Source organism: Haliotis cracherodii, unplaced genomic scaffold (genome assembly GCF_022045235.1).
Source record: "Haliotis cracherodii isolate W230 unplaced genomic scaffold, xgHalCrac1.p SCAF_12, whole genome shotgun sequence".
NCBI lineage: Eukaryota > Metazoa > Mollusca > Gastropoda > Lepetellida > Haliotidae > Haliotis > Haliotis cracherodii.
Window position 1 is genome coordinate 8,805,938 of NW_027266267.1, and position 144,179 is coordinate 8,950,116.

Here is a 144,179-nt window from a genome sequence, read left to right on the forward strand (position 1 = left end):
GTGTTTATGAATCATTATAGCTTAAATGGATAGAATTATCATCAAACCGCCCGCACGTTATCAGAAATGAGCGGGCTATTGTAACTTCATAATGCCCTCATATTGCTTGACGACGGGCCATTATCAAGCCCGTTGTTAGGTGACGTCATAGGGTAGAGAAAATGACGTCACGTATTATAGTGACGTCATCTGGTTTGTTCTATGACGTTTCCATATTTGTAAAATGTGGTCAGTGACATTCGTGTTGATTGCAGTAAATGTTTCAAAACCGATGTTGTTGTTTCTTTTTATTTGATAACAAATTCCATCCGTTTTAGCTATAATAACAGTAACGCTCTTTTTCAGGGCATTATCATTTGCAGAAGCCCTCGGTCTTTTCAACTGCCCTCCTTCGTCGGGCAGTTAATGGAAAACCTCGGGATTCTACAAATAATAATGCCCTGAAAAAGAGCGTTACCCTTATATTATTAAACAGACCCGTGAAGACCCAGGTTAAAATTGGTCTTCACCAATCCATGCTTGTCGTAGGAGCGACTACTGGGATCGGGTGTCAGGCATGGTTGATGCATGCTATCGTATCCAAATTGCGTCCATCAACTCATGATCACTGGATTGTCTGGTCCAGACTGGATTATTTACAGACCGGCGTCATATAGCTGGAATAATGCTGAGTGTGGCAACAAAAATAAAAATAAATGCAAACAAACACTACTGAATAATGATGGTACCAGGTTTTCTTGAAAAGATGAGCGTATTCTGTCCCACCGGTGGCACCCGTTACAAACACATGCAAAGGCAAGTCAATTGTTCACCTGAATAACACGGTAACATATGACACAAGGTTCAAAATAGGAATTACATCGGAGGGAATAAATGCCTACTTGGTACCAACAGGGAAACGAAATAAAGGATCACTAAAGGATAAGACTACTGTAATCTTCGGAACAATTTGTACTTCCATATAAAGGGATATGATTTGGATTCAGTATTATATGGAAATACTGCAACATCTACTGATACTAACTTTGCTATTGTACAATGTGTCCATTTGTTCATTGCAAAATCTAAAAGATTCAAAATCTAAATATGTCTTCATAACGATTACATCGATCAAATAGTTGCTTGTATGTGTAATATGCTTGTATGCTGTTTGTTTATGTACCGATATATGTATTTGTGTATGACTTGTAGTATATCATCATAATATTTGCAACAGTAGGCACAATCTATCTAAATTCATTATTTATGTACAGTTTTCTCTTATTAATTGTTAAATGTTCTTTGTAGGGAGAGGTGTTTAAATAGGTTGAACCTGTTCACCAATCCCATTCCTTTTTCTGGGAAATAAATATTGTTTAAATCATCTAAGACAAAATAGTTTGTCTCCCAGTCCTGGTTTTGGCAGAGGGAGGTTAGCGTAACCATAGAGCACAGGTCTGTATGTTAAGTGCAATATTAGTAATCACCAAGTACCTGCGTATGTAGCTTACCTCACCCAACTGCAATCGATTTCTGCGACGTTGCAAAGTAGAAGCAGATGTAAAGCGTGTTATCTGACAACATCGTGAGACCTGTAGTCGTTCAAGTGCATTCATGTTATGGGGAGTTGGTGTAAATGGCATACCTGAAGCGAACTGTCACCAGTAAACACGAAACACGCCCCTCGAAACAATTCGGTAGGTTCATATATAGTAACAGTAAATGTTATAATGAGTTGTTGCTTCTCATTAACGACTTATTAAGTGTCATTTTAAGGCGTACGTGTTGCGTTGGATGGACGCCAGAAAATATATGGTGATATCTCAAAGTAAGCCACGATCCACCTGGTAGTTTGGATAACACGACACTCACCTCTCGAATATTTTTTGTTACAGCTAAGTTATTATCTATGTTGCTGATATAAACTGGAATGTTTTATCCTTCACTTGATCAGTTTACTTGGAATGCAACACTGAAGAAGAAACAAACCTTTTTGTGACGCCATACGTATCATCACTACATTTAAGGGGCGTATTTCTTTGGGCATTTTGTCATCTTTCAACCTTTAACGAATCCTATTTTAAATTGTGCGGGTTTCGTGTAGACCCCCATGTAATTACAGAGTGTAGATCTGGAAAGGGACACCAGGTGTTTACATTCACGATTTTCTTATCAGTTGAAGTTCTGCCGAAACACGATGCACCGAGTTACACTGTGGGTTGTCCTGACGTTCTCCTTCATCAATGGTAAGCCCCTTCTTCAATGGTAAGCCCTTCATCAATGGTAAGCTCCTTCATCAAAGGTAAGCTCCTTCATCAATGGTAAGCCATTTCATCAATGGTAAACCATTTCATCAATGGTAAGCTCCTTCACCAATGGTAAGCCATTTCATCAATGGTAAGCTCCTTCATCAATGGTAAGCCCCTTCACCAATGGCAAGCCACTTCATCAAAGGTAAGCTCCTTCACCAATGGTAAGCCCCTTCATCAACGGTAAGCTCCTTCATCAATGGTAAGCTCCTTCATCAATGTAAGCTCCTTCATCAATGGTAAGCCCCTTCACCAATGGTAAGCCATTTCATCAATGGTAAGCTCCTTCTTCAATGGTAAGCTCCTTCATCAATGGTTAGCTCCTTCATCAATGGTAAGCCCCTTCACCAATGGCAAGCCGTTTCATCAATGGTAAGCTCCTTCATCAATGGTAAGCTCCTTCATCGATGATAAAATCCTTCATCAATGGTTAGCTGACTTGTTGGGGTTACAAATGTATTGGGTACTATGTTAAGTATCATGTAACGGTTACTGTTTGAGTTCAATATGGTAAAGTATTGGATGCCAGTGCAGCGATGATTTATGTTGTCATAATGACTGTATTGTCATTGCTGCTGACGGTGATTACATGTCAGCAAGCCTGACCACCCAGTCACACAGGAGTAATGTCATCAGCCATGTTAGCAAGCCTGACCACCGGGTAACACAGGGGTAATGTCATCAGCCATGTCAGCTCCTGGGTCAGGCTTGCTGGCATGGCTGATGACATTACTCCTGTGTGACTGGGTGGTCAGGCTTGCTGGCATGGCTGATGACATTACCCCTGTGTTACCGGGTGGTCAGGCTTGCTGGCATGGCTGATGACATTACCCTGTGTTACCGTGTGATTAGACCTCCTGACATGGATGATGACATTACTACTGTGTGACTGGGTGGTCAGGCTTGCTGGCATGGCTGATGGCATTACTCCTGTGTAACCGGGTGGTCAGGCTTGCTGACATGGTTGATGACATTACCCTGTGTGACCGTGTGATTAGACTTGCTGACATGGTTGATGACATTGCCTTTTGTGACCAGGTGGTCAGGCTTGCTGACATGGTTGATGACATTACACTGTGTTACCGGATGGTCAGGCTTGCTGACAAGGTTGATGACATTACTCTGTGTTACCGTGTGATCAGGTCTAATCACACGGTAACACAGGGGTAATGTCATCAACCATGTCAGCAGGTCTAATCACACGGTAACACAGGGTAATGTCATCAACCATGTCAGCAAGCCTGACCACCCGGTCAGAAAAGGCAATGTCATCAACCATGTCAGCAAGTCTAATCACACAGTATACTCTTACACGGAATCCCAACAGGTTTAATATCAAGTTTCTGGCGATAGTTTTATGCATGATATTGACAGCGATATTACAGATTTATTTCCCATGCTGATGCATGTGTTTCTTGCAAGTGGCATCACATTTTAATGTTTGCATTGTATTGGTGTTACAGGTATAGTCCCCAATGACGCCCCATGTCCATATTGTATTGATACCGGTGTTACATGTATAGTTCCCAATGACGCCCCATATCCATATTGTATTGGTTGTATTGACACCGGTGTTACAGGTATAGTTCCCAATGACATCCCATGTCCATATTGTATTGATACCGGTGTTACAGGTATATAGTTCCCAATGATGCCCCATGTCCAGATTGTATTGGTTGTATTGACACCGTTGTTAGAGATATAGTTCCCAATGACACCCCATGTCCAGGTTGTATTGATACCGGTGTTACAGGTTGTATTGGTTGTATTGATATCGGTGTTACAGGTTGTATTGGTTGTATTGATATTGGTGTTACAGGTATAGTCCCCAATGACGCCCCATTTCCAGGTTGTATTGGTTGTACTGATATCGGCGTTACAGGTTGTATTGGTTGTACTGATATCGGTGTTACAGGTTGTATTGGTTGTATTGATATCCGTGTTACAGGTTGTATTGGTTGTACTGATATCGGTGTTACAGGTTGTATTGATATCCGTGTTACAGGTTGTATTGGTTGTATTGATATCCGTGTTACAGGTTGTATTGGTTGTACTGATATCGGTGTTACAGGTATAGTCCCCGATGACACCCCATGTACAAGCGGAGTTGCAGAACTCAACACAGAGTACGAACTGACCGGTGACTGGAGAAACTTCACAGCCTTTGTTTGGGTACAACCAGCTGATGGGCGGCATGTTGCCACATGCAATCTGTCATGCAGTGCTGTAGCTGGATATACGGCAACGATGAATGACACACAAACCACATTAACACTCGACAGTGTTGGGAGAAACGATTCTGGTACATGGAAGATACTTGATGCAAATGGCTCACCTGTTGTCATTGACGTGTGCCACCTTGTCACCGCTAGTAAGTATTTTTACTTTAGACACACCGACTATTAAAAACAAAACAGTCGTATTTCATATCATTATCTTAAGATAGGTTTCGTAGTCGTGGTATTAATTGAGCTAAACAAGTTCTAGTCTGTCTTACAGACCCTGATACAAATATATCAACTACAGCCCATGCAAGTCTATAATGTTTGGCAAGTCTAGATTACTGTAGTATCTGAAAATGAAGAGAATCACATTTCTGTACGATATGTTCATTTCAGAGACTAGATGTTAGTCTAAACATGTTCCACACTTTTGGATTTGTCATGGAATAACTGTAAACCAGGAAGAACATCAAATTCCTTTACAGTAGTAAATCTATTCTGTTTGGCATTTGACATTTTGCCTTTTTGGCATTGTACAATATCAAATTTCATTTGCATTGCCTAAGTACTTGTATCGGAAATGTTTTTCAAGCAGGGTGGGACAATATTTAATATGTGAGGACAATATTCAATATGCGAGGACAATATATAATATGAGAGGACAATATTGGTATCAGCATTCTTCCAAGGATATTATTCGCGCGATGTCCTCCTTAGGTTAACATAATACTCGCGTGCACTGGAAGAGTTATACTAAAATATGTATCAATATGTAACACATACTTTAAATCTGTTATTTATAGTCACATCATGAATTATTAACTTTACTACACCATCATTGATTAGGATTACCATATGATCACTCACTTACACATTCAACTCGGCCCAGTCGTCTAAGGCGCTGTAATTCGTTGTGCATGAAATCTATGATCGTAGGTTTGATTCCCGGTCCTCCCCAATAATGTTTCTAGCCTTAGCAGCATGATACCCCCACTCGTGGGTTTCATCAACGTGGAAAACGTCCGAGAACTAGCATCGTCGGGCTCTGCCGTGATATAACTGGAATACTGTTTAAAGCGGCTTAAACCCAACTTACTCACTCATCCATTCCTGTCCTATCTAACAAACTGCATATTCGGCTTTAAACCAGATCCACCACAATGCAATATCAGCAGTGATGTAGACACCGACGCCCTTGAACTTGGCACAGAGGTCACGCTAGCGGTTGACATCAGAAGCTACTACTGTTCTGGTGGTGCTGTTCTGGATCTTGTGACTGGTAACATCACAGGCGTGTTGCTACAGAACCACACTACTGGCGACCTCACTGACGCTGCCGCGAAAATAACGTTCAACGTCACCTCTGACCGACTAGGAGAGGTCAACGTCATATATTTATGTGACACCAGGAACTGGATGCTAAGCTGTGGCGGAGTTCAAAGTTTAAATGGTATGAGGCTTTGACGAACATTGTTTTACTTAAAGCTACGTTTGTTGGCACCGAAACCTTCATTGAATGTCCATAGTTTTGGGTGTTTGGTTTGAAATACTTACTGTTGTAAAACTTTTACATTCGATGTATTTAAAAACCTTGATGTTGAAGGTTTCCTATTCGATGCTCCAAATGTTAGTGAGTTTGATTGTACGACGCTTTGAACTTTATTTCAGTTATATCATGACGTGTCGGCTTATTGAGATAGAAACTTTCCAATTGAAGCTATTCTTAGACATTGAAATCTTAGGGGAAACTCACGACCACGGCTAAAGTACTTGTAAAATGAGAGGCACATTTCTCCAACTGCAAAACTGATCTATTTGTTTATACTGACTGAATATCTGATATTCCAGCTGCGATCTCTACAACAGTTGTCACGTCAACAGGTATGTTAGTAAGAGTGTCACATTATATCTACAAAAAAAACGAATGAGGGAGTACATTCCTTGCCTATTTAGTTTGTATAAACGTTCACCTGTATCCGTCATAGAATATTGCTAGCTATCTGATTGTTCGGGTGATTACTAAGAGTGTTCAGGCACGCCACTGTTGGCACTGTCTGTTCGATCATTATTGCCAGAACGCTTCCGTGAAGTACGAGAATTGTGAAATGTTTAATAGTGTTCTTGAATTTCGTTCACACGTCCTTTTTGTTTAATCGTCATTGGAATATTTCTCAAGGAACCATGGGTGGTAAGTGATCAGGATTCTTAGTTATATAATTAGGCTGTAATACAACAAGGAGACTAAAAAAAAGATCCCAAATATAGGTGATGAGGGATTTGAAGAAGGGATGGCGGGCAATAAGATCAACGCTTCTGAGGAGTATGAGTATGAGTTGAAGTTTCTGAGAGTAACCAAATGACAAAATAGAAGAGATGATGTTTTCTTTCATGTATAAAGCATCCAAAGAAGTTTGAAGGAAATTTCGAGTTTACAAATTAAACAATGTCTTCTGATAAAAATAACATCCTTATTGTTTTTTTCTTTTAATACTCTCTTGCCAGCTGCGACATCCTCAACAAACGACACACTCACGTCTACTGGTACGTTAAACTTCTATAGCACTGAATACGCAGTGCCATTCAATAACCTTGATGCAAGTAATTCTTGAAAACGGTTTCAGCGAATTACTTCTAAGTTAACATCAGCTATGTGAGAACCAAATGATTTTGTCAGTGATTTCACTGTTTTCAGGTTTAAATAAACCTCTGTTTGCAAAAGCAATATTTTTTTACACGTGACCACAACTTTGATTTATTTTATATTTCATTAACACTCTTTAACTTGTCTATAGTTAATTTGCATCATATATGTTGTACTAGATAGGCCGATTTAAATAACATTTAGGAAATTAGAAAAGACTTGGGCAGAGGAGAAAGGTTCAGGGTCTGTTCTCATGTCACTGATAAGTTATCACTCATTCTCTCATTCTCTCATTTCGTAGCCGCTGGTCCATCTACAACAACAGAAATACTCACATCACCAGGTAAGCTTACACTGTAGGCTATGTATTACAAGTACATTGCTGTCTCTAGTGAATGATACTGTGACCCCTGGTGTCATCACTAAGTACCCAATGCTTCATGAGCAAAGACTTGACTCTTCGATTTCTCTTTTCAAAAGACAGATTAGGACTATGAATTGTTCAAAGGCCTTTTGTTGCACAATCACATGTGGATCCACTGTTTCATAAAGACCCGTGAAGATCCGGGGTAGAATATGTCTTCAGCAACCCATGCTTACCGTGAAAGGCGACCACGCTTGTCGTAAACACAACAAGACAAGAACGTTATTTGGATTAACAGTGGTATTATTCTTTATTCAAAACATCTTCTTTCGATATACACATGTACTACAGATAAACAGGTGTTCGATGGAAAATGTGGGGACCCTTCTTTGAGAGAAAGTAACAGAAAATCTTGTAGTGCTGACCTGGACATAGACTTCATTTTCATGTTTACTTGTTTTCTGTTCGATAGAGGCGACTTCAGCAGCAGCATCAACAACAGCAACAACAACACCTACGTCGACAGGTACGTGAACAAAATATTATGTGGAACAGGTTGTAAATATCTGTAGATGTGCATCGAGTTATATGGCATGAGCGGCCTTATCGTTATTAAAACTTTTCATAAGGATGTCAAAGAGGATATTCCAAACCGTAATTCACAACACAACCACGTTTGTAACGAATATAGAGAACTGTGTGGGTACTTCAGCTTTCTACTTATATAAGAATACAGTGGAAGGATACTGAGCTGTGTGTGCAAGTTGTGGCGTAAAAGGTTGTAGATAAAATTGCAGTAAAATACGTTTATAACGAACACACTTATAACGAACTGACGGATATTACGAACTTAAATTTTGGTCCCGGCCATTTGCTGTATATATGCTGTATATATGCTTATAACGAACTACGGTTATAACGAACTAAAATTAAAGGCCCATTTGGGTTCGTTATAGCCATAGTTTACTTTACAGTAAAGTACGGTTATAACGAACTAAAGGGGACTACTAATTTTAGTTCGTTATAACCGCAGTTCGTTATGAGCATATATACAGCATAACTACAGGACATAGTCGGGACCAGAAAAGTAAGTTCGTTATATCCGTCAGTTCGTTATAACCGCAGTTTACTGTAGTTTATATCCTCTTTGAATCAAAGGCGCATCTCCAGCGGACTCTACTTGTATGGGAGGAGTTGGACTACTTGGTGAGGAATACCAGATTGTTGGTGACAGAAGCAACTACACAGGTTTTATATGGGTACGGCCAACAGAAGGCCGGTATGTCGTCACCTGCAACCCCAGCTGCAGCCCGGTGGCTGGATACAGTGCCACACTTAATGGTACACACTCTACACTAATCATAGCCAGTGTGGAGAAGGAAGATGCTGGTACTTGGAAGATCGTGGATGCAACTGTAGTGGGTGCCGTCCCTGTAGACGTGTGTCACCTGACGGCAGCAGGTGAGCTAGCATATACTCATCATCGTGGAGGATTTGTCCTGTTAGAATACCTAACTACATGTAGGTGTAGATCAGGAACAAGTTGCATAAGTTAACAGGTACGATAAGGATTATTTTCTAGAATTCTACAGCAGCATTTGACCGAGTTGTCATATCACACAATAAAGAAATATGTGACTTAAATATTATTCATAATCATTGGCAAAAGTTATAGTCAGGTGTACTCGTATGATCACACAAATGACAGCTGTAAACTATTCTGATGTAAAGTAAAAATGTGTCAAATATCAATTCAAAACACAATAGATCTTTATTGTTTTTGTGGTGCCTAAACCGTCAACTCTCTTACCCACCGAAACAGATTCAATTGAATGTAAAAGATACATTAGCGGTGTAAATTATATAGATCACTGAAAATCAGTGAAGACACCAGGTGTTCGCGAAAAGAGCAGGCATTTTCCTGCCCTACCGGTAGCACCCGCCACAGACAATTTGCAGAAAAAGTAAATGTTTCTTGTCTGATGATGCATGCGGCGACAGCGTTTAAAAAACCCAGAAAATCAAGTGATAACATAGCGCATTAACTGATTTGGTGAAAAAAAATATGTTACTTTTGTTACTGTCTGATATGTACTACTGCTTAAAAGTAAAGAAAAGTAAAGGTTTGTTTTCTTGACAACCTCTCTTTATGCATTCATATCTCATCCATCCTCGACATTACCCTGTCACCAGGGCTCCCACAGTGTAGCATCCGCAGTGACGAGGACACCGACTCCCTGGAACCTGGAGCACAGTTGACTCTAACAGTAAACATCACCCACTACTACTGTTCTGTGGAGACTGGCTTTGATCTCACAACTGGTGCTGTGACTGACGAGTTGGTGGCGAAACACAACGTCACTGGTGTATCAACCAAAACCGTCAACCAAACATTCAATGTTGATGTCACAAGACTAGGAGATGTAATGATCAACTTCCAATGCAGCAGAAGTTGGACTCTAACTTGTAATGGAGTCAAGAAGATGTTGAAAAGTGAGTTAGCTCTAAAGCCTAACCAATCATAACACTGGAATCATTTAAAATATACATGATTCATGATATGACACCATCTAATCATAAGACGTGTATCCCCGATATTTTCATTTATATTTTGCTGACACAATGACTATAGTCTCTCTAAAGACACAGCTGACGTCATTATAAATTAATTTTTTAATTCTTTCTGGAGAATGTTTACGTAATTATTCGTTATTTGAAACATAAATATGTGTGCGTTATTTATTCAATATTGATATATCCATGTTATCTGTATTTTTCACCACATTGGTATATTGATTATCAAGTGTTCATTAAACTAGAGGGCAAGGGTGGCCCAGTCGTCGAAGGCGTCGCGATTCGCTATGCAGAGTTGCGTCCCTTGGCAAGCCAGAAACCTATGATTGTTGGTTCGAATCCCGGTTCGCCCCGATTATGTTTCTAGGTTTGTCAGCACCATACCCGTGCTCGTGGGTTTCACCGAAGTGGTAAACACCTTAAACCTGCATCACTTTGGGCTTTCCTCCCACATTAAGCTGACACGTCGTGATATAACTGGAATACTGTTAAAAGCGGCGTTAAACCCAACTCACTCACTCACTCATTAAACCAGGTGTCAAGTTTTGTGTTTAAAACCAGGTCCACCACTGTGCAACATCAGCAGTGATACAGACACCAAGGCCCTGCATCTTGGTACAAATCTGACTCTCATGGTTGACCTCAGAAACTACTACTGTCAATACCATGCTGGGTTTGGCATCACCACTGGCAGCATCAGTGACGTGTTGCTACAGAACCAGACAACGAACAACATCACCAACACCGCCCTGACCACCTCCTTCAATGTCACGGCTGATCACCTCGGAGATGTCCGTGTTGCTTTTATGTGTGACGGAGTGAACAAGGCGCTTGAATGTGGAGGGGTTGCCAATTTGACGGGTAGGTCTATTGTTCAGTGTTTTTGATTTGGATGGCTGTATTGCAATTGGGACAATGACAATCAGGAACACAAATAAGCCAGTTTTCATTGGACAGATTCCATTGGATGTAATATGCAAAGTAGCGGTGAAAACTATATCAAAAGATCACCAGCATATCCTGACCGACCGGAAGTACTCGCTATTCATACAACTGGCTTAAAAAAGCTTTAAAATATGTTTGTTGCACTCGAGCATTGTAATTTCATGTAGTTACAATTGAACGTAAAGGTTAGCCTTTTACAGAATCAGCTTTGAAACTTCATAGCATTTTATGATTTAGTAAATGTTTAATGCTTGTGTCTTCTTTTCTGTATTGCGTCTTCAAGAACCGTCATTAAAATAACCCGTTGTATGTTTGGATACATATAGATTTCATGTTAATCTGTAACATCACGCATATATAGTAGATGCTAGTAAAACGATATTAGTCAGAAGTCTGGAATAGTGTGTTTATTGATTAGCGTTCTCTGAACAATGTTTGATTCGTTTGTTTGTTGTTTAACGCCGCACTCAGCAATATTTCAGCTATATTACGGCGGTCTGTCAAATAATCGAGTCTGGACCAGACAATCCAGTGATTGACATCATGAGCATCGATCCACGCAATTGGGATCGATGACATGCATCAATCAAGTCAGCGAGCCTGACCACCCGATTCCGTTAGTCGCATTTTACGACAAGTATGGGTTGTTGAAGACCTATTCTACCCCGGAATCTTCATGGGTCCGCTGAAGAATGTAAACAAATCGTGTATTGACACTGACTGCCATTTTAAGACTCAAGAATCTAGAATGGTATTAGAACACTGGGTTCTGGGGTACCAGAAGAAGCAATAACGTGTGTCAATCAGCTGACGTTAATAGAGATGCACTAGAATAAGGTTCTTTAGAAAATAATGGCAATTTTCCAACAATTCATCTTATATCTTCGTAGAGGCCGCTCCCACAACCACCTTCTCAACGTCAACGTCAACGTTAACGCCGACATCTCCAGGTTGTACATACATATCTGAGTGCAATTGTATAGAGAACCCTCAAATACGTTGTATCAGTTTTCTAGGAAATATTTATTTTCAGTGTTTGCATGTCCCCAAGAAGTCTCATTTGTTAGCATGAGTCAGATAGATTAGATACACAATGTTTGTATGAATTATCAGTCAATAGGATTGCCAAAAACTTAAGGATAAGTATAAGAATATCAGTAGAGCGGCAATGGCATTATGTATTGTTTGAATAAACTATGGGGATATTTTTTGTAGAGTTTAAACTACAAGGGCAGTACAATTAGGAATGTCAATATTTATCACATGATTTTTAAATTGAGATTTAAATAATTATTTCCACACTATTTTCAGTCTTTCTCTATGACGCTAAATGTTTTCTGATTGTTTTGTCCTGTATTTTCCTCTAAAAAAACTCTTTCACCCTACTGAATTGAACTTTTATTGCTAAATGTACGCTAATTGGAAATAAAACAAAGAAGAGATTTAACGACAAAATGAACATTATGTCAGGGCGTGTCAGCTTGATGTTGAAGGGAAACTAGACAGCCATTGAGTGAGTGAGTGAGTGAGTGAGTATGGTTTTACGCCGCTTTTAGCAATATTTTAGCAATATCACGGCGAGGGACACCAGAAATGGGCTTCACACATTGTACCCATGTCGGGAATCGAACCCGGGTCTTCGGCGTGACGAGCGAACGCTTTAACCACTAGGCTCCCCGACCGCCCCTAAGGCAGCCATTGAGAATACTCAGTGAGGGTAATGGTACTGTGCGTGGGCGTTGTGTGAGAGCATGTCGTTGACACAAAGGTAAATTTATGAGCTGTAAAAAGCGATCGTGGCGCCTCCTTGGTTGCTGTCTTGACAGTTTGGAGGGCTGTACGTTTTCTTAACATGTTTATGACACGTTGTATAACAAGTTTAGATGAGAGCTCTGGTTATAATTATAGGCACAGATGATTGTAATAAGGTTGTATTCTTCTTGGTGTGACATTATAGAAACAAATAGCTCGAATACATTCTCTTTTTTTTTAAGATGTTGTTATATAATGACCCATAGGAATTGCGCGTTAAGATAGGTCCTCAGCAACGATTGCGTATTGGACTACACGACTAAATGATTCGATATTCACCATACATGACGATGTGGGACGCTGTTCGTGCTAACCATCACTGGAGTGTCTGGTCCAGGATCTATTTGTTTCTTAGTGACAAATCTCTTTCATTTAGCTGGAAAATGGGCCGAAAGCGACGTTAAACAAAAGACAGTTATATAACTATTGTATTGTATTGTACTGTAGATTTCTGAATGTTTTAGTATTCCTAGAAATATTTTTTATGTGAAATGTACACGATATTTAGTATTTCCATTGGGCATGGGAAAATAATAGTGATGACGCCAGAGCCCGCCACACACACACACACACACACACACACACACACACACTGTTCAGAAATAGTAAATGAGTCTTGCCTGACGCTACACAGGGCACTTCCTGGCATGCGGCGGCAGGGTGTAAACAGACCAGAAAATCCAGTAATACGATAGCGCGTTTATTGATTTTGTTGCAACTAGATGTTACTTTGCTATGTACTGGTGCTTAAAAATTAAGAAAAGTAATGTTTTCATTTATTGACAACCTCTCTTCATGGATACATATCTCATCCATTATCCTTATTACCATATATGGGGGCGGTCGGGTAGCCTAGTGGTTAAAGCGTTCGCTCGTCACGCGAGTGACCCGGGTTCGATTCCCGACATGGGTACGATGTGTGAAGCCCATTTCTGGTGTCCCTCGCCGTGATATTGGTGGAATATTGCTAAAAGCGGCGTAAAACCATACTCACTCAATCACTATTACCCTTTCTGATAAATGTCATCGTATCCCGATTGCGTGGATTGATGCTCATGATGTCAATCACTGGATTGTCTGCTCCAGACTTGATTATTTACAGACCGCCGTCATATAGCTGGAATATAGTGCGGCGTTAAACAACACTCGGTCATTAACTTTTTTCATATCTAACATTTTGCTTTCCTTCTAGAAACAACGTCAACCTCGACCAGCACTCTCCCCACCACGTCACATACGACGTCACATACGACGTCAGAGGAACCGAAGATGACGTCAGATGAACCGTCAACGACTGCACGTTCACCTTCCACCGGGGATACAGGGCTATCATCAGGGCTGACTGTCGGTCTGTCGGTCGGCGTGAGTTTATGCGTACTGTTGTTTATTGTCATCGTTGCATTCAAGATCTACAATGAAAGACTGACAAAGGAGAAACATATGCCTGACACGAACGAGCATCGCGAAGTAGACTTGAAAGGTATGACAAATATGCATGAAAATGAAAATTACGTACCTTATGTTGCAAGTACTGAGGCTAAAAATAATAATCCTTAAAACTCACGACTGTCTCAAAACTATCAATCGTATACAACCTACCTTTCGATCGTATAATATTCTCATTCAGTGTGAATGTTTAACACAGCAGTGTTCGGAAGTGATTGAGCCAAAATTATTTTGTATTGTCCGCAATAGAAAATTAATGCATTCTAGGTAGTCTGACGCATGTAAATCGAAGAACAAACTAAAATCAAAACATGCCTCACATCAACGACACCTCACGTCAGCGACCACTATGAGCCAGTTCTGTCTACACACACCACTGCGTCTACCTAATGTTGTATGGGGTAGAAACAGCTGTAGAAGTAGAGGAAATCATCGAGCGATACCCATAGGCCGGAATACCTAAAACACCACCTGGTCCCAAAACATAACAAATCTCTTTCTGCAAATAGTGGTGCTTAGGATGGCGCGATATGTCAAGGCTTCGTTTAAAGATTTGAAAGATCCGTGATTGCAAATAACGCCAACATAAAGCAGATAGTTTTATCCAAATGATGTTTGGATCTATTCAGTTTTCATGAATGCAATGTATACATGTGAAACTGCATGGCCGCATACAGGGGTACCGTTGGTCCAGTCGTCCGCAACAGAACGACGTGAGGGGCGGTCGGGTAGCCTGGTGGTTAAAGCGTTCGCTCGTCACGCCAAAGACCCGGGTTCGATTCCTGACATGGGTACATTGTGTGAAGCCCATTTTTGGTGCTCCCGCCGTGATATTGCTGCAATATTGCTAAAAGCGGCGTAAAACCATACTCCCTCCCTCACTCAGAACGACGTGGGCTAACGTCACGATGTGGTGTTGAGCCCAACTCACTCACTAACACCACAGACATTTTATACCAACATTCCCTCCGTGTTCGCAGCTCTGTAAAGTAGGGACTTTAATGTAGAATAGTATTTGAATTTAGAATGTGAAAAGAATAATAAAATCTTTTATTACAATGACGTCGGGGCACGGTTGACCCAGTAGTCTAATTTTCCCTGATATTTATTTCTAGATTTTTTTGTCAGCACAATATCCGAGATCGTGTTTGTCACCAAGGTCATCAAATCGTAAGACCTGCATCACTTTCGGCTTTCATCACACGTCAAACTTACATGCTGCGATTTTACTAAACTATCATCCAAAGCGCCGTGAACCGCAAAGGATACGTCAATTATATTTCACGAAACAAATTGATAAATGTTGGAGTTAGTTGAGTTTTTCTTTGCAATAAATAAGCAGTAAGGAGGAACAGGGTGTAGATGGTGACGGAGGGTATCTACAAAGAGGATGGTGCTCCTGCCCTGACTGTTTCAACAGCTGAACCCTACTAATACTGATGTATTTTACACAAGCCTGAAAATGACTTATTACATCGTATGTCATTTCCATAGTAACCAGTGTTATTGTTGTCCCGTTATCTGTGTTGAAGCATGAAGTATGTTTTTCTCTGAAATTATAGTTACATGTGCTGTGGTTACTTGAAGCGTGATTTTCTCTGAAATTATAGTTACATGTCTTGTGGTTACTTGAAGCGCGTTTTTTTCTGAAATTATAATCATCTGTACTGTGGATACTTAATGCGTGTTTTTCTCTGAAATTATAGTTACGTGTGCTGTGGTTACTTTTTTTCTGAAATAATATTCATCGGTGCTGTGGTTACTTGAAGCATATGTTCTCTGAAATTATAGTTACATGTGCTGTGGTTACTTGAAGCGCGTTTTTCACTGAAATTATAGTTACATGTGCTGTGGTTACTTGAAGCGCGTTTTTCACTGAAATTATAGTTACCTGTGCTGTGGTTACTTGAAGCGCGTTTTTCTCTGAAATTATAGTTACCTGTGCTGTGGTTACTTGAAGCATATGTTCTCTGAAATTATAGTTACGTGTGCTGTGGTTACTTGAAGCACGATTTGTTTCTGAAATCATAATCATCTGTGCTGTGGTTAGTTGAAGCCTATTTTTTCTCTCTGAACTTTTCTGTTACCTTACCTTTGCTGCGGTATCATTTTGAATCTTCAATAATCAGCGCTATTTGTGACCTCTGAACTTTTCTATGACGTGTGCTGTGTTTTTTTTTTTAAATCTTCTATTACCTGTGCAGTAGTTAGTTCCACCACTTCCTATACCATGTCTGTGAAATCTGGAGTTATCATTGATCAATGACAAAGGACCATGTACAATGTATGACAAATCAAAACAGAAAATAAACCCGACCATTGTCACAGATCGTCACTATGTGTTTAAAATGTCGTTGCAAACCTAAATTTAAATACTTAATGGAAGGATTCTCATAGTCACACGAGTCTCCGATTCTCATAGTCACACGAGTATATCAACTCAAGTAAGTTAGTGAATGTTGTTTTACATCGCAGTCTGCAGAAGTTCAGCCAACATCGGTTGACATAATAAGCATCGATGACGCCGTGTAGTCATACACGCAAAATATGCCAGCCAACACATCACATGTATTTCAGGGAGCACGGGTGGCCCAGTCGTCTAAGGCGCCGCGATTCGCTGTACAAAGTTGCGTCCCTTGGGCACGCCAGAAACCTATGATTGTGGGTTCGAATCCCGGTTCATCCCGATTATGTTCTAGATTTGTCAGCGCCATACCCGTGCTCGTAGGTTTCACCGAAGTGGTAAACGCCTTAGACCTGCATCATTTCGGGCTTTCCTCCCACATTTAAGCTGACACGCCGTGATATAACTGCAATACTGTTAAAAGCGGCGTTAAACCCAACTCACTCACACATATATTTCTAACCCTTCATTGTTCGATTTGCCGATGTGTTGCTCAGAACTCAGCAATGTTCCAGCTAAATGCTGACTGTGTGATACGAGAAGCAAGAGATTAAAACATTAATTTCATTAGGGTTTTAAAATTGCAACGGATGACATCTTAAATATGCACCTCGTTCGAATGACAAACCAATGTCCAAACTTCTGACATGCGTATCATAGTAGAGGATGTGGGACATGCACCTCCAGTCCGGTATTGAAATCATCATCCTTAATATATTTCGAAACTAACGTAAGGCAAGCGGATAGATATTTATGTAACTGATACAACACGATCTATTGTTTTGATGATATATTTGACTGATGTTACACCTTCATCCGCTGGCTCTGCTGCAATGTCCTGCTAAGACATGTTGGACAGGCACCGAGCTCTGCCACCAACACTGCACCGACATGAGTGTAGACAGACAGAAAACAATGTCAGTAATACAGGCCATCGGCCCACAGTACAATAATATGAATATTTATAATATCCTGCAGATAAGAGTTTTCTCATTCTTATTGTAAAAATGTAAGCTAAGTATATAGAAAATATTTTACTAATGATGAGGAATGGCGGATTATCTGTCACGAGCCTTGCACAGTTAAATTCACAGATGATCCGTCATTCCTCGTCAAGAGTAGTTTATTGTTTTATTAATCATCGTCAAATTTAAACACAGGGAGATAATAAGAAACACCTTCATTCACCGTTATGAGAGAGGCGAAGTCACATTTTGTCATATTCCTACAGGTAAAAACGGCATCGATTTCCTGGAATTCCACCGAAGGACAATCAAACTACATTATTTTTCCACGATAGTCAAATAGCTCAGTTGAAACGTATCAAAATCTGGGAATATCAAACCAAATATTCCATTATAAAGCATTGAGAATATTTGTGTTTTCATTTACTGTTTAAATAATTCACAGTAGGAGACATCTGATATCTGATAAATAATAAAACACGTGCAGTTTACTTCAATCCATTCACCAGTTTAGCGGTCGTCATTGCGCCAATAGCAAGCTTACAGAGTGGAAATGCAAAGAAAAGTTGCGATTTCTGCAATGATCGCAATGCTTCTGTCTCAAGATGTGCCAAGGCCTGACAACTATAATACACTAATAGGGTGCCATTCTTTATAATCTCATACCAACACAAGGATATAGTTCTTTCTTGGAAGCCTGTGCCAACCAGAACCATTTTCTAGCCAGCTCTTAACTCGTCTCTTCGCTTTTAAGAACAACTGTTCCATGAATGCTTATGACTCCATCACGGATTTATGGAACATTCTGGAGAAGTATCCGCTTCTTCCCTTCTCACATGCTTTCATGATTGTTTGTACATTTCCTGTGCAAAGATCCAGGAAATATATTGTAAAGAAAGCCATTCATGACCACGAAGAGAAGGAATGGAACACCCGAGTATCTCGAGATCACGACCGTAAAACTTTCAGGAATATCTTTTCCACCAGAAAGACTCACCTAGCCTGGTTCATAGAAAAAACCCAACCAAACATTAAGAAACAGTGTGCGTTCATTGTTCATTTTTGTGCCCTCTGGAGACCTGGCAATGTTCAAGGAAGCTGTTTCTATGCAGTCTATACTACGACGACCTTCTAAGAGACTTTATGCATGTATCGAGACAGGCTGTGGTGTGACATCCTCAACACTGAAACTCAGTGTCCAACACCAAGATAGATTCGACACTGATCTTGTCTACAGTCTCCTGTCCTGCCAGCTTCCTGTTTCCCTGTCCGATGAGGATCAAGAACTGTTCCCAATCTGAGATGACTGCATGACATGTGCACCTTCCAAAGTGACTCTCAATCCATGTTAAATCTCTCCTCTTCACTGTTAACTTATAACCTTTCTTGTACTCTCCTATGAAGGAATAAAAGCATATATATATATATATATATATATATATATATATATATATATATATATATATATATATATATATATATACGGGAAGGGAGATGCGGGTTAGTACATGTCCTGTAACAAGGGAGGTTACTGTTTTCGCTTCCATCTGATTGGCTGTTTCTGAAATGCTGCCATTACTTTCCTCATTCATTGTGAAGGTCATTCATTTTATTTCAACGAACAAACCACACATAGACACAGACACAGACACAGACACAGACACACACTGACACACGCACGCACACACACAACGGGTCCAATTAGGATAATCTTCTACACTTGCTGCCACACAAAAAACATATAAATTGATAGGGTTTCTTAAAACATTACACTTGGAACGTAAACAAACAGGGCGACAATCTCCGATAACATTGAATGATCTATATAGCTTATCAAGATTGATGGAAATGTAGTTGCAAGTATTTTACACATTATACAACCAAGACAAGCTAAACAAGCAAACAGCTCTGTAGAAGTCAACAACAGTGACATTAACAAATTATTAGAGGACAAGGAAAATACGATCTGTCTTTGTTGATTGTATTAATCTTTCGACGACAAATTCAGATGAGCTACAGTGCACGAGTGAAAGATATTTCTTGACACTACTCTTTTCCACCGGCCATCGAGTGTCAACAAGGAAAGTGCTACATCGCACCGGACATCAAAGATGCAGACACCGTATTGGCTATATTTGTATTACCAAATGGTTCGGTCGAATTTGTGGTCGCATGTGGTCCTGTTAACAGAGCATCGGTCACAAATCAGGTGAAGTCAAGCAACTTTGGTCGCGGAGAGTCGTTGGTTGGGTGATCTTTTTCGGCAGCTTGATACCTGGGAATTTCTATACCGTCGGCCCTGTCCCACACTGAATCACATACAACATGCACACTGCTTGGTGTATCCGGCCGATTGATAGAACTTGGCCCATTCTACCCCTCGTCTTAGCAAAGCTAGAGAGGAGTGTTGGACTGACGAACACTATTGTCGGTCCTAGTGCCCTTTACCACTAGACTCCATTTTTATCTGCCAACACAGGGACACAACCGGGTTGCCCTGTTTACTTGCCTCTGACAGTGGGAAGATGGACACACATTTTACCCCGGATCCCCACAGGGTCGAACTTGGTTGAAACCATTATCAAACCACAGTTTATGAATGAGCGTTAGCAAGAGTACATGGCTGGCTGTATCTCCAATGGACCGCCTCCGTGGTTTAGTGGTAGAGCGTCCGCCCGGAGAGCGGAAGGCCCGGGTTCAATCCCCGGCAGCGTCATACCAAAAGACGTTTAAAGATTGAGACGTAATTGTTGTTACCCTGCCTCGGAGTCAGGATGCAGTGTCTGAGTGGGGTACCATGTTAAACTGCGGCATGGTATCTCAGTGATCTAGCACTATACAAACTAGTACAAGCAGCCACACACACACACGTGCATGCACGTCGCTACATAAGTGCAATAATCTTAAACGCGACGAACAATATAATTTGGGTCATCTGAAAGTACCCGTGTAGGTCCGGAAATTGGTGGATTGTGAGTGCGGTTACTAGATGTAAGAATTCTTCGAAAATGATCACTTCCATATCAGTGGTGTGGAATGTTAAAGGTGAGGTAAATTGGGTTAAACGTCGCGTACAAGATTACTGCACTTATATAGCGACGTGCATCCACGTGTGTGTGTGTGTGTGTGTGTGTGTGGCTGCTTGTACTAGTCCAGACTGATGCCGATTTATAGTGCTAGCCAACTGAGATACCATGCCGCAGTTTAACATGAATACCCCACTCAGACACAGTATACTGACTCCGAGCCGTCCAGTCCTTGTTTTAGCCCCTTAATGCCGAGCGCCAGGCAGGGTAACAACAAGTACCATCTTTGAACGTCTTTTGGTATGACGCGGCCGGGGATCGAGCCCCAGACCTTCCTGCTCTCCGGGCGGACACTCTACCACTAGACCACGGAGGCGGTCGTGAAATGTTAAAAATGAAATACAATGAATTGAACGGATTCCTCGGAAAGTGCATAAAATAAGTGTTTTTTTCATCACATAATATACATGTAAATATCATATCATGATGAAATTGGCATTTCCACACAGAGAGTTACATCAATTTAGATCACTGGGAGATTTATGTTAATGCAACTCGTTATCTCACAACACGACATGCTTGTGAATGGCAGCCTGATCAGTCTATGGTGCATGTGTTAACTAATGCCGTGCATGTGATTCAGGGTGACGCTGTACTATGCAGTGATCCATGTGTTCTAGCTGGTACAGATCAGACGATTTAGGGGGCCCTCAGCATGTTCTCCCCTTAGCAATGCCGTATTGAAAGTTTATATCGGATTGGTTCATAATTGGGAAAAAACAAGAGGCTGTGATTTCACACAAAAATAGAGTTGGAACGTTACATCTTGCGTCATGCATTGAACCTGATGTGTGAGACAACCTCCCACATCATTACTCTGTCATCACCAATTCTTTCGTCAGCAGGCAAAACGTTCATGGGGACGTCACACCCTGGCTTCATACAGCATGGATTTTGACTCATCACTCGATCAACGTCGCTGTTGATGGTGTTGTTGCCTGAAAATAACAACTCTGACCAACCAAATACCGTATTCGACGAAATAAGCGCCCCGCTCTAATAAGCGCCCACGGCGACATTTTCTGAGATTTTGGCTAGTGAACAATCCCAGTTAGCGCCCCATCCGATTGATCAATGTACACAAGACTAATTTATTCGCGTATAATACGCAATCGTGTGTTACATGCACCCTTAAATATGTGCATTTAATTTGGAAAAATATATCTGTCGTACATAAACATTTCAGGTTGTCAGCATAAACCACGAATTTTATATTTCAACTCTGTTTTTTCACCAAAACATTTTTCAAATAAGAGCCCCCTATTTCTAATTTTGAGAGCGCCCTTGGCGCTTATTACGTCGAATACGGTAGTTTGCTCTGAAATCTGCCTCTAGAGGGGATCCCGCAAGTCAGATGTCCTGTGCAGTCCTTGTATTGTTGACGTTGACAAGGATGCGGTTTTGCTGCAAATGCCGTACCTGTGTGAAGTGGCATAGCACAGCCAAGATAACACACTAGAAGCTTGGTCGGTCATATGAACCAAGATGTTGTTAGTACCAATACCTATATCACAAAATGGTTTCTCTGTGTTACACAAAACCTGGCAACACCCAACATATATATTCATGCTTCCAATAGTCTGACGGAAACGAATCCCTTGCTTCATGATATATCTGGAATAATGCGTCGTAATACCATACGCACTTACTCACTTTAAAGATTTTGAAATGGACAGTTTGAAGTTAGCTTAAGAGCAACAGGGCAGCGGTGATAACACCCAAATAGAAGAGTCTGACTCAGCTTAATAACCTTGAGAGCAAAGTAAAAGGTGAACTGAAAATTAACTGTACACTGACATTTATATAAGACAGTTTTATAGTAAATTAAAGCGTTGGCCCGTCACGCTGAAGACCCGGGTTCGATTCCGCACATGGATACAATGCGTGAAGCCCAGTTTCCGGTATCCCCCGCCAAATTCACTCACTCACTCCCTCAAAAGATTTGGTCTCTGCAAAGTGTTTCAAAAGACCTGCACATTTACTCCCAAAACGAAAACTGTTGCGTTTTTCAAACACACAAGGTAGAACAATGTCTTTTCCGTTTGCTGACTTGGAAGTCCTTTTGATGGAGAGGTGAAAAACATATTTTTCTTAAATATTAAGCGTTTTAGTGCATGATGGCTCGTTGGAAAGCTCTTCAAATTCTGAGACGTTTGATACCAAATCCGACACTCCTATAAGTGGTCGTTAGGGAAATACAACCGTTTGAAGGTGTCCAAATTGCCGTCCCTCGCCATGATATTGCTGGAATATTGCTAAAAGCGGCGTGAAACCATACCCACTCACCCACTACAGTATATTATATATGTTTTACAGACAACTGCAGTGTACAAGGCGCATATTATATACAAGTCGTTTGATAAATTTGTTCCCTACATAACCACTTGATATCTGACAATAAATTCGTGTATGGTTTTAATAAGCGACCCTTCAGTCAATGTTCTAAACGTCCAGGGTGTTTATACGGCGAATACAGTACCTAACTAAAACAGTTTAGACATAAAGGAAGCCTTTCAGACATTAAATGTTCATGTCTTTAAATACAGCGGAAGTGCTGTCTTAACATTAGTCTAACACTATACCAGCCACTACTGACTGTAGACTATACCAGCCACTACTGACTGCACACTATACCAGCCACTACTGACTGCACGCTATACCAGCCACTACTGACTGCACGCTATACCAGCCACTACTGACTGCACACTATACCAGCCACTACAGACTGCACGCTATACCAGCCACTACTGACTGCACACTATACCAGCCACTACTGACTGCACACTATACCAGCCACTACTGACTGCACGCTATACCAGCCACTACAGAGTGCACGCTATACCAGCCACTACTGACTGCACGCTATACCAGCCACTACTGACTGCACACTATACCAGCCACTACTGACGGCACACTATACCAGCCACTACTGACGGCACACTATACCAGCCACTACTGACGGCACACTATACCAGCCACTACTGACTGCACACTATACCAGCCACTACTGACTGCACACTATACCAGCCACTACTGACTGCACGCTATACCAGCCACTACTGACTGCACGCTATACCAGCCACTACTGACTGCACACTATACCAGCCACTACTGACTGCACGCTCTACCGGCCACTACTGACTGCACACTATACCGGCCACTACTGACTGCACGCTATACCAGCCACTACTGACTGCACATTATACCAGCCACTACTGACTGCACGCTATACCAGCCACTACTGACTGCACCCTATACCAGCCACTACTGACTGCACGCTATACCAGCCACTACTGACTGCACGCTATACCAGCCACTACTGACTGCACACTATGCCAGCCACTACTGACTGCACACTATACCAGCCACTACTGACTGCACACTATACCAGCCACTACTGACTGCACGCTATACCAGCCACTACTGACTGCACGCTATACCAGCCACTACTGACTGCACACTATACCAGCCACTACTGACTGCACACTATACCAGCCACTACTGACTGCACACTATACCAGCCACTACTGACTGCACACTATACCAGCCACTACTGACTGCACACTATACCAGCCACTACTGACTGCACACTATACCAGCCACTACTGACTGCACACTATACCAGCCACTACTGACTGCACACTATACCTGCCACTACTGACTGCACATTATACCAGCCACTACTGACTGCACACTATACCAGCCACTACTGACTGCACACTATACCAGCCACTACTGACTGCACACTATACCAGCCACTACTGACGGCACACTATACCGGCCACTACTGACTGCACACTATACCAGCCACTACTGACTGCACGCTATACCAGCCACTACTGACTGCACGCTATACCAGCCACTACTGACTGCACGCTATACCGGCCACTACTGACTGCACACTATACCAGCCACTACTGACTGCACGCTATACCGGCCACTACTGACTGCACACTATACCAGCCACTACTGACTGCACGCTCTACCGGCCACTACTGACTGCACACTATACCGGCCACTACTGACTGCACGCTATACCAGCCACTACTGACGGCACGCTATACCGGCCACTACTGACTGCACACTATACCAGCCACTACTGACGGCACACTATACCAGCCACTACTGACTGCACGCTATACCAGCCACTACTGACTGCACACTTTACCGGCCACTACTGACTGCACACTATACCAGCCACTACTGACTGCACACTATACCAGCCACTACTGACTGCACACTATACCAGCCACTACTGACTGCACAAACCGCAGGAGACTGCTATACTCGGGAGGCGTGCGTATAATATCAGCTTCGTAGGTGATCTGTCATGATCACTGAGCGCTTTCGGCCTGATTAACCATGTCATAAAATATATTTACATATGTGAGTGAGTGAGTTCGGTTTAAGGCCGTTTTTAACAGTATTACAGTTATATCGCGGCTTGTCAGCTTAATGTGGGAGGAAAGCCCGAAGTGATGCAGGTCCCAGACGTTTACCACTTCGGTGAAATCCACGAGCACGGGTATGGTGCTGACAAACCTAGAAACATAATCGGGGCGAACCGGGATTCGAACCCACAATCATAGGTTTCTGGCATGTCTTCTTGTCTACGTACACGACTAATGCCACGGAATATGTTGTATCTTATTTACCGTAATAGTAGTATTGCATGACCACGCCACAGTTGACGCTTCCCAGTGTATTCCTAACCCATGTCAATTTACCAAGATACATATTATTTTAGGATGAGTGATTACAGCCCTAATACGTCATACTATTTTAAATATTTCCACTCAAGATAATAACCATAAGATTTTAACATTCTTGAAATGTTGTTATTTGACGATATATGCAGTTGCTTGAAAGTAGCTTCCTGTTTCCATTTTCAGTATCGCTGACGTCGCTGTTGACGGTGTTGTTGCGTCTCAATAACACCTCTGACCAAACAAATACCGTATTCGACGAAATAAGCGCCCCTCTCTAATAAGTGCCCACGGCGATATTTTCTGAGATATTGGCTAGTGAACAATCCCAATTAGCACCCCTTCCGATTGATCACTGTACACACGACTTATTTATTCGCGTATAATACGCAATCGTGTGTTATATGCACCCTTAAATATGGGCATTTAATTCTGGAAAAATATATCTGTCGTACATAAACATTTCAGGCTGTCAGCATAAACCGTGAAATTTATCTTTCAACTCTGTTTTTTTCACCAAAATATTTTTCAAATAAGAGCCCCCTATTTCTAATTTTGAGAGCTCCCTCGGCGCTTATTACGTCGAATACGGTAGTTGGCTCTGAAATCTGCCTCTAGAGGGGATCCCGCACTGTTAAGTCAGATGTCCTGTGTCGTCCTTGTGTTGTTGACGTTGACAAGGATGTATGACTTTTTTATCAATTGGTTCTTGCCTTGAATATCTGTCAAGTTATTGATGTGCGAAAAGCATTATTAATTTATTAATTTATTCACGCCAATGTTGATGCAGGCGAACACTTTACTTGCCTTTGCATGTGTTTGTAACAGGTGCTACGTACCGGTTGCCAGGATATGTTACTTTTTTCACGTTCTGGTTTGTGTTTATTAATCTCTATCACTTAGTGGTGATACGAGGGGCGTTCAATAAGTTTTGCAACTTCAATATAAGACCAAGTCGCAGAATATCGTTTGCACTTTTATATATATACATATATAATATATACAATATAATCTCTATTCAACTCAATACACTTATTCCATTTGTCCTTCAAGCTTTTAATACCACTTTTATAGAAATCCGCAGATTGGCCCTCTGACCACGCCACTGTGGCAGCCTTTATGTCCTCGTCATCCTGGAAGCGTCTTCCACGTAGGGCAGATTTCATTTGCCGAAACAGGAAATAGTCACTGGGGGCTAGGTCTGGGCTGTACAGTTAAAGCCCCGCCCTGACTATAAATAGCCCGCAAGGTGGCGGTGTTTCAGTTTCGAACAATGACAATAACACGTCCCATTTTAATTCTGGAAACCCAAAAGTCCAGAAACTCTACGCTCTTTGCCCAGTCTCGGTTAAAGGTATTTACAAAATTAAACATGCCGTTTTCATGGGAACATACCCAGGAAGAAAAAATGAAAAAAAAATTGTTTAAAAACTCAATATTTAGACTATGTGGCCCATGGGCCTGCCCATGGGCGAAGTCTGGCCCATGGGTAGGCCCATGGGCAGGCCCATGGGCGAGAATATGTTCCTTTACTTAAAACTCATGATTTTGTTTCGCAAATACATTAAATGTATTTATTTAAGTATCATGACACAAAATTTAACTCATTTTAACTTAATTCAACGATTTTATAGCGATATTGAAATATTTCGCCCATGGGCGAGAAAAAGGTTTGGCCCATGGGCGAGAATGTGTTCCTTTACTTAAAACTCATGATTTTGTTTCGCAAATACATTAAATGTATTCATTGAAGTATCATGACACAAAATTTAACTCATTTTAACTTAATTCAACTATTTTATAGCGATATTGAAATATTTCGCCCATGGGCGAGAAAAAGGTTTGGCCCATGGGCGAGAATATGTTCCTTTACTTAAAACTCATGATTTTGTTTCGCAAATACATTAAATGTATTTATTGAAGTATCATGACACAAAATTTAACTCATTTTAACTTAATTCAACTGTTTTATAGCGATATTGAAATATTTCGCCCATGGGCGAGAAAAAGGTTTGGCCCATGGGTAGGCCCATGGGCAGGCCCATGGGCGAGAATATGTTCCTTTACTTAAAACTCATGTTTTTGTTTCGCAAATACATTTAATGTATTCATTCAAGTATCATGACACAAAATTAAACTCATTTTAACTTAATTCAAGGATTTTACGGCGTTATTAAAATATTTCGCCCATGTTTTCGTCAGTCCCTTTCAAGCATCAACTAACTGTTTGCAAAGTATATTGTATCGTGTGAAATATACTTTATATTATATCATTACATTACTATTTAAAAAGGGCATTTGGTTGGATGTTTCCTCTAGTTCTATAAATTTCACCTGTTTTACATATTGTGGCGATCTTTAATGAACCCGGCCTTACCTCTCAAAACGTTTTGACAGTTTATCATACGAATTCATGTGCGTGTACTCCAATTCATTGGAGTTATTTTCCACAACATTAAATTTTAGTTAGTTTCTATTTCATTTCCCATTTTATGTCCCGTTGATACATCACACTGGGCAATTACGTGACACTAGGTATGCAATATACAGGTACGCGTGCGCGTATTTTAATGAAAAAAACTATTCGTCTTTTATTGCATAACGTTTGGCTTACATTCTAACGAAATCTCGAAATAATTATTTAATTACATGCGGTTTCGAACTGACCAGTAGGAATTATGTTTCAATGCGATTGAGGAAAACGTGAGTGAATATTGTGACACTAAAGCAACTTTTAACTGCATTGTCACTTTTGGTATGAAAATGGTAACAGTTCAGAAAAAACAACAGCCTTCTTATGATAATTCTCATTAGTACGTTGTATCTAATTACAGTGTCGGCCTTATTTACAGGTGATTCTACAATACCTGCTCTCGGTCAATTACAATCTACCACACCACGCGTGAATAAACAGTTATGCAGGTGTTGCTGTGGGCAAATACCTAGCCTGAAAATGTTTTTGTTTTTTTGGATACATGTTTTACAAATGTTCGTTGATATGTGGATATATTAAGCACAAAGACAAAAAAAATGTTTATTAAAGATGAATTAGTGCCTTGATATATTCATCGAGATGTGTATCATCGTTTAATGGAGTCATTCAATAAACGAATGTTTGGAGGAGATATCAAAGGAGCCGCCCAATATACACAGTGTCGTCCGGTGAACTACCACCCCACCCTGTCCATTAGAGTTATGTAATCGGTACACAAATATATTTGATGCGGTGTCAGTGCGGAAGGAGTTTGAATTACGTCCGCCACAGAAATCCTCAAAGTATAGAAACAATAAACAAGGTCAATCCGTACTAATTACCTAGTGACGCACGTAACAACGACTGTCAATAGGGAAAATGGTGAAAACAAATTGAAATAGATTTTAATAAAACATTATAGTACTAAATAACTCGCAAAAGCGGTGCCTAAAATTGTTTGACCGTGTTATGTGTGTTGTAAACTGACGAATAGCAAGTAATTGTCATGCTGTACGCATGGTTCCATATACAAATTCAGTTATACAACCGGTATGAAACTGAGAACTGAGATACCAAGTACAACCTGCATTCACACACGGAAGCAATATACTTGTGTGTATGCCCTCTCCTCTAAAAAATGTATCACTAAAGTATTTGCATTGTAATAAATATAGTAATGATAAAACTTGGTAATTTGGTAGGTCTCCGACAGATATGATTTTCAGTTTTTTTACACCTTTGATTGATACGGATTACGTACCTGTAGTCTAGTCACTGTATCTAATGTATCTGCTTGTTAGAAATTTCAAATGTCTTGTTATAGCACCGTTCCTAAAATACGGCAGTTTCTTTTATTGGGTATAAATAGTTGATTCGTCTTGTCACGCAGTCATTTTTACTTGATCGAATGATTTCCACAAAAAATTACGGCAGAGAGTTTTGTATTTTATTATATTTTTAGAAGATTTTAGAAGATGCTTACATCACTGTATCTCAGAACGTAAAACTGATAACATTCAAACATGTAATTAGTACACAGTTAATTGTTACATATAATTTCCTGCATATTCCTTTTTGAACAAAAAGCCTACATGTATACTGATATCGGTGTCCACTGTTAAAAGGGTATTAGTGCAGTCAGCCATGGTAAATGGAGAGACAATAATAAGGTGATTAATTATAGTCTGTTGCAGAATATGCGGTATAAGTGTAGTCATTGATACATATACACATTACACATATACAGATGAAATACACGATATGATGCAGTGCAAGAACAAATTAAGATACGGTTTCTATTAAAAATAATTATACGATTTTGGATTTAATTAGCATGTTTACATTTTCAGGCCAACACGGCTGAGATACAGCATCGGCATACTCAACTGGAGTTGTTTTCTGCCGGTCGTAAGTTCATTGTTTGACCGAGCACGCTCGTGTCGGGGTTGCGATATTTTCTTCTCTTTGTTGGCAGCCTGCCACCGGTCTGAATTTTGAGAAAGGTCTCAGCATGGGACTGTTAATTACTTCTTAATGATGTCTACAAGCTTACAAACTTGTAGATGTTGGGTGCGGTTAGGACCAAACTTTTTCAGCTCAGAGTGTTAGTGGTCCTGGAACCCATAGTGTCAAACAGGTTCTGCACAAAACGTCCATCAGATTCTACTGTTCAGCAACATTGTCACTGAACTTCAGAACTCTGGCATGATATAATAATCAAGGATTTCTAAGGTGAACGAGGGGAAAGGCAGACGCACGTGGATTTACCCTCAGGTTATTATTGTCTGGAGTTCACATTTTGGGGCATTTCACATACTAATTGAACGGAGTTCACCTGCACATGTCCACTTTAGTGATACAGACTGTAACCAAAAATGCAATGAGCCGTAGCTCTTAATCCCTTATAACAACGGTAACAACAACCAGGGTGAGGACACAGTAAGGTTAAACCGTGTCCAACAGACAATCTCAGGTGGCTATCTCCCATCAAGTCAGCTCTGTTTTTAAGCGCATAGTTATGTTTTTGAAATTGAAATAAAAGGAATTTAAAAAACTATATTTAACAAACCTACACATTACCAAATACAAAACTTTATAACCCTTTCTAGACTTCGTTCCAATTAACCTGGATCATTCAACTCGCTCGCGAAGGTCGTATGCGACTTTAAAGTGAATACGTCTACAGTGTACAAGTAACTTTTAACTGTATCATATATACTCATGATAAGCAATTATTTTCGTTCCTAATTCGAATGAGCACATTCTGAGGCTAAATCTGCAAAAGGACAGATAAAGCATTTCTTTGTACAATGCAAACGATACAAACGTAGCGGCTGATAATAGAGAAAATGATTTAATAATCTGCAATATATCAAGTGTTCTCGTTCAATCTATTGTACATATTGAAGTGATTGTAAAGTTTCAAGGAGTACTAAAATGTTGTGGTATCATGAATGTATTTAGAATATGAATAGCGAAAAACAGTCACCATATCGGATGTACATGTATAACTTGTCTTCCAACACCACGCTTGTGCCGAGGCCCATGGTCATAAAACTAATCGGTCCCATAAAAGGAGCAAATAGTTTCGCAGATACTTCTTGCTATGGTTCACTCCCAATTGTCAGACGACCTAATCATCAGTCAGACCAGTCAAGTGTGACCAGCGTACCTGCCTGGTTTTGGCTCCTAATTACTGAACTGCCCAATACTGTCATACTGTGGGCAGAGTAAGCGGCCTCGTTGAGTGATACAGACTAACCAGATTATGATTGTGTTTGTAAGTTGCGTTTAATCTGTGTCGGGTTGCAGTTGTTTTATTAGTCAAGACTAGGGGTAGTTTCTTCAATGAAACCTTTTAGCCGTTGAGTTTGTTTTGCATTCATTTCATTAAATACATTGTTAGGTAGAATAATAACACGTTATATGGATTAAACATCTCCCTAATCTGAGTATAATCTCACATGTACTCTAAGTACCGTACTATATTACTTTGCGGAGACACTGAGTATAATTTTTTAGTTGGCATTGTATGCTGTCTGAATGACTTTACACAAATCCCTGCATTCAATAGACCCGTGAAGATCTTCAACAAACCATTCTTGGCGTAAAAGGGCGACAGCGCTTGTCGTAAGAAGCGACTACCGGGAATGGGTGGTCAGGCTCGCTGACTTGGTTGATGCATGTCATCGTATCCCAATTGCGTGGATCGATGCACATGATGTCAATCACTGGATTGTCTGGTCCAGACTCGATTATTTACAGACCGCCGTCATACAGCTGAAATATTGCTAAATGTGGCGTTATACAACTAACAAACAAACAAAACACAAAAAGAGAAAGTGTATGAGTACTAAAACTTGCAATAGATATGCGTACCCTACGTACACACATGAGTCCCATTCGACAGTCTACAACACACGAATAACTGTCAAACAAATTTGGGTACCCCTTCTGTTCAGGCAAGTTATTTAGTTCGATAATTTTGTATTAAAATCCTTTTCAATTTGTTTTCATCCTTTTTCCCTTTTCCATGCATGTTTATCTTGCTACATTTTATTGCTCATGTTTCCAAGTATTGTAAAACACTTTAATGTTTCTCCTTCTTAATCTAACGTTATAACATTTCCGGTCATTGCCATCATCTAATACACAAGAGATGATACCAAGACATATTTTATTCGGTTTTATTGTCTATGCGGTCTTACAATTGATTTTATTAGTCTTTAAATCGTATGTCTAGTAAATATTTTCACAAACAGGGCTGGTAACAGGAATGTAACATCCAGTTGAGGACTGAATACGACGTACGTTAGTCTGGTAACGACATTTCTACAATTAATATTTTGAATAAGCCGTTAATACCCCATTTGTGACAGGGATGATGGTATGGTAGATGTAGCAGACATATTGACAGCCGTTGTTACGCGAGTCACTAGGTTATTAGTACGGCATTGGCCTTGTTGATTGGTACTATACTTTCTGTGGCCACTGGCGGACGTAATTCAAACTCCTTCCACACTGACATCGCACCAAATATATTACATCTGTAGAAGTCGAGAATGCAGTGTCAAGAACAAAATTCGGAAAAGCCACTGGTTGTGACTCCATACCAGCCGAAGCTCTTAAAAATGGAAGTTGCATCGAGATTCTTCTGAAGCTATTCAGGTACTGTTTTGAAAATAGAACCTGTCCTGAACTGTGGAAGCGTAGTATAATTCAGCCGTTGAAGAAACCGAATAACGATCCCAGGGATCCGTTAGGCTACCGAGGTATTTCGCTTTTGTCGGTACCATGCAAGATCTACGCTGATATACTTAACAATCGACTTTCCAGTTGGTTAGAAGAAAACAACGTCTTGGCAGAGGAACAGAATGGCTTCCGTAAAAAGAGAGGTACTCAAGAGCATTTATTAACGCTGTATTCAACCTTGCATAACAGAAAACTGTCCAAACAATCCACATTCGTCTGTTTTATAGATGCCATGAAAGCGTTCGACAAAGTGAACAGAGACTGCCTATGGTACAAACTCCGTAAACTAGGAATAGACGGAAAATTCTATGAAGCTGTTACGTCCATGTATGAAAACACTACAGGACAAATCCGCGTCAATGGATATTTAACAGACCTGTTTAATGTTAACACCGGGGTGAGACAAGGTTGTGTCCTGTCACCTACGCTTTTTGCAGTTTTTATTAACGACCTGGCCAGTGCAATTAACTCTCTTCAGTGTGGCGTCAGTGTTGGCGACTCGATGCTAAGTATACTCCTCTACGCAGACGATATTGCTTTGATTGCTCCAAACGAAGCCAGTTTACAACGTATGATGGACGTCGTCGCAAGGTGGTGCTCTAAGTGGCGTCTGCTGATAAACATCGACAAGACGAAGGTGGTTCACTTCCGACCAACAGGTGTGGAAAAGTCGAGCGCGTTGTTTATTATTGGCACGGAAAAGATCAGCTTTGCCCACGCTTATAAATATTTGGGATTGTGGTTTCAAGAACTCTTGGATCTGAATTATTGTGCTAAGGAACTTGCGAAGTCGGCTAATAGAGCTTTGGGAGTTCTCATTTGTAAATTCAAAGCGGTAGGAGGCATGGCGTATGATGTCTTCAACACATTGTACAGTAATTTGGTGCAACCAATTTTATCTTACGGCTCTGCGATCTGGGGTTTAAGAGAATTTAGATGCATTAATAATGTTTTACACCGCGCCTGCAGATTTTTCTTGGGCGTCGGAAATAAAACTCCCAACCTAGCTGTTCGTGGCGAAATGGGCTGGCTTTCGTCGATAACACTTCAAAACTTAGAAACATTACGACTGTGGAAGAAAATAATATCTCTTGAATCTGATCGAAAGATTACTGTGATAGTGAACTGGTCTAAACGCTTCCGGAAATCATGGGTAAATTCTGCTGTGTCTTTGTTGAAAAGGTTTGATTCAAGTAATCTGGACATGTATAATATTGCTGAAAATGATTTCAAAGTTCTTAGGGACCGTATCATTGCCGCCGACGCTGACTCTTGGTGGATGGATCTATGGAATGACAGGGGATTAGCCAATGGGAACAAACTGCGGACCTACAGGCTATTCAAGGCATCCGCACACGTCGAGTCTTATGTCCGGAATATTCTGAACAGACAAGAGCGTAGTGTTCTTGCAAAATTGAGATGTGCGACTTTACCTTTAGAAATTGAGCTCGGCAGATTCCGGCGACCGATTACCCCACTTAATGACCGTATATGTCAGTTCTGTGATGAACTTCAAGTTGAAGACGAGACCCATTTCCTGATCAACTGTACCCTCTTCTCGGATATCCGTTACGACCTATGGAGGAAAGCCTGCACTGCCAATTCACAGTTTCTGAGTTTCCACCCTTGTGATCAACTTCGCTTCCTTATGCAGTGTGTCAGCTTGTGTAAACCTCTCGCCGCAACAGTGACGTCAATGTTTCTCCGGCGACAACGTGCCGGGCAGTGATGTATATAATGTGTATGTTTTTGTGAGTGATAGATGAGTATGTGGGTAGTGTTTGTATGTGATGTATGCGCACGTGATATTGAGTGGATTGAAAATGAAATGTGTGTAATATTTATGGGTGTGTGTGTGTGTGTGTGTGTGTGTGTGTTCGTGCGTGCGTGCGTGCGTGCGTGGGTGTGTGTGTACTTTCGATTATGTTCGTGTATTATTCTTGCAAATTTATATAATGGATAATTTAATGAGTTTAAGTGCCTCATAGATCCTTCATGGGTCGGCTGATGTTTTTATATATCATACGTATGTATACGTGTAATGTTTTTTACTGTTTTTAAACACCAGGTGGCACTATAATAAAATAATTTTCTTCTTCTTCTTCTATATTTGTGTACCGATTACATAACTCTTACTGACAGGGTAGGGTGGTAGTTCACGCGAAACGGACGACACTGTGTATATTGAGCGGCTCCTTTGATATCGCCTCACAACATACTTTTAATGAATGACCAATTAAACGATGATACACATCAGGATCGCGGAGAAAATACAAGCTTCGTTCGCGTTGAATATATATATCAAGGCACAAATTCATCTTTCATAAACTTTTTGTGTCTTTGTGCTTAATATATCCACATATCAACGAAAATATGTAATACATGTATCCACAAAAATATACATGTACAGGCTAGGTATTTGCCCACAGCAACACCTGCATAACTGTTTATTCACGCGTGGTGTGGCAGATTGTAATTGACCGACAACAAGTATTGTAGAATCACCTGTAAATAAGGCCGACACTGTAATTAGATACAACGTACTAATGAGAATATGACAATTATCATAAGAAGGCTGTTACGTTTTTCTTAACTATTACCATTTTCATACCAAAAGTGACAATGCAGTTAGAAGTTGCTTTAGTGTCACAATATTCACTCACGTTTTCCTCAATCGCATTGAAACATAATTCCTACTGGTCAGTTCGACACTGCTTGTAATTAAATAATTATTTCGAGATTTCGTTAGAATGTAAGATATTCAGCCAAACGTTATGCAATAAAAGACGAATAGTTTCTTTCCATTAAAATACGCGCACGCGTACCTGTCACGTAATTGCCCAGTGTGATGTATCAACGGGTCATAAAATGGGAAATGAAATAGAAACTAACTAAAATTTAATGTTGTACACGCACATGAATTCGTATGATAAACTGTCAAAACGTTTTGAGAGATAAAGCCGGGTTCATTGAAGATGTTGGGTGCGGTTAGGACCAAACTTTTTCAGCTCAGAGTGTTAGTGGTCCTGGAACCCATAGTGTCAAACAGGTTCTGCACAATACGTCCATCAGATTCTACTGTTCAGCAACATTGTCACTGAATTTCAGAACTCTGGAATGATATAATAATCAAGGATTTCGAAGGCAAAACCTTTTCTCGCCCATGGGCGAAATATTTCAATAAATCTGTAAAATAGCTGAATTGAGTAAAATTGAGTTTCATTATGTGCCATGAAACACCTGCATGTATTTGCGAAACAAAATCATAAGTTTTAAGTAAAGGAAAATATTCTCGCCCATGGGCCAAACCCTTTTCTCGCCCATGGGCGAAATATTTCAATATCGCTATAAAATCGTTGAATTAAGTTAAAATGAGTTAAATTTTGTGTCATGATACTTAAATAAATACATTTAATGTATTTGCGAAACAAAAACATGAGTTTTGAGTAAAGGAACATATTCTCGCCCATGGGCCTGCCCATGGGCCAGACTTCGCCCATGGGCAGGCCCATGGGCGACATAGTCTAAATATTGAGTTTTTGAACATTTTTTTTTTCATTTTTTCATCCTTGGTATGTTCCCATGAAAACGGCATGTTTAATTTTGTAAATACCTTTAACCGAGACTGGGCAAAGAGCGTAGAGTTTCTGGACTTTTGGGTTTCCAGAATTAAAATGGGACGTGTTCAATGTAAACACAACCGAGTGTCGGGAGAACCTGTTTGAAAACCATACCGGAATAAGATCACAATTGACCGTCAAACTTCGTATCAACTTGAATGACAAACCATGGATACAACAAATGACTCCATTCCTAGATATAAGTCAATAAAGTTTCTGTAGTTTTATCATAAAAAATCGAATCGATCGTGTTTGGCGTCTGCATCAATCACAGTGGGTGGAGCTTATTTACGGTTGCGCTATAAATAGCAAAGCACATGGTCAAATGTACATGTGACACATTCAATGTATTTGTGGTCAAAGTGCATTGTGTTCTATATTTTTACGACAGAACAGCAGCAGAACATCAGTTTCGGTTAATGTAACAGTAACGATACTTAAATACGAAATATACGACAAGGTTTTTTCAGTTCAATCCGAAAATTACAGATATTTGTTTAGTTTTGGTCATTTTCATTCAACAGTTAGATCTGTGCCACACAATAATCAGATTATATTTATAAAACTTAAATTATTACATAGATTTTTCAACTACTGTTTAGGAAGGGGCCTAATTTGAACAGATGAATATGTCACGTGTATCAACATAACAATGCTCATAAGCAACTGGTAAATAAGTAACGAAATATACTTGATGTTTTGACCTACATAAGGCGTATCCAGATAATATTGTAGATCTACTTACGATAAACGAAAACTCCAATACACATATTCCAAGACAACTTTAATTATGAATTTCCTTTTCCTTCACAGAATTTTCACACACAAAACTGAGTTTGATCATTAGATCCACACTTGTCCCATGTATTTTTTGTTCGGGGTATTTGGATACACTTCGTGCACAAGTTTTGAAATACAATCTGGGATCCCTTTCCCGTTTTGTCCACACAAATCCTTCATCTGCTGAAACGTTTAATATCCGTTTCTTCAAGTCCAAGTATCTGCGATCTCTCCAAACACTTCGTTTATTTAGCTCAGTCCTGAAGCAATGTGTTCGAATCGACGAATTTCTGCAACATGATGGCCTCACCATTCCCTAACTGCGATTGCCTGTGCAATGTCACGCATGGTTGACAAAAGAAGTGTGAACATACATATTCGGCTTCATCTGGTTCCACAATGAAATCTCGCTGAGACACTGATTCACTAATCCCAAGAATCGGCACTGAATTTGTCAAAGTTTCTGTTGCACTTGCAAGGGCGGGAAGAGAGGCGCCATCTTGTCGATTCGAGTTGTGAACTGGAATGATGTCATCTTGAATTTGAACTTTCTCGACGATTAAGTCACCAATGTTATAATCGAAATGACCCAAGGCTCCCTGATTATCTCGAACAACTCTGTCAAATTAGGATTTATGTGAAAATGTTTTGTTGCTCATATTGAAGACAAGCGAAATTGCAAAGTTCTTGACAGTTGTAAGCAGCAACTCCATGCGCTCATGGGCAGTGGTTGCTAGGAGATCGCGTGGTCAGAAAGGGGAAAACAAAAAGGTTTAGAAAGTAATAAAAGAAATCCGCAGTGCAGTTCAAAAGTACCATGTACAGGATATTTTTTAATAATGATTTTCACGAAAAAAATCTTTTCTAAAAGTGCAAATTAATTTATTAATTCATCCCAAGGTCGTAACCCTGATCACGTGGTGGGTATTTGGAAGGAATCTTGTGATGACGCCGTGAAGGAGGCCGTGTGTATTACATTGTTGAATTCAGCTGACCAGGAAGATTGTTGAGGCACATTATGACAGATGCTCGTCATGGATGGCGAAAAAAATGTATCTGAGAGAAACATTGTCGCTTTGAGCTTCGAGACAAAACATGTGTTCAAGCCGAAGTAGTTTACAAGAGAGGATGATCCGTGCAGCCAGCGACCTAAACATATTGTTGAAATCAATTTCTCGCACATGACAGAATTAATGTGAACACTTAATCATTAGAACATCCTTTCGAATTCTGTGAGGCTGTCCGTATTTCAATATTTTTATTTCCATTCCGGCGTGAAATAATATAATGTTTTCGTGTCTTAATTTTGCTGCCGCTGTTGAAAATTGCGCACCGATCTAATAAAAGAAATACTACTAGATCTACCATTGCACCGGCATAAAAGAACCAGATCAACTTTATCTTTGTTCGGCTGTTTATCAAAAATTCGCTTTCGAAGCAAAGCGAATCGATCTACATCATAAATTAATTAGATTCTAGTACCAAGTGTTTTTTTTAAATGTCATAAAATAACTTACACAATTTTTTAAAGACATTTTTTTATAAGTAATATATTTTATCTCGTCCGCCCGCTCTCTGGTTAGTTTAGGCTTGAGGGGAGAAACACATACAAAACATATGGATGACCTTATGCAAATGACACTTGGCATGCCAATCAACAGGGATCTGGGTCACTGGGACCCGCCAAGTTTCACGGATCGAGTAAGTTCGGCATGAGGAGCTTCATCGGACAAGTGAGACTTTGCAAAAATACATTGCTACTGGGCAATGAAAAAATGTCACGGAAACGACAAAAAACTACTTTGAAAAATATTTTGACCATTACCAGGGTTTTTTACACGATCGTTGTCATCCAGATTCCAGATGAGGCAAGACCAACACAACGAAGAAAAACATTGTTGAAATCACCGATTACCGTATATATGTGAGAAATGCTTTAATTTATAAACAACAGATATACCGTACACCACAGGATAACGATTGGTGCCGCAACATTTATTATGTTTTTTGTTCAATTACACTGCTCATATTCATCACGGCAAACGTATTTCGTTCTCGTCCAGAGATCTAGAGAACATCTATAATTTCTGTGCTTAACTGTGTTGGATAAATCGTGGACATTCCGCGGTATCATTTTATGAATATGTGAAGACGACATAGCAGGTAGGTTTTGAAACCAAAGACCTAAAGACCTTTGTTGAATAGTCTTGGAATCGTTAGATAGATATTTTTTACCATTAAGACTTACGTCCTTGTTGTCAAACGGTCCACGTGGGTGGGTGTTTACATGACGTCACCCGTTTACTCATTAACCAACGAAATGTGTGTGTTATCATGACGTCATATTGCCCTGTCAGATCACTCGTATAAGCTCCACCCACTAGAGTGCGGTAGTTCCTACCGCAGATGCTCCTTTAAATCATCCACCCTACAGCAAACAAACAAACAAACAAACCTGATTCACGCTCACCCTGGGCTGAGACATCTGCTCGTCATCAGCAAACCCGTAGTTAGCAGCACATAAACCATCTCTCCCTCCGTGCACGTTGTGAATCACTGTCCTCGGTGCCACGCATGACCATACGTATGGTGACATGAATCACCATATACATGATGATATGAAGGACGATATCGTGTGATGATATGCTTGACGATATGCATGACGATATGCTTGACGATATGCATGACGATATGCTTGACGATATTCATGACGATATGCTTGACGATATGCACAACGAAAAGCTTGACGATATGCTTGACGATATGCATGACGATATGCTTGACGATATGCTTGACGATATGCATGACGATATGATTGACGATATGCATGACGATATGCTTGACGATATGTATAATGATATGCTTAAAAGATGATACTTGTTGTTACCCTGCCAGGCGCTCGGCATTAAGGGGATAGAACAAGGACTGGTCGGCTCTGAGTCAGTACAAAGTGTCTGAGTGGGGTATTTATGTTGAACTGCAGCATGGTATCTCAGTGGGCTAGCACATGGCAACCCGTATAGCTTCGGATTAGTACAAGCAGCCACGCACACACGTGCATGCAAATCGCTATACAGGTCCAATAATCTGGAAAGCGACTTTAAACCCAACTTCACCTTAACTTGCTTCTCCTCTCCTCTCCTCTCCTCGCCCCGCCCAGCCCCGCCCAGCCCAGCCCAGCCCCACCACCTCACCTCACCTCACCTCACCTCACCTCACCTTGAGTTTACCGAGAACACGGCGAACGCCCCACCTTGTCGGGGCATGACAACACGTTCAGCCCGGTACAAGATTCGAACCTGCCAATTCCATCTTTATCAGACTTTTGAGATTAGGCTGATCAGGAATCCCAACAGGGTTCTTGTGTAGGGCGGAAGTGTGGTAGACCGGCCACTATCAATTGGTATTCTCTATCCAGTATCTAGCCTGTTCATGACGGGAACGCAAAAAGCGTCACTGAAACTAAAGTTGTAACAATGCCTCTCAAGTACCATATGAAATCATCACCGTCTAGACATTAGGGAAACTTGAATGACATTAACCAGGACTGCTTCCCAACAGCTGAGACAACGGAACAGTGTGTGTGTCAGCTGGTCATAGCTTGATGCAGATTTAGGAAGTGGATAATATTGACAGGATCTATGATAGAGCGAATGTCAGAAGCTCTGCCCAAGTAATGTCTTCAAAGCCAGCACATACTACAACGTTAATACCCATTACGCCCGCCTGTCCGGTAGGGACTGTTGTCAAATCTAAGCACGTAATGTGAAATAAATCTCATAAAACATGGACAGGGAATTTGCATTCCAACAATGATATTGCATGTCAGGACCTTGCCAGCATTTTGGGACCTTCACTCGCTGACTTGGTTGATGCATGTCTTCGTACCTTGATATATTAGATATGGTGAGATCGCCCGATGTAGTGTTGATCACTGATGGTTGGTAGCTAATATACACGTGTTTTGACGTGTTTTCTCGTGTATGCTGCAGGGGGCAGCAGGTGTCTTCCTTGGTGTCACGAAGGAGAGAGGTGTGTTACTTGCACCTTAGCTCACCAGCCTTGAAGGGTTCCCATTTTAACCAATGTCTGGGCAGAGGAGGCCAAGTCCTGATGCATCTGTGTTAAGGTATCTATCTGTGTGATTGAACAAGGAATGTGTATTGAAAATCATAATACGTTTATGAAACGGACTGTTGTGTATATTAAATAACAAATGTTACATCTTGGAAAACACTTTCTTAGTAAAGTAAAGATTTTTGTAATTTTTTGGGTCAAGTCCCTTGCGGGATTCGAACCCACACTGCCACACTGTGTTGAAAACCAGAAGACGATTCACTAGTAACATATCTTACCACGGTCTTTTACTGATGGGTATGTTTTGTTTTGTTTATTTGTTGTTTAACGCCACACTCAGCAATTTTCCAGCTATATGACGGCGGTCTGTAAATAATCGAGTCTGGACCAGACAATCCAGTGATGGATATCATGAGCATCGATCCACGCAATTGGGATACGATGACATGGATCAAGCAAATGTCGTTATGTGAAACATAATTAATGTGGTTTGCTTCCATTCCCGCACCTGTTATAGTGAGTGAGTATGGTTTTACGCCGCTTTTAGCAATAGTCCAGCAATATTACGGCGGGGACACCAGAAATGGGCTTCACACATTGTGCCCATGTCGGGAATCGAACCCGGGTCTTCGGCGCGACGAGCGAACGCTTTAACCACTAGGCTACCCGACCGCCCCGCACCTGTTATGTGTTCTTCCTTGAGGTAACATGTGTGACGTGGAGGACTGCATTTCAGGGAATAGTGGGGAACCCCTGACATATATACCACAGGCATTGTTTGTATACTATACACTGCATAGTATGAAAGAGATTCATTTTACACATTTCTCGAGAAGGACAATCAAATAGCTAATTTCCTTCCACTGATTCACGCACCTGAACTAGAAATAAAGGAGACCAGTGAGACCGCCTCGCCTGTTTCACATTTAGATCTACGCATAAAAATTCAGAGTGACAATAGACTTTCCACGAGACTGTAAGCCTCAGGTGTCTTCATTTCACAACTGTGAGGTGTAATCGAGCATGGTCTTTCTAACAAGATTTGAAAGAGCCCCATACTACTCTTGCTAAAAGGTTGTTTCAACATTCAAGGCTTCAATAAAGCTTGAAAAAAGTGTTATGGTAGATATGTGGATGGCGTTACCCAATTTGGCACTTCTGTGACAAAAATGATGTCCGATGCAACTCCCTATTTTGACTTGAGAAGAACCAATTCCAGTAAATGCTCATGTACAAATATCCCTCTACCACCACAGTGCTGGGCGTCCGCTACCAACTGATTTATGAATAACGAAAACAAAAGAGGACTCAAAACGCACCCTTGTCGTATACCACTGAGACTGTTAAAATAATCTCAGATGCTACTCTTTGAAATTTTAACACAAGCAAGAGTTTTAGAATAAATGTCCTGTCCCCAATGTGATACATCTGCAATTCCATATTTTGACTCGTACAATATATTCCCGTGTTCATTTAGGTGAACAATTGACTTGCATATGGATGTGTTTTGACGCGTGCCGACGCAGGATATGCTCACTTTTTCTCGAACACCTGGTATCATCACTATTTCATAGTGATTCATAAACACATGCTCATGATATAGTCCGAATCGTTCAATCAACTCGAAAAGGTTTTGTCGCTTTATTTTCTTACATCCGACTTTCAAACGTGGGGTTTGGGCTACTGTGGTACCTGGTAATGTATGTATGTATGTATGTATGTATGTATGTATGTATGTATGTATGTATGTATGTATGTAGATAGGTAGGTATGTGTGTGTGTAGGTATGTATGTATGTATGTATGTATGTATGTAGGTAGGTAGGTAGGTAGGTAGGTAGGTAGGTAGATAGGTAGGTATGTGTGTGTAGGTATGTATGTATGTATGTATGTATGTATGTATGTATGTGTTTTTGTATGTATGTATGTATGTATGTATGTATGTATGTATGTATGTATGTATGTATGTAAGTATGTATGTGTTTTTGTATGTATGTATGTATGTATGTATGTATGTATGTGTGTGTGTATGTATGTATGTATGTATGTATGTATGTATGTATGTATGTGTTTTTGTATGTATGTATGTATGTATGTATGTGTTTTTGTATGTATGTATGTATGTATGTATGTGTGTATGTATGTATGTATGTATGTATGTAAGTATGTATGTGTTTTTGTATGTATGTATGTATGTATGTATGTGTGTATGTATGTATGTATGTATGTATGTAAGTATGTATGTGTTTTTGTATGTATGTATGTATGTATGTATGTATGTATGTATGTATGTATGTATGTATGTATGTATGTATGTATGTATGTGTTTTTGTATGTATGTATGTATGTATGTATGTGTGTATGTATGTATGTATGTATGTATGTATGTATGTATGTATGTATGTATGTATGTAAGTATGTATGTATGTATGTATGTATGTATGTATGTATGTATGTATGTATGTATGTATGTATGTATGTATGTATGTATGTATAATCTTTTTTATAATACTTATACATCGCTTGCCTCGAAACACTCATTGGATCAGCGTGCATTTGATTTTCATTCTCAGCCTCCTGGGCAATATACAAACCAAGCAGCCTTGTCAGGCGCTATTAATGAACAATCTTTATTTCCTCCATTAGTTTCGGGGAGTATGGAAAGATTTACAATATCAGTATTTACATGCACATCTTAACATGATGTGTTAGATACAGGATAGATTGCAGCTGCCATCACCTGACTTCCTGCTGCAAGTTGTTTATTGATTGTGAACACGTATCAGGCGACATACCGGCCACAAGGGGTGTCACTTCTTTACCCCATTGTAGTGAGTGAGTGAGTGAGTATGGTTTTACGCCGCTTTTGGTAATATTCCAGCAATATCACGGCGGGGGACACCAGAAATGGGCTTAATATGTTGTACCCATGTCGGGAATCGAACCCGGGTCTTAGGCGTGACGAGCGAACGCTTAGACCACTAGGCTACCCGACCGCCCCTACTTCATTGTAAACACAACCTGCTATTTTAGGTACTGTTTTAATGACAGGTGGTCAAACAGTTTCTCAGACAGAATATTCCGCTGTGCTGTAAGCCTATCACAAGGGGCGGTCGGACAGCCTAGTGGTTAAAGCGTTCGCTCGTCACGCCGAAGACCTGGGTTCGATTCCCGACATGGGTACAATGTGTGAAGCCCATTTATGGTGTCCCCGCCATGATATTGCTGGACTATTGCTAAAAGCGGCGTAAAACCATACTCACTCACTCACTGTAAGCCTATCACAGTTCCAAGTTTGTGATACACAATATCATCACAGTCGTTGTCACACATGACACACACGCCAGATGTAACCGGGATAATTCCCAGGTTAGCTATACCATATACTAGTATCTGTCGATTATACATATTGTTTATACCACACATGTTTCACTGTTTGTGCGGATCCAGTCTTGATAGTGTCCGGGGTTCATACTCTCAAATTGTATTGTTAACAGTCCTCTGCTACATCATGGCCGTCATATATATTTATATGTATGCTGCAATTACATGAAACAGTCCATTCTGTTAAACTACATAGACCATGTATCACCGATGTAAGTTTGATGTTATTGTTGTAGTGAGTGAGTGAGTGAGTGAGTGAGTTGGGTTTAACGCCGCTTTTAACATTATTCCAGTTATATCACGGTGTGTCAGCTTAATGTGGGAGGAAAGCCCGAAGTGATGCAGGCCTCAGGCGTTGACCACTTCGGTGAAACCCACGAGCACGGGTATGGTGCTGACAAACCTAGAAACATAATCGGGGCGAACCGTAATTCATAGGTTTCTGGCGTGCCTAAGGGACGCAACTCTGCACAGCGAATCGCGGCGCCTTAGACGACTGGGCCACCCGTGCCCTCGTCATGTTGTATTGTGTGGGTGCGTGGGTGCGTGGGTGCGTGAGTGCGTATATATGTGTGCGTGTGTGTGCGTACGTACGTGCGTGCAAGCTCGTGCGTATGTGCGTGCGTGGGTATGTGTGTGTGTGTGTGCCTGCGTGTGCGTGCATATGCGTGCGTGTGCGCGCGTGTGCATGCGTGTGTGGGACCGTGATTTTGATATTTATCAATGCCGTGGAGAGGCGAGGCTCAGTAGAGAGAACTTGCAGCTGAACGCCGTGCACTACTTGTGAATAAATGTTGAAACCAAAACATATACCAGGAAGTATCCTGCGAAGTAAGGTCACACATGAACATCATTGTAAGGACCTCTGCTTTCAATGTCCGCACATTGCAGGTGTTGGATGTATAAAATTAACAGTTGGCGGATGTCACGTGACGCTGTTAGGGTCACGACCACGAAGCGATACGCGAAGAAGATTGAAATCAAAGATAAGTGAACCCTTGCATTCATACTTCAAAGACAGATATAGTGATTTATACCTCACGATCACCATAATAATAAAGTCTGTCTTGCTCAGATGTGTCCAGCTCCGGTATCTGTATCAGATGTGTCTTGCTCTAAGTGGTTCTAGCTCCGGTGTGTCTGTATCAGATGTGTCTTGTCCAGGTGTGTCTAGCTCCGGTATCTCTTGATAAAGCGAGTCTTGCTCAGATGTGTCTGTATCAGATGTGTCTTGCTCCGGTATCTCCTGATAATGTGTATCTTGCTCAAATGTGTCAAGCTCGGGCATGCCTTCATCAAGTGTGTCTTTTACAGTTGTGTCTAGCTCCGGAATGTCCTGATAATGTGTGTCTTGCTCAGAAGTGTCTAGCTGCGGCATGCTTTCATCAAGTGTGTCTTGCACAGTTGTGTCTAGCTCCGGTATGTCCTGATAAAGTGTGTCTTGCTCAAATGTGTCTCGCTCCGGTGTGCCTTCATCAAGTGTGTCTTGCACAGGTGTGTCTAGTTCCTGTATGTCTGTATCCGATGTATCTTGCTCGGATGTGTCTAGCTCCGATAGGTCTTGATCAAGTATGTCTTGCGCAGGTGTGTCTTGTCCTGGTTTATTTGTTTCAACAGTGTCTTTACTACGTGCACGACTCGCAACGTTGACGTAATGCCCAGCTTCATCGGCCTGCTTGTTCCTGAATTCCCCGCAGGTTCGTGGCCTGCTACCATCTGTAGGTGTTCCGCTCTTCATGTATCGTCCGGCCGAGACATAGGTTTGATTGACTAAGATGACCTCGCGAGATGCTGACGCCCCAACCACAACTTGGCTAGGCTTTTCTTCCGCGGCAGTGGTAACGTCAGCAACGGTGGCATACTCAAAGTCAGACGCACTGTCGTCTGTCATCCCAACAACGTCTGGGGGATGTTCCGACAGTTTCTGTTCATGCCATGCCTGGCGTCTCTTCCACAGATACGTCACTATGGCAACGGCGTTGATGATGACAAGGGTGACTGCGACACCGGTGGGTAAACGGCAATCTTTAGAGCAGTCGTTTGACCCTGTGAACAGAAACATGCATGTTTTGAAATTTCAACTTAGTATCTTGGAATTTTCAACTTAGTATGTATCTTGAAATTTCAACTTAGGATGAATCTTAAAATTTCAACTTAGTATCTTGAAATATCAACTTAGTATCTTGAAATTTCATCTTAGTATGTATTTTGAAATTTCAACTTAGTATCTTGAAATTTCAACTTAGTATGAATCTTAAAATTTCAACTTAGTATCTTGAAATTTCAACTCAGTATACATCTTGCAATTTCAACTCAGTATATATCTTGAAATTTCAACTCAGTATATATCTTGAAATTTCAACTCAGTATATATCTTGAAATTTCAACTTAGTATGTATCTTGAAATTTCAACTTAGTATCTTGAAATATCAACTTAGTACCTTGAAATTTCATCTTAGTATGAATCTTGAAATTTCAACCTAGTATCTTGAAATATCAACTTAGTATCTTGAAATTTCATCTTAGCATGTATCTTGAAATTTCAACTTAGTATCTTGAAATTTCAACTCAGTATATATCTTGAAATTTCAACTCAGTATATATCTTGCAATTTCAACTCAGTATATATCTTGAAATTTCAACTCAGTATATATCTTGAAATTTCAACTCAGTATATATCTTGAAATTTCAACTTAGTATGTATCTTGAAATTTCAACTTAGTATCTTGAAATATCAACTTAGTACCTTGAAATTTCATCTTAGTATGAATCTTGAAATTTCAACTTAGTATCCTGAAATTTCAATTTAGTACCTTGAAATTTCATCTTAGTATGTATCTTGAAATATCAACTTAGTATCTTGAAATTTCATCTTAGCATGTATCTTGAAATTTCAACTTAGTATCTTGAAATTTCAACTCAGTATATATCTTGAAATTTCAACTCAGTATATATCTTGCAATTTCAACTCAGTATATATCTTGAAATTTCAACTCAGTATATATCTTGAAATTTCAACTCAGTATATATCTTGAAATTTCAACTTAGTATGTATCTTGAAATTTCAACTTAGTATCTTGAAATATCAACTTAGTACCTTGAAATTTCATCTTAGTATGAATCTTGAAATTTCAACTTAGTATCCTGAAATTTCAATTTAGTACCTTGAAATTTCATCTTAGTATGTATCTTGAAATATCAACTTTGTATCTTGAAATTTCATCTTCGTATAAATCTTGAAATTTCAACTTAGTATCTTGAAATATTAACTTAGTACCTTGAAATTTCATCTTAGTATGTATCTTGAAATATCAACTTTGTATCTTGAAATTTCATCTTAGTATAAATCTTGAAATTTCAACTTATTATCTTGATATTTCAATGTAGTATGTATCTTGAAATTTCATCTTAGTATGAATCTTGAAATTTCAACTTAGTATCCTTCTTAAAATATTAACTTTATGTCTTGTTTGTACTGACTACTCGGTGATGTGCTTAAACACTAACCAACTGGCGATGCATCTGTATTATGCATATTCCTTAAGTTGTACACTACAGTTACTACCTGACGATACATGTGTTGTTCATACACACAAACCACCTGATGATACATGTGTTGTGCATATACACTGACTACCTGATAATACTTGTGTTGTGCATATACACTGACTACCTGATGATACATGTGTTGTACATATACACTGACTACCTGATGATACATGTGTTGTACATATACACTGACTACCTGATGATACATGTGTTGTACATATACACTGACTACCTGATGATACATGTGTTGTACATATACACTGACTACCTGATGATACATGTGTTGTGCATATACACTGACTACCTGACGATACATGTGTTGTACATATACACTGACTACCTGATGATACATGTGTTGTACATATACACTGACTACCTGATGATACATGTGTTGTGCATATACACTGACTACCTGACGATACATGTGTTGTACATATACACTGACTACCTGATGATACATGTGTTGTACATATACACTGACTACCTGATGATACATGTGTTGTGCATATACACAAACCACCTGACGATACATGTGTTGTACATATACACTGACTACCTGATAACACATGTGTTGTGCATATACACTGACTACCTGATGATACATGTGTTGTACATATATACACTGACTACCTGATAATACATGTGTTGTACATATACACAGACTACCTGATGATACATGTGTTGTACATATAATCTAACTACCTGATGATACATGTGTTGTACATATACACTGACTACCTGATGATACATGTGCTGTACATATACACTGACTACCTGATGATACATGTGTTGTACATATACACTGACTACCTGATAATACATGTGTTGTGCATATACACTGACTACCTGGTGATACATGTGTTGTACATATACACTGACTACCTGATGAAACATGTGATGTACATAAACACTGGCTTCCTGGTGATATAGTGTTGTACATATACAATAAGTACGTAATGATACATGTGTTGTCCATATACACTGACTACCTGATGATACATGTGTTGTACATATACACTGTTTACCTGATGATACATGTGTTGTACATATACACTAACTACCTGATGATACATGTGTTGTACATATCCACTGACTACCTGATAACACGTGTGTTGTACAGATGCACTGACTACCTTATGATACATGTTTTGTACATATACACTGACTACCTGATGATACATATGTTGTACATATACACTGACTACCTGATGATACATGTGTTGTACATATACACTAACTACCTGATGATACATGTGTTGTACATATACACTGACTACCTGATGATACATGTGTTGTGCATATACACTGACTACCTGACGATACATGTGTTGTACATATACACTGACTACCTGATGATACATGTGTTGTACATATACACTGACTACCTGATGATACATGTGTTGTGCATATACACAAACCACCTGACGATACATGTGTTGTACATATACACTGACTACCTGATAACACATGTGTTGTGCATATACACTGACTACCTGATGATACATGTGTTGTACATATATACACTGACTACCTGATAATACATGTGTTGTACATATACACAGACTACCTGATGATACATGTGTTGTACATATAATCTAACTACCTGATGATACATGTGTTGTACATATACACTAACTACCTGATGATACATGTGTTGTACATATACACTGACTACCTGATGATACATGTGTTGTACATATACACTGACTACCTGATAATACATGTGTTGTGCATATACACTGACTACCTGGTGATACATGTGTTGTACATATCCACTGACTACCTGATGAAACATTTGATGTACATAAACACTGGCTTCCTGGTGATATAGTGTTGTACATATACAATAAGTACGTAATGATACATGTGTTGTCCATATACACTGACTACCTGATGATACATGTGTTGTACATATACACTGTTTACCTGATGATACATGTGTTGTACATATACACTAACTACCTGATGATACATGTGTTGTACATATACACTGACTACCTGATAATACGTGTGTTGTACAGATGCACTGACTACCTTATGATACATGTTTTGTACATATACACTGACTACCTGATGATACATATGTTGTACATATACACTGACTACCTGATGATACATGTGTTGTACATATACACTGACTCTCTGATAATATGTGTGTTGTACATATACACTGACTACTTGATGATACATGTGTTGTAATTATACACTAACTACCTGATGATACATGTGTTGTACATATACACTGACTACCTGATGATACATGTATTGTACATATACACTGACTACCTGATGATACATATGTTGTACATATACACTGACTACCTGATGATACATGTGTTGTACATATACACTAACTACCTGATGATACATGTGTTGTACATATACAATAAGTACGTAATGATACATGTGTTGTCCATATACACTGACTACCTGATGAAACATGTGTTGTACATATACACTGACTATCTGATGACACATGTGTTGTACATATACACTGACTATCTGATGACACATGTGTTGTACATAAACACTGACTATCTGATGACACATGTGTTGTACATATACACTGACTATCTGATGACACATGTGTTGTACATATACACTGACTATCTGATGATACATGTGTTGTACATATACACTGACTATCTGATGATACATGTGTTGCACATATACACTGACTACCTGGTGATACGTGTGTTGTACATATACACTGACTACCTGATAATACGTGTGTTGTACATATACACTAACTACCTGATGATACATGTGTTGTACATATACACTGACTACCTGATGATACATGTGTTGTACATATACACTAACTACCTGATGATACATGTGTTGTACATATACACTAACTAACTGATAATACATGTGTTGTACATATACACTAACTACCTGATGATACATGCGTTGTACATATACACTAACTACCTGATGATACATGTGTTGTACATATACACTGACTATCTGATGACACATGTGTTGTACATATACACTAACTACCTGATGATACATGTGTTGTACATATACACTAACTACCTGATGATACATGTGTTGTACATATACACTAACTACCTGATGATACATGTGTTGTACATATACACTGACTACCTGATGATATGTGTGTTGTACATATACACTAACTACCTGATGATACATGTGTTGTACATATACACTGACTACCTGATGATACATGTGTTGTACATATACACTAACTACCTGATGATACATGTGTTGTACATATACACTAACTAACTGATAATACATGTGTTGTACATATACACTAACTACCTGATGATACATGCGTTGTACATATACACTAACTACCTGATGATACATGTGTTGTACATATACACTGACTATCTGATGACACATGTGTTGTACATATACACTAACTACCTGATGATACATGTGGTGTACATATACACTAACTACCTGATGATACATGTGTTGTACATATACACTAACTACCTGATGATACATGTGTTGTACATATACACTAACTAACTGATAATACATGTGTTGTACATATACACTAACTACCTGATGATACATGCGTTGTACATATACACTAACTACCTGATGATACATGTGTTGTACATATACACTAACTAACTGATAATACATGTGTTGTACATATACACTAACTACCTGATGATACATGCGTTGTACATATACACTAACTACCTGATGATACATGTGTTGTACATATACACTGACTATCTGATGACACATGTGTTGTACATATACACTAACTACCTGATGATACATGTGTTGTACATATACACTAACTACCTGATGATACATGTGTTGTACATATACACTAACTACCTGATGATACATGTGTTGTACATATACACTGACTACCTGATGATATGTGTGTTGTACATATACACTAACTACCTGATGATACATATGTTGTACATATACACTGACTACCTGATGATACGTGTGTTGTTTATATACACTAACTACCTGATGATACATATGTTGTACATATACACTGACTACCTGATGATACGTGTGTTGTACATACACACTGACTATCGATTAGCCTCTGTCCACCGCCATGTAAACTAGTATTTGTACGTCTTACGTCGATTCGAGGAACAAAATTCTTATAAGTAACCAGTTTTAAAACGAGTTATCCTGGGGAAACACAGCGTTCTGTCATGATGTACTACAAAACCAAGAGATTTTCTTTTCAACTGAAATGAAAATTCTACGTTCTTATCAACTCAATTCTGTATATTTTACTTACTATCTAGCCGGTATGAGGAACGTAAGGTCGCAGTAGACATGGAAGTACACGGGTAAAGGAAACATTGTTCCAGTTGTTCATTGAAACGAAATACAATATCATTCCTGTGTATGATTTTCAAAACGAGTGTGTGAATTTGGATTAACGCCTCGTGAAAAGTAACTCACTCATCCTGGCGGGATGGTGCCATGTGGGAGTGTGTGAGTGAGTTGGGATGGTGCCATGTGGGAGTGTGTGAGTGAGTTGGGATGGTGCCATGTGGGAGTGTGTGAGTGAGTTGGGATGGTGCCATGTGGGAGTGTGTGAGTGAGTTGGGATGGTGCCATGTGGGAGTGTGTGAGTGAGTTGGGATGGTGTCATGTGGGAGTGTGTGAGTGAGTTGGGATGGTGCCATGTGGGAGTGTGTGAGTGAGTTGGGATGGTGTCATATGGGAGTGTGTGAGTGAGTTGGGATGGTGTCATATGGGAGTGTGTGAGTGAGTTGGGATGGTGCCATGTGGGAGTGTGTGAGTGAGTTGGGATGGTGCCATGTGGGAGTGTGTGAGTGAGTTGGGATGGTGCCATGTGGGAGTGTGTGAGTGAGTTGGGATGGTGCCATGTGGGAGTGTGTGAGTGAGTTGGGATGGTGCCATGTGGGAGTGTGTGAGTGAGTTGGGATGGTGCCATGTGGGAGTGTGTGAGTGAGTTGGGATGGTGTCATGTGGGAGTGTGTGAGTGAGTTGGGATGGTGTCATGTTGGAGTGTGTGAGTGAGTTGGGATGGTGCCATGTGGGAGTGTGTGAGTGATTGGGATGGTGCCATGTGGGAGTGTGTGAGTGAGTTGGGATGGTGTCATATGGGAGTGTGTGAGTGAGTTGGGATGGTGTCATGTGGGAGTGTGTGAGTGAGTTGGGATGGTGTCATGTGGGAGTGTGTGAGTGAGTTGAGATGGTGTCATGTGGGAGTGTGTGAGTGAGTTGGGATGGTGCCATGTGGGAGTGTGTGAGTGAGTTGGGATGGTGTCATATGGGAGTGAGTGAGTGAGTTGGGATGGTGCCATGTGGGAGTGTGTGAGTGAGTTGGGATGGTGTCATATGGGAGTGTGTGAGTGAGTTGGGATGGTGTCATGTGGGAGTGTGTGAGTGAGTTGGGATGGTGCCATGTGGGAGTGTGTGAGTGAGTTGGGATGGTGTCATATGGGAGTGTGTGAGTGAGTTGGGATGGTGTCATATGGGAGTGTGTGAGTGAGTTGGGATGGTGTCATATGGGAGTGTGTGAGTGAGTTGGGATGGTGTCATATGGGAGTGTGTGAGTGAGTTGGGATGGTGTCATATGGGAGTGTGTGAGTGAGTTGGGATGGTGTCATATGGGACGATGAACGGGCGTGATGCAGATATTCTCAAAAGGTTACATACCTAAGGCGTAAGAGGAATTGGAAGTTTCTGTCTGAGTCACACTGATGTACACTTGGCTGAAAGAGTAAGATGCAGGTGGGTATACTAGGAGGTGCATCAGTCAATACATCGAGTTAATTCTACGTTAAAAATGACAGAAATATAAATACACATACAGTGCAGTGGTATTAACATATTTTGAAAATTGTTGATACCCAAATTCTGTAAGAAGGGTGGGCTGTTCATGGGCCGTCCATTTGTCGGTGCATACAGTATCCATCCATCCATGCGTCTATTCATCCATCCGTCTATTCATCTATCAGTCCATCCAACCACTCGTTCACCCACCAATCCATCCTATACCTATCAAGCCACTCACTAACTCAACCATCCATCCATCTATCCATCCATCCATCCATCCATCCATCCATCCACTCGCCCATCCATCCTATACCTATCCATCCATCCATCATCCATCCGTCCGATACACATCCATCACCCATCCATCCACCAACCATAATTGCTCCACCCACCCATCCATCCATACTCATCTAACATCCATCCATCCGAGTAAAGTTACCTGAGCGTTATTCCGATGTACTTATGTGCCATGTTGAAGCATGTTTTTCACATAGCCCCGCAGTCCCTGTCAAACTGACGAACATGTCGGTAACACTCGATCTCACAAGTGACTTCGTTGTGCTGTTTCGGATCGCTTGACGTGCATGCAGTTCATATGTTGCAAACTTCCGGCTTATCCACAGTAATATATTACCGGGGAAAATGTCTGACATATTTGAAATCGTTTGGATGATCAATAACCGGGAAACATGTAACGGTATGTGGCTAGTAGTCACATGACTTTGTGTCCCGTGAAAATAGGGATTAGAGGTGACTAACGGAATCGGGTGTCATCGTGACCCAATTGCCTATATCGATGCTCATGATGTCAATCAAGCTGACACGCCGTGATAGAACTGGAATACTGTTCAAAGCGGCATTAAGCCAAACTCACTCACTCACTCCTCCTACATCAAGCTGCCACGCCGTGATATTACCAGTCTGGAATAATGTACAAATCGGCGTTGAGCTCAACTCACTCACTCACTCGCAATCAACATGCTTCGTTTGAATCTAATGAATGATAATATGCATGTATTTCAGAACGACGTAAGAGCTATACCCAGCATCAACTGTATCATCATTGTGTATGTACTTGACAATATGCATGATGTGTTCATATCACCTTATGTCAGCATGATGTTAAGACATTATTGTCTTTGCTTGTGGGATGTGTTTTTTAAAAAGAATTCATTTCTCAGTATCTTTGCATGATGTTCACAAAAGTAACTGATTGTCTGCGTGGTGGTTTCGCATTCTCTGTATGACTGCATGACGTTGACAGCTTACTGTATTGTGTGCAACCATCATGTTAGCATATTGTGCTAACCATGTGTACGTGTTAATTCACTGGGTGGTTTCATAAACAAGTTGTTCTTCCTGTGTAAAAAAATCTGCAATCGTTTTAACAAACGGAGTCCTTTGATCACAAGGAAAAAGAAATTTGATGTGTCATGTTTTGTACCAAATGTATAAATGTAGTGAATCGAATGGGGAAGTGAAAACTGTCACAAGCAGCATAACTCCCTCGCTTTTGCACCTGAAATATAAAATGTTGGTCGCCGGACGCTCCTGTTGGACGTCGGACGCTCTTGTTGGTCGACGGACGCTCTTGCTGGTCGTCGGATACTCTTGCTGGTCGTCAGACACTCTTGCTGGTCGCCGGACACTCTTGCTGGTCGTCGGATACTCTTGCTGGTCGTCAGACACTCTTGCTGGTCGACGGACGCTCTTGCTGGTCGTCGGATACTCTTGCTGGTCGACGGACGCTCTTGCTGGTCGTCGGATACTCTTGCTGGTCGTCGGATACTCTTGCTGGTCGTCAGACACTCTTGCTAGTCGACGGATACTCTTGCTGGTCGACGGACGCTCTTGCTGGTCGTCGGATACTCTTGCTGGTTGTCAGACACTCTTGCTGGTCGCCGGACACTCTTGCTGGTCGTTGGACACTCTTGTTGGATGTCGGACACTCTTGCTCGTCGCCAGATACTCTTGTTTGTAGACGGACACTCTTGCTGGTAGTCGGAAACTCTTGGTGGTCGTTGGACACTCTTGCTGGAAGTCGGACACTCTTGCTGGTCGTCGGACACTCTTGTTTGTTGTCAGACACTCTTGTTGGTAGTCGGACACTCTTGCTGGTCGTCGGACGCCCTTGTTTGTTGTCAGACACTCTTGTTTGTAGACGGACGCTCTTGCTGGTTGTCGGAAACTCTTGCTGGTCAGCTGGAACCAGTGTGACCCTACAAAGTATATGTCTGGTCGACGTTAATATTGATGATGTCGTGTCACGTTTAAAGCGCACTTTTTAAAAAAAAGCGCATGACATTATCGAACAATATATGAACAATATATCATTTTCATCGCTCAGGGGAATATGAAAGCCATTCAGCCTGTTAGGTGAAAGCATGTTCTGCATTCAAATTACCATCTCAACGCGGGCTCGCCGGCTCAACACGGGCTCGATGCTCATGATGTCAGTCACTGGTCCAGACTCGATTATTTACTGACCGCCATCATATAGCTGGAATATTGCTGAGTGTGTCGTTAAACAACAGACAAACAAACAAACAGAAACTCACTCCCCCACTCAGATTCCCCAAGCAGGTTGTGTGTGGCTTGACAAATTTTATATTTGGTCTTGTCAAGCTACACAGAGTCATTTCCCTTATTTGATTCGCTTGACTCATTCGTCATTTGACTTACTGATCTTGAGAGGTATTAAACTTCCCCTAGGTCTAGGCTGTATCGGCCCCAGGGTGATATTACAAGTGTGTAAACGATTTCAGGTGAGGTTAGGTGAGGTGAAATGGGGTTTAACGTCGCGTCAAAGATTATTGCACTTATATAGCGACGTGCATGTACGTGTGTGTGTTTGTGTGGCTGCTTGTACTAGTCCGGACTGATGTCGATTTATAGTGCTAACTCAATGAGATACCATGCCGCAGTTTAACATGAATACCCCACTCAGACACAGTATACTGACTCCGAGCCGACCAGTCCTTGTTTTAGCCCCTTAATGCCGAGCGCCAGACAGGGTAACAACACGTACCATCTTTTAACGTCTTTTGGTATGACGCGGTCGGGGATCGAACTCCGGACCTTCCGCTCTCCGGGCGGATGCTCTACCCCTAGACCAAGGATAAACGATTTCAGGAGAGCCCAAGTATGCATAAGATCTAACTATGAAACAGATGAAGCTGTCTCATAAGTCTCCTGGTTAGTTCAAGTGGATAATCCTGTGGAAGGGAATTGGTTATTTTATGTTATTCTTTTAGCTATATCAGATAATCGATATACCGGAAGCTTAAGATAAACAGGGGGCACGGGTGGTCCAGTCGTCTGAGGCGCCGCGATTCACTGTGCAGAGCAGAGTTGAATCCCTTGGGCACGCCAGAAACCTATGATTGTGGGTTCGAATCCCGGTTCGCCCCGATTATGTTTCTAGGTTTGTCAGCACCATACCCGTGCTCATGGGTTTCACCGAAATGGTAAACGTCTGAGACCTGCATCACTTCGGGCTTTCCTCCTACATTAAGCTGACACGCCGTGATATAACTGGAATAATGTTAAAAGCGGCGTTAAACCCAACTCACTCACTCACTCACTCACTCACTCACTCACTTAAGATAAACTTCTTTGCCTCTTCACCTTGTTTGGACTTTGCCAATCCGATCAGAAATTCTGATTCATATGCATAAAGAAACAGGGCCTCCTAACCCACGTCGTAAACAATGTCATGACTTTTAAGACCCTCTTATAGTTTACAATAACTGTCTCCATGAGAAAACGATGCCGATTGATCATCAGCCGATCAAATTCACAGGTGCCGTGTTACTTCGAGGTCCCGTTGCTTTGTTAAATACGATGTCGTAAGGTGTAGCGACATCCTAGTTTAAGATTGACTTTACGACGTTATTAAGATGCTTTCGTGAAACGGTCTTGAGGAGATCCTAAAGAGGGTCGTAAACCCTGTCGTAGCGGTTAGGAGGTCGTAACGGTAAGAGGCTTTCGTGAAACGGTCGTAGGGAGATCCTAAAGAGGGTCGTAAACCCTGTCGTAGTGGTTAGGAGGGCGTAGCACTAAGAGGCTTTCGTGAAACGGTCGTGAGGAGATCCTAAAGAGGGTCGTAAACCCTTTCGTAGCGGTTAGGAGGTCGTAGCACTAAGAGGCTTTCGTGAAACGGTCGTGAGGAGATCCTAAAGAGGGTCGTAAACCCTGTCGTAGCGGTTTGGAGGTCGTAACGCTAAGAGGCTTTCGTGAACCGGCATCCAGATCAGCAAGAGAGGGAACGCAGCTGATGCCTATGGAAATGCCTACCTCTTGCCTAAAGGTCTTACCCCCAAATCTTACATAGATGTTAGCAATGAGGATGTCCAGCTCATATATTGTTTCCTCAAGAGACTTTAAATGTCATTTGCTTTTATTTTGACAAATTAACTTGAACCTCTGAAAAGTAATTAAAATAATTGCCCCTGTATGACATGTAATTCCTATCATAATCTATGTATGTAACAATCTTCAACCAATGTTTTAAGCTAACTCATTGATGAGTATTAATATTGGCTAGTATCGCACATCGTTAAAACAACGGCGGAAAATCCTACCATTACAATGACTGGCAAAACGTTTTTTCTAATTAATCGAATCCAGTTCATGAGTGCGTTTTTACTCCTCTGTATGAGAATCAGTATCATGAGAAACAATCCCTTATTCCACCCCTTGAATTAAGAATCAAACCTGACCTTTCTGCTGATCAAAATTAAACTCTCCCACCAAAATCATGTCGTCTCCTCAGTGGCAAGTGGTAAAGCCACAAGTAGATCTCTCGTTAACTTAACTTAAGAAATTAGACACTAATAAAATAATGTATCAGCAAGTATATAATCAATTAAGAAACAACTACGATACATACAAATCTATATTTAGCGATGGGTCCAAGGATGGTGACAGAGTAGCTAATGCCACAGTCTTTGGATCCAGAACCATATCATCCAGATTACCCAATGACAGTTCAATTTTTACAGCAGTATCAGTTATATAAATACTCAATCTAAACATAAACAGTTCATTATCTTTTCTGATTTCCTGTCCTGTCTTCGGGCCATTAAGAATATTTCTTGTCAGCATCCACTTATACGTGATAAATACTTCTTGATAAATTTTGAATTGTTTAAATAGTTATATTTTATATTGGTAATGTATAATTTGTAACCTAGATGGTTAATGAAAGGACATGTAAGACCACATCGTTCAAAGTACATTTATTCATACCTCACTTTTAAACGTAATATATTCATTTATTTTAACCGATGGCTAAATTGCGTACCATCACAAGCTGCTGAAGGGATGGTGTAAATCCTGCTGGGGAGCCGTGCAGATAGCAGACGTATCGTCCCCACGGTCTCCAGTCTGGTGGCCTCACTTTGGTTCCTGGTGATTTCTGGGCCATTTTTATAGTGTAAATGTGTGGAGTCAAATCACTTTCTATTGAAGAACTGAACATGGCATATTCAACATGAAATATTTCATACTGTAGCTTATATTGCAAGCAAAGGCACAGCGTTGATCACGTACACTTCTGGTTCATAAAGACGATAGATAGTAGATGTCTGCAACAATTCCACAGAGATGTCACGTGTCAGTTATCTGCATAACTATCCACAACTATTTTGAAATGATGCAAAGATGTGGATCGACAATACTTTGAAGAGAGCATTTAATCATGAGTAATGCAAGGAAATATCGGTTTGTTAATTATAGACGCCCAAGGAAGTATCAAAGATGTATTCATATGAATCAAGGATATCCGTACACTGACTAAATAAGGATGAGAATGTTGCCCATAACTGGATCAAAGCTGTCAATAGTTATATCATCGTTGTCCAGAGACAGATCAGATATGTCCTTAGGTGGATGAAACATGCCCCACAAGATTGATGAAAGCTGTCAATAAATTGATCACTGATATCGTAAAATCAAATCAAAGATGTCTAATGACACCTGATCCACAATGGCGAGATCTACACCAGGTTTGCATCTTTGGCCATTCCATAGAAGACGCTTTGTTTATCTGTCAGGAGAGCTGCCGGTGTGTCGAACTCTTTGACCAGCCCTTGGTCAAGCACTAGGATTCTGGAAACAGCAACATAAGGTTTACCAAAAGAAATCCATTTGAATCACATAAATCATCAACTAAATATAAAGTTAGATCATCTATGGAACTCCCAATAACAGGTCCCCCACTTATGCACATGTCACGTAGTCATTAAAGTCCATGACGGTTTTGGTGAGCTACGGTGATCATAGTGAACCACAAGCACAACTCACCTGTCGTAGTACATGACGGTGTTGGTGAGCTACGGTGATCACAGTGAACCACATGCACAACTCACCTGTCGTAGTCCATGATGGTGTTGGTGAGCTACGGTTATCATAGCAAACCACATGCTCAACTCACCTATCGTAGTCCATGATGGTGTTGGTGAGCTACGGTGATCATAGTGAACCACATGCATAACTCACCTGTCGTAGTCCATGATGGTGTTGGTGAGCTACGGTGATCATAGTGAACCACATGCATAACTCACCTGTCGTAGTCCATGACGGTGTTGGTGAGCTACAGTTATCATAGTGAACCACATGCATAACTCACCTGTCGTAGTCCATGATGGTGTTGGTGAGCTACGGTTATCATAGTGAACCACATGCATAACTCACCTGTCGTAGTCCATGATGGTGTTGGTGAGCTACGGTTATCATAGCAAACCACATGCTCAACTCACCTGTCGTAGTCCATGACGGTGTTGGTGAGCTACGGTGATCATAGTGAACCACATGCATAACTCACCTGTCGTAGTCCATGATGGTGTTGGTGAGCTACGGTTATCATAGTAAACCACATGCTCAACTCACCTGTCGTAGTCCATGATGGTGTTGGTGAGCTACGGTGATCATAGTGAACCACATGCATAACTCACCTGTCGTAGTCCATGATGGTGTTGGTGAGCTACGGTTATCATAGCAAACCACATGCTCAACTCACCTGTCGTAGTCCATGACGGTGTTGGTGAGCTACGGCGATCATAGTAAACCACATGCACAACTCACCTGTCGTAGTCCATGACGGTGTTGGTGAGCTACGGTGATCATAGTGAACCACATGCATAACTCACCTGTCGTAGTCCATGATGGTGTTGGTGAGCTACGGTGATCATAGTAAACCACCTGCTCAACTCACCTGTCGTAGTCCATGACGGTGTTGGTGAGCTACAGTGATCATAGTGAACCACATGCATAACTCACCTGTCGTAGTCCATGATGGTGTTGGTGAGCTACGATGATCATAGTGAACCACATGCATAACTCACCTGTCGTAGTCCATGACGGTGTTGGTGAGCTACAGTGATCATAGTGAACCACATGCTGAACTCACCTGTCGTAGTCCATGGAGGTGTTGGTGAGCTACGGTGATCATAGTGAACCACATGCATAACTCACCTGTCGTAGTACATGACGGTGTTGGTGAGCTACGGTGATCATAGTGAACCACATGCATAACTCACCTGTCGTAGTCCATGATGGTGTTGGTGAGCTACGGTTATCATAGTAAACCACATGCTCAACTCACCTGTCGTAGTCCATGATGGTGTTGGTGAGCTACGGTTATCATAGTAAACCACATGCTCAACTCACCTGTCGTAGTCCATGACGGTGTTGGTGAGCTACGGTGATCATAGTGAACCACATGCATAACTCACCTGTCGTAGTCCATGACGGTGTTGGTGAGCTACGGTTATCATAGCAAACCACATGCTCAACTCACCTGTCGTAGTCCATGACGGTGTTGGTGAGCTACGGCGATCATAGTAAACCACATGCACAACTCACCTGTCGTAGTCCATGACGGTGTTGGTGAGCTACGGTGATCATAGTGAACCACATGCATAACTCACCTGTCGTAGTCCATGATGGTGTTGGTGAGCTACGGTGATCATAGTAAACCACATGCTCAACTCACCTGTCGTAGTCCATGACGGTGTTGGTGAGCTACGGAGATCATAGTGAACCACATGCATAACTCACCTGTCGTAGTCCATGATTGTGTTGGTGAGCTACGATGATCATAGTGAACCACATGCATAACTCACCTGTCGTAGTCCATGACGGTGTTGGTGAGCTACAGTGATCATAGTGAACCACATGCTGAACTCACCTGTCGTAGTCCATGGAGGTGTTGGTGAGCTACGGTGATCATAGTGAACCACATGCATAACTCACCTGTCGTAGTACATGACGGTGTTGGTGAGCTACGGTGATCATAGTGAACCACATGCATAACTCACCTGTCGTAGTCCATGATGGTGTTGGTGAGCTACGGTTATCATAGTAAACCACATGCTCAACTCACCTGTCGTAGTCCATGACGGTGTTGGTGAGCTACGGTGATCATAGTGAACCACATGCATAACTCACCTGTCGTAGTCCATGACGGTGTTGGTGAGCTACGGTTATCATAGTAAACCACATGCTCAACTCACCTGTCGTAGTCCATGACGGTGTTGGTGAGCTACGGCGATCATAGTAAACCACATGCTCAACTCACCTGTCGTAGTCCATGACGGTGTTGGTGAGCTACGGTGATCATAGTGAACCACATGCATAACTCACCTGTCGTAGTCCATGATGGTGTTGGTGAGCTACGATGATCATAGTGAACCACATGCATAACTCAGCTGTCGTAGTCCATGACGGTGTTGGTGAGCTACAGTGATCATAGTGAACCACATGCTGAACTCACCTGTCGTAGTCCATGAAGGTGTTGGTGAGCTACGGTGATCATAGTGAACCACATGCATAACTCACCTGTCGTAGTCCATGACGGTGTTGGTGAGCTACGGTGATCATAGTGAACCACATGCATAACTCACCTGTCGTAGTCCATGACGGTGTTGGTGAGCTACGGTTATCATAGTAAACCACATGCTCAACTCACCTGTCGTAGTCCATGACGGTGTTGGTGAGCTACGATGATCACAGTGAACCACATGCATAACTCACCTGTCGTAGTCCATGACGGTGTTGGTGAGCTACGGCGATCATAGTAAACCACATGCATAACTCACCTGTCGTAGTCCATGATTGTGTTGGTGAGCTACGGTTATCATAGTAAACCACATGCTCAACTCACCTGTCGTAGTCCATGATGGTGTTGGTGAGCTGCAGTGATCATAGTGAACCACATGCACAACTCACCTGTCGTAGTCCATGACGGTGTTGGTGAGCTACGGTGATCATAGTGAACCACATGTATAACTCACCTGTCATAGTCCATGACGGTGTTGGTGAGCTACGGTGATCACAGTGAACCACATGCATAACTCACCTGTCGTAGTCCATGATGGTGTTGGTGAGCTACGATGATCATAGTGAACCACATGCATAACTCACCTGTCGTAGTCCATGACGGTGTTGGTGAGCTACGGTGATCACAGTGAACCACATGCATAACTCACCTGTCATAGTCCATGACGGTGTTGGTGAGCTACGGTGATCATAGTGAACCACATGCACAACTCACCTGTCGTAGTCCATGATGGTGTTGAGTCGGTGGGCTATGGTGATCACAGTCGAGTCCCTGAACTCTGTCTTGATTGTGGTCTGGATCAGATCATCGGTCTCCATGTCAACTGCTGCTGTAGCTTCGTCTAGGACCAGAATCTTGGTTTTCCTGAGCAGAGTCCGGGCCAGGCACACCAGTTGCCTCTGACCAACACTGCAACACAAAGTCACTAGTTTTACGATGTAATATTGCATCACAAAGTCACTATTAATACTATGTAACAGTGCGTCGACATACCAGTTGCCTCTGACCAACACTGCAACACAAAGTCACTAGTTTTACGATGTAATATTGCATCACAAAGTCACTATTAATACTATGTAACAGTGCGTCGACATACCAGTTGCCTCTGACCAACACTGCAACACAAAGTCACTAGTTTTACGATGTAATATTGCATCACAAAGTCACTATTAATACTATGTAACAGTGTATCGACATACCCCTTGCCTCTGACCAACACTGCAACACAAAGTCACTAGTTTTACGATGTAATATTGCATCACAAAGTCACTATTAATACTATGTAACAGTGCGTCGACATACCAGTTGCCTCTGACCAACACTGCAACACAAAGTCACTAGTTTTACGATGTAATATTGCATCACAAAGTCACTATTAATACTATGTAACAGTGCGTCGACATACCAGTTGCCTCTGACCAACACTGCAACACAAAGTCACTAGTTTTACGATGTAATATTGCATCACAAAGTCACTATTAATACTATGTAACAGTGTATCGACATACCCCTTGCCTCTGCCGAACACTGCAACACAAAGTCACTAGGTACACGATGTAACACTGCACCCGTCGCAACCGTGGAGAAGGATTTCTGACGTTGAACCTTCCTTAGGTTTGTCCACCTTCTCCACACTCGTACTCCAGCTGACTAGTGAGCGACGAGACAAACTTTGTGAGGTGTGCGTGGTCTAACGCTTGTCACAGATAGGTAGTTACACGTGACCTACCTGAGGTTTTGTCCACCTTCTCCACACTCGTACTCCAGCTGACTAGGCAACTCCGTCACAAACGTCTTGAGATGAGCGTGCTCCAATGCCTGCCACAAATCCTCATCGCTGTGGCTGTCGAAAGGGTCCAGGTTCATCCTCAGGGTGCCAGAGAAGATGACAGGGTCCTGGAATTAAGCAGACATCAGTTGGGCATCCCAATTATTCTTCCTCAGTGTTTATTTAATTAATTCACCATAAAGCAACGTAAGTTAAAGAGCATCATACGAATCTTGCTTAAAGGTTGTTCGATCAAGGCTACAACATTCAGTAAAGCTCAGTAAAGCTTTCGAAACGTTTTACGGTAAACGTGTTAAGGAAATTTCCAAATTTTACGTATCAGTGAAAATTGACTTGTCTTTGCATGTATTTGTGACGGGTGACACGGGGCAGGATACGCGCACACCTGGTGTCATCACTATTTGATAGGGATTCATAAACACATGCTCTTGACATCGTTCTGCCTTTTATGCACATATTTCTATTGGATATGGAAAGGGTTCAGTCGCTTTATTTAATTAAGTAATATTTCCAAAGGTTGGTGTTCCTGGGTGTTATATCTTTAAACAAAGAAATGATGTCTCGGGTATTTTACCTGTGGGAGTATGGTGAGTTTTGACCTGAGGTCATGCAGACCCATGTCATCAATAGCTCGGCCATCGACAATGATCCGTCCTCCGGCAGCTTCAATCAGCCGGAACAGCGCCACCGTTAGCGACGACTTCCCAGCACCAGTTCTTCCAACGATGCCAATCTGCAAATACAGGGGAACGCATATTTTCTAGTGGTATGCACAGTACATGACTGTTGAATTATCTCCCTTTGTGTATGTCCGTTTTAACATTCCATAAAGTGATGATTGTGTTTCGTTTGAGGTTCTGTCAAGGGATAATATGATCGTGATGGTAACATTCCTACTCAACGGGACATTACCTAGACGTGGTAGCTCTTGAATGAGATTTTGGTCGTAAATAGATTTATAGCGAAATTAGAGAAGTTCTTAGTGCTCGAATCAATTTATATATGGGTATCTTTGTCAGTTTCCGAGAATCTAGTGAGAGTGAATGTTGTTTAACGCCACATCTACACATAATCGACGTGAGGATTGTTAGAACGTAAATTACCAAACTTAACACACCTGCTTATGAATTGGACTTGTCCTTCATGCCGTGATCGGAAGCAATATCAACATTTGGGTAAGTATTTTTAAAGAGGCTGTGCAAAATGTTGATATCCCATGTAAGAAATAAACGACTAGTGGTCGTTGTTTACCGTTCAATAAAACACTGCAGGGACGCATTTTATAGTACGCTAAACAATTCCCACTCGAAAAGAAACCTTACCTCTCAGTGGATTTAATCATATGTTTAGTTTTCTGTTGACTATATGTTAAGGTAGCGATGTTAAGGTATCGGTTAACAGTTATAACATGTCAAACATGGTAGGGGTCATGTGTTAGCAAATTAATTTCTTAGTCTGTATTGAACCAATTTATTTTTACACAAAATTATTCAGCCACATACTGCCTTTTACAAACTGTTACAGGAATGAGTGATGGTTAAATAGACATAATCAAATTTAAGAACACTTTCTTTTGCCACTTTGTTTTTATATATAGCATTGTTTAAATATCTCTGATCAGCAGAAATGTGTTTTTACAGGTTAAAACTGTTTTACTTGTATGCAGACATACACTACCTTTTCCCCCCCGTTGATGTCACAGGAGATGCCCTTCAACACAAGGTCAAGTTCAGATCTGTATCGGGTCTCGTAGTGGTCAAACGTGACCTTGCCCTCATCTGGCCATGACCTTGGGGGTTGGCGGGAAGGAACAATCCACTCAGCCTGAAATTCGTGATGAAGATGTGACATGAGAGACAGCCACGTCCGTGGTCATATCGTGACATGATACTCCCCAGGGAAATAAATAGAGTTCTCAGTTTATCTTCTGGCAATATCTATGTATGGCATTGATCTGTTGTTGATAAAAGGGGAACATGTCGGTACAAGAACACTGTCTACAGTATGCTACCTACTCGAGAGCCAGAAGTACTTGGTCTAAGGAGCACCTGTCGGTACAAGAAAACGATGTACAGTATGCTACTCCAGAGAGCCGCAAGTACTGGGTCTAAGGAGTACCTGTCGGTACAAGGACACTGTATACAGTATGTTACTCTAGCCGCAAGTACATGGTCTAAGGAGCACCTATCTGTACAAGGACACTGTGTACAGTATGCTACTCCAGCCGCAAGTACATGGTCTAAGGAGCACCTGTCGGTACAAGAACACTGTGTACAGTATGCTACTCCTGCCGCAAGTACTGGGTCTAAGGAGCACCTGTCGGTACAAGAACACCGTGTACAGTATGTTACTTCAGGGAGCCGCAAGTACTGGGTCTAAGGAGCACCTGTCGGTACAAGAACACTGTGTACAGTATGCTACTCCAGCCGCAAGTACTGGGTCTAAGGAGCACCTGTCGGTACAAGAACACCGTGTACAGTATGCTACTTCAGGGAGCCGCAAGTACTGGGTCTAAGGAGCACCTGTCGGTACAAGGACATTGTGTACAGTATGCTACTCCAGTGAGCCGCAAGTACTGGATCTAAGTAGCACCTGTCGGTACAAGGACACTGTGTACAGAACGCTACTCCAGAGAGCCGCAAGTACTGGGTCTAAGGAGAAGAGGAAATATTTGTGTGCCAACATTTACATCACCTCTGATTGTATCTCTGAATATTCCTTCATCCTCTCAACAGAGACGATGTTAGCCTCAATGTCAGAGGTCATCCGGACCAGCCAACTGAGGGATTGGGTGATCTGGAAGACAAGATAATTCATCGATCATAAATGCAGTAACAAAAGAGTGAGTGAGGGATTTCAACCCACGATTATAGATTTCTGGCACGCATAAGGGACGTAACTCTGGACAGCGAATAACGGCACCTTAGCCAACTATTGCCATCCACGCACATTCATAAAGAAAACAGAGAGTATATGTAACATATGACGTTCAACGCCATAGCAACTCAATAATATAGGCCCTGCCAGACTTTTATTGTCTTGTGATGGCTAAAATGATATCTCACCGATAATTATGACGCTGCGTAGCTAATGTGCTATTTGCAATACGAAATCTAATATTACAAATTATGTATTTCCTGGCCCCAGCATATAAGAAGGAACGGTCAGCGTAACGGTGCTCATTAACATTTCTTCTTCTGTTGTGATCACAGAAGGTGTTTTAAACCCGTGAAGATCCGGGGTAGAATAGGTCATCAGCAACCCATGCTTGCCGTAAAAGGCGACTATGCTTGTCGTAAAAGGCGACTAACGGGATCGGGTGGTCAGGCTTGCTGACTTGGTTGATATCAATCACTAATTTGTCGTGTCCAGACTCGAATATTTCCAAGCCACCGTCATACTGCTGAAATATTGCTGAATGCGGCTTAAAAAAACAACCAAACAAACACAGTGTAGGCCACATTACCTGAAGAGCGTACGATACAGACAGACCCACAATTCCACTGGGCAGATTTGTCGTAATAACGGAGAATAAAGCAGCAAACAGAACGATTGTGTTGCCAAGAAACTCCAGGCGCACCCCAAGCCACCTGAAATAAAAACAAAACTCATTATCAACATAAAACATCACTACAAGATAATAACCTCAACCTCAAAATGTACGAGAATCTGTACTTAACAGAGAAAGTGTTATCCCAAATATAACATCTGTTACAGTCGCAAACAGATTCCATTTTGCGAAATGGGCGAAATAGCTGTGGATATTAAATGGATGGACAATGGAAAATCAGTGATGAGAACAGATGTTCACGAAAAGAGTGAACATGTCCTGCCCCACGCTATTCACACAATTTGCAAAATAAAAAGTAAAATCTCAAGTAAAAGAAAGAAAAAAGTAAGTGAGCACTTTCATACGCGGGGAATCATCCCTGACCGTCCTACGTTGACATGAGGAAACTCATCAGTCTAGATTCTTTATGAAAAGATTTCGCAATCAGTCCACAACCGTTCACTTGAGTGTGCATAGCTATCAATCTTCCCGTGGCTAGAGAGTTAACTGACTTTAAAAGTCCAGTTTCGACCCTTGCCGAACTAGGCCGGAATACCTGGGCTCGATCCTAGCGCCAGCAGTGGCTATTACGAGTTATGTCCCTTCTATGCCTCTCCTATGGACCAATCAGATTCCCCCTCTCGTATCACTTGCATTTGCTTCAAACAAAATGAAATGGTGGCGCCCAGTCAAGACGATCTGGTCGATAATCACTTTCTATATTGTGATAAAACGGGCCTTACATCGCGAAAAGCATCAAATCATGTGAGCACCTTGATTAAAAACATAAAAAGATTTGGAAAATATCTGTGAACAACAAGATGGCGGTGCACATGCTTTGCAAATCCTGCAATCGACCGAAATCTGCATGACAGTTTACTAACCTGATTTCGATTTCGTTGCGCGATTTTGATTGGACCATGCATAGACTCGTTAGTCCAGCCAAACTGTAACTCCATAATACCAGCCTAGTTCGGCAAGGGTGGAAACTGGATTTTTATGTATAGGATATAAACCGCCTCCGCGGGCTATCCGTCAAAATAATGCAGTCCGGCAAGGAAAAGCCCGCGGGCCGTAGGCCCAAGGTCTTTTCCTGCGCGGGAGTGCATTATTTTCACGGATAGCCATAGGAGAAGGTTTATATCTGACTTATAAACCGACAGATATGAAGATGCTTTTTTGTTTACATGACAACTTTAATTCTGAAATTTCAATTGTAGCACTCAAGTTCTCAGTCAAAAGCGCACAGCTCGAGAATCCCGTGTGAAGAGGGATTTTCGGAGAAAAGAACAACCTGTTGTAACAATGGTAATGCATCACTGGAGGTTTATAAAGTCAGTTAACGCGCTTGCCTCGGGAAGATGATAGCTATCATGCAGACAAAGTCAGAGTTAGTGCAACTAGGGACCTCTGTTTCTCTAAGAGTATTCAACTTTCCCTCAGTTATGAACTTACAATACCTTTCTAAGAAAGTGTCATCAAAATACAACATAAAGAGATTCTTAAAACCAGCATGTGTCATACTGATATTACGAAAGGATTGTCAGAATTCTTGTATTTCCCGAGCGAGAGCGAGGGTAATACATGGATTCTTTCACGAGTTTAGTAAAATCAGTATGACACACATGTGAGTGCAATAATTCCCTTATTACCCATTATTTCTTAAACCGTTTGACATCCCCTTTAGGAATGTTATACACCGCTGTCCTAAAAACACAATTTTTAAAAAATTGTCGAATGAAGTCGTTTCTAGTGTGGCGCCATTCTGACCTGACGTCACAAATAAGATTTCAATTAAGAAAACAATACACTAGTGCACGAGAAGGGATATTTGCACTAGTGCACACACGATTTTTATGAATTCGGTTATTTCTAACCCCATATGTAATAATTGTTACTATTAGGTAGTTAGTTAGTTCTAAAATATATTGTTTAATCAATGTATCCATTTACGTGTACGTTTGCTGTTTAAAGCCGCACTCCAGCTATACTTAATCAAGGCTGGACCAATCATTAGAAGAACTGATATCAATTGGTGTACGATGACATGCATCAACCTAGTCAGCGAGCCTGACCACCCGGTCCCGTTAGTTGCCACTTTCGACAAGCAAGGGTTGCTGAAGAACTTTTCTAACCAAAATGAAAAATAATATCCAAAATAAAAAGACAAGCAACAAAGACGTTTGTCATAATATTTATATTTAATTTAGTGCGCTGGTGTTAGTGCGCAAATCGATGACAAGGTGCGAAATTACAGATTTCCCTCCAAATTCATATGTGCTGCTAAATTTAACTGACGACGCCATACCGGGACATGACGTCATGCACCAAATTGACAATGGGATGAAATGGGTTTCAGAGAAAGTTAAGTCACCACTCCCATACTACGACGGACAAGGACCGCCCTAGGAAGCAATGTGCAGATCTAGAGTATGTCCTTAATAATAATTACATGGACGGTCCAAGGAATCTATGTTCAATTCCGGAGTGGAAATGATAGCCCAAGGAAGCAATGTTCAGATCTAGAGTATGTCCTTAATAATAATTATATGGACAGTCAAAGGAATTTATGTTCAATTGTGGAGTGGAAATGATAGCCCAAGGAAACAATGTGCAGATCTAGAGTATGTCCTTAATAATAATTACATGGACGGTCAAAGGAATCAATGTTTAATTCTAGAGTGCATGAGAATTACATGGGTCGCCCCAGGAAGAAATGTTTAGTTGTGTGCATAATAGAAGGACAAAGACATCCTTCCCAGCTAGAAATAAACATCATGTGATGGAACACGTCACCTGTTGGAGGCCAGCCATGCAGAGAAGAAAGTCAAGTTCTTGTCCACTCTTTCTGAGGATTTCTTGATGAATCTGTCGGTGACGTTGTACGCACGTATAGATGACGCACCAGTGATTGTCTCTCCAAAATGAGAATAAATGGGAGATCTCGTGGTTGATTCCAGCCGCTTCAACTGACGAGATGTCTGTATGTAGAATCTCTGAGGAAACGGAGCAGCAATAAGAATGTAATAACATCCTCAGCGCAGTCGCGCCTTGGTTTCTCGCAACAGTTTCATTTCATCCAGTTAATCTTTATACTCAAAGGTCACAGCCACACAATCAACAAATAGTAGTCCCTCGTAAACACTTGACGCAGCTCGAGCGACACCATTGTATTACGTGCATGGTTAAAGAACATAATCGTAATACAATTGTACGACACATGGCCAAACAACAAACACAAGTGCTCTGACAATGACCGACAGGTAGAAGGGAACTGTACTTGCACCAGATAGTAGAGTATTGCAAGAGGTACGATGACAGACAGGAAGATGGGGGTACTGTACCTGCACCAGATAGTAGAGTATTGCAAGAGGAATGATGACAGACAGGTAGAAGGGAACTGTACTTGCACCAGATAGTAGAGTATTGCAAGAGGTATGATGACAGACAGGAAGATGGGGGTACTGTACCTGCACCAGATAGTAGAGTATTGCAAGAGGAATGATGACAGACAGGAAGATGGGGGTACTGTACCTGCACCAGATAGTAGAGTATTGCAAGAGGTATGATGACTGACAGGAAGATGGGGGTACTGTACCTGCACCAGATAGTAGAGTATTGCAAGAGGTATGATGACTGACAGGAAGATGGGGGTACTGTAGCTGCACCAGATAGTAGAGTATTGCAAGAGGTAAGATGACTGAGAGGAAGATGGGGGTACTGTACCTGCACCAGATAGTAGAGTATTGCAAGAGGTACGATGACTGACAGGAAGATGGGGGTACTGTACCTGCACCAGATAGTAGAGTATTGCAAGAGGTATGATGACAGACAGGAAGATGAGGTACTGTACCTGCACCAGATAGTAGAGTATTGCAAGAGGAATGATGACTGACAGGAAGATGGGGGTACTGTACCTACACCAGATAGTAGAGTATTGCAAGAGGTATGATGACTGACAGGAAGATGGGGGTACTGTACCTGCACCAGATAGTAGAGTATTGCAAGAGGAATGATGACTGACAGGAAGATGGGGGTACTGTACCTGCACCAGATAGTAGAGTATTGCAAGAGGAATGATGACTGACAGGAAGATGGGGGTACTGTACCTGCACCAGATAGTAGAGTATTGCAAGAGGAATGATGACTGACAGGGAGATGGGGATACTGTACCTGCACCAGATAGTAGAGTATTGCAAGAGGTATGATGACTGACAGGAAGATGGGGGTACTGTAGCTGATGACGATGAGGGTGCCCGTCACATTGAACACACAGTTGATCCACATCCTGAAGAGTGCGGGAAGATTGTTGTCCACAGTTTCCACATCCCGAGAGAAGCGGTTGACGATCCGGCCGATGGGGGTCGTGTCGAAGAAGGACATCGGGGATCTAAGAACCCTCGACAGCATCTTGGCATGCATCCTACTAGCTGCCCTGACCATTTTCACAGCGGACAGGACGGAGTAGAATAGTATCACAACCGCTGAAAAATCAGGGCAACAGAAAGTCTATGGGGATTGTCCTTTACATGTGAGTGAGTAAGTGAGACTGGGTTTAACGTCACTTTTAACAGTATTCCAGTTATTTCGCGGCGTGTCAGCTTAATGTGGGAGGAAAGCCCTAACTGATGCAGGTCTCAGGCGTTTACCACTTCGGTGAAACCCACGAGCACGGGTATGGTGCTGACAAACCTAGAAACTTAATCGGGTCGAACCGGGATTCGAAGCCACAATCGTAGGTTTCTGGCTTGCACAAGGGACGCAACTCTGTACAGCGAATCGCGGCGCCTTAGACGACTGGGCCACCCGTGCCCCCTCCTTTACATGTACATGGATGGGTCTTAACTTCAAAAAGACTACAATTGACAGCAACATTACAGAACGCAGAACATTGATACCGTAACACAGGATCTTAATGATTTGGCATACTCCATCAATATAGTTTTTAGGTGAACAATTGACCCGCCTTTGTATGCGTTTGTGACTGGGGCCACCGGTGAGGCAGGATACGATCACCTTTTTCCGAAAACTGGTTTCATCACTATTTCATTGTGATTCAGAGACACATGCTCTTGATATTGTCGGAATTGTACAATCGGCTTTTAACAGGGATTTCTTATGAAAATGGAAAGAGTTTTCTCGCTTCTATTTATTTGAATCCATTGCAAAACACAATGTCATACCGAGTGCTTCCCTAAATTACAGTCCTTCCTTCAAACACATTCAGAAAACAGCCAAGCAGTACCAGCCTCAAACCCCTTCTCTCTTTCCCAACCAGGACATTAGCTGAACCTCCTTCTCTAACAGTGTATGCTCTGGTCAAATGTTTAAACCTTTAAACATACGCTGCCCCGTAGACACTGAGGTTCTTGGTCTGGCAGTTGGGTTTATAGAGTAACCCTGCAGACATTCTGAAGCACCGTGGACACTGAGGTGTGTGGTGTTGTTGGTTTGACAGTTTGGTGTGTAAACCTACCCTGGATGCACCCGAAGGCCCCGAAAACTCCGAGGTACATAGTGTTCTTGTTCTGATAGTCGGAAGTGTTGACCAAACTTAAGTTCTTCAGCAGTGCGTCCCCTGTCCAAACACTGATCCAGACGTTGGAGGCCATGGTGGCCGCCTGGTATATGGCGAAGATGAAGAAAATGAAGAAGGTGGTGAAGCCCCCGATGGCTTTAGCGTAGTCCATGAACACGGAGAACTTCACCTGAAGCAGAGAGTGTGGTGACGATGAATGTGACATTGCTGAAACATTTTCAAGTATATTCTCAAAATGTGTTCCGCAGAAAGACCTAACAATGTGTTCAAACCTGACAACGTGTTCTACCAGTAGCCCTGACAATGTGTTCCACCAGAATTCCTGACAATGTGTTCCACCAGAAGCCCTGACAATGTGTTCCACCAGAAGCCCTGACAATGTGTTCCACCAGAAAGCCCTGACAATGTGTTCTACCAGAAGCCCTGACAATGTGTTCTACAAGAAAACCCTAACTATGTGTTCTACCAACAGCCCTGACAATGTGTTCTACCAGAAGCCTTGACAATGTGTTCCACCAGAAGCCCTGATAATGTGGTCCATCAGAAAACCCTGACAATGTGTTCCACCAGAAGCCCTGACAATGTGTTCCATCAGAAAACCCTGACAATGTGTTCTACCAGAAGCCCTGACAATGTGTTCTACCAGAAAACCCTGACAATGTCTTCTACCAGAGAGCCCTGACAATGTGTTCCAACAGAAAGCCCTGACAATGTGTTCTACCAGAAAACCCTGACAATGTCTTCTACCAGAGAGCCCTGACAATGTGTTCCAACAGAAAGCCCAGACAATGTGTTCTACCAGAAGCCCTGACAATGTGTTCTACCAGAAAGCCCAGAGAATGTGTTCTACCAGAAGCCCTGACAATGTGTTCTACCAGAAAACCCTGACAATGTGTCCTACCAGAAGCCCTGACAATGTGCTCTACCAGAAAGCCCTGACAATGTCTTCTACCAGAAAGCCCTGAGAATGTGTTCCACCAGAAACCCTGATAATGTGGTCCATCAGAAAACCCTGACAATGTGTCCTACCAGAGAACCCTGACAATGTGTTCCAACAGAAAGCCCAGACAATGTGTTGTACCAGAAAACCCTGACAATGTGTTCAACCAGAAGCCCTGACAATGTGTTCCACCAGAAAGCCCTGACAATGTGTTCCACCAGGGACCCTGACAATGTGTTCCAACAGAAGCCCTGACAATGTGTTCCACCAGAAACCCTGACAATGTGTTCCACCAGGGACCCTGACAATGTGTTCCAACAGAAGCCCTGACAATGTGTTCCACCAGGGACCCTGACAATGTGTTCCACCAGGGACCCTGACAATGTGTTCCACCAGGGACCCTGACAATGTGTTCCACCAGGGACCCTGACAATGTGTTCCACCAGAAGCCCTGACAATGTGTTCCACCAGAAAGCCCTGACAATGTCTTCTACCAGAGAGCCCTGACAATGTGTTCCACCAGGGACTCTGACAATGTGTTCCACCAGGGACCCTGACAATGTGTTCCACCAGAAGCCCTGACAATGTGTTCTACCAGAAGCCCTGACAATGTGTTCCACCAGAAGCGCTGACAATGTGTTCCACCAGAAACCCTGACAATGTGTTCCACCAGGGACCCTGACAATGTGTTCCACCAGAAGCCCTGACAATGTGTTCCACCAGGGACCCTGACAATGTGTTCCAACAGAAGCCCTGACAATGTGTTCTACCAGAAGCCCTGACAATGTGTTCCACCAGAAAGCCCTGACAATGTGTTCCACCAGGGACCCTGACAATGTGTTCAACCAGGGACCCTGACAATGTGTTCCAACAGAAGCCCTGACAATGTGTTCCACCAGAAGCCCTGACAATGTGTTCTACCAGAAGCCCTGACAATGTGTTCTACCAGAAGCCCTGACAATGTGTTCCACCAGAAGCCCTGACAATGTGTTCTACCAGAAGCCCTGACAATGTGTTCCACCAGGGACCCTGACAATGTGTTCTACCAGGGACCCTGACAATGTGTTCTACCAGGGACCCTGACAATGTGTTCTACCAGAAAGCCCTGACAATGTGTTCCACCAGAAACCCTGCCAATGTGTTCTACCAGGGACCCTGACAATGTGTTCCACCAGAAGCCCTGACAATGTGTTCTACCAGAAGCCCTGACAATGTGTTCTACCAGAAGCCCTGACAATGTGTTCCACCAGAAGCCCTGACAATGTGTTCCACCAGAAGCCCTGACAATGTGTTCTACCAGGGACCCTGACAATGTGTTCTACCAGGGACCCTGACAATGTGTTCTACCAGAAAGCCCTGACAATGTATTCCACCAGAAGCCCTGACAATGTGTTCCACCAGGGACCCTGACAATGTGTTCCACCAGAAGCGCTGACAATGTGCTCCACCAGAAGCCCTGCCAATGTGTTCCACCAGAAAGCCCATACAATGTGCTTACCAACAGCCCAGACAATGTGTTCTACCAACAGCCCTGACAATGTGTTCCACCTTCAACTGACCCTGCCCGTCTCAGACTTCTCCTCCTGGATCAGCTTGTCACCTCCAGCCTTGGCTTGGGCTGTCAACTTCTTGCCTTCTTCAGTCACTACTGACGTCTGCCGGGTCAAAATGCTGATAAAGAGAAAAAAATTTGATATCTGCGCTCAGGTAGCAATGTTGTAACAACGTACTGAGACAAATATATGTTACTCAAGAGTAAATAATGTATTGGTGTTAAGTCAATTATGACTAAATTATGAATTATATGTTTCTGTGTCAGTACATACAGATTTCTTCAATGATTTCAGAGTTTATTTTCTTTGACTGCAAAAAGTAATTATTGACACTTACAATTAACCACTTCATTTATCAATAGCTGCCGATTATTCTAAGTTTGGAACATCACTAACAAATTATAACACCCATTGACTTAACCATGGCGACTTAACGAGTCATACAAGTAGGCTGGAAGACCTACAGAAACAAGTGGCCTAATAACGTCACAACTGAAATCCAGTTGGCAATCGTCAGAAGTATAGCAAGTTGATTAAAGGCATCTCGGAAAACAGAGATAAAAAAATATTTTGTACAGGCCCCTGATATTTTGTTACTTAAATCCAACACCAAGGCTGTTGAAAACCATTAATGACTTGACATTGTTCATAGTGAACTAGAAACGTTATCTTTCACCTTGTGACTTCGTCCTCTAAAGTTGATCCGTCTGACGTGACAGATTCCAACCTGTGACGGATCTTAGACTTCATCTCTTGAACTGCAATACGATGGTAGTTATTGAAGCAATAGTAATTGAGACAATAACTTGGTTGGTTTCATTTATATGGAGAAATATGATCGCATGTGATATGTATATGTGTTTTTTCCAGCATCATAAGCCTAAAAATAACTCCCACAATGACTTCTTAAACAAGGGATATAGTTGTATGGATATAAAACTTATATATTACAATGCGCGCAACGTTGCAGTGTAGATGCTAACACCGTTATCAAGCAAGTGAGGTACAGAATGCGAAATATATTTCATATACATATAATATTTTAAATGAAGTTTACAAGATGTACGGATTTTCAATTTGACGAGAGGCCGGTCACATAACCGAGACACTGACGTTCATGAATGTATCAACGTCACAATTTGACGTTCTTATGTTTTTCACGAGACGGTATTCTTGAAATGATGCTAACACTGACGGACTACTTCCACATTCCGGGGAAAATAAATACTGAAGCGTTGTTTCTGATCATTTAGACGAATTAATCCTGAGTGTGTTACCATACATCTCCCAGTAGATATAAAGGAACATCCAAACTCAGTACAGTAGAAAGACTCCAAATCTGCTATCTCTGACTATCTCTACGCCCATCCAGCCCACAACATCTGTTGGGACTACAAGATCAGTCAACTCCTAGATGCTCTTTGCGTCCAAAGACTCCAGCAACAGGCCATCAAAAGAGATCAAGGTTATTACATCCTAACCATGAGGTCATCCCTAATCAACCATAAGCGTATTGATATTGTCCATCTTAGTTCTTCTCATCTTAATATTGACGCCCAATAAAGGCACTGTTTACTATCATGGATTGCTAATAATATTTACTCCAACAGTACATCATCAGGTTTAATACTTCAACCTCAATCTATCATCATTCAATCTTGTATAAACATCAATTATCCACATGTATATACTTCCTACTTCACATTGTTGTACATCAATTGCTTAATAACAGTGTTAGTATCAACACCGAAACGTCGTACTCATTGTAATAAAGAAGTTGTATTTCAGCAGGACTATCTCCCGTGTTCATCTTACAACTTCAAATGTCACTAAAAGAAGTAATGCCTTCGTAGTTTTTATTTATAGGTAGAAATATGAAAACATGTGACATGTATGTGTGTTTTCCATCATCATAAGCCTAACATTCACAGATCTAAAATATATCCTATATGAACACATTAATATTCAAACACACACATACTTCCACATTACACAAAAGTGTATATATGTTCGTTGTGTAACGTCACATTCAGATTTTTTCCAGCAGTATGAAGAGGACTTGAAATATTAGAGTCTGGACAAGACAAATTAGTTCCCAACTATCAGAGTGCGATGACACGCCACAACCACTTCAACGAACCTGACCACACGATCCAATAAGTCGCCTCTTACGCAAAACAGAGGTTGCTGGTTGTTGAGTCCCGACGGGTTGACTTAAATGTGCACATCAATTTCAGATGGACTTCAAAAACGAAACTATAATGCTATATCATATTCTATAATATTCTATAACAAATAAATATTCCAAATAGCAACATACAATTGCTGATAATGTATTTTCTGTTAAACATTTCATGTTTACTGACTCTGGGGGTCGACTTCCTGTTTGGGGCTGTCCTCCTGGGTGAGGTAGGTCTTCAGGAACTGGGCGAAGGCTCCGTCGTGACTCAGGAGCTCGTCATATGTCCCCATCTCCGTGATCTCCCCGTCCACCAGCACCACGACCATGTCCGTCATCGGCAGCCAGTGCACACCATGGGTCACCAACAGTCGAGTCTGCAAAAACATCATACTTATAACCAATCAGACAAACGAAGGACACGATGGGTCACCAACAGTCGAGTCTGCAAGACCATCGTACTTATAACCAATCAGACAAACGAAGGACACAATGGGTCACCAACACGCTGACACTGCAACGCTGGTAGAACAGAAACTGGAAAAAATATACACATGCACAAAAGTTAAGCACCACCATATTCATAGTCTCTTGATTTCACGTGTGGGAATCAGAAATACGAAATATGATGATGTATGGCTGAATTAGGCTTCCATAGTTTCATGAACCCAAATTTGTCGAAATACCACAAGGAAAGCGTGCTTTACGCGTCGCTGCAGTTCCCTACCCTATAAATAGTGAAATTCAAGTTTCAGACACGTGGTTGCATTTTGCTCCTGTGTGAGATTACCCTTCCAACAGAGGTTGAAAATCAGCCATGGTGAGGAGAAAGTTAATGAACGCTGAAAGATGGCAAATGATAGGCATGAAAAATGCTGGCATGTCATGCAGGGCCATTGCAAGACAAATTGGTCGTCATCACAGTGTTATCACTCGTTTGGTTGTCGAACATGGTCAAACCAATGATGTCAATGACAGGCATAGGTCTGGTAGACCACGAAAGACCTCTAACAGAGAGGATAGACGTCTTTTCAGGATAGTCAGACGAAATCCATTTGTCACTTCAACAGATTTAAGACTGCAGTGGATTACCCATCAGAGACTCTCGACAATGACCGTAAGGCGTCGCCTCAGAGCGGCTGGTTATAACGCCAGAAGACCAGTAAAACGTCCTCAACTGACTGAGAGGCAGATGCGGAATTGTCTGATATGGTGTCGTGCTGAGGAATGTTACCGAAGACCAGAAATTGAAGGATTAGAAAACATTGAAAAACATTTTTTGTCATGTAACTGTCATGATATCAGCAGACCATATCAGGTGTCACATAGACACCCTAGAGAGTGCAGAGCTTATTGCAAGACAGAAACGTCAGTAACGTGTGTATGATCGACGGATATTGACCACAGCTTCAACCCTACGCCTAAGACTCATTACAAGTCGTTGAATCCTTCTCTGAGGCAAACGGATCAATTCTTCATGAAGTGCAGCTTCAAGTCCAGCGAGATTTTGAACTGGAGGATCACGATGTCTGATTTTCCGGCCAAGAATTTCCCAGAGATGCTCAATCGGATTAAGATCCCGACTACAGGCCGGCCAAGGAAGAGTGACAATAGCTTCTTGACGCAAATAAGCCAAAACTGCCCGAGATCTGTGTGGTCTAGCATTGTCGTCCATGTAAACAGGTCTTGTCTGAAGATGAGGGTTGTCAAAATGAGGGACTACCACTGGACGAAGAACGGCATCTTGGTATTGTTGGCCATTCAGGTTTTGACGAATTGTCACCAGAGGAAGTATGCACCCACCACCACCTTTTGGGCCGGCTTTCACTGTCAACTCTCTCCTTGTGTCTGAGAATGTCTTTATGACCAACCATCACTGGCAAGGTCTCATCTTATGTCTGAGAATGTTTTTATGACCAACCATGACTGTCAAGGTCTCATCTTGTGCCTGAGAATGTCTTTATCACCGACCATCACTGTCAAGGTCTCATCTTGTGCCTGAGAATGTCTTTATCACCGACCATCACTGTCAAGGACTCATCTTGTGTCTGAGAATGTCTTATGGCCGACCATCACTGTCAAGGTCTCGTCTTGTGTCTGAGAATGTCTTTATCGCTGACCATCACTGTCAAGGTCTTATCTTCTGTCTGAGAATGTCTAATGACCAAACATCACTGGCAAGGTCTCATCTTGTGTCTGAGAATGTCTTTATCGCCGACCATCACTGTCAAAGTATCATCTTGTGTCTGAGAATGTCTTATAGCCGACCATTACTGTCAAGGTCTCATCATGTGTCTGAGAATGTCTTATTACCGACAATCACTGTCAAGGTCTCACCTTGTGTCTGAGAATGTCTTTATCGCCGACCATCACTGTCAAGGTCTCACCTTGTGTCTGAGAATGTCTTTATCGCCGACCATCACTGTCAAGGTCTCATCTTATGTCTGAGAATGTTTTTATGACCAACCATGACTGTCAAGGTCTCATCTTGCGCCTGAGAATGTCTTATGGCCGCCACCAGTGTCAAGGTCTCATCTTGTGCCTGAGAATGTCTTTATCACCGACCATCACTGTCAAGGTCTCATCTTGTGTCTGAGAATGTCTTTATCGCCGACCATCACTGTCAAGGACTCATCTTGTGTCTGAGAATGTCTTATGGCCGACCATCACTGTCAAGGTCTCGTCTTGTGTCTGAGAATGTCTTTATCACCGACCATCACTGTCAAGGTCTCATCTTGTGTCTGAGAATGTCTTATAGCCGACCGTTACTGTCAAGGTCTCATCTTGTGTCTGAGAATGTCTTATTACCGACAATCACTGTCAAAGTATCATCTTGTGCCTGAGAATGTCTTATGACCGACCATCACTGTCAAGGTCTCACCTTGTGTCTGAGAATGTCTTTATGTCCGACCATCACTGTCAAGGTCTCATCTTGTGTCTGAGAATGTCTTTATCGCCGACCATCACTGCCAAGGTCTCATCTTGTGTCTGAGAATGTCTTTATCACCGACCATCACTGCCAAGGTCTCATCTTGTGCGTGAGAATGTCTTTATCACCGACCATCACTGTCAAGGTCTCATCTTGTGTCTGAGAATGTCTTTATGACCATCCATCACTGTCAAGGCCTCATCTTGTGCCTGAGAATGTCTTATGGCCGCCACCAGTGTCAAGGTCTCATCTTGTGCCTGAGAATGTCTTTATCACCGACCATCACCGTTAAGGTCTCATCTTGTGTCTGAGAATGTCTTTATCACCGACCATCACTGTCAAGGTCTCATCTTGTGTCTGAGAATGTCTTTATCACCGACAATCACTGTCAAGGTCTCATCTTGTGCCTGAGAATGTCTTTATCACCGACCATCACTGTCAAGGACTCATCTTGTGTCTGAGAATGTCTTATGGCCGACCATCACTGTCAAGGTCTCGTCTTGTGTCTGAGAATGTCTTTATCGCTGACCATCACTGTCAAGGTCTTATCTTCTGTCTGAGAATGTCTAATGACCAAACATCACTGGCAAGGTCTCATCTTGTGTCTGAGAATGTCTTTATCGCCGACCATCACTGTCAAGGTCTCATCTTGTGTCTGAGAATGTCTTATAGCCGACCATTACTGTCAAGGTCTCATCATGTGTCTGAGAATGTCTTATTACCGACAATCACTGTCAAGGTCTCATCTTGTGCCTGAGAGTGTCTTATGACCGACCATCACTGTCAAGGTCTCACCTTGTGTCTGAGAATGTCTTTATCGCCGACCATCACTGTCAAGGTCTCATCTTATGTCTGAGAATGTTTTTATGACCAACCATGACTGTCAAGGTCTCATCTTGCGCCTGAGAATGTCTTATGGCCGCCACCAGTGTCAAGGTCTCATCTTGTGCCTGAGAATGTCTTTATCACCGACCATCACTGTCAAGGTCTCATCTTGTGTCTGAGAATGTCTTTATCGCCGACCATCACTGTCAAGGACTCATCTTGTGTCTGAGAATGTCTTATGGCCGACCATCACTGTCAAGGTCTCGTCTTGTGTCTGAGAATGTCTTTATCACCGACCATCACTGTCAAGGTCTCATCTTGTGTCTGAGAATGTCTTATAGCCGACCGTTACTGTCAAGGTCTCATCTTGTGTCTGAGAATGTCTTATTACCGACAATCACTGTCAAAGTATCATCTTGTGCCTGAGAATGTCTTATGACCGACCATCACTGTCAAGGTCTCACCTTGTGTCTGAGAATGTCTTTATGTCCGACCATCACTGTCAAGGTCTCATCTTGTGTCTGAGAATGTCTTTATCGCCGACCATCACTGCCAAGGTCTCATCTTGTGTCTGAGAATGTCTTTATCACCGACCATCACTGCCAAGGTCTCATCTTGTGCGTGAGAATGTCTTTATCACCGACCATCACTGTCAAGGTCTCATCTTGTGTCTGAGAATGTCTTTATGACCATCCATCACTGTCAAGGCCTCATCTTGTGCCTGAGAATGTCTTATGGCCGCCACCAGTGTCAAGGTCTCATCTTGTGCCTGAGAATGTCTTTATCACCGACCATCACCGTTAAGGTCTCATCTTGTGTCTGAGAATGTCTTTATCACCGACCATCACTGTCAAGGTCTCATCTTGTGTCTGAGAATGTCTTTATCACCGACAATCACTGTCAAGGTCTCATCTTGTGTCTGAGAATGTCTTATGGCCGACCATCACTGTCAAGGTCTCATCTTGTGCCTGAGAATGTCTTTATCACCGACCATCACTGTCAAGGTCTCATCTTGTGTCTGAGAATGTCTTTATCACCGACCATCACTGTCAAGGTCTCATCTTGTGTCTGAGAATGTCTTATGGCCGACCATCACTGTCAAGGTCTCATCTTGTGTCTGAGAATGTCTTATAGCCGACCATCACTGTCAAGGTCTCATCTTGTGTCTGAGAATGTCTTTATCGCCGACAATCACTGTCAAGGTCTCATCTTGTGTCTGAGAATGTCTTTATCACCGACCATCACTGTCAAGGTCTCATCTTGTGTCTGAAAATGTCTTTATCGCCGACAATCACTGTCAAGGTCTCATCTTGTGTCTGAGAATGTCTTATGGCCGACCATCACTGTCAAGGTCTCATCTTGTGCCTGAGAATGTCTTTATCACCGACCATCACTGTCAAGGTCTCATCTTGTGCCTGAGAATGTCTTTATCACCGACCATCACTGTCAAGGTCTCATCTTGTGTCTGAGAATGTCTTATGGCCGACCATCACTGTCAAGGTCTCATCTTGTGTCTGAGAATGTCTTTATCGCCGACCATCACTGTCAAGGTCTCATCTTGTGTCTGAGAATGTCTTTATCGCCGACCATCACTGTCAAGGTCTCATCTTGTGTCTGAGAATGTCTTTATCGCCGACCATCACTGTCAAGGTCTCATCTTGTGTCTGAAAATGTCTTTATCGCCGACCATCACTGGCAAGTTCTTATCTTGTGCCTGAGAATGTCTTATGGCCGACCATCACTGTCAAGGTCTCATCTTGTGTCTGAGAATGTCTTTATGACCATCCATCACTGTCAAGGTCTCATCTTGTGTCTGAGAATGTCTTTATCGCCGACCATCACTGTCAAGGACTCATCTTGTGTCTGAGAATGTCTTATGTCCGACCATCACTGTCAAGGTCTCATCTTGTGCGTGAGAATGTCTTTATCGCCGACCATCACTGCCAAGGTCTCATCTTGTGTCTGAGAATGTCTTTATCACCGACCATCACTGTCAAGGTCTCATCTTGTGCCTGAGAATGTCTTATGGCCGACCATCACTGTCAAGGTCTCGTCTTGTGTCTGAGAATGTCTTTATCGCCGACCATCACTGTCAAGGTCTCATCTTGTGCCTGAGAATGTCTTATAGCCGACCATCACTGTCAAGGTCTCATCTTGTGTCTGAGAATGTCTTTATCGCCGACCATCACTGTCAAGGACTCATCTTGTGTCTGAGAATGTCTTATGTCCGACCATCACTGTCAAGGTCTCATCTTGTGCGTGAGAATGTCTTTATCGCTGACCATCACTGCCAAGGTCTCATCTTGTGTCTGAGAATGTCTTTATCACCGACCATCACTGTCAAGGTCTCATCTTGTGCCTGAGAATGTCTTATGGCCGACCATCACTGTCAAGGTCTCATCTTGTGTCTGAGAATGTCTTTATCGCCGACCATCACTGTCAAGGTCTCATCTTGTGCCTGAGAATGTCTTATAGCCGACCATCACTGTCAAGGTCTCATCTTGTGTCTGAGAATGTCTTTATCGCCGACCATCACTGCCAAGGTCTCATCTTGTGTCTGAGAATGTCTTTATCGCCGACCATCACTGGCAAATTCTTATCTTGTGCCTGAGAATGTCTTATGGCCGACCATCACTGTCAAGGTCTCATCTTGTGCCTGAGAATGTCTTATGGCCGACCATCACTGTCAAGGTCTCGTCTTGTGTCTGAGAATGTCTTTATCGCCGACCATCACTGTCAAGGTCTTATCTTGTGTCTGAGAATGTCTTATGGCCGACCATCACTGACAAGGTCTCACCTTGTGTCTGAGAATGTCTTATTTCCTACCATCAATGGCAGCTAGTGTCTCACCTGTTTCGGAGAATGCCTTATGGTCGACTATCAATGCAATGTCTCACCTTGTTTCGGAGAATTCCTTTATGGCCGACAACTTCCTGGAAAATGTGTTTCCCCACGTGGGAGTCGACAGCGCTCAGAGGGTCATCCAGGAGGTAGATGTCGGCGTCACTGTAGATGGCCCGAGCCAGGGACACACGCTGCTTCTGTCCCCCACTGAGGTTGATGCCCTGGGAAGGAAACAGTTCCAGGTGAGCTTGGGTAAATGTTACATTATCCTTGAGGTTGATGCCCTGGGAAGGAAACAGTTCCAAGTGAGCTTGGGTAAATGTTACATTATCACTGAGGTTGATGCCCTGGGAAGGAAACAGTTCCAGGTGAGCTTAGGTAAATGTTACATTATCACTGAGGTTGATGCCCTGGGAAGGAAACAGTTCCAGGTGAGTTTAGGTAAATGTTACATTATCACTGAGGTTGATGCCCTGGGAAGGAAACAGTTCCAGGTGAGCTTAGATAAATGTTACATTATCACTGAGGTTGATGCCCTGGGAAGGAAACAGTTCCAGGTGAGCTTAGGTAAATGTTACATTATCACTGAGGTTGATGCCCTGGGAAGGAAACAGTTCCAGGTGAGCTTGGGTAAATGTTACATTATCACTGAGGTTGATGCCCTGGGAAGGAAACAGTTCCAGGTGAGCTTAGATAAATGTTACATTATCACTGAGGTTGATGCCCTGGGAAGGAAACAGTTCCAGGTGAGCTTAGGTAAATGTTACATTATCACTGAGGTTGATGCCCTGGGAAGGAAACAGTTCCAGGTGAGCTTGGGTAAATGTTACATTATCACTGAGGTTGATGCCCTGGGAAGGAAACAGTTCCAGGTGAGCTTAGGTAAATGAGAAGATTGTGTTTCAATGTAAAGCTACATTATCACGAAGGTTGATGCCTTGTGGAGGAAACACTGCAAATTTAGTTTTGGTGAAAGAAAATATATTATATGTAGCTTTGACAGCTCTTTATTAATATTGGGACTGCAAGTGCAGCTAGACATAGTTAGAAATATTCTAGAAACCAGAAGTATGCATTTTAACCTACATATGTTACAATCATTATTTGACACTGCCTCCCAACAGCTTATAAAGACCTTCTCTCTGGAGTAAATATTATCTTTCGCAGGAACAGGTCTGTGATATTATTATGTGTTTAACTTGCTTTTACTTGTGATTTGATTTTGGATTGACCAATCATCGCAGACCTGTGTTTTACATGATGATCAACACAAACTCTATCATTGTTTTTTGGACACGTAGAGGGAAAAGTTGAATGTGACACAGCATAGTCTATAATCATATTCTATGTGGGAATTAACACGTTACATCCGGGTTTCAAACCCACACCAAATTGAAAGTCCGACAGCTGGTAGTCTAGATCATGTACACATAACCTTTGTAAATGGCATTGTGTATTCACAACTTTCTGCCATGGGAGAGGAGTACAAAGTACGTGGTCTAGACTACCAGTTGTCGGACTTTCATTTTTTATGGAAGCCTTGGTGGCTTGAGCGGTTTAGATCGCTCACTTTGTGTGCTGATGATTAGGCACCTCACTCTGAGAGTGTGGCTTCGAATATCAATTGGGACTCAACCCCCAAAAAGTACCAGAATTTGTACATTACTGAGAAAGTGTTATCCTAAATATAACTTTTGTTACATTTGACCACTTTCTAGATTGCATTGTGTAATCACTCTATGCGGAATGTGAACTTCCAATAACAACCTACTTCTACGACAACTACTACTACTTCTACTACTACTACTTCTCAACCTACTTTCTCTCCTATTTCAATCATATCTTTTCCAGGCAATATCTCGAGGTCGGAGGTCAAGGCACAGGCCTCAACAATTTTCTTGTACTTCTTCTCATTGTGTTCCTGCCCAAAAGTGATGTTGTCTCGCAGAGTGGCATTCTGGATCCACGCTTCTTGAGGCACGTATGCCATGGGGCTCTGAAAGTCAGATTTCAAGATTTCTCAGAGGAAACTATAAACTTTGGAAGGCAATATTAGTGCCTTTATTGCAATGGTTTCGAAAACACAAACGCCACCAGTAGTCAGTACTTGTGAGGCACTGCAATTGGATCTGATGATTGTGAGATAAATATATCCAGTGCACTAAGGTGAGGTGATGGTGAAATGGGGTTTAACGTCGCGTCAAAGATTATTGCACTTATATAGCGACGTGCACGTGTGTGTGTGGCTGCTTGTACTAGTCCGGACTGATGCCAATTTATAGTGCTAGCACACAGATACCATGCCGCAGTTTAACATGAATACCCCACTCAGACACAGTATACTGACTCCGAGCCGACCAGTCGTTGCTTTAGCACCTTAATGCCGAGCGCCAGACAGGGTAACAACAAGTACCATATTTTAACATCTTTTGGAATGACGCGGCCGGGGATCGATCGGTAGGACGCTCTACCACTAGACCACGGAGGCGATCGTCCAGTGCACTAAGATGAGACGGTCAGGTTGTAAGTTTGTGGGGTCATGTCGTGTGTCGGGAGGATCTTCCCGTGTGTTGGGAGGGTCATTGTCTGTATTTGGAGGGTCTTTCCGTGTGTTGGGGAGGTCATTGTCTGTATTTGGAGGGTCTTCCCGTGTGTTGGGAGGGTCATTGTCTGTATTTGGAGGGTCTTTCCGTGTGTTGGGAGGGTCATTGTCTGTATTTGAAGGGTCTTCCCGTGTGTTGGGGAGGTCATTGTCTGTATTTGGAGGGTCTTCCCGTGTGTTGGGGAGGTCATTGTCTGTATTTGGAGGGTCTTCTTGTGTGTTGGGGAGGTCATTGTCTGTATTTGGAGGGTCTTCCCGTGTGTTGGGGAGGTCATTGACTGTATTTGGAGGGTCTTTCCGTGTGTGTGGGAGGTCATTGCCTGTATTTGGAGGGTCTTCCTGTATGTTGGGAGGGTCATTGTCTGTATTTGGAGGGTCTTTCCGTGTGTGTGGGAGGTCATTGCCTGTATTTGGAGGGTCTTCCCGTGTGTTGGGAGGGTCATTGTCTGTACTTGGAGGGTCTTCCCGTGTGTTGGGAAGGTCATTGTCTGTATTTGGAGGGTCTTTCCGTGTGTTGGGAGGGTCATTGTCTGTATTTGGAGGGTCTTCCCGTGTGTTGGGAGGGTCATTGTCTGTATTTGGAGGGTCTTCCCGTGTGTTGGGGAGGTCATTGTCTGTATTTGGAGGGTCTTCCCGTGTGTTGGGGAGGTCAATGTCTGTATTTGGAGGGTCTTCCCGTGTGTTGGGGAGGTCATTGTCTGTATTTGGAGGGTCTTCCTGTGTGTTGGGGAGGTCATTGTCTGTATTTGGAGGGTCTTCCCGTGTGTTGGGGAGGTCATTGTCTGTATTTGGAGGGTCTTCCCGTGTGTTGGGAGGGTCATTGTCTGTATTTGGAGGGTCTTCCCGTGTGTTGGGAGGGTCATTGTCTGTATTTGGAGGGTCTTTCTCTGTGTGTGGGAGGTCATTGTCTGTATTTGGAGGGTCTTCCCGTGTGTTGGGAAGGTCATTGTCTGTATTTGGAGGGTCTTCTTGTGTGTGGGGAGGTCATTGTCTGTATTTGGAGGGTCTTGTTGTGTGTCGGGGAGGTCATTGTCTGTATTTGGAGGGTCTTCTTGTGTGTCGGGGAGGTCATGCTGCATGTTGGGAGGGTCACCCTCTGAGGTGCGAGGATCTTGCAGGGTCTTGTTGTGTGTTGGGAGGGTCTTGATGTGTGTTGGGAGGGTCCTGTTGTGTTGGAAGGGTGATGTTGTGTGTCAGGAGGCTGATGATGTGCTGGCACAGTCTTGGTGGGTTGGGAATATCATGCTGTGTTGGAAGGGTCCTGTTGTGTTGGGAGGGACTTGATGTGTGTTGGGGGGGTCTTGTTGTGTGTCGGGAGAGTCCTGATGTGTTGGGAGGGTCCTGATGTGTTGGGAGAGTCCTGATGTGTGTTGGGAGACTGATGTTGTATTGGGAGGGTCATGTTTTGTTGGGAGGGTCACGTTGTGTTGAGAGGGTCATGTTGTGTTTGAAGAGTGATGTTGTGTGTCGGGAGGTTGATGATGTGTTGGCACAGCCTTGGTGGGCTGGGAATATCATGCTGTGTTGGAAGGGTCCTGTTGTCTTGGGAGGGACTTGATGTGTGTTGGGAGGGTCTTGATGTGTGTTGGGAGGGTCACGTAGTGTAAGGAGGGTCTTCTTGTGTTGAGAGGGTCTTGTTGTGTGTCGGGAGTGTCCTGATGTGTTGGGAGGGTCCTGATGTGTTGGGAGAGTCCTGATGTGTGTTGGGAGACTGATGTTGTATTGGGAGGGTCATGTTTTGTTGGGAGGGTCACGTTGTGTTGAGAGGGTCCTGTTGTGTTTGAAGAGTGATGTTGTGTGTCGGGAGGTTGATGATGTGTTGGCACAGCCTTGGTGGGTTGGGAATCATGCTGTGTCGGTAGGGGCATGTTGTGTTGGGAGGGTCTTGATGTGTGTTGGGAGACAGATGTTGTGTTGGGAGGGTCACGTTGTGTTGGGAAGGTCACGTTGTGTTGCCAGGGTCATGTTGTGGTTGGAGGCTCATGCTGTGTTGGGAGGGTCCTGTTGCTTACCTTGACTGTGACACTGCCGCTGAGTTTGTCCATCTCACCCAGCATGGCGGAGATGAGGGAGGACTTCCCCGCCCCCACCTGGCCCACCACCGCCACCAGCTTACCCTCGGGGATCTCCAGGTTCACTCTGGATAAAGTCAGAAATATATGTCAGTAGGTCTTAACAGGGGGACTGACCCACCACCGCCACCAGCTTACCCTCGAGGATCTCCAGGTTCACTCTGGATAAAGTCAGAAATATATGTCAGTAGGTCTCTACAGGGGAACTGGCCCACCACCGCCACCAGCTTACCCTCGAGGATCTCCAGGTTCACTCTGGATAAAGTCAGAAATATATGTCAGTAGGTCTCTACAGGGGGACTGGCCCACCACCGCCACCAGCTTACCCTCGAGGATCTCCAGGTTCACTCTGGATAAAGTCAGAAATATATGTCAGTAGGTCTCTATAGGGGAACTGACCCATCACCGCAACCAGTGTATAATAGTATTAACCATTTACCAAATACATCACGTTGGGCCGACAAACCGTAATGTAACAAAGATGTGCATTGACAATATGTTTAGTTGTTGCCACATGGCATGTCTGTTTGTAAGTAAGACCTAAAGTAAAACACTGATTTTCCTCAATAGTGAACCTCTGCTGTTTCTATTGTCCACGAGCCAGGAGGCTAGCAGTTAGACAAACTCCTGCAGGAAGACACTGATAGACTGACTCACTTCCTCAAGGTAGGTTTTGGCAGCTCTCTGTCCCAAGTGAAATTCCCTTGCTCAACCTTGATAGCCGCATCTGAAACATTTAACACCATCCGAATCAACCATGTTCGTATATGACTGAGTCTTATGCAGGATCCTCTTGTACGACAACTCCCGAACACTTTGATATATCTAAATATCAGTTATACAATCTTCTGAAAACTTATAGAGAGTTGGTAAGTTTCATTGCTGTGTGAGAATTACATGCGACTGTCACAAGAGCTTGTGAATAATGTATAAACCTATTCATTGGGATCGCTATTAAGTAAGAGACTTCTTCCTATAGGCATTAAAAACTATTGTGTGGTTTTACTTTCCAGTCGGGCTAAATCTCATAAACAGGGACGTTGTAATGTCCCTGGGATTTTATATAATATTCCAGGGATTTTATATAATGTCCTGGGTATGTTATTAATATAAGTTCCGTTCAGATTGTATCATGAAATGAAATGTAAAATCAAATGACAAATGTTTTCTTTATATTCCTGAGGATCGAGCTCGCAACCCCCATATCTGTAGCCCATTGAGTGTACCACGAGGCTACAGAGGTGTTGATAAGCCTCACTGGTTTTTAGAATGTCCTTTTCAAGATCCGTACGCCAACAACAGATATTTTACGCGCGTTTCCTAAGGTTCATGGAAAGTATGTTCAAAACATAAAAATGTTGATAAATGTTGTTTTAAGTTGTTTTTTTCGGAAAAACACTTTCCCTCGGTCTTTCCCTCTTCCCAGGGCATGCTCTGTCTACCAAAACCTCGTGAGCGTGTTTTCTCCAATACGTAAAAAGGATCCTTACTCTTCACATCATAGAAATGTAGCGGAATTATGTCCTATCAATATTCCCTATTTGTGGCGGGACCTGTCGTTGAACAGTTTACAGAGAATTCTTACAATATCACTATTCCCCTGCTGCCCGGGGCATCATGTAGCGGAATTATGTCCTGTCAATATTTCCTATATGTGGCTGGACCTGTCGTTGAACAGTTTACAGAGGAGTCTTACAATATAACCGCGGCATCATGTAGCGTTTGGGTTTGGGATCAGTCATCACGATGTGTTGAGCTGACAGAATCAGTGTACTTCTACTTGTGACCTGAAGTCCCTGCTACTAGTGTGGTGGCAAGCTATCTCTTGTCACAATAATATTGTATCTGTACTGACCACTGTGTGGTGGCATGCTATCTCTTGTGACAATAGTATTGTATCTGTACTGACCACTGTGTGGTGGCATGCTATCTCTTGTGACAATAGTATTGTATCTGTACTGACCACTGTGTGGTGGCATGCTATCTCTTGTGACATTAGTATTGTATCTGTACTGACCACTGTGTGGTGGCATGCTATCTCTTGTGACAATAGTATTGTATCTGTACTGAACACTGTGTGGTGGCAAGCTATCTCTTGTGACAATAGTATTGTATCTGTACTGACCACTGTGTGGTGGCATGCTATCTCTTGTGACAATAGTATTGTATCTGTACTGACCACTGTGTGGTGGCATGCTATCTCTTGTGACATTAGTATTGTATCTGTACTGACCACTGTGTGGTGGCATGCTATCTCTTGTGACAATAGTATTGTATCTGTACTGACCACTGTGTGGTGGCATGCTATCTCTTGTGACATTAGTATTGTATCTGTACTGACCACTGTGTGGTGGCATGCTATCACTTGTGACAATAGTATTGTATCTGTACTGACCACTGTGTGGTGGCATGCTATCTCTTGTGACAATAGTATTGTATCTGTACTGACCACTGTGTGGTGGCAAGCTATCTCTTGTCACAATAGTATTGTATCTGTACTGACCACTGTGTGGTGGCATGCTATCACTTGCGACAATAGTATTGTATCTGTACTGACCACTGTGTGGTGGCATGCTATCACTTGTGACAATAGTATTGTATCTGTACTGACCACTGTGTTGTGGCAAGCTATCACTTGTCACAATAGTATTGTATCTGTACTGACCACTGTGTGGTGGCATGCTATCTCTTGTGACAATAGTATTGTATCTGTACTGAACACTGTGTGGTGGCATGCTATCTCTTGTGACATTAGTATTGTATCTGTACTGACCACTGTGTGGTGGCATGCTATCTCTTGTGACAATAGTATTGTATCTGTACTGACCACTGTGTGGTGGCATGCTATCTCTTGTGACAATAGTATTGTATCTGTACTGACCACTGTGTGGATCCTGTCGGACGTTCAAGTCATCCAGATCCTTGGCCCGGAGAAACTTGGACACACGAGAGACGGACACCCAGCCCTGTGGAGAGAATGTGGTCAATGTTAAGAATAATTGTGAATGAGTGAGTGAGTGAGTTTGGGATGATGGTGGTGGTGATGATTATGATGATGATGATGATGGTGGTGGTTGTGGTGATGATGATGATGATGATGATGATGATGATGATGATGATGATGGTGGTGGTGGTGGTGATGACGTTTGTGATGATGATGATGATGATGATGATGATGATGATGATGATGGTGATGATGACGTTTGTTGTGGTGATGATAGTGATGACTGCGGTGGTGAGTATGATGATGATGATGATGATGATGATGATGAAGACGATGATGAAGATGATAATGATGATGTATATTAATGAATATACAGCCTTTCATATCAGCTAGCTATTAAACTTAGACATTCTAAAATCCAATATAAATTGATCTGCTCCGACACAATGTGCACAATATTATCAAATACATTCCGATCTATTCTGTCCTGTTCTGTTGAAGACGACGACGACAGTGATGATGATGACGATGATGATGATGACGACTTAAAGACAAAATGTTCTTTCTAGAGAGGCCTCGTTGGTTTCCCTCAAATATCTTAAATATCACATACCAAGAATATAATGCCTTTGGCGAGAATGAAACGTTTGTCTTATTCCCTATATATTATATTTACGATTTGGAAACACACGAGGGTAACAATGTTGTTATCATATGATGTCATTCTTTAAATAATGGATGTTCAGACGTAACTTCGGAAACAGCACATGAAAACAATATTTGAGTGAACCGCCCAACTTATGGTATATGCCATATGGCTTGCAGGCATATTTGGGAAACCCTATCTAAGTCTATTGGCAACGCTAGGCAATGGTGTATTGAGAAAGAAGGCATCGCATTGATACATGGATATACCTCCTGGTATACCTCATTTGCATATTTATCACATCATGATGCGAAATTTATCAGGGTTATCGCATTGAGACCTTTTATACGATAGAACTAGGCCCCAGTATCTTATGCTCGTATAAGAGCCGGTGAAATACGTTGCCGCGGCTGTCTGAATGAATATTATTTCAGTCACTAGTATGCAGGGTGCAGATTGAGTATATGCCGGCCACTTTGGTATCACTCAGATATAACCGTGACTGCTGTCACGCACCCATTATACAAGATCGTGACATTGTCGCGTCGATTTGGATTATGGCGCATGAGATACGACCTACTTTTGGCATTTGGGCGGATGGTTTCCAATACATAAGAAATGAATAAACATCACCCTCTATACCTGTGTATGTATCAACACGCTTATGCATTTTCTAACAGGACTGTGTCAAACCCTCATCTTATGATGACAATGGCTTTCAACATTATCGGGCTGGGGTGTAGCCAAGTGGTTAAAGCGTCCGCTCGTAACGCGAACCGGGTTCGATTCCCCACCTGGGTAAAATGTGTGAAGCTCATTTCTAGTGGCCCCGCGTGATGTAAGTTAAATATTGCTCAAAATGGCGTCATACCATCCGGAGTTCACCAAAGAAAATTACCAATGCATGTATCAACAGTCTGTTCATCAATTCGGGGGCACGGGTGGCCCAGTCGTCTAAGGCGCCGCGATTCACTGTGCAGAGTTGCGTCCCGTGGACACGCCAGAAACCTATGATTGTGGGTTCGAATTCCGGTTCGCCCCGATTATGTTTCTAGGTTTGTCAGCACCATACCCGTGCTCGTGGGTTTCACCGAAGTGATAAACGTCTGAGACCTGCATCAGTTCGGGCTTTCCTCCCACATTAAGCTGACACGCCGCGATTTAACTGTAATACTGTTAAAAGCGGCGTTAAATCCAACTCACTCACTCACTGTTCATCAATTCATTCTGTTTGGGGTCATTCGAGAACTGTAATCAAGCCTTTGCGACATAAAAATTCATATTTCCATTTCATTCCTTTTGTATTTTATACTACTACTGCTTCCACTGTGGTTATTACCACTGTTATTACAATACCTCTATTACATGTCAAGCATCATATTAGTTATCCAATAATTATATAATGCGCTGTACAGCTGTAAATGATATTGTTTATCTGTATTTGTATATGGGCCCTTTGGATTTATTGTTTTCTACAAATTACTCACGCCCCTTATGTTGAAAAGGGGCGGTAGGGTCGTCTAGTGGTTAAAACGTTCGCTCGTCACGCTATGTCTGGTGGCCCCGACCGTGATATTGCTGGAATATTGCTAAACACGGCGTAAAACCATATTCAGTCACTATGATGACAACAATTAGGTTTTTAATTGGTACTTTGTGACACTTTATTCGAATAAATGTAATTTCATTTGATTAAATTTTGCCGCCACTGTATGCTTGCCAGCCACCGGATATGGAAGTATGCTAAACTAAAAGCCGGACAATCCTTTCCAAGGGGAGGTAACACCGTTTAATTTGTTTCACTCTGGAAAAACACTTTATTGTTTTATGTAAATCCCCGTAGTAAGGCGTGCAAGTTAAAAACTGAATAAACGGAAAAAAATATTAATTTGTATTATAAATAAATATGTAAAAAATAATAACTTCATGACTGCTCATTTAATCATGAACGCAACAAATCTGTAGACAGCAGGACGAAATGCTACAAAAGCCCCACCCACTCTTCCATCAGCCGATTCGGATATCTATTTATTGTTGGCAACTCAAATGCTACGGAATCACTTTCACTTTATTTATTGATAGTGTCATATGTCATTTTATGGTTTGTTTCCAAAAGATTTCAAAAGATTTGGTCATTGCAAAGTGTTTCAAAAGACCTGCACATTTACTCCAAAAACGAAAATTGGCGCTTTCCCAAACACACAAGGTGGAACAATGTCTTTTTTGTTTGCTGACTTGGAAGACCTTTTGCTGGAGAGGTGAAAAACACATTTTTCTTAAATATTAAGCGATTTTAGTCCATGATGGCTCGTTGGAAAGCTCTTCAAATTCTAAGACGTATTATACCATATCCGACACATCCAAAAGTGATTCGGCATAAAGATGCCATGGATGCTCAACGTGTGTATCGGTAGGATTGAAACCCAGGTATAATAAGGCTGGAATCAATCCTACCTTGAGAAATTATGTTTATGTCTGTTTCAAGGGGCAGTTTCGGGGGTAGGTGAGGTGAGGTGAAATGGGGTTTAACGTCGCGTCCAAGATTATTGTACTTATATAACGACGTGCATGTACGTGTGTGTGTGTGTGTGGCTGCTTGTACTAGTCCGGACTGATGCCGATTTATAGTACTAGCCCACTGAGATACCATGCCGCAGTTTAACATGAATACCCCACTCAGACACAGTATACTGACTCCGAGCCGACCAAGTCCTTTTTTTAGCCCCTTAATGCCGTGTGCAAGACAAGGTAACAACAAGTACCATCTTTTAACGTCTTTTGGTATGACGCGGCCGGGGATCGAACCTCGGATCTTCCGCTCTCCGGGCGGACTCTCTACCACTAGACCACGGAGGCGGTCGTTTCGGGGGTAGTCCTACCTGTATTAGGAACTGAACTATCATGGGTAGAGTGATCATGGGCATCCGGAGAATGTTGAAGAGAGAGAGCGACACGAAGGCTTTCTGTGCGTCCAGCACGTTGTGAGGCGAGGACAGGATGTAGGCAGAAAATGTCGCCAGTGTCACCTGCAACAGCAACATCTCATGAAGGATTGCCCAAAGAAAAGGAAACCTTTTTAAATATTGAATAGCCTGGATTTGAAAACGAGAAAAATACAAATATTTGATAATGAAGTTAAAATAGTAAGATTCGGAACACATGTTGGTTCAAGATCTTAATTGGTATCATCCAGAAAGCAAGTATCTTGTACATGCCAGACAGGTGACACTTGTACATGTCAGACAGGTGACACTTGTACATCTCGGACAGGTGACACTTGTACATGCCAGACAGGTGACACTTGTACATCTCAGACAGGTGACACTTGTATATGCCAGACAGGTCACACTTGTACATGCCAGACAGGTGACACTTGTACATCTCAGACAGGTGACACTTGTACATCTCGGACAGGTGACACTTGTACATGCCAGACAGGTGACACTTGTACATGCCAGACAGATGACACTTGTACATGCCAGACAGGTGACACTTGTACATGCAAGAAAGGTGACACTTGTACATGCCAGACAGGTGACACTTGTACATGCCAGACAGGTGACACTTGTACATCTCAGACAGGTGACACTTGTACATGCCAGACAGGTGACACTTGTACATGCCAGACAGGTGACACTTGTACATGCCAGACAGGTGACACTTGTACATCTCAGACAGGTGACACTTGTACATCTCAGACAGGTGACACTTGTACATCTCAGACAGGTGACACTTGTATATGCCAGACAGGTGACACTTGTACATGCCAGACAGGTGACACTTGTACATCTCAGACAGGTGACACTTGTACATGCCAGACAGGTGACACTTGTACATGTCAGACAGGTGACACTTGTACATGCCAGACAGATGACACTTGTACATGCAAGACAGGTGACACTTGTACATGCCAGACAGGTGACACTTGTACATGCCAGACAGGTGACACTTGTACATCTCAGACAGGTGACACTTGTACATGCCAGACAGGTGACACGTGTACATCTCAGACAGGTGACACTTGTACATGCCAGACATGTGACACTTAAACATGCCAGACAGGTGACACTTGTACATGTTAGACAGGTGACACTTGTACATGCCAGACAGGTGACACTTGTACATGTTAGACAGGTGACACTTGTACATCTCAGACAGGTGACACTTGTACATGCCAGACAGGTGACACTTGTACATGCCAGACAGGTGACACTTGTACATGCCAGACAGGTGATACTTGTACATGCCAGACAGGTGACACTTGTACATGCCAGACAGGTGACACTTGTACATCTCAGACAGGTGACACTTGTACATATCAGACAGGTGACACTTGTACATGCCAGACAGGTGACACCTGTACATGCCAGACAGGTGACACTTGTACATGCCAGACAGGTGACACTTGTACATATCAGACAGGTGACACCTGTACATGCCAGACAGGTGACACCTGTACATGCCAGACAGGTGACACTTGTCCACAGCTGGACGACTCACCAAGTAGGGAGCAGTTCTCCACAAGAAGGACATGACAGCGTTGAAGTAGGCTACTTTCCTGAGCAGGGCCAACTCCTGGCGTCGGATGACCTGCACCTTCTCCTGGAAGGACAGCTCCCAGGCGTACAGCTTCAGCACCTGGCACACCACCACACATGGGTTGTACAAAATAGAAAGCATTTGCACGTTTTGTCAGTTGTTTAACGCCGCACTCAGGAGTATTTAAGCTATAAGACGGCGGTCTGTAAATAATCGAGTCTGGACCAGGCGATCAATTTACATCATGAGCATCGATCCACGCAATTGGGATCGATGACATGCATGAACCAAGTCAGTGACCCTGACCACCTGATCCCGTTAGTCGGCTCTTACAACAAGCATAGTCGCCTTTTACGTCAAGCAGGGGTTGCTGAAGACCTATTCTACCCCGGATCTTCACGGGTCGTATTTGCAAGTACGCAGCCACATGTACCTCATTTCTAAGACGCCTTAGAAATCCTGTCTTATACCGTTGCTATCGGTTAAGGGAAATACACGCTAACTACGACATTATACCAGATATCCTACCATAATCACAGTGCGGAGTTTCGGAATGCCATCATTTCTGTTTTGAGAAACACATGTCCGGTGCAGTACAAACTTCAACCCGAAATTCCTATGCCCCTAACGACCAAAGTACGAAAGTTACATGAACTTCCGGTTTAATTATATTTCAGAAAACAAATGCATTTTTAGTGCCACGTTACATCAGAACGTCCGTTTCACCAAGTTACCATGAAAGGTTATTTGCACTTCCTGCTAATAAGCTACAGCCTCATCATGTCCTTTTGTTTCTAGATGGAAACCTAGGCGCTAGCTCATACAATTATGACATATCAACAGGTGGTGTGTTCAGTAACAGAAGTAGAACTACGTTACGAATGACAATGTAAGATTGAAAATACACTGTATGCCGCTGTTTGAAATTAGGGCATCGTAACAAGCTGCTTCTAAAATTGTTATCACATGTAAGACATAGGTTTTCAAATCATATAACTACATACATAGGGCTTTACAATATCGCTAGGAAAGGTTGGTTAGTGAACAGCCATACCCCGATCACCCCGTCACCCACCTTGATGCCATTGAGAACCTCACTCATCAATTTGGTTCTGGAATCCTTCAACTTCATTAGCTGGAGCTGGTACTGCCGCAGCTTGCCGGACAAGAAGCTGTTTATCGGGAACAGCAGTACCACCACCCCAAGTCCTGCCAACACCGAGGGCCCCAGGATACCCCATAACATGTAAAACGCAATAGCGATCAGCAGAGGCGAGGACCAGACCACGTGTAGGAAGCCAGTAGTGTCCTGGAGACGTTGGCAGTCCACGGACATCAGGTTCACGATTTCTCCCACAGTGGATTTTTTCCGCGCATCACTGCTGATGGTCAGAGCCTGTGGATGATGAGACGGACATGTGGAGCAACTAGTGACATAATAAGAACATGGGATACTTTAAGATCACGTGCTTCTTTCAATATTCTAGAAATACCCCGGGGGTATCAATGGTTTCCATGACGTTTTGTTTCAAACGCACTTTTAGCCGCCTCCTACTTGTAAGTGAACAATCCCTACCTCATCCAGTAGAAACGTCACCGAGGGAAACAACTCATTAAAATCAGACCTTAGTTCTCGCTACCGCTAAACAAAGATCTGAAGACATCCCATTCGGCGTCACGTCAGAACGACCTTTCATCCGACCAATCAGTGCGTCGCTTACCAGATTATAAACCGTGACAGTCGGAATGTGATTCTAATCGGAAAGGTTCTAATCATGCAACCTCGAAAACTTTAACATGGGGTATTCCGAACGAAAGTTACAAGTTTACAATCTAGACCATATATTAGCCATTCAAGAATGTTTTTTGTTCAGGTTTCAAATTTCTAATCAAGAATTTGTCAAAATATATTTCGAAACGTAGTCGCCAATGTGAAATTAGTGCCGTAAAGCACGAGAAAGCTGCCTTCTGTCAAAGTTCGCGCAAGGTCAGTCTGACGTGACCCGTAATGATATGTCCTCAGATCTTTGTTTAGCGGTAGCGAGAACTAAGATCTTATTTTAATGAGATTGAGGGACACAATGGCTGTAATACCTTCATGAAAGACACGGGGTTGGTTGGGAATCGAACACGGAGCTTTGGCTTCACAAGAAAACGTTGACCACTGGGGTACCTCATCTCCCTAACTACTGTGTGGCAAATGGTGACTTTATATGAATGATCGGATATTGGCTTAAACGTCCATGAAGTCGGTCAGGGGGCATTAAAAGGTGACTACACGTATGACAGCCCTGTTTTAAGGTGAAACTGACAACACGATCACATTACATAACATTTAACCCACATGATGACATGACATCGGATGCGCCTGTATATTCACTAACTGACGTTCACTTCTATTGCAAGTAGGACAGCGGCTATGAAACACATACATCCACTAGTCTTTCCTAAGACTGGTCGAAAGTATCTCCGATCGAGACAAGATATTCAAGATGTGTTGATTCATCGGGTCAGCATCGTAAAAAATACCCATAAGATGTGGGTTGTTTTTTTGTGGTTTGAGTTTTTCAGGCATACCGATGCCATGGAAACCTTTTTTTCTCTCAGTGCCATTCACGATGCTGCAGAATGAGTCTGACCTTCTTGTAGACGGCTGATATGACAGCAGACTTGATCCTCATCCCCAGCGTCAGGCTGACGTGGAAGTGCTGGTGGAAGAAACACGACTGAGTGAGGGCGACCACGAAGAAGGAGCAGGCGTAGACGTAGCCCTTCCACTCCTGCTCTGTAGCTCGGTTGTCGATGAAGGAAATCAACGCACTGAAACACAGAAGACACAACATTGTAAATCAATACCCATAGCCTTACCACTCCTATTCCTGTCCTCCCTGGCTTCGCAATCGTATTTTAGGCATGCCAGAGACGATGCCCGATGGTTGGAATCACCGAAGTCCTTATAACGATTAATATTTGCTGAGCAGAATATTTGTGCTGTAAGTTTCAATAAAGTGGTACACGCCTAAGACATGGGTCCTTTCGGAACTTCCTCCCACATCAAGCTCACATGCTTGATATAATAAAAAAGATGTTAAGATAGCGCTGTAACGAATAAACACACTTGTTGTGGGACGAAGCTCCATGATTGCAAAAGAATCAAACAGCGCAGAAATTACTAATGCATTAATGTAAGTCGGGAAATTGAACCGACGACCCTGTGTATTCTTGAGCTAACACACCAGGGCTGGGACGAGTCCAAATCTACTACACGGTAACCCTACCCACTATTACCCGGCCCTACCCTGGTACCCGCGGGGGCACGGGTGGCCCAGTCGTCTAAGGCGCCGCGATTCGCTGTGCAGAGTTGCGTCCCCTGGACACGCCAGAAACCTATGATTGTGGGTTCGAATCCCGGTTCGCTCCAATTATGTTTTTAGGTTTGTCAGCACCATACCCGTGCTCGTGGGTTTCACCGAAGTGGTAAACGTCTGAGACCTGCATCACTTCGGGCTTTCCTCCCACATTAAGCTGACACGCCGTGATATAACTGGAATACTGTTAAAAGCGGCGTTAAACCCAACTCACTCACTCACTGGTACCCGCTGTGGGTCTCAAGATATAGGTACAAATGTCCAATGGGGAATAGTTTGACCGTAGCCCTGGCAAAATATATTTAGACACTCAAATAAAACGGTTATGCATACACTGAAGTTGACAGAAGTTTTAAGTCAGAAAGAAACGCGAATATTAGTCACTTATAGTACAACCGTGGAAATTCTAGATAATGTTTGCTATTAAACAATATATCACGTGACTGAACACGGGTCCGGGTAGTACTGTGGGTACCAGTATCCCACTCTGGACCCACCCGAGCCGAGTACCCGAGTTACCCGTCCCAGCGCTATAACATCTGACCTCCTAAGCAATTATCAAATTACTTACACACAAATACAAAAAAAACACAATCTGCACTAACTTACTTTGTAAGCAACGGGTTGACAAATGTCAGCAAATCATATACAAATTTCATCAAATGGGAAATGAGGAGTTTCGGTCCATACGTCTTCACCAATACTTTGAAAAAGGACGGCTGTGCCCGATGAGGTTTATCCTTGTCCTTGACCTTGCTCTTGAAGGAGACGCCACCATTGGTCACATCCGATGCGTCATATTGCACCATGTTGTGATGGGAAGTTGACGCATCATTCCCATATCTGCAATTGAGGGACATCATAGTCTGTAGGGGCTACCGCTGGGGCATTAGGTATGGTTGAACTACTTCATAATATGGACCGACTATTCAATATTCTTTTGTCAGATACAGAATATCCGTCAGTGATTCAAAACACATTTTACTCTTCAAACAGTTTTCACGATTCATTTTTGCCATGACATCCACAATTTTGGGGAGTAAATAAGGTTTTCAATTAAATCTCAATCCAACCCACCCCAAGCCCTAAATACCTTTTTAGAATATTGATAAAATAAGTAATGAAGTAATGAAAATCCAAAATGTCTGAAATACAGTCCAGTCACCCTCGTGTGATCGAGATGCTATTTTGTGGGTGAATGTTGAAACTGTGGATGTAAAGTTTGAAACATGTTCTGAGAGGGTTTGATAGTGATTCATAAACACATGCTCATTATATAGTCGGAATCGTACAGTCAACCCTGCTTTTAGCGGATATTTCTTAGGAATATGGAAAAGGCTTTGTCGCTTTAATCTGCATGTCTCGTAAAATATGTAAGAATCTGTACTTTTAGTCATGTCCAGGGCAGAATTAATGGGAATGGTCTAGTACTTTTCCAGGTTCTTCTTCTGTGTTCTTCTCACTTCCTTCACCCAGGCCTTCCAGAACTGGGGCAGAACCCTCTCACTCTTGTCCCTCGGGTGCAACTCAAACAGGTCCTCCTCCTCCAGAGATTTGCGATACCCTTTAAACAGCAGTCTGAAACAGAGGACAGCGGTCTGACACAGGGAGGACAGGACAGCAGTCTGACACAGAGAGGATAGGACAGCAGTCTGACACAGAGGACAGCGGTCTGACACAGAGGACAGCGGTCTGACACAGAGAGGATAGGACAGCAGTCTGACACAGAGGACAGCGGTCTGACACAAAGGACAGCGGTCTGACACAGAGAGGACAACAGTCTAACACAGAGAGGACAGCAAGCAGACACAGACACGACAAGACAACAGTCTGACACAGAGAGGACAGATATCGGACACAGACACGACAAGACAGCAGTCTGACACAGAGAGGACAGATATCGGACACAGACACGACAAGACAGCAATCTGACACAGAGAGGATGACAGTCTGACACAGAGAGGATGACAGTCTGACACAGAGAGGATGGCAGTCTGACACAGAGAGGATGGCAGTCTGACACAGAGAGGATGGCAGTCTGACATAGAGAGGATGACAGTCTGACACAGAGAGGAGGACAGTGTGACACAGAGAGGACAGCAATCTGACACAGAGAGGACAAGACAGCAATCTGACACAGAGAGGATGGCAGTCTGACACAGAGAGGAGGACAGTCTGACACAGAGAGGACAGCAATCTGACACAGAGAGGACAAGACAGCAATCTGACACAGAGATGATGACAGTCTCACACAGAGAGGATGGCAGTCTGACACAGAGAGGACAGCAGTCTGACAAAGTGAGGATGGCAGTCTGACACAGAGAGGATGACAGTCTGACACAGAGAGGACAAGACAGCAATCTGACACAGAGAGGATGACAGTCTGACACAGAGAGGATGGCAGTCTGACACAGAGAGGACAGCAGTCTGACACAGAGAGGACAAGACAGCAATCTGACACAGAGAGGATGGCAGTCTGAAACAGAGAGGACAGGATAGCAGTCTAAAACAGAGACGACAGGACAACAGTCTGACACAGAGAGGACAGCAGTCGGACACAGAGAAGACAGCAGTCGGACACAGAGAAGACAGCAGTCGGACACAGAGAGAACGTCAGCCGTATACAGAGAGGACAAGACAGCAGTCTGACACAGATAGCACAGCAATCTGACACAGAGAGAACACCAGGATGACACAGAGAGGACAGTAGTCTGACACAGAGAGGATAGCAGTTTGAAACAGAGAGGACAGATATCTGACACAGAGAGGACGTCAGTCAGTCAGAGAGCACATCAGTCGGACATAATGATGACAGCAATCTGACACAGTGAGGACACCAGGCTGACACAGAGAAGACAGTAGTCGGACACAGAGAAGACAGCAGTCGGACACAGAGAGGACATCAGTCGTACACAGAGAGGACAAGACAGCAACACATTGGACAGGCCAAGAAAATGTCCTCGACATTCTGATCATGCTGTCAAAATAATTGAAGATGAAACCAATATCGCTTTTTTAGAATGTATTCGTGTGTGTAAAAAAAATACAAGCTCAGGAAACGAAATGCAGCAATGCTTGTTCTTTTGTAGTTAAAGGAATACAAATTAATGGTTTAATTTCAAATTGCAAAACGACGAAAAATCTTAATCAACCACAGATTGATCGTTGTTTATCAAAGCTTGTTGTTGGCTTGATGCGAGCACTCACGAGTTGATCCAGTGAAAAGTCACTCTGTTGAGAAAGGATGCCCTCGTCTCGGGGGACTGAACCTGTAATGTAGAAAGAAGAAGTGATAGTGCCCCGCTAGCATTTCCAATCATGTAGACTCCAAGTAATCGTTACAATGTGGTTGTATGGAGCCGCCCTTCACCATGTGGTATTGTCTGCCCGACCCTCATCATGTGGTATTGTCTGCCCGACCTTCATCATGTGGTATTATTTAGCCTAACCTCAGCTTACCTCCCTCGTGTGGTCGTATCAAGCTTATCGCCCTCGTGTGGCAGTATCCAGCTTACCTCCCTCGTGTGGAGGTATCCAGCTTACCTCCCTCGTGTGGTCGTATCCAGCTTACCTCCCTCGTGTGGTCGTATCAAGCTTATCGACCTCGTGTTGCAGTATCCAGCTTACCTCTGTCGTGTGGCAGTATCAAGCTTACCTCCCTCGTGTGGTCGTACCAAGCTTACCTCCCTCGTGTGGTCGTATCCAGCTTACCTCCCTCGTGTGGCAGTATCCAGCTAACCTCCCTCGTGTGGTCGTATCAAGCTTATCTCCCTCGTGTGGTGGTATCCAGCTTACCTCCCTCGTGTGGTGAATTCTAGCTTACCTCCCTCATGTGGTAGAATCCATCTTACCTCCCTCGTGTGGTGAATTCTAGCTTACCTCCCTCATGTGATAGAATCCATCTTACCTCCCTCATGTGGTGGAATCCAGCTTACCTCCCTCGTTTGATTGTATCCAGCTTACCTCCCTCGTGTGGTGATATCCAGCTTACCTCCCTCGTGTGGCAGTATCCAGCTTACCTCCCTCGTGTGGCAGTATCCAGCTTACCTCCCTCGTGTGGCAGTATCCAGCTTACCTCCCTCATGTGGCAGTATCCAGCTTACATCCCTCGTGTGGCAGTATCCAGCTTACCTCGTGTGGCAGTATCCAGCTTACCTCCCTCGTGTGGCAGTATCCAGCTTACCTCCCTCGTGTGGCAGTATCCAGCTTACCTCCCTCGTGTGGCAGTATCCAGCTTACCTCCCACGTGTGGCAGTATCTAGCTTACCTCCCTCGTGTGGCAGTATCCAGCTTACCTCCCTCGTGTGGCAGTATCCAGCTTACCTCCCTCGTGTGGCAGTATCCAGCTTACCTCCCTCGTGTGGTGGAATCCAGCTTACCTCCCTCGTGTGGCAGTATCCAGGTTACCTCCCTCGTGTGGCAGTATCCAGCTTACCTCCCTCGTGTGGCAGTATGCAGCTTACCTCCCTCGTGTGGCAGTATCCAGCTTACCTCCCTCGTGTGGCAGTACCAAGCTTACCTCCCTCGTGTGGTTGAATCCAGCTTACCTCCTTCGTGTGGTGGTATCCAGCTTACCTCCCTCGTCTGGTGGTATACAGCTTACCTCCCTCATGTGGTTGAATCCAGCTTACCTCCCTCGTGTGGTGGTATCCAGCTTACCTCCCTTGTGTTGTGGTATACAGCTTACCTCCCTCGTATATAGGAATCCAGCTTACCTCCCTCGTGTTGCAGTATCCAGCTTACCTCCCTCGTGTCCCGGTATCCAGCTTACCTCCCTCGTGTGGTGGTATCCAGCTTACCTCCCTCGTGTGGTGGTATCCAGCTTACCTCCCTAGTGCGGCAGTATCCAGCTTACCTCCCTCGTGTTGCAGTATCCAGCTTACCTCCCTCGTGTTGCAGTATCCAGCTTACCTCCCTCGTGTGGCAGTATCCAGCTTACCTCCCTCGTGTGGTGGTATCCAGCTTACCTCCCTCGTGTGGCAGTATCCAGCTTACCTCCCTCGTGTGGTGGTATCCAGCTTACCTCCCTCGTGTGGCAGTATCCAGCTTACCTCCCTCGTGTGGTAGTATCCAGCTTACCTCCCTCGTGTGGTGGTATCCAGCTTACCTCCCTCGTGTGGCAGTATCCAGCTTACCTCCCTCGTCTGAGGGTATCCAGCTTACCTCCCTAGTGTGGCAGTATCCAGCTTACCTCCCTCGTGTGGCAGTATCCAGCTTACCTCGTGTGGCAGTATCCAGCTTACGTCCCTCGTGTGGTGGTATCCAGCTTACCTCGAGTGGCAGTATCCAGCTTACCTCGAGTGGCAGTATCCAGCTTACCTCGAGTGGCAGTATCCAGCTTACCTCGAGTGGCAGTATCCAGCTTACCTCCTTCTGCATACTGTAGCTTCCCTGTCGTTTTCGACTGTCAGCAAAACAATGAAGGAGCAACGTTGCCAGCACAAGTCCATGGTACACATAGAACAGGATGAAGCGGAAGAGATGGTCCTTGTACTCCTGAAATGTTGCAATAACGGAAACATAGACCAGTTAGAATAGCACCCGCAAAATGTTTGATTGATTGTGTATGTTGTTATGTATACACACATCACACTTTTCGTTTACCTGAGTAGACAGCTCTGTATATTCAGTGGGATGAATGTTACACCTGTATTATCCCTACTGCTGTATGATCCTACTAAAGGCTGACATATATACCTGCTGTATGATCCTACTGAAGGCTGACATATATACCTGCTGTATAATCCTACTGTAGGCTGACATATATACCTGCTGTATGATCCTACAGAAGGCTGACATATATACCTGCTGTATAATCCTACTGTAGGCTGACATATATACCTGCTGTATGATCCTACTGAAGGCTGACATATATACCTGCTGTATGATCCTACTGAAGGCTGACATATATACCTGCTGTATGATCCTACTGAAGGCTGACATATATACCTACATGCTGTATGATCCTACTGAAGGCTGACATATATACCTATCTGCTGTATGATCCTACTGTAGGCTGACATATATACCTGCTGTATGATCCTACTGAAGGCTGACATATATACCTGCTGTATGATCCTACTGAAGGCTGACATATATACCTGCTGTATGATCCTACTGAAGGCTGACATATATACCTGCTGTATGATCCTACTGAAGGCTGACATATATACCTGCTGTATAATCCTACTGTAAGCTGACATATATACCTGCTGTATGATCCTACTGAAGGCTGACATATATACCTGCTGTATGATCCTACTGAAGGCTGACATATATACCTGCTGTATGATCCTACTGAAGGCTGATATATATACCTGCTGTATGATGCTACTGTAGGCTGACATACATACCCACCTGCTGTATAATCCTACTGTAGGCTGACATATATGCCTGCTGTATTATCCTACTGTAGGCTGATATACATACCCACCTGCTGTATTGTCCTACTGTAGGCTGACATACATACCCACTTGCTGTATTGTCCTACTGTAGGCTGACATACATACCCACCTGCTGTATGATGCTACTGTAGGCTGACATACATACCCACCTGCTGTATAATCCTACTGTAGGCTGACATACATACCCACTTGCTGTATTATCCTACTGTAGGCTGACATACATACCCACCTGCTGTATGATCTTACTGTAGGCTGACATACATACCCACCTGCTGTATTATCCTACTGTAGGCTGACATATATACCCACCTACTGTATTATCCTACTGTAGGCTGACATACATACCCACCTGCTGTATTGTCCTACTGTAGGTTGACATACATACCCACCCGCTGTATTGTCCTACTATAGGCTGACATATTTACCCACCTGCTGAATGATCCTACTGTAGAATGGTACCACTCCTGCCAATGTTGTCAACAGCCAAAATATGAACTGAATTCCGGATGTGATGAAGCCTCGCTTTCGTTCAACCTGAACCAAGATGGCCGCCAGCAGCTGGAGACAAGACGAACGATATGTGTGTTGACAAGATTTTTTATCACGAAGCCATTGTTCAAAAGAAACCACTCGTAAGAAGGGAAAAATATATTGTGACTTCCCTAAGGCATTTGAAACGTACGTACAGCAAATAAAAATGCAACAGTATTTTATGAGTATGGTAAAAGGTTGAGAGAATATTTTGACAGCTTCTGTGGTGTAAGACCATGTTGCACACTCAGTCCTTTTTTGTTTTCTTTATTTGTAAACGAACTTGTCATATCTTTAGAAGAAAAGTTCGATGACGGTGTTTTCATCAATGAGGAAAAGTTAAATATCATAGCAGTGTTGTTTGCTGATGACTTGAGCCTGGTGGCGGAAAGAGTAATTAAACTACAATGAGGCTAGATGCGTTGTATTTATATTCTCATCAGTGGGGTGTGGACATTAATTTTGATGAAAGTAAATTATTGTTTAAAAATAGAAGGTCCATTATCAAACATGGAAAATGGTTTAATAATGGTAACATTGTGAAAACTGTTAACGCATATTAATATCTACTGCTTATGGTTACTCCAAAATTGAAATGGACAAGAGCTAGATTCAGCTTTATCAGAGAAAGCCAGTAAAACTCTTTGGCCAGCTAAGTCTTTAATAAGAAGTTATGAGTTATCAATTAAAAATGCTTTTAATATATTTGATCAGAAGATTGTGCCAATATTAACATATGGACCAGAAATCTGGGGTTTTGAGAAAAAAGAGAAAGTATTGTACACCGAAAGTTGTGTACAGTTTTTCATACAGTGTTTCATGAAACATACAGGGTACAGGACAGCCACTGCTGTAGCCTAGTGAGAATGTAGTAGAGTTCCACTGCATACTATATATCATAGCAAATGTATTAAGTACTGGCTGTAAGTGGGCAACTTTATGTAAAACATTCACTATTTCTTTATTGTTTTGGTTTCGCCTGGTTTGCACAAGATATGGATGATACCAATCTATTTGTTAATAAATTTAGTGAAAGAGTTTGTGACTGTGCACTTCAAGACTGGCATATGTAGCTAGATACATCACTTGAATTTTATAAGCCTCATAAATTAAATTTAACTCATGAACCTTATTTTTTAGATACAAATATTTGTGTGTAAAACGACTGCTAACTAAATTTAGAAGTGGTCATAACACCTATGGTGTCCGGTTGGTTCGTGATAATTGATATTTCTTACAAAAAATATGTCAGTCAACAAATGTTAATGTAAATTGATATGGGGCAAAAGCTTGTTTCAACTTTATCAGAGCAAGCCAGTAAAGCTCGTTGGCCAGTTAAGTCTTTAATAAGGAGTTATGAGTTATCAATTAAAGATGATTTTAATATATTTGATCAGAAGATTGTGCCAATATTAACATATATACCACAAATCTGGAGTTTTGAGAAAAGATAAAGAATTGTACAGTTGTTCATACAGGGTACAGTGAGTTCCACTGCATTCCATGCATCATGGCAAATGTTTAGCAGTCAACAAATGTCAATGTCATGTTTAACTTTCGAGGTTCCTGAATGATACCCTCACAGCAAGATACACCACGTCTTAGGAAGGCATTTAGAAGTGATACAGACAAGGAAAAGAATAAATGGATGTCAACTCCTTTTTTTATTAGGAAGACAACGTTTCGGAGTATATGCTTACTCCTTCATCAGGCTTACTTATTCACCTGATGAAGGAGACCCGTGAAGATTCCGGGGTAGAATAGGTCTTCAGCAACCCATGCTTGTCGTAAAAGGTGACTATGCTTGTCGTAAAAGGCGACTAACGGGATGGGGTGGTCAGGCTCGCTGACTTGGTTGATGCATGTCATCGATCCCAATTGGGTGGATCGATGCTCATGATATCAATCACTGGATTGTCTGGACCAGACTCGATTATTTACGGACCGCCGTCATATAGCTGGAATATTGCTGAGTCCGGCGTTAAACAACAAACAAACAAAAAACAAAACCCGATGAAGGAGTAAACGTTGTGTTCCTAATAATAAAGAAGTTGACATCCATATATTCTCTTCCTTAAGATAAATCACTGGTTTATTTTCCCTGAAGAAAAAAGTCTCTGTAAAATGGTACTCGTAAACCGTTTTGTACTATAGGTCCGATGGCCTTCATCCAAAATAGTCTGTCTGTCTGCTTGTCTGATCCGATACTGTCAGGTAATCATTTGTCGAAATGTGCCACGCCCACAATCAAATGTCTCGATGCCTGACGACTTGACTGAGGATGTTTTCTCTCTTTAATCGAGGAGTTTATACATATTTGATATCAAAACACTGTGCGACGTGAATGTATTTAATTTGCAAAATTGATTTAAAACATGAATTACGATGGGAAAGTAAATTAATGTTTGGGATCACTTCACAACTGATGGGTACATGCATCAGGGTGTAGTAATTCCACTTTTAATGTGACTGAAACTGTTGCGGCCTAACGATCTTATTTATGAAGGGATCCTTACGAAATCGTCTCTTGTATGCATATACAGTAGTTTGTTGAAGTGCAAACCATAAATTACTTCATCTTCTAAAAGCTGTACATTGATCATGAGTTATTCAGAAGTACCTGCAGTGTGTTGGAGCAGCGATGTTCCTTTTTGACGCCATAGTTAAAGAGTGAATTTACGTTTTTTTTGTAGCGTTGCCATGCTATGACGTCACATAGGGGGACTTTTTTACTTGTACTAACTCACATGAGTATGGTTTTACGCCGCGTTTAGCAATATTCCAGCAATATCACGGTCGGGACACCAAAAATGGGCTTCAGACATTGTACCCATGTCGGGAATCGAACCCGGGTCTTTGGCTTGACGAGCGAACGTTTAACCACTAGGCTATCCGACCGCCCCTATGCCAAAGACGTAAAAAGATGGTACTTGTGGTTACCTTGTCTGGCGCTCGGCATTGAGGGGCTGGTATGTCAGTGGGCTAGCACAATAAGTCGGCATCAGTTCGTACAACTACAAGCAGCCACACACACACACACACTCACAGACACACACACACACACACACTCACACACTCACAGACAGACACACACACACACACACACACACACACACACACACACACACACACACACACACACACACACGCGTGCATGCACTTCGCTTTTTAAGTGCAATAATCTTGGACGTGACTTTAATCACCGATTCACCTCACCCACCACCAATCCAACATTTTCAAGTTTAAATATATAACAATAACGTTATTGTTAACTTTCGGAAATTATCGGGGCGGATGGGTAGCTAGTGGTGAAAGCCCAGGGTTCGATTCCAATCATGGTTAAATTGTGTGAGGCCCATTTCTGGTGTCACCCGCCGTGATATTGCTGGAATGCTGCTAACAGCGGCGTAAAACCATACTCATTCGGGATTTATCCCAAAATGATTCCTGCTGGAAAACCCAAAACAATTGTTTGACCTCAACAAGGATGAAGCGTAACTTACAAATGTAACAACTTGAAGGCCTCTGGCGACGTACACAGCCGTGACAACATCCTCTCCATCAGTCACGATCTTCATGACATCCACGACGCAGATGAAACTCAGAAAGATGCTGAAAAACTAATTTGACATCATCAATTATTGTTTGAATCCATGGTCTGTTCGGTCCACCACGTTACACCAAGGCCCAGTCATCAAGGTGTCAGCGGGCATTCTACTCTGTAAGATAAAGCACAAATATCAACCTGCATCTACTCGGATCTTCGGCTCCCTGTCGTCCGAGAAATCGCAATTTTCTGCGCAGAGCTGTTTATCTTAGGCGTGCCTATTTATCCTGGTTTCGAATCCCACATTTCCAGGTTTGTCAGAGTGCTCGTTTGTGTGTTTAGTTTCACGCCGCATTCAGCAAGAGTTTATAAATGCCACCCAACCACTCACTCACTCACCCACCCACCACCCAACCAACCCATACACCCACTCACTCACCCACCCACCCACCCACTCACTCACTCACTAACTCACTCACTCACTCACTCACCCACTCACTCACTAACCCAACCATCCACTCACCCATCCAGCATCCCACTCACTCACTCACTCACTCCCTCACTCTCACTTACCCACCCATCCACCAACCCACATACCCACCCATCCACTCACTCACCCTACCACTCACCAACTCGCACACCCACCAACCCATCCACTCACTCACTCACCCACTCTACCACTCACCAACTCACAAACCCACCAACCCACCAACCCACCCACTCACTCACTCACTCACCCACTCATCCACCCACTCACTCACCCACCCACCCATGCACCCCAAAACCACTCACTCAGACACCCACCCACCCACCCATCCAATACTCACATATTCACTCACTCACTCACTCTGGCCTACCATCTTTGATGTGTTGAGCATGTTGACGCGGAGAGGTTTTGAGTCCTTGACCTTGCACATGTAGCCCAGATAGAAGGGCAAGGTCAGCCACAGCCACCCGCACGGCACCCACACAAGGAGAGTGTTCTGGAAACATGGCGTGAACTCGGGCCACCAGTTGTCAAATAGTAAACTCTCATTCTGAAATGTCAAGAAAACAGAGATACGCGATGCCTTATAGAGTAGTGATGTCATACACAAGTGGACGTTCTGTATATCAAGCTGTAGAATTCTGAATCGCTGGTGATATTAGAGACAGTGGTTGTTTATTGTTCAGTATTAAGATTGCTTGTGACTAATCTCACATGCTGGTAGGGTACCAATTATAAAATAAACAAATCAAAATTAGTCAAATTAAAACCTTCACATTTTTAAAAGTAATCCCATATATGATATACAACGGACAAATGTATCAGAGAAGGTAATTTTTAATCATTAATGTCCAAAGAAGGATTTTAATTAACGGTGGTAACCATAATTTGTTCCAAGCACCTACGGTATTCGGTAATAACATCAACAGTTTAAATCATAAATCCTTATCACGAGAATCTGATGGCACACAAGTTCATTAGCGTGTATAGCCACCATGTGCGTTGACAACTGCCACACAACGCCTCTGCATAGACCTTGTGATGCTTGTGAACAAATGATTTGGAAGACGACGCCATTGTTACTGCAAAATGGTGCCAAGATCTTGCAAATTCTGTGGTTGGTTCTGGAGAGTGCGCAGACTCCTGCTAAGAGCATCCAAGGCGTGTTCGATGGGATTGAGGTCGGGAGACCTTGACGGCCAGTCCATGACGTTGACTCTCGCATTTTGAAGGAAATTCCTTGTCAAAATTGCTGTGTGGGGTCTGGCATTGTGGTTTTGGAAGCTCAAACCGGGTCCATGTGCTGCCATTAAAGGCAGAAGTTCTGGTGCCAGTACCTGGTCGCGGTAAGCAGCAGTCTCGAGGTTGCCACGGATGACAAGGAGCCTGGAACGTGCATTGCCACAGAAGCACCCAACACCATAACACTTCCGCCTCGAAATCTGTCAACTTCCTGTACACAACACTGGGCGTAACGTTCATGACGGCGCCTCCACACCCTCGCCCTACCATCAGCAAATCGAAGATTAAATCGGGATTCATCACTGAAGACGACATGATTCCAATTCCTCTGAGTCCATCGTAAGTGTCGCTGTGCCCACAATTGACGTTGACATCTGTATAATTGAGTCAGAAACGGCCCGCAGTATGGCCGTCGTGCTTGAAGGTGAGCAGTTCTCAGACGGTTTCGAACAGTTTGCGCACTCAGTCTACCCCTAAACAGTTCATGTCTGGTTGATGTAGCCGTCAAAAATCGGTTACGGAGGTGACGTAAGACAATCTGACGATCCTCTTCATGTGACGTCACACGTGGTCGACCTGGCCGAGGGCGATCAGAGTGGTACCCATTTGCTGTAGACGCGTCTGTAAATCATAAACAGTCCGTCGACTACAACCCATCGTCCTTGCGACTTCAGCTACGGACGTTCCCGTCTGCAACATGCCGATGGCACGTTCACGTTGCACATTTGAAAGGCGTGGCATGACGAATGGCCGTAAACACCTTTTGTTTTCTTGTGTTTTTCCTTTTTTGTTAATGACTGCTAACAGGTATGGCTGAAAACACATGCTTGAAAAACCACTTTTGCCACTATAGTGCTGTGCACATGATTTTGATCGATTCACCTGCACAAAAACAGGTGTTATCTGAAGACAATACGTAGCCATTACTGTTTAAATACACAATAAGGACCCACAATGATAACTGGTCAAAATGTTAAAATTTTAGGATTGTGAAGTTTTTAATTTGGTTCAGTATAGTTACATGCCAATCCTCTGGTATCTAGCAAATCGCGAATCGTCCTTCTATAAATGGACCGCCTCCGTGGTCTTGTGGTAGAGCGTCCGCCCGGAGAGCGGAAGGTCCGGGGTTCGATCCCGGGCCGCGTCATACAAAAAGACGTTAAAAGATTGTACTTGTTGTTACCCTGTCTGGCGCTCGGCATTAAGGGGCTAAAACAAGGACTGGTCGGCTCGGAGTCAGTATACTGTGTCTGAGTGGGGTATTCATGTTAAACTGCGGCATGGTATCTCAGTGAGCTAGCACTATAAATCGGCATCAGTCCGGACTAGTACAAGCAGCCACACACACACATACACGTGCATGCACGTCGCTATATAAGTGCAATAATCTTGGACGCGACGTTAAACCCCATTTCACCTCACCTCACCTTCTATAAATGAAATATATTCTGCACCTATTCGCCGACATGGCTTCGAATAGAGGCGGATACATGATGCCATAATTAGCCGTTTAATCGTCCACAAATAGCCGTCCAATTGTCTAAAAATACCCGTCCAATCGTCTAAAAATAGCCTTTTAAACGTCTAAAAATGGCCGTTTATTCGTCTAAAAATAGCCGTCCAATCGTCTAAAGATTTCCGTTCAATCATCTAAAAATAGCCGTCCAATCGTCTAAAAATAGCCATCCAATCGTCTAAAAATAGCCGTTTAATCGTCTTAAAATAGCCGTCCAATCGTCTAAAAATAGCCGTCCAATCGTCTAAAGATAGCCGTCCAGTCGTCTAAAAATAGCCGTCCAATCGTCTAAAAAATTCCGTTCAATCGTCTAAAAATAGCCGTTCAATCGTCTAAAAATAGCCGTCCAATCGTCTACAAATAGCCGTCCAATCGTTTACAAAAAACCGTCCAATCGTCCGCAAATAGCGTCCAATAGTCTACAAATAGCCGTCCAATAGCCTTTCACACATTTGTTTTAAGATTGAAGCAAAAGTCACAAAGTCCCCACAAAATCGAAAGAACAAATCATCTGACTGTTACATTGAGTTCAATGTGATGAGAGAATGTCAATCTAATCTGTCTGTCCGTCTGAAAGAGTAGTTATTGAGCTATCCAAAAAATACCTTGGAATTGGGATTCGGATTTCTATGTCAGGTACATCCATATGTAAACAGATTCAAAGTAAAACTTGTTGCCGTTGAAACGGATAAAAAGAAATAATCATCCCAATTGCGTGGATCGATGCTCATGATCACTGGATTGTCTGGTCCAGACTCGATTATTTACAGACCGCCGTCATATAGCTGGAATATTGCTGAGTGCGGCGTTAAACAACCAACCAACCAACCAACCAACGATATCCTATGTCGGATCATAACCGCAAATGTAATTCCTTAGTGAACCTCTAAACAGGTTATACCTTTCAACTTAAGGCAGCTTTGTGCAAATTTATATACCATGTCTTTATGTAATGACCTGATACACTGAACTTTATGTGAACCACGTGACAAACATACTTATAAAATAAGTAGAATTGTATTTAACTGTTTCAGCTCTATGGCCTTTCCTACAATGGAATATATATTTTATTGTATTTCGTTTGAGATGATATTAGGGTCTATACTCATGTAATTTAATATTCTTTTCAAAGTATGTGATTGTCCTTTCATTGAGAGAGCGGTGGGGGCGCCTGGTGGTTAAAACGTTCGCTCGTCACGCCGAAGACCCGTGTTCGATTCCCGACATGGGTACAGTGTGTGAAGCTCATTTCTGGGGTCCTCCGCCGTGATATTGCTGGAATATTGCTAAAAACGGCGTAAATCTATACTCACTTACTCACTTCTCGCATAGAAACCATATTCAGTATTAGCCTGTGTCAAGGTGGCGTTTTTTTTTAAAAAACACTACGCATTTAACTTCTTTGATAGGCATTTAGAAGTTGGAATACTAAGTAAGGATAAGAATCATCACTTGCTTGATAACGGTGTTACATCTCACACCGAAACGTCGCTCTTAATTGTAATAAAGAAGTTGTTCACCCATAAATTCTTATCCTTACTTACTGCGCATTCAGCTTGAATATTTGAAAGGGTGTGAACAACACTAAATAGCGACACACCACCAAAAATAACCTGTTTTTAATTTGAATCACATGAACAACATAAGAATGGCTATGTGTAATGGTTTTAAAAGAAGCGATAAATTATCTGAACGAAAGCTAAAAATGCCAACTTGTTGTGCGTCCGGTTTGGAGCATATCGAATGTCTGCCCGTGGTCCTGAATAACGACTATATGTGTGCCAGTAAGCGGTTGTACTAGAACTGGATCGTTCATCTAATGAAATACACTCACCGTACTTGAGATAATTTCTGTAGGTGTTAGTTGGTCTAATAACCATATTTTATACACAGTTTGAATAAATGACAACATGATTGTTATTTATACTTACGAAAATAACAGAATCTCCGCAAAACGTCTTGAAGCTCTCGGCCATTTTGTTGCATTGTCATATACCTCCTAAACAAGAGAGCTACATCTGGAACGCTGGGGCCCTGGTGAGGGGGTTAATGTATAGCTACTATTATATTTATTTCTATTTCAAAATTCGCGTTGTTGGAATTAATATATGTACTATATCAATGATACCATCCTTCTTGTATGACATGCTGACAATTATCCGTACTTGTATTTTAAAAACAAAACTTTGATTCACCCTTGCAGGGCCTCTAATCGAACGGGGTTTCCCCGCGTCTAAACTGACGAACCATATACGCAGTGACAACGTCGACCGAACGTTGTGATATCCACTATCTTTTTGTTCGCTTGAGATAGTGGATATCAGGGAAAACATAAATGTGTTGCTATTCAATTGTTCCTCTATTCCTTGAAGCGCTATCTTGAGCGGGTGGGGGTGTGTTAACGTCGTGTCCAAGGTTATTGCACTTTTATTTCGACGAAACTGCGGACTAATGCCGACTTTATAGTGCGAGCCCATGAGATCGCATGCCGCAATTTAACATGAATACTCCACTCAGACACAGTAAGCTCATAGCCGACCAGTCCATGTGTTGGTTCCTTCATGCCGAGTGCCAGGCAGGGTAACAACAAGTAGTATGTTTAAATGTGTTTTGGTATGACGCGGCCAGGGATCGAACTCAGGACCTTCCGCTCTACCACCAGGCCACGGATGTGGTCCACTGCCTTGAAGCAATGTCCGAAAACAATATTAAGTCCCTAACAGTACTGCCAAGCGCACTCCAAATATACAATACTCAGTTCTCTGCACCCACTGTAGACGTCACATTCTACCATACAGGATTGAGGGGAGATAAGACATGGAGATACATCAATCAACTATCGTTGTGTACGTGAGATAAATAAATCAACTATCGTTGTGTACGTGAGATTCTACCATACAGGGTTGAGGGGAGATAAGACATGGAGATAAATCAATCAACCATCGTTCTGTACGTGAGATTCTACCATACAGGGTTGAGGAGATATAAGACATTGAGATAAATAAATCAACTATCGTTCTGTACGTGAGATTCTACTATACAGGGTTGAGGAGATATAAGACATTGAGATAAATCAATCAACTATTGTTGTGTACGTGATATTCTACCATACAGGGTTGAGGAGAGATAAGACATGGAGATAAATAAATCAACTATCGTTGTATTCGTGAGATTCTACCATACTGGGTTGATTAGAGATAAGACATGGAGATACATCAATCAACTATCGTTGTGCACGTGAGATAAATCAATCAACCATCGTTCTGTACGTGAGATTCTACCATACCAGGTTGAGGAGATATAAGACATGGAGATAAATCAATCAACTATCGTTGTGTACGTGAGATTCTACCATACCGGGTTGAGGAGATATAAGACATTGAGATAAATCAATCAACTATTGTTGTGTACGTGATATTCTACCATACAGGGTTGAGGAGAGATAAGACATGGAGATAAATAAATCAACTATCGTTGTATTCGTGAGATTCTACCATACTGGGTTGATTAGAGATAAGACATGGAGATACATCAATCAACTATCGTTGTGTACGTGAGATAAATCAATCAACTATCGTTGTGAACGTGAGATTCTACCATACAGGGTTGAGGGGAGATAAGACATGGAGATAAATCAATCAACCATCGTTCTGTACGTGAGATTCTACCATACCGGGTTGAGGAGATATAAGACATGGAGATACATCAATCAACTATCGTTGTGCACGTGAGATAAATCAATCCACTATCGTTGTGTACGTGAGATTCTACCATACAGGGTTGAGGAGAGATAAGGCATTGAGATAAATCAATCAACTATCGTTGTGTACGTGAGATTCTACCATACAGGGTTGAGGGGGAGATAAGGCATAAATCAATCAACTATCGCTGTGTACGTGAGATTCTAAAATATGCACGAAAATATATTGACCAAATATAAGGCACATAATATATAGAATTCCATTAAGAAAACAATAAAACCACTGTGGCGCATTAATTTTGTCATTGACTTTTCCACAGCTCTCACATTTTATACTGCCATTGAGTATTGTACTGGTATTCTTTTGTGTCCAGCCATTGTAATTGCTGTGGTAATGTGCATTGATTTGTAAACTCAGCAAATGTTGTATTGCATTTGTTGATTGTATACCATTTGTTGGTTGTTTGTTGGTTTCACACTGAGGTCTTTGACGTTCAGATTTTTGGATTAACCTATTGGTTCAATTTTGGAATTCGTACGTTACAATTAAGAGCTTACGTTCTTGCTGATGGGTATACATGTAGTCGTTTTCAACCTAGTCACCAGTTCACACACCTTAGCACCCCCACTCCCACCCCTCACCCCCCCCCCCCCCCCCCCCCCATCCCACCCCCCCCTTCCCCCATATACATGTCCCAGATCAGCGAGTCACAAAAATTCAACTCGGTCAATCAATAACACGCATTATTCATTATGATCCACACAATTTGTTGTCTTACTGACTTACCACTAATGGTGTATTCAATGCCTCCAATTTTCACCTACCAACCTATCAACAGGTAGAACAGACATATGGACATGTTTCTTCATTGTCATGGACCCCATGACCAAAACTTAAATATTTGTATTATACATAACTATCATATAACTGTTTGTCCAGTGTTCAGTCACTGTAATTGTGCCGGGGATTGATTACCCTTTTATCTGTTTTCCATCTATCTGGGACGCCCGGTAGTCTGTAGGGACACATCTCTATCAGGATACGTTACTTCCACAGCAATATTTCCATCTATCTAGGACGCCCGGTAGTCTGTAGAGACACATCTCTATCAGGATACGTTACTTCCACAGCAATATTTCCATCTATCTGGGACGCCCGGTAGTCTGTAAAGACACATCTCTATCAGGATACGTTACTTCCACAGCAATATTTCCATCTATCTAGGACGCCCGGTAGTCTGTAAAGACACATCTCTATCAGGATACGTTACTTCCACAGCAATATTTCCATCTATCTAGGACGCCCGGTAGGGAGTAGAGACACATCTCTATCAGGATACGTTACTTCCACAGCAATATTTCCATCTATCTAGGACGCCCGGTAGTCTGTAGAGACACATCTCTATCAGGATACGTTACTTCCACAGCAATATTTCCATCTATCTGGGACGCCCGGTAGTCTGTAGGGACACATCTCTATCAGGATACGTTACTTCCACAGCAATATTTCCATCTATCCAGGACGCCCGGTAGTCTGTAAAGACACATCTCTATCAGGATACGTTACTTCCACAGCAATATTTCCATCTATCTAGGACGCCTGGTAGTGAGTAGGGACACATCTCTATCAGGATACGTTACTTCCACAGCAATATTTCCATCTATCTAGGACGCCCGGTAGTGAGTAGGGACTCATCTCTATCAGGATACGTTACTTCCACGGCAATATTTCCATCTATCTGGGACGCCCGGTAGGGAGTAGAGACACATCTCTATCAGGATACGTTACTTCCACAGCAATATTTCCATCTATCTAGGACGCCCGGTAGTCTGTAGGGACACATCTCTATCAGGATACGTTACTTCCACAGCAATATTTCCATCTATCTGGGACGCCCGGTAGGGAGTAGAGACACATCTCTATCAGGATACGTTACTTCCACAGCAATATTTCCATCTATCTAAGACGCCCGGTAGGGAGTAGAGACACATCTCTATCAGGATACGTTACTTCCACAGCAATATTTCAATCTATCTAGGACGCCCGGTAGTGAGTAGGGACACATCTCTATCAGGATACGTTACTTCCACAGCAATATTTCCATCTATCTAGGACGCCCGGTACGGAGTAGAGACACATCTCTATCAGGATACGTTACTTCCACAGCAATATTTCTATCTATCTAGGACGCCCGGTAGTGAGTAGAGACACATCTCTATCAGGATACGTTACTTCCACAGCAATATTTCCATCTATCTGGGACGCCCGGTAGTCTGTAGGGACACATCTCTATCAGGATACGTTACTTCCACAGCAATATTTCCATCTATCTAGGACGCCCGGTAGTCTGTAGGGACACATCTCTATCAGGATACGTTACTTCCACAGCAATATTTCCATCTATCTAGGACGCCCGGTAGTGAGTAGGGACACATCTCTATCAGGATACGTTACTTCCACAGCAATATTTCCATCTATCTAGGACGCCCGGTAGGGAGTAGAGACACATCTCTATCAGGATACGTTACTTCCACAGCAATATTTCCATCTATCTAGGACACCCGGTAGGGAGTAGGGACACATCTCTATCAGGATACGTTACTTCCACAGCAATATTTCCATCTATCTAGGACGCCCGGTAGTCTGTAGGGACACATCTCTATCAGGATACGTTACTTCCACAGCAATATTTCCATCTATCTGGGACGCCCGGTAGTCTGTAGGGACACATCTCTATCAGGATACGTTACTTCCACAGCAATATTTCCATCTATCTGGGACGCCCGGTAGGGAGTAGAGACACATCTCTATCAGGATACGTTACTTCCACAGCAATATTTCCGTCTATCTAGGACGCCCGGTAGTGAGTAGAGACACATCTCTATCAGGATACGTTACTTCCACAGCAATATTTCCATCTATCTAGGACGCCCGGTAGTGAGTAGAGACACATCTCTATCAGGATACGTTACTTCCACAGCAATATTTCCATCTATCTAGGACGCCCGGTAGGGAGTAGAGACACATCTCTATCAGGATACGTTACTTCCACAGCAATATTTCCATCTATCTAGGACGCCCGGTAGTGAGTAGAGACACATCTCTATCAGGATACGTTACTTCCACAGCAATATTTCCATCTATCTAGGACGCCCGGTAGTCTGTAAAGACACATCTCTATCAGGATACGTTACTTCCACAGCAATATTTCACTCTATCTAGGACGCCCGGTAGTCTGTAGAGACACATCTCTATCAGGATACGTTACTTCCACAGCAATATTTCCATCTATCTAGGACGCCCGGTAGGGAGTAGGGACACATCTCTATCAGGATACGTTACTTCCACAGCAATATTTCCATCTATCTGGGACGCCCGGTAGTCTGTAGGGACACATCTCTATCAGGATACGTTACTTCCACAGCAATATTTCACTCTATCTAGGACGCCCGGTAGGGAGTAGAGACACATCTCTATCAGGATACGTTACTTCCACAGCAATATTTCCATCTATCTAGGACGCCCGGTAGGGAGTAGAGACACATCTCTATCAGGATACGTTACTTCCACAGCAATATTTCCATCTATCTAGGACGCCCGGTAGGGAGTAGAGACACATCTCTATCAGGATACGTTACTTCCACAGCAATATTTCCATCTATCTAGGACGCCCGGTAGTCTGTAGGGACACATCTCTATCAGGATACGTTACTTCCACAGCAATATTTCCATCTATCTAGGACGCCCGGTAGGGAGTAGAGACACATCTCTATCAGGATACGTTACTTCCACAGCAATATTTCCATCTATCTAGGACGCCCGGTAGTCTGTAGAGACACATCTCTATCAGGATACGTTACTTCCACAGCAATATTTCCATCTATCTAGGACGCCCGGTAGGGAGTAGAGACACATCTCTATCAGGATACGTTACTTCCACAGCAATATTTCCATCTATCTAGGACGCCCGGTAGGGAGTAGAGACACATCTCTATCAGGATACGTTACTTCCACAGCAATATTTCAATCTATCTAGGACGCCCGGTAGTGAGTAGAGACACATCTCTATCAGGATACGTTACTTCCACAGCAATATTTCCATCTATCTAGGACGCCCGGTAGTCTGTAGAGACACATCTCTATCAGGATACGTTACTTCCACAGCAATATTTCACTCTATCTAGGACGCCCGGTAGGGAGTAGAGACACATCTCTATCAGGATACGTTACTTCCACAGCAATATTTCCATCTATCTAGGACGCCCGGTAGTCTGTAGAGACACATCTCTATCAGGATACGTTACTTCCACAGCAATATTTCCATCTATCTAGGACGCCCGGTAGGGAGTAGGGACACATCTCTATCAGGATACGTTACTTCCACAGCAATATTTCCATCTATCTAGGACGCCCGGTAGTCTGTAGAGACACATCTCTATCAGGATACGTTACTTCCACAGCAATATTTCCATCTATCTAGGACGCCCGGTAGGGAGTAGAGACACATCTCTATCAGGATACGTTACTTCCACAGCAATATTTCAATCTATCTAGGACGCCCGGTAGTGAGTAGAGACACATCTCTATCAGGATACGTTACTTCCACAGCAATATTTCCATCTATCTAGGACGCCCGGTAGTCTGTAGAGACACATCTCTATCAGGATACGTTACTTCCACAGCAATATTTCACTCTATCTAGGACGCTCGGTAGGGAGTAGAGACACATCTCTATCAGGATACGTTACTTCCACAGCAATATTTCCATCTATCTAGGACGCCTGGTAGTCTGTAGGGACACATCTCTATCAGGATACGTTACTTCCACAGCAATATTTCCATCTATCTAGGACGCCCGGTAGTGAGTAGAGATACATCTCTATCAGGATACGTTACTTCCACAGCAATATTTCCATCTATCTAGGACGCCCGGTAGTCTGTAGGGACACATCTCTATCAGGATACGTTACTTCCACAGCAATATTTCCACGCCGTTCCTTACCTACGCCCAATTGTCCAAAAGCCTTTGAAAATACTATTTCACTCAATAGCTTCGATAACACTTCACATGCTTTCTCTAACTTCGGTAGGTTCTACCCGTGAAGAGCCGGGGTAGAACAGTTCTTCAGCAACCCATGCTTGCCGTAAAAGGCGACTTTGCTTGTCGTAAGAGGCGACTAACGGGATCGGGTGGTCAGGCTCGGTGACTTAGTCGATGCATGTCATCGATCTCATTTGCATGGATCGATGATAATGATATCATTCACTGGATTGTCTGGTCCTGACTCAATTATTTACAGACCGCCGTCAGTTAGCTGAAATATTTCCGAATAAACAATAAACAAACACAAAATTTATACCAACGAGTCCGCGGTATGATGAAAAAAAACAAAGAAGGTGGGGGTCGTCTCAAAGGCAAAACCGGGACGTGTAAAAGGATATTAGACAGCTTGGATACATGGGTCATTAGGCGTACAGTGTACAAGTTTTATGAGCAGACATCATCCCTGACTTGTAGTAGAATTTGGAAGGAAATAAGACACAATTAATGTCTTCCTGACTACATTAGTTGTTGCTTTCTACGAGATGGGCTTCCAGATCATCTACCGAAATGAAACCCGGGTGAATACGATCCATTCCACTGACTACATGAGGCTACCGTCAGATGGACGAAATGTACCCATTATATCATCGGGTTAAGGTAATCGTGTCTTTGTTTCATTGTCATAAATAATGCCAGGTATAAGGCGCACATGCAGGAATATCTGCAACTTGCAATGTCGATTGCAGACCATCTGACACCTAAAATCATCTCATGGAGAATATTCGCCTTAATAAGTAACCAGTAAGTACACGACAGATGTAACGATGGTGTGCCAGTCGAACGTTGTGAGCCCAACGCTATAGAGCTTATATGTGCTGTAAAGGTTTTTTGAAAGACATAACACAACATCCAAAAACACATATATCAAAGGGTTGATGAACGCAGCCTCTGCTAGAATCGCACACGAGGAAACCACCTGATTCCGTAAGTCGCCTTTTACGACAAGTATAGTCGCCTTTTACGGCAAGCATGGGTTGCTGAAGACCTATTCTACCCCGGATCTTCATGGGTCCGTTGGTATGAAAGCCACATAACTCGGTTATACACCCTATCTAAACCAATAACTGGTTTCCCTCTATCTCTCTCAAGTGTAAAGAATTTGTATACATTTCCTACTCCAGCCTCCATGTCGTGTACCATGGCTATAGCCGTGCACATGTGAGTGAGTGAGTGAGTTGGGTTTAACGCCGCTTTTAACAGTATTCCAGTTATATCACGGCGTGCCAGCTTTATGTGGGAGGAAAGCCCGAAGTGATGCAGGTCTCTGACGTTTACCACTTCAGTGAAACCCCCGAGCACGGGTATGGTGCTGACAAACCTAGAAACATAATCAGGGCGAACCGGATTTCGAGCCCACAATCATAGGTTTGTGGCGTGTGCAAGGGACGCAACCCTGCACAGCGAATCGCGGCGCCTTAGACGACTGTGCCACCCGTGTCCCCACAAAGTGTTCGAAGGAACAATTTATTCATATATCTTTTTAAAGAGCGATGTTCAGATATTGATTACCAAGTAAGGAATCGAATGTGTAACGACACTGGGTACAAAGGTCGGCTATATTAGAACATTGTCACAGTTAGTTATATGTGTAACAAATATTACTGAAGTTTAACATTGAAATACCCATAGTTTTGACCAGTAAAAAAAAGTGTTCAAAAAACATAGTTTTTCAAAAAGAAGTTGACAAACAATCCTCCAAACTTACTCCAAAGTTTTTATATTTCATCGCATCCTGCTGTGCACTGTTTGGATACACAAGGCGTTTCTTGGAAATCAGCGCCACAAGCCATTGCTTGAAAATTTCTTGTAGCTATGACAGGTTATAGAAGTAGTTTTAAATATATATTTCTAAAAAAACTTCTTCATTAACATTCTACTCTTTATTGTACACGTGTAAGTCTTATTAGTAAGCGCGTCATACCAAAAGACGTTAAAAGATGGTACTTGTTGTTACTCTGTCTGGCGCTCGGCATTATGGGGTTAAAACAAGGACTGGTCGGCTCGGAGTTAGTATACTGTGTCTGAGTGAGGTACTCATGTTAAACTGCGACATGGTATCTCAGTGAGCTAGCACTATAAATCGGCCACAGTCACACAAACACACACACAAGTACATGCACGTCGCTATATAAGTGCAATAATCTTGGACGCGATGTTAACCTCACCTCACCTTATAAGTAAGCAATTACCCCCAGTAAATTATACAAATTCAAAATAAATGCCTCTCCACCCCGAACTTGGATGTGGCAGAACTTGACCTACGTGATGGCTACTGAGTACTCACAACTGACGGCGGCTGCCAATGTTGTTGTTTACATCCTCCGTGCCTCAGACAAGTTACACGAAGCAAGATGACAACCTCGACTATGACGTGGTTCAACATGAATCTATAGGTTTACTGGGAATAAGGCTGATTCTACCTGATTGCCAATGGAACTGGAGCATGACTAAACAGCCTTTGTTTTAGGATGCAGACGAGCTGGTTATTCTGACACGAGTGATCGGATTGGACCTGTCAAATTCAAGATTTCACAGATTCAACGTCAGCATGTGAAATCAACGTGACAGTTGTGGCAAAGAACTGTGGTTCGCGTATGATGTGTTTAATTGTGCGTGTTCTGCAATGAATTTCATGAAGTTTGATATGTTGTGCTGTGAATTCAGTGATGTCAGGACATTGTTTTCGTGGCCTTTCGAAGGAAGGAGTGTTTTCTGATGGACTTCCAAATCCCCTCCTGCCAAATCCTTGGTGGTTGACGACGGTGGTGGTTGACGAGAGTGATGGTTGACGATGGTTGTGGTTGACGGAGGTGGTGGTTGACGACGGTGGTGGTTGACGGAGGTGGTGGTTGACGACGGTGGTGGTTGACGGAGGTGGTGGTTGACGGAGGTGGTGGTTGACGACGGTGGTGGTTGAGGGAGGTGGTGGTTGACGACGGTGGTGGTTGAGGGAGGTGGCATTGAATTGCAATCACAAAAAGGTTTGTAAAAAACATGCTGTGAATAAAGTATTTTTTCATACACATTTTTATCATGTTATATTTTACTTTCATTGTCGGTTGTTTCAATGAGGAAATTGCCTGTTCCAAGTCCGTTCGCCATCGGGCTGTCCCTTACAGTTTCCTGAACATGATCACTTACAAGAAAAGATATGCCTTTGTTAAGTCATCTCATCAGTAGTTGAAAATATAGGAGTTTGAGTTTTGCCTTGCGCCTTGCGGTCACTGAAGCGGAAACAATAGAAATCAATGATGCAGAAACAATAGAAATCCGTGTAGGAGTTCGAGAATCACTGAAGCGGTAACAGAAGCAACGTACTGGCACCTAGTTTTCGCGACATACCTTGACATTCTATCGTTCCCATATAATTTAAACGTGAAATAGTAACTAGGTTGTTGGAAATTCCCAAATTTGAGCTTAAAAAGGTTGGAATTTGTATTATAACGCAGTTAGTCTCTGACAAGCAGTGAGAATGGAAGGAGTTCTCTGTACAGATTCAGTACCTTGTAAGTCCATTGTGGCGTCCACAGACTGGACCCTGTTTGAAAGAAGACTATCTTCGATTAAAGACTGGCCGAAGCAATTGAGTCAATCTCCAGTTGATTTTTGGCCCATGCTGGATTTATCTACTTGAACCGTGGCGACGTCTGCCGTTGCTTTAAATGCAACATACGTCTTAAAGGATGGGAAGCCAATGACAACATTTAGATTGAGTACGAGAAGTGGTCGCCAGACTGTGCCTATATTAAAATGGTTGGTGTCATGAAGAAAAAAAAGACCACACCTTGTGAAGCAATGAAGTGGAAACTGTGTTTCTGGAAGTTGTGTTGACAAAGAGACGACAGCACATCAACATGTTCATCCAATAAATTTAAAAAAATCTTAGTTATTGGCATGACATATCATACATTAATGTGACACGTCAGTCATTTTCATTGCTGCACTCGTTTTGGAAGGTTGTGTTGGACTTGCACAGTCATGTCTATGCTGATAACCGACAAGTATGTATTTTTCTATACTAAAAGATCGCCTTTCAGTCAACATTATCCAACGCTTATTACACTTGATGGCAAGACATTCAATTGTGCTGAACAATATTACATGTATAGCAAAGCTTGTGTATTCGAAAGATTTTAGAATGTCCATCCCCCGCTGAGCAAAACAATTGGGAAAATGTGTAAAAGGCTTTGACCAACATAAGTGGAATACTCTTAGCTGTGACATTGAACAAAAGGCTTCCATGGCCAAATATATGCAGTCAGAAGATTTGAAAAATGTCTTGATGTGGACCCTCCTAGAATTCTAGCAGAAACTAGTCCTTTCGATAGCAGATGGGGCATAGGACTTTCACTTCTAGACCCTGAAATCTTATGCCCTTCCCAATTGTGAGGTCAGAATTTCTTAGGCCCCATTTTAATGGAAGTGCGTGACAAGATCATGACAAGAGTATATTTCTTCTTCTTTGACAGACATCAAACCATGTTCTACACATGGAAGTATGTGATAGGTGAACCAGATCGATTAGACGAATCCATCATCATTCAGTGGTTTCAGGACCGTGAGCAATGTGTTTGAGATGCTAAACATAACTTTCAAGATGACACTAAAACAAGTAAATGCGTGATTATCAAGAAACTGTGGCCGACAAAGCTTCAAATGAATGAAGTTGATGCGGTTCACTCTATCCAACATATCGAGTCTTTATTAACTTCATGCTATACATTTGAGTTAAGTATGATCATCAGACGACTCTCTACAGAATTCTGCTTTGGCTGCATGTTTGAACAGGAAGAAGAACCTGTTCATACTTGTCGCGACCTGTCTGAAGAGAACAAAGTTCATCACTATCTTGATATGGCCTTGTCGGAAGACAGTGATGATCACGTGATTGGAAACTGGATAAACAGTCCATGTCTCCCCTTACCTTGTGTCAATATCAATGTAAAGATTACAGAGATGTCCATTTTAAGACACCCCTATGGGTCTCAGAGTTAAGAAAACGTCTTGTAAAAATGTTGCAACTAGAAAGAGTTTTCCAATAAACATAATGTAGAATCATATGATCTTTTGCTGTCTCACATATATGAAAGGTATAGAACATGTCTCATGTCATTTGTTTCATGACTATGGATTCGCACACATTACCAAGTGATAACCAAAGCAAAGAACTGGAGCAGTATTATTTTACTCCCAAGGAAAGTGGTGCCTATTATGGGTTGAATAAATTTCAGTCAAGTTTAAAACAGCGAGGTAAAAACTATAGTCGCAGGAAAGTGAAAGCCTTTCTGGAAGGACAGGATGCATACACCCTTTATAAACCCCTGAAAAGGCACTTTCCAAGACTGAAAGTGCGTGTCAACAGCTTGGACGAGCTGTGGGACATAGATCTCGCCCAGGTGACACAGAATAATGTCAGTGTCAATGACAATGCGAGGTATTTGCTGATAGACATAGATATTTTGTCACGATATCTGTGGGTGGTACCTCTCCAAAATAAGAAACCTGAATCGGTGTTAGAAGGGTTCAAGGTCATTTTGAAAGAGGGACGAATTCCCAAAAAGATCAGAGTAGACAAAGGCAAAGAATTTGAAGGTGTTTTCAAAGATTACGTCACAAAGCAAGGCATTAAACTTATCGTGACACAAAATGAAGACATCAAAGCTAATGATGCAGAAAGGGTGATTCGAACCTTGAGATCTCTCATGACCAGGTATATGACACACAACAACACCAACAAATACATTGATGTGCTACCCGACTTAGTGTACAATTATAATCTCACGGTACACCAAACTCTTGGACAATGGACTCCAGCTGATGTGACAAAAGCCAATGAACTGCAAGTGTGGTCTCATTTGTACATGAAACCTCTCCAGACACAGTTGCGTAGCAAACAGAAATTGAAGAAATTTCAATTTAAAGTCGGTGACCTGGTGAGAATCAGTTATTTGAAGAAAACTTCCGGTGGCGCTGCGCATGGAGTAAGGCGGGTAAAACGATCCCTCGCGAAAATCCAAGTAATCTTGACAAATAATGTCCTCTACAAGAAAAGGAAACCGATCAAACAGCAAGGGAAAAGTTCAATCTAAACAACAAACCACAAATTTGGATGATTTTCTTACCAATACGGAAGAAATGAACGCAGAAGACGTAGGAGATTTGGGGGACCGCAACACGACGGTAGCCATTGCACCCGATGAACAACCTTTCACTACGCTGTTAAAAACATAAACGGAAGAAATTTCTGCGAATTTTAAGCACGGAATTGCGTCTCTGGAAACGAAGATTGAGGGGTTACTTGAGGCGGTGGAATTCAATGCGACTGGCATTAAGGATAATAAGGAGAAAATTGACAATCTACGAACAGATTTGAAAGATCTCCGCACTGATATCGAGAAAAAGTTGCTGTTACAAGAAGTCTATCTCCGAAAGGCGAACTTGCTTTTTTACGGAATTCCGGATAGTGAGGACCCAAACAAAGCATGTAGGGAGATACTCGGGAAAATGGGAATTACAATGGCCGAGGAAATGCAATTTATGAACATTCATCGTTTACCTCGCTTCAGTACTACGCCCGCTACAGCAAATAAACCCAAAACAATCATTGTCAAGTTTTTGACAAAGATGGACAGACAATTGGTACTAGAAGCCAGTTACAAACACAGGGCATTATTACGCGAGAGGAAAATATCTATCTACACAGATCTCCCAGTTGTTTTGAAGAAATACAGGACAAAACTGGCCAACAAAGCTTACGAGATCCGGAAAAATCAGCGATATCAGACAAGGATACAAGAAAGAGGTGCAGATGTTTACCTCCAATACAGAAAAGACAAAGAGGATAAGTGGCATAACATCGGACTTGAAGAATATGCGGCGTGAGAACGTACAGATCTGTCAGAATCGAAAGACAGAAATATTTCTATTTCAAGTGGGAGTGGAGATATTAAACTCTATTTATTGGATAGTGTTTTCGCATTGTGAGTAAGGTAACTGTATTTAACCAAGCATTGAAGCAAGTTTTAGTTTGAAATATTTGTGGTGTATTTTTCAAAAAATCTAGTGATTTATTCTCTAGAAAGAGTTGGTTTTGGTTTGCTGTTTAACGCCGCACTCAGCAATATTCCAGCTATATGACGGCTCTAGAAAGATAAATTTCCAGTAATTACTTTGATTATTGTGAATCAACAAAATGATGCTTTTGTCTAAGTTATATTTTACAATTATTAATTAAAAACAGTCAATGGATCAAGTGGAAAATTGATGAAAACGTTTGTTTACAGTGGATAAAGAAACCACGTGTTTTTGTTTATATTTTGGACAATGGACCAATCACGACGAACTTCCGGTCTATATATAGATCCGCACCAAGATGGCCTATCGTAGCGATATGAACTATGAAAAATGACTGATTGATTCATAATAGGGGGCATTTGGGGCCCCCAACTACTCAAGCCTTAACTTAACACTCAGTATGAGAAAAACTGTGAATTTTCTGATTGATATACAAATCCGGGACTGAATGTTTTGTCGGCCCTAGATCTCAAATCTACTCGCTAGGCCCTACCTCATCTGCTCATGCTGAACTGTGCAAATAGAAACCGACTGATGCATATATTGGGGGCATTTGGAGCCCCCAAGCATCCAAGCCTTATTTTAAGAGTGAGGTATCTTTCCGTTAATGCCTCTATTCTTTATTAACAGAACTGTGAACGAAAGTCTGAAGATGTGTGCTAAGAGACAATATGTAGATCTATGTGTTAGATCTATAAGACATGATAGAACTTTTTTATAGTTTTGAAATATGTCACTTAAAATGATTAAACATATGATTTGATTTTATATTGAGAAGATATGGTATATGATGTCTGTAATACTCAGGTAATGTAATATTGAAAGAAAAACAATTGAAGTTTCAGTCAAGCTCTTGATCACTTGAATGTTGTCTATTTGCTTTCAATTACACTGTGTATACATGGCTACAGTACTGTTGTATAGACTATTTACAAATTACATCAACATAGATTGTAGGGATCACAATGGTCTATTTTGAATTTCATTTTAATGGAGCAAAGAGGAGTGCTGTAGCTATGAACATAGGCTTATGTGTGATCATGGTGATGAGAGTAATGATTAGAATCGCTTGATAAGGAAACTCCTGATACTTAGGGAATCATATTGTAATTGTACAAGGATGTAAAAAAGACTTTGACCTGATCTAAAGTATTTAATTACCATGAGATTAAGTGTGATATGATCAGGTATACAAAAATTTACAAATAATATAAACAATTACATATGTTGTTATGTAATGATAATAGGAAGTGAGGTCTGGATTAACCGTAGTCATCTATAGCAGAATTGGGACAGTTTTGTTGTGAAGCGGTTATATACAAAACTTATTCTAATTTTTATTTTACTTTTTTTCTCTTCTTTTTCTTTATATGAAAATTATATACAGCTAGGTACTCTTAATAATATTGTACAAAGAGGCATATATATGAACATTATTGCATAAAGCTGGGTTGTAGCGAACAATGATTCCAAATGGAAGTCGTTTTAAGTATAATCTGATACAGTTATATGAATTTTATTCTCTGCATTAAAAATCCCACCCATTTCAATATAGGGTCTACATGTGCGAACTTGATGTGATGATAGTCTTTACAATATTTAATAAAGTATATTCAGTGCAATATATAGATATGAGTAAATTTAATTTTGAGGAAAAATAAATTAACTGTGATGTCATTAAACTGTAGAGGCCTCGGAGGTACATTTAAGAGAAAACAAATATTTAAATTTTTAAGAGCAAGAGGGACAGCAATTTTATTTAATAATAATTTTGAGTTCAAAGTTACCAAAGTATTCTTAGATAAGGATGAATGAAATTATGTTGCCTTAAATATAGAAATACAAAAATATGTATACACACTAATTAATATTTATGGGCCAAATTTGGATAAACCAGAATTTTTTGAAAAAATAAAAGAAATTATAACTGAATTAGAAGGGGACAGAATAATTTTATGTGGAGATTGGAATTTAATACAAGATATAGATTTGGATACATTTAATTATAAACACAAAATTAATCCTAAATCCAGAAAGGTTGTTTCAGAAATAATGGATCTGTTGGATCTGTTGGATCTGAAAGATCCATGGAGGGAATCTTATCCAAATGAAAAGCATTTTACATGGCGTCAGCCAAATCCAATTTAACAGGCCCGCTTAGATTATTTTTATCTCACAAAATTTTCAGTATTCAATTATTAAATGTGATATTAGTCCAAGTTTAAACTCTGATCATTCTTTGATTTCGATGACATTTAATTTATCAGATATGGAAAGAGGAAAAGGATATTGGAAATTTAATAATTATTTGTGTGATAAGGAATATGTTGAACGAATAACGAAAATAATAAAGTTTACCCTTAATCAATATGAGGATAAAACATATTTGGAAGGTAAAATGTATGTGATTAATGATCAGTTATTATGGGAAACCATATTACTTGCTATTAGAGGAGAGTCAATATATTATTCATCCACAAAAAAAAAAAAATATTGCTAGAGAAAAAGAATTAGAAACTAAACTGTATGACCTGGAAACAAAAATAGATAATGTAGAATTAGAATTGGAAAAGACCAAAATATTGAGCACCATAGATGAACTAAAAGCAGAAAGGGAGGATATATATAAACTTAAGACACAGGGATTATTCGTCAGGTCAAAAGCAAAATGGATAGAGTATGGGGAAAAACCTATTAAATATTTTCTGCATTTAGAACATAGAATTTTTTAAAATAAATCTATTAGTGAATTGATAAAAAGTGATGGAACAGTAATTAAAAAACAAAATGAGATATTGGAAGAAACCAAATTATGTTATCAAAAATTATATTCCAGTGAAGAATGTACTCAAATTAATTTAGAAGAGCTTTTCACTGAGTTAAATATTCCAAGACTAGACACAAATATTTCATTAGATTTAGAAGGTGAAATGGTGGAAGAGCTGGTCGTCATGCCGCTCGGATTTTGAAATATATATATATATATATAATCAATACATGAAATAAGATAAATAAATAAAACAAGATAAATAAAACAAATAAGATAATTAAAAAATAAACACAAAACCACTATAATGTATTATATATATATATATATATATATATATATATATATATTCAGAAAGAAGCTGTATGCTTATATTTATGCAAATAAGCTAATTCAAGTTGGTTTCAATATAGATTCGATCCTTTAAAACAGCAGCATTAACAAATACATTGTTACATTAAGTTAGCATGGCACCTACCACACTCCTCGTGATTCACCCTAAAACGGTTCGTTCTGTTCACAATCTGTACCATGAGACATGACATTAGAGGTCCTGTTATTTGTTCCAAGGCAGGAAACAGAGCCGCGTTCACGAAAACCCTTGCCTGGGTTTTCATTCTGATTGTGGTCACTTTATCACAGATTGACCCCAAAAGGTAACTCAACAGTTGTCCCTTAGGTTGGCAGTGTAGCACGGGTCCATGTCCAGAACATGTTAACCCAAAAGGCTCTGTTGCTTGAGTGGCACTAAATGCAACAGGGACAATTAGCATGATTAGCATAGTTATAATAATCCCCATGCTACTCCGATTAGCAATCATGTAAGCCATCATGTAAGTCATCATGGAAGCCATCACGTGCTGAAAAGGGTCAAAATTGGAGGCAATTTTGTTCACCGACTGCATACGGGAATGTCCGATGTTGTTCAAATGCTAAGCTCATAGCAGTGCTTGGTAATACTTAATGGTAGTCACAAATTACCCAGTATGGAGCTGATAAAACTTCCAAAACTCTGCACAGCATGATCATTCAGTAAAGTAATTGCCTGTGTGGGGTTTATCTAAACATGACCTTCACTCAAAAGCTCTCAACAGCACCTGACTTCGATACTGTCATGATGTCAACACTGCAAGGAATTTAGTCAAGTCAGTATATATGTCCCATCCAAGAAAAATGAACATAAACATAGTGAAAAGAGACACGAAACTGTTTGGGTTTTTTTAATACCAAATAACAGAAGTTATTTTTTTTAACATAGAGAAAGGATAGCATAGTGAACCTGTCAGATATAGTTGAATACCAGTGAGATAGCCGATTGCTCACTTTCCATTTCCTTGGAAACAAGTGCCTACTATTTATAATATCAACAGAAGATACACCTTTTTCATCTAACATGTCTAATGTGATGTATCAGGTCTTAGCCACAATATACACATGAAAATATTACTGAACTCATCACATATATATCACTATGTCCTTTTACACTGTTTAAGGACCGTGTTTTACATGATTAATACTTGCACAGACTCTTACAAAATATGCAACATTATTAATGAATATTTTAATTATTAATGACATTGACAGTTCATACGAAAACTGGCTAGTTGTGAAAGCTGAATAACTTTTATGCTTTCACATGGTCAAAATTTGGACGGCATGTTGATACTTTTCTTTTCGTTTCGCCGAAAGTATGCTCTGTTCATCCATCCCGCATCCTGGTAACGAAACCGATGAGCCCTATGAAAGTCTATCAGCTGATTTTCGTCACTGAGGTACTGGTTGCAGTTGTCAACGATCTGTTCATGGTCCAGTTCCCGGAAAACATCATCGAAATACCAGTCAACCTCAGTAGTAGTACTGCTGGGTATAAGGCAAGTATGCTGGTGTTGGGAAGGATGATTTGTCATTCATCCAGGACATTCAATACCTTCTACTTCCTTCGTTATTGCATCTTTAATGGCTCTAATATAAAACACATCCAGAATGTCCTCATATGCTAACCTAAGATTTCTAAGTGCTTCTTTTCTTGGTGTCTCCAACGTGTAGGACTGTCTACCAAAACACAATGTGTGAGGTCCTTCGATTGAAGAGAATTTTGCGGAAGTTAACAATTTCATGTCCGCTACGTGGATCTGTAGTGGATCTGTAGTGGATGTGTATAACCGTTTGGAACGGTAAACCACCTTTCTTCTCCTGTTTTATATGGTAAAATGATATCGAAGAACTTTCGACATGGCAGCTGAATTCAATGAAAATGATTTCTATTAAAAATATATTTCTGTTTTTTTTTGTTTTTTGTTTTTTTCAATGTAAATGGTTTTAATTGTAAACAGTTTATGACTTAAAGTTTTTGTATTTAATATAAAAACTTTATGATGAACTAACATTTCGTTCACTTGTGACAAGTTTTTTGCATGTATCTTTTAATAGAAAAAAAGAATGATATAAGTATGTACCTTTTTTTGTTGTTTTTGTTTTGGGTTTTGACTGCTTCTTCCGACAGATTGTCACTGACATCATAACAAAAAAACACAGTGAGTATTGTTTTGTTTTATTTTGTTTTTGGAATGTATTGATTAAAAAAACCAGCCAAAAACATCAACATTAAAACCAGTAGGTCCAAGCCACGACAACCTACAGAATTTCATCATTCTCATCTTTAGGAAGTGGGACGTAGCCATAAGGGAGACAATGCACACCATCACGCTTTAGCCACATTTTATTGTCTAAGGGAGACAGTGCGGTCTTTTGCATTTTGACTGTATACAATGTGTTGTGAATGGACTTGATGAGCTTAAAGTGGGCTAAGAATTCTGCTTTTTCAAAAAGACATTCTTTCAACATTTCATGACGCATGTGTTTTTTGACCCATGGTTTTTTCACTCCTTTTGATTTCTTTTCTTCTTTGCATTTCCCCTCATCATTTATTTCAATCAGAAATGAATAACATTTTGGCTTTAAACCACAAAATTCTTTCATAGGAAATCCCCCACACTCATCTTTCCATAAGCCAGATACTTTACAATTTAGTTTACTGAACAGTGGATGAGATTCAGGATAATTTGAAGTATCAAAGAGGTGCATGTGTTCCTGCATGAAAACATAAGGATCATGTAATGACTCATTTGGCAGGGTTCTACGTTCAAACAGAATAGAGTCAGTATCAGTGAGACAGAGGGTGATCTGATGTCCATAATGCTTGACTAGTGTCTCATAATAAATGTGTACATCAGGGTCTTTGCATGCTCCAAAATAGTGAATCCAACAGCGATGGGTTTATTTGGTTTCACCATTGTTGATTCTAGTTCTACAGCCACAAGTTCATCTGACAATAATTTTTTAATTTGACGATTACACGATATACGGCTTTTCCATTATACGGCGAGAGGTCGGCCACATGACCGCGAAATTGACGTTCATAAGTGTATGAACGACACAATTTGACGTTCATACGTTTTTCACGAGGCCATGTTCTTGAAATGACGTAAACACTGACGGACTACTTCCACATTCCTGAGGAAACCCCTGGGAATTCCCTAGCACGAGAACATGCATAAGCGTTCTTTCTGATAATTTAGAACCTTTATCCTTGGTCTCAGTGTTTCAGTATGCACTGAGAAATGTCAGAGAGCTTGACTGCATGATTGTTCACGAATATCCTCGCTACGGCCTATCCTAATGAATAAACGAAGAAATGCACATCTAAACTATCGTAGTATCGACTCGATCCGTGCCTAGGCTGACATTGACCGTCTCCAGCAATCTATGAATTTACCTTAGTGTCTGTTTGACGCATCTTTATTCACCTTTCAATGATCGGCCAGTTGATTAATGATGACTAACACATGTAACCGCCACAGGTTCATTAACAACTTCGGAAATCTCTCCAGTCACGTTTATCGTGTCGGCCATTTTGACGTCTTGTGCTTGATGTTAATGTATTACGACGCGCTGTCATTGTGACTGACTTACTGAGGTAGTTCTTTACAGACCTTTCTCATCTAATGAGGATATGCTTTTGAATACATGTGCTGCGTAAGATGTTTCTGAAGAGCATGTTGTGCATCCATACGCCCATGTCACCTCTCTTTTTGAGGAACTATTTTACTCCGCGATATAGCTGGTTGTTGTATGGCTGTCAGTGTAAACATGAAGTCACACGTACTAAATAAAATTGTTTTTAGATCTTGGCCTACATCCTTTGGGGTAAGAAATTGTGAATAAAAAAATTATTCACGAGCTCCGACGTTCATACAGTTCGGCCCTCACTCTATGAAGGTTCATACTCCAATGAACTCACAAAAAGTGAAGGTCAATTCTTAAATACATTAAGATTTTTTAAATGTGTCTTCGATGTGTAAGTTACGAGTCTGTTCCGATTAGTAATGAGCTCGACTCGTTTATATGCACGAGGATTCTCTACTGTCTTTCCATAGCAAACATTGTTTTGCAGTTTTAGCCTGTCACGTGCGGCAGTATCCGTAGCCACTTGTCTCTTGGCTATGTTAAAATTGATGTTGTCAGCCATCCATGGGGTTTGCTTAAATTTCAAAACTTTATGAATTCTTTCTAAGGTCAGTCCTAACCTGAGGTAACATTTTAATGTTTCATAATGAATGACATAATTGCATTTGGGTTTCAGTGAGCAGAAAGGTTTTCGTCCAGTGGATTTGGTCTTAAGAATACCCATCATTTCCATGAGCTCTTTGCAGTAAGGAGACAGCTCATCAGGCAATATGTCATCATGGACAGGGGCAGGAGAGAAGAAAGCAAAAAGTTTATGCAAGTGTTGACTGACAGTGAGATCACATTCCAAGATGTATCCATATTTGTTATCAGACGGGATAGACATCCAGTCAATGTTTTCATATTCTACTGCGGTTAGAAATGAATAATCATTTAAAGGTAGGTAAAGACTCATTGTTTTTGAATACAAAGAGTTCACATCCAAAAAGAAAAGGTACACAGTATCTTGACTGCTATCAAAGTCTTTCAGATAGGGATTGTTTGCTTTAGAGTAACGCTTTGAGATCTGTGCAACGCCTCCCCGAATTCCCTTCTCTATAAAGTTGTAGTAATCTGGATGACTGAAGAGTTCTAACTGAACTCCTGTGTATTTCAGACAACATTTAAATGAGTATCCTGGTAGACTCAAAAAGTGATAAATGTCTAAGCCAAAATCTGCATATGACATGTGGCGGAAATCTTCCATGACATCACTTAAAATGAGTGTATCCACACAGACATAAAGTCTCACGAAATCTTCCAAAGTCGGAATGTCAAAAGTTTGCCACAAGTTTTGAGCAAATTCATAATCTTCATCCGAAATGTGTTCTTCGCTGAGAGATGAATAAAAAGCCTTTTTGGGTGGTAATTCAGTGTCATGAAAAGTTTCAAAATTACTCATGTACTCGTAACAGAATGGCAGTTTTCGAGTGAGCATGTCCACATGATCGGGAAATGCTTTGCTTAAATGGACAAAATACTCAGTGCCTTTCTCTTTGAGATTTTCTGCCAGTTTTTCTAGAGAGGTTGAGAGAAATTTGAATGAGTCGATGAAAACAAGTTTATCAATACTGAAAGAGACAAAGCTCTCTGTGGTTCTAGGGATAACCTTGAATTGCCTTTCTTTCATCTCTTGAACTGCTTCTAAGATGAGGTGTAGGTCGTACTTCTCGCAATTGTGAATCACAATTACCATCTTGCGCTGTTGATAGTTTAAATTGCAAGTGGAATGAGCGACACATCGCACTTCTCCTGTCAAATGATTATGATCGACCACTCTGTCATATGGATCCATAAACGTACCACAAATTCCACAAATTTCAGGGTGTTGTACCAATTCACGCTTTTCGGTAGCACTAATATTCATGGGAATGGGATTTTCATACAGACTTTCCACCCAGTCATAAATTTCAAGCATCTCCCTGACAAATTTGTTTGCTGTATCCTCACCAGAATACACCACCAACTCTTTTGAATATCTGGTATGGTAGAGACTAACTTGTACGCTAAAGCGCACGGAACTTGCCTTTGGGTTGCATTTTGTGCATCTATCAAATTATCAGATTTATTTTTGTCCAAAGTCCGCATACACTACAAAATCGACAAGCTGTTTAAAAGAATGTTGTCTCTAAGTGAATTCAAGAACATTTTGGTCTTTCGATGGCATTTCAATTCTTTGTGCTTTTGTGAAACAGTAAAGTCTATGATTTTCTAACCTCTCTTCACTTGTAAAAGACCACAAACATTTTCTGCAGATAACACGTCCGGCATGTGTGTTACCACGACGGACCAAAGCTTGCAAATTGATTATTAAACAGTAATGGGATCTTTCTTCCTCTGTTAACAACAACAGATCGATACATCTCTCGGGAGGTACATCGTCATTTTCAACAGTGCTAATACGTATGGGATAAATGATTCCAACGGAATCTTCGTTCATATCCTCAGGTTCATCATAACCATAGACATTTATATGTAACTGGTTCTGTTTTTCAAATTTTGTGATTTGTTTCAGCTGCATGGGAAATGTGATGCCGCTAAGATCTAGTCTGTTGATGTAGGGTAAATAGTGTGTATTGCGCTCTCTGTGACATTGTGGTGGTGCAGGCCAAAGATGAGCGATGACTGAATACAAGAAACAACGGTGGTCATTGTCATCATCACTGCGAATGTTTAAGATGGATTTGCGTCCAGAGCACAATTTTGCTAGAGTGGGGATATAAGAGGATCCTCTGAAGGGCCTTAACCTGACAATTTTAAGTTTGACTGACATGATCTGGTCAAGATTAAGACCACTCCCTCCTGCCTCAAATTCCTCAACTCTTTGTGCTAATGTGTGGACTTTTCAATCAGATTATAACTTACGGTGGCTATGCTCATATTTGTTTGGAAATAAGGCTCAAATATTTTCTGTTCACTTTCACTGTCTTTGGAAAATCTGACTTGCATACAAAGACTCCATTTTACAATTCTTTTCTCTTTAAGTTCAGTTTGCAAATGATCTAGAATTGTACTTTGAAGACTAGTAAGATACATGACAACATCAGCGTCCTCGCCTTCACTTTCACTGGGGATAAATGTATATTCTCTAGCTTCCCCATTGAAAGCTTGATTTGAACAGCCCGCCGGAGGACTTACACTACGACTATCGGCTAAATCATTGGACTGTGACAGAGGTCTTCTAGGTTTGCCTCGTCTTTTCCTAATAGTCTTACCTCCACCCCTTTTGTGGTTTGTGATTACGTCGAACATGAAGGTGATACTTTTGTTTATTTGAACAAACTGTACCACACTGCATACAGCTAATTGGTAGTGGATGACTGTGTGGAAAGTGGAAAGTGAGCAATCTGCAACCAACAGTTGCGGAGAGTGCTATGAGTGACTTCTCCAGATTTTTGTTTGCTTTTTAAGTGCAGCCTTGTGTTGGAGATTTGTATAACAGGCAATCCAAAGTGAAAAAATATAGGCGTTGTTCATGCATATGTAAGAAATTGTACAATTTGACATTATGTCCACCAGTCAACGACAAGAAAAAAAATGTTGACATCCTGCATGCATATGAAGCTTCTGTGAAGGTAAGTTAAATTGTTAAATATTCATATTTCTGTGTTATTGAAAAATCTCAAGGTAGTCACCAAACAAGTTTCACTGATCACACCCTAACATTAATATACCATCTTTAAAAAAAACAAAAAACCCATTAAATGTAACTTCTGAGTTTAAAATATATATATAAATTGCAGATGCAGAGTTGTTGTTTTTTTATGTATTTGAACACATATATTTTTTTGTGTTTTTGAAATTTAATAACTTTGTTGTGTTTTATGCCTTTGTACTTTTTATTGCAAAGAACAAAAAGGTTTTTGGGGATTATCTGCTTAAACTAATTATTTTTTTCTGTTTTCATGTGATATTTGTATTTTGTAGCAAACCTAGCTTATGAATGGTTTTTTTTTTCATCTGAAAATTTAAACAAAAATTTGACCAAAAAATGCCATATGTTATAAAAAAATCTCAAAGTTTGGTTTTGCACTGATGACCTGGGCATTTCTTTTCAAACTTTTTTTTTCTCATCCAAATGGAATGCTGATACAGCATTTTTATTTATTTTTTTGCTTTTTTTGTCAACACTGATAGGGTTTGGTTTACTTCTTTAAAGCAGGAGTCTTGGTACGGTGGTTTCATTAAACAGGATGAAAGTGTTCAGAGACCTATGTGGTAACTGACAATGAAAAAAAATTCCTTAATTTTTATAAAATTTATGTCAGAAAATGACGCAGGTGTCCTTTTGTCAAAATGATCACACATTCACATTACAAGAACGGTACCATCTTTATCCTAAGTTCTTAAGTCCAGACACTCTGGCGCCATTCCTATTTTTCTTGCAATGAAGCATAACTTAATTAATTGGAAGTCGATGACTTGACAAAATACGCAACTGTTTCTCTCTCTTCTATGAGCATCATAGAGATTGGTCCGTTTTGAAACCCAATGATGTTCAAGGGGATGGTTTACTTTACTAATGGTATTGTTCAATATTCACAACTTCAATGATTATCTTTCTACGACATATTATCAAACTGCTGTCAGTCAGGTTTAAATAAAAGAGAAACAGTCTCCCTCACATCTGTCAATCAAAAAGTATTTATTTCCTGATATAAAAAAAAAGTGTGCTGCAAAATCTGTTCATTTTATCTTTTGGCTCGCCTCTATTTTTTTTCAAAAATGGCAGACAGTAATAATGTAAAGTCATCTTCACGACGAGTGAAGATTAATGCTTGGACCAGTATCAATGTAAATCTCTACCAAGACCCTGAGAAACGGAGGGTAACTCCATAGGTTCACATATGGAGAAATGATAAATATCTCTCCATGTCTGGGGGGGACTTTCGACGCCTCCTCAGCAAACATGTGGAAATAATGGATGCACTGGATGGTATGGAGTTCCTGTCCGCAGACATCCTTCCAGAGATTCATGCGCCAAGGAGGAGATATCATCCTTATGGCAGTAAGTAGATGTATACTAATGCATTTTATATGAAGAGAATTGAGATTTATGTCTCCTTATATATTCTTTCTTGAACCTAAAAATGTTACATTGCATCCAAAATGTTGTTGTTTACCTAAACAGATTCTTTTAATTAGATAAAAAAAACAACCTACAGATATATGTAAATTTCATAGATTTCTCAACACATTATTAAAAACATAACCACAAGACATTTTTTCCCCTCCAAATCTTTAAACATGCTTTCCTCTTACGTTTCTGTTCCGTATGTTAAGCTTGTAAATGCAAATGATAAAAAATTGTCGTACTGAGATACATGTGATTTTCACACAGTTAGTATTAAATTTCGTCCTGTTTGTTAAGTTTGTTTTTTCTCAGAGCAGCATGCAAATAAGCCTTTGCCTTGTTTGCTAATTTGCTTCATTGTACTTTTGCAGAAATCAATAAGTTTAGAACACATTATATATCACATGCATATCAGGTAAATAGGATTATTATAGGTAGTAAGTTTGGAATAAATTTTGAATGTTTATTGTTGAAATTGAAGTAGTCTTCTGTTTTTTGTTTTTAAAAAGTCATTCTTTGTGTTTGAAGGGAGAGATGAATTACTGATAACCGTCAGTGGGGATGAGAGACAGGTGCATGAAGAGCTGTCCTCATATCCATGGTCCCCAATGTTGAATGCACCCGGGCATCAACAACAACCACAAGCTTCACAGTCACCCAGACCACTGCAGTTGTCACAGACCTACCCAGCAGCTGCTACATCTACCTCCCTGGCACCTGCTCCACTGCAACCAGCCCATGGTACCATGGTACCACAGGCCTCCCTCCCTCGATCGCTGCTACCAGAGGTCTCCCCAGTGTCTGCTACTCCGACACTGCAACCAGCCCAGTCTGCCATGGTACACACTCCACCTGAGGTACCACAAGCCTCCCTCCCTCGACGTCAGCTACCGGAGGTCTCCCCAGTGTCTGTTACTCCGACACTGCAACCAGCCCAGTCTGCCATCGTACACACTCCACCTGAGGTACCACAAGCCTCCCTCCCCCGACGTCAGCTACCGGAGGTCTCCCCAGTGTCTGTTACTCCGACACTGCAACCAGCCCTGTCCACCAGAGGTACCACAGGCCTCCCTCCCTTCTACCTTGAGACAAACTCCCTCCCCGGCACAGTCCACACTCATGATGTAACAGTCCACCCAAGGCCACATCCATGGTGTAATAAAAATAAAGTTAACTTATTATCATTAATAATTCTTTTTAGGTGTAACAGTTATTGTTGTTGGGTTTTTATTTAAAGGAAGAAAAGGAGAAACAAATGCATAAAGCATTATGGTTTTTTATATTTTTTTCATTTCAAAAGTAAAACAGAAAAGAAAAGAAAAAATAATTCTCCTTTCCTTCCTTCATGTTTTTTTCATCAAGTATGAACTAGTGACTTCAGTGAGCACTGAGAATTTTATCAACCTAGTTGGATGCTGTGTCCCAGTCATAACAGTATGTAAAAAGAGTTATGTAGACTCTACAAAAAATTGTTCCAAGTTCATAGTCAGTAACCAATATGGGTGAGGTTTATCAAGCCAGCTGGATTTGATGTCTCAGTCATAAACAGTGTGTGGTAGAGTTACTTTGACTGCACTCAAAATGACCTAAGATCATAGTCAGTAACCAATACCTTGTGCCCAGCGAACTGTCAAGTGTCCTGTTCCACTGACCTAGTCATCTATTTTTGCTACTGGTGAAGTGTACTGTAACTGTGTCAAT

At 41.8% G+C, this 144,179-nt stretch overlaps 3 protein-coding genes and 1 non-coding gene across 4 annotated transcripts; 2 read left to right on the forward strand and 2 right to left on the reverse strand.

The window, feature by feature from the left end:
- The first annotated feature begins 2,411 nt into the window (after window positions 1–2,411).
- Window positions 2,412–15,049, forward strand: LOC139456970 (uncharacterized). Its single transcript, XM_071238433.1, has 12 exons — window positions 2,412–2,433; window positions 4,327–4,659; window positions 5,661–5,960; window positions 6,359–6,391; window positions 7,013–7,051; window positions 7,453–7,494; window positions 7,988–8,041; window positions 8,674–8,976; window positions 9,709–10,008; window positions 10,651–10,950; window positions 11,925–11,984; window positions 14,039–15,049. The coding sequence occupies exons 1-12, from the start codon at window positions 2,412–2,414 to the stop codon at window positions 14,401–14,403; spliced, it is 2,151 nt and encodes a 716-aa protein (XP_071094534.1). The 3' UTR covers window positions 14,404–15,049.
- Window positions 15,050–20,302: 5,253 nt separating this feature from the next.
- On the forward strand, window positions 20,303–20,377 carry Trnas-gga (transfer RNA serine (anticodon GGA)). Its single transcript has one exon. It is a non-coding gene; the product is annotated as a tRNA-Ser (tRNA).
- A 24,741-nt stretch (window positions 20,378–45,118) lies between these two features.
- Window positions 45,119–54,392, reverse strand: LOC139457508 (protein phosphatase 1 regulatory subunit 15A-like). The gene is made up of 3 exons (XM_071238894.1): window positions 54,305–54,392; window positions 53,746–53,801; window positions 45,119–46,584 (listed from the first exon to the last, which is right to left on the reverse strand). The coding sequence occupies exons 1-3, from the start codon at window positions 54,334–54,336 to the stop codon at window positions 45,638–45,640; spliced, it is 1,035 nt and encodes a 344-aa protein (XP_071094995.1). The 5' UTR covers window positions 54,337–54,392; the 3' UTR covers window positions 45,119–45,637.
- Window positions 54,393–59,864: 5,472 nt separating this feature from the next.
- LOC139458167 (multidrug resistance-associated protein 1-like) lies at window positions 59,865–116,729 on the reverse strand. The gene is made up of 30 exons (XM_071239499.1): window positions 116,685–116,729; window positions 112,366–112,545; window positions 111,465–111,581; window positions 107,860–107,988; window positions 106,394–106,522; window positions 104,234–104,295; window positions 102,458–102,604; window positions 101,636–101,869; window positions 100,298–100,478; window positions 98,734–99,054; window positions 97,620–97,757; window positions 95,999–96,145; window positions 92,411–92,495; window positions 90,187–90,256; window positions 89,470–89,596; window positions 86,675–86,851; window positions 84,909–85,076; window positions 78,445–78,634; window positions 76,755–76,836; window positions 76,085–76,196; window positions 73,523–73,754; window positions 72,220–72,530; window positions 70,843–71,042; window positions 67,963–68,086; window positions 67,191–67,292; window positions 66,174–66,320; window positions 65,071–65,229; window positions 64,437–64,603; window positions 63,422–63,616; window positions 59,865–59,976 (listed from the first exon to the last, which is right to left on the reverse strand). Exons 1-30 carry the CDS (start codon window positions 116,727–116,729, stop codon window positions 59,865–59,867), a joined length of 4,590 nt encoding a protein of 1,529 aa, XP_071095600.1.
- Between the last annotated feature and the right edge of the window lie 27,450 nt (window positions 116,730–144,179).

Coding starts and splice junctions, on each gene's coding strand:
- LOC139458167 (XM_071239499.1), bottom strand. CDS start 116,729: ATGGCCGAGAGCTTCAAGACGTTTTGCGGAGATTCTGTTATTTTC. Junction 92,496..95,998: donor TAGTTCAGTTCCTAATACAG/GTAGGACTACCC, acceptor TTCTCTCCACAG/GGCTGGGTGTCCGTCTCTCG. Junction 78,635..84,908: donor AAGGAATTCTCCGAAACAAG/GTGAGACATTGC, acceptor ATGTTTTTGCAG/ACTCGACTGTTGGTGACCCA.
- LOC139457508 (XM_071238894.1), bottom strand. CDS start 54,336: ATGGCACATAAGTACATCGGAATAACGCTCAG. Junction 53,802..54,304: donor TACATCGGAATAACGCTCAG/GTAACTTTACTC, acceptor TTACTCTTTCAG/CCAAGTGTACATCAGTGTGA. Junction 46,585..53,745: donor CAATTCCTCTTACGCCTTAG/GTATGTAACCTT, acceptor TTCTGTTCACAG/GGTCAAACGACTGCTCTAAA.
- LOC139456970 (XM_071238433.1), top strand. CDS start 2,412: ATGGCAAGCCACTTCATCAAAG. Junction 2,434..4,326: donor GGCAAGCCACTTCATCAAAG/GTAAGCTCCTTC, acceptor TCCGTGTTACAG/GTTGTATTGGTTGTACTGAT. Junction 8,977..9,708: donor GTGTCACCTGACGGCAGCAG/GTGAGCTAGCAT, acceptor CCCTGTCACCAG/GGCTCCCACAGTGTAGCATC.